Raw genomic sequence first — 144,179 nt, 5'->3', positions numbered from 1 at the left:
GGCTTGCATTGTGGGGGGCAGACCCGACACATCCCAGGGGATCCATTTGTCACTGAGAAGCAGAACCCGCAAGTCAGGGAAGGGAGCTATGTCAGCCTCCAACAGGACCCAAAGTGGTTCATCCGTTGGCTTGACCCATTGTTTTGTTTGTGCCAGGATAGTAGACCAGTAATAGGTTGGGATATCCGGCATTGCTGCCCCTCCAAGACGTCTCCTTCTGGGCAAGACAGAGGATGCGCAACGCACCCGTTTGTTGTCCCAAACGAAACGTCGCATATGGGTTGTCAGTTTAGCCAATTGGGTGGAAGGGATCGGAATGGGTAGTGTCCGAAATAAGTACAACAGTTGGGGAAGAATGTACATTTTATATGTCGCTAGTCGCCCGCTCCAGGAAAGATATTTTGTGTTCAACCGAGAAGTGTCCTCCGTAATTTTAGTTAACAACCTGTTCATGTTAAGCGGAAGTAGTTTCGAGGTGATCGGGGGGATATCAATGCCTAAATAGTGGATACTGTCCGACGACCATGGAATGGGTATGTTGGTTTGTAGAGTTGTTTGCGTATCAGGGTCCACGCCAAGGTTTAAAATAGTAGATTTGGACACGTTCAATTTATAGTATGACACATTGCTAAAGGAGCGCAGTACCTCATAAGCTGCCGGAAGCGACGTAAGGGGGTTCGTAAGCATTAAAATAACGTCGTCGGCAAAAAGCGTTATTTTATGATGCGAGCTGGGGAGGGAGAAACCAGTGATCAATGGGTGAGACCTTATCGTTTCGGCCAGGGGTTCAATTAATAAATTGAATATGGACGGGGGACAATGGGCACCCCTGCCTAGTGCCGTTCGAAATCAAGAAGCGTTTGGAAAGGGAACCCGACGTGAAGACCTGCGCCGACGGAGAAGAGTATAGGGCTAAGATGGCGGACAGGATAGGGCCAGAGAAACCAAATTTGCGAAGTGTAGCCGACATGTACCCCCAGTGTACCCTATCAAAAGCCTTTTCGGCATCTAGTGTCAGTAATAGAGCTGGGGATTTGGAAGTCTGAGCGACGTGCACTACATCTATCAACCGCCTGGTGGCATCTGAGGTCTGTCTTCCTGGGGTAAAACCTAGCTGGTCCTTACCAATCAGTGACGGTAGAAACTTTTGGATTCTCTTTGATAGTATCCTAGCATATATTTTGGCATCTGAGTTCAACAAAGAAATTGGACGGAAGTTGGCCGGGGACACAGGGTCTTTACCAGGTTTGGGAAGCGTTACAATGTGTGCGCCCAAAATATCGGGGGGAAGGGTGGATTCCACCATGGCTTTATTAAACACTTCAGTAAGGGTCGGTCCTACAAGTGGGAAGAATAGGTGATAAAATTCGTTAGGAAGACCATCCGGTCCGGGTGATTTGCCTTTGGGAAGGGAAGCAATATTGGTACGAATCTCGTCTATAGTAAAGGGTGAATTAAGTTCTTCTAGCTGGGTTGGCGACAAAGAGGGCAGATTAATCGACTTCAGGAAGTCCGCTATACACTCCATCGAGGGCTGGGGGTCAGACTGACTGTCCTTCAGATTATAAAGGGCGCTATAGAATTTGGCGAACTCGTCAGCAATGTCCTGTGGGTGTGTTATTTTGTGTTTAGTCTCGGGATGCAATAGAAAGGGGATCCTGGCCTTGGCCTGTCTACGCTTGACTTGCTGTGCTAGGTGTTTACCCGCCTTATTAGCCTGAGAATAATGTTTGAGCCTCAAGAACCCCAGATGTTTGTCTGACTGCTCCAAGAGCACAAGACGGAGGTCCTGACGGAGGCGAGTTAGTTCAGAGGAGGTGGTCACCGAGGGGTTTTTCTTGTTGTCCGCCTCCAGCACACGTATCCTATCCAGTAATGTGTTCAACTTTGCAGCCCTCCGTCTCCCGAGCCGCGCCCGCTGCTGAATGCACTGCCCTCGAACAAAGGCCTTATGTGCACCCCACAGCACCCACGGGTCGGAGACAGAGGGGGCATTGATAGCAAAAAATTCACGTAAACTAGCAGAAATGTGAGAGAAACAACCTGGGTCCTGAAGCATGCGGGTGTCACATCTCCACACACCCGGAGGAGCCACTCTCACGGCTTCCTCAATGGAAAGTGTCACCCCCGCATGGTCGGACCAAGAAATAGTCCCAATCTCAGAGGAGGATGCTTTGCACAAAAGATACCTATCTAGCAAAAACATATCTAATCTAGAGTAAGAAGTATGTCTTGACGAAAAGAATGAATAGTCCCTCTCTGTGGCATGTTGACACCGCCAAACATCAAACAATTGTTCAGTATGCAAGAAATCTCCCAGTCCACGTTGGCGGCCCCGGGGGGACGCCGAAGAGTCCAACCCGGGGTCGGCAACAAGGTTAAAGTCCCCACACAACAGAAGATGACCCCGCTGAACCTTGTATACTTGCTTGAGTAGTCTGCGCAGGAATCGGATTTGGTGAGTGTTCGGAGCATAAACGTTGACGATGGTCAACGGTAGGCCATTAATGTCACATACAGCGATGATGAAGCGACCATTGGGGTCCAAGACTGATGCGTGTAGTGTAAATGCAAGGGAGTTCCGGAAGGCCAGCATGACTCCTCGCTGTTTCACAGAGTCAGATGCAATGATTATTTGTGAAAAATCCTTATGGGAGCAAGATGGGTGGGATCCAGCACGGAAATGGGTCTCCTGCACCGCCACTATATCCGCTCTAGAGGTTGAAGCCTCCAGCCATAGTGTACGCCGCTTCGCAGGATGGTTGAGACCATTAACATTAATCGACAATAGCTTGATGGTCATTGCTAGGCGGGAGAAAACGGGATGCAGATCCATCTTGTCTGTGGGACATCAAAAGAGAGCTAGCCAAGTGCGTGCCATAACGAGTCGTGTCAAAACGAGGGTGTAGCGTTGCCAATGCCAAACATGGGGAGGTAGGGGAAACAGAAACTAAGAAGAGAACCGTCTCTGCGGTTCGTGGTCGGGATGAGCCGACTACGAGCATACGGAGGGCCAAGAGGGAGCAACATTTCCCATGGCCGTGGACACTTGTACAGGAAAGTTGAGTCAAGCACTAGAGCCCCTATGATCAGATGTCAGCCGTGATTGCCTCTTCCGGGACACCACATTCCATTCGTCTTCCAGTGTGTGCAATGGAGAAGAGGCAGAAGGAGAGGGCTGATGTGGCGGTAAGATCTGCCAGGTCTGCAGAGCCAGGATACCTTCTTCCATGGTACGGATGGTAACCGTGGAGCCTCCATGGGTAACCAGAAGCGTGGCGGGATACCTCCATTTATGAGGTATGGCGTGGTTGCGCAGAGCTTTGGTCACCGTCGCCAGGTTACGTCTAGCTTGGAGGGTGTGTCTGGAGAGGTCTGGGAGGAGCTGAAGGCCCCCGTAGCCCTCCGGAAGGTTGTTATTCGCCTGACGGGATGCCACCATGATCTGTTCCTTCATGCGATAAAAATGCACCCGTAGCAGAACGTCTCTAGGTACATCATTGGGCAGGAAGGACGGCTTTGGCAACCTGTGAATCCTAGCAATAGCCAGGTCTGCTGCGGAGGCCCCAGGCACCAGGGCAGTGAATAAAGTAGTGACATACTCCAGGAGTTGAGGGGTCTGAACTGTCTCAGGGATGCCTCTGATCTTGATGTTATTTCTCCTGGAGCGATCCTCCAGGTCTGCCACTTTATTTTTTAGCCATTGGATATCCTCATCATGTGTGTTCACTCTATCCACCACAGCATTGATGCAGGAGGCTTGTTTCCCCATAGCACGTTCACTGGCATCCACTCTGGACCCCAGGGACACCATTTCAGATTTAAACTGGTGCATGCAGGCCTGCATGTCCGCCTGCATGGTGGAGCGGAGGGTGTACATCATGTCCCTCATCACCCCCTCTGATATAGGATTGCTGCTGGAAGGGAGTGCTGCGAAGGGATCAGGGTGGCTGGGTGGCTGCAGAGACATAGCAGAGGGGGGAACACTGATGTCCATACCTGCTCCCTGGTGGTGCCGTGGAGGCGACTCTCTCCTCTGCTTATTCTTTGCAGGGCTCCTGGAAGAAGGTGAAGGAGGCGACGGGGAGCCAGAGGATTGCCCACTGTCCGGGTTTGCTATCTGGCGAACCGCAGGAGCAGCGGATGGGCGCGGATTTAGGTTCTTCAGCTGCTGGGGCTGCTGCTGCGGTCCGCGGGCGCCGCCATTTTGCTGGAGACCGGCGCTCTGGGAGATCCAGAAACCGGACAGCTTGGTCAGCTGTTCCGGCCCCTTCTTGCGGCGTGCCATCCCCGCGAGTGACTGCTGTCTCCTCCGGTGCTGCGGGCTGTTGATACCGGGCGGCGGGGGCTCTACGGATGCGGCGTGTCCAGGGTGGCCTTGCGGAGCCGGACTAGAATGCGTCCATCTTCTCCGCCGGAAGCCACGCCCTCTCTACCTACCTTTTGGTATTCTGAAGAAATACGTGTTTGTTCCTCTGTGCTTCTGTGCTGATTTGGTCAAATGGGAGTGGTTTCATAATTATCTCTCAGCTGTGGGAGTTGCAGAGCTCTAATGGGGAAAGCTGCGGGGCCTGCATCCCTTTTAGGCTTGTTCCTATTGGGAGTATCTCACCAAAAATGACATTTTTGTTGCAGGGGATGCCAGACTTGTATCTTAGGCAGACTTCTGGGAAAAATGGTGAGCCAATCACACAAGCAGGAAATTATGTTTCTGGGGTGTGGTCAGTACACATTCTGTGTACAGAACAGCTCTAGGTAGCCATATTGCATTGCATTTTCAGAAAATGACAACAGCTGCAAATTGAAAAGGCAAGGTCATTTTTAATAATCTTCAATTCCAATATGATTTATGTCGCAATTGTATACCCTATATTGTTTTTTCTTTATTTGTAATTTTTTTCCCCAACGAAAGTGGATTCACCCTTTAAGGTACAACCGAAGACTCATGTAGCACAGTCTAAACAAGTACCAAATCCAGTTACTATGTAATGCACAAACTTCATAAACAAAAAATTTCCTTGACCTTCCCTGACTGAGCCAAATTCTCCTTTAAGCGTCTAGAAAATACATTAGGTGCAGATGCACATCAGTGTTTACAACTACATGACTATGTACAGCCATTTACCTGCATGGAAGGTTTTATGCAGTATGGCTCCATAGGCATGGGAAAGCTCTGGGAAATTATGCTAGGCATAAAAGAATGTATAATCAAAAAGAAGAGAAAAAGGGGCCACTACCTAAGTATAGCATTTATTAAAACATATTTATGAAATGAAAAACAATAAATTCTCTCACATTTACAAGATATTAAAAAGCATATTGATAAGTCTCCAGCAGGTGGCAAACTTTCAGGTGGTCAATGCTGAGCAAGCCCCTTCAGGTGGATGCGATATAAGGTGCTTAGAATCAGGAAGTTAACCAGGAGAACACCAGGAAGAACCAACAGAGGCAGCAGACCATCTGTAAAAAACGAAAAAAATCTGCGCTCGGACTACAAAATAACAGTACAAATGGAGATCAATAAAACAAGTGCATAGAGCCAGCCAACTAAATGGTAGATTACAAACCAAGTGAGCATGTGAAAAAGATGTAGTAGCGCCAAGCACAAATAATAAATTCCTATATAATCAATGTGGAGTGTCCACAAAGAAGTCCCAACAGTCCAAAAGGATGGAGGAATAGTAGAGACCAGTTTCCAGCTTCCAATCGTGTGGATGAAAAAGGAGCCAACACCCAAAAGTGTGATAATACCAAACGCTTACCAGATGTTATATGGTTATGAGCGATGAAATAGACTCAGGTCGGGCCATCAATGGACAGTACCAACAGTGTGGTCTCATCAATACTCATCAATTCCAAAATGTCAGAAACATCAGCAAATCATGGATAAGTGCGATATATAGGCTCAAATAAATATCACCAGAACAAGCATGGGGTCTCGTCAACTCCAGTTCACCTCAATGAAAGAAGGCAGGACATAGTGTAGAGGCGTCCGCCTCTGATGATGTCCTTATTTTGACGACACGCGTCAGGCGACCTGGAGTACGAGCAGCACGCCATCCTACCGCGGTTTTTATACTTGTTATGCCTATTTATATCCACCACTGTGTGAGTATAATTTTGTATCCTAAATAAATCAATGTTTGTACAGTCTACACTATGTCCTGCCTTCTTTCATTGAGGTGAACTGGAGTTGACGAGACCCCATGCTTGTTCTGGTGATATTTATTTGAGCCTATATATCGCACTTATCCATGATTTGCTGATGTTTCTGACATTTTGGAATTGATGAGTATTGATGAGACCACACTGTTGGTACTGTCCATTGATGGCCCGACCTGAGTCTATTTCATCGCTCATAACCATATAACATCTGGTAAGCGTTTGGTATTATCACACTTTTGGGTGTTGGCTCCTTTTTCATCCACACGTTTGGAAGCTGGAAACTGGTCTCTACTATTCCTCCATCCTTTTGGACTGTTGGGACTTCTTTGTGGACACTCCACATTGATTATATAGGAATTTATTATTTGTGCTTGGCGCTACTACATCTTTTTCACAAGCAGACCATCTGTGTATATAACAAAAATAAGAACCACTGTGGACAGCAAGGGAGTTTTGCAGGCCCACAAGATGGCCGTGATGATGTCATGTGACAGAAATGGGCATGGCTATGCATTTTGGGGCATGGCCTCTTTGTCAAACCTTGGAAACATGTCCAGGAACCAGAAGTACATTACAGGAAGAGGAAGTTGTGGTGTGGCCATCTTTGAATCAATGCTCTTTCTCTTGGATATGTAAGCATATTGGAAATCAAATGTATAGTTTTACCTACAAATACTACACTATTTGAAGCTCTGGTTTATGATGTGGATTGGTGACTCTGGAGAAGGTAGCGGAGAAGAGGAGCGTGAAGATTGGGTACATTCTAGACTGATTGTGGTTCCAAGGCTCTGGTGAGGCTTTATTGCATGAAGGGACACATGGTGGTGGATGATTGTTGATGTTTATGTGAGCACAATAAATAGTGTGGGGAGCACAGTTTTAGTATAGTGTCACGCTATGTTGTTTGCATGTTTTTTTTTATATATATATGTCAGCGAAGAACTATTGGCACAAGACATGACAAGCAGTAGAGGGAAGAGGATAGAGTGACACTGGATTGTTGTTGAGCACAAGCGTGATTTGACGCACTACACAAGAGGGTTCTCACTATCTGGGGAGCATTTAAGATATTGGTGAGAAGGTCAATGGAAGAAGATTGTTGATTAAGGAACTTCGCACATAGGGATATTCTAGTGACTGAAATAGGACTATTATTTTGAGATCTTTTGGGTTAAAGGAGCATTCCAGCAGCTGGGATAATACTGGGGATGATTTTCGGTTTTTCATTTATCCCAAGCCCTGATTTACATGTTAACTGCCCAAATACTGCTTAAGAGGGTGTAGTAGCACAGTCTGTTTCAATACTGCTTTTATACAGACAGAGAGAGAGCTTGTAAGTAATCAACAAAATTTGGGATACCTTTAGAAATTGTTATACATATTTTAATTTGCTTAGATTGTTCCAGAGCAATTATGTGTTGTTAACCCATTATTACTTCCCTGAAAAAAAGGCCTTTTTTGTAAAACTATGAAATGTACATTATAATTTTAAGTTATTCACTGGACTTGAACAGTTTACATTTTTCTTTTTTTTTTTCTAAAACTTTGACAGGTAGTGTGTGTGTGTATATATATATATATATATATATATATATATATATATATATATATATATATATATATATATATATATATATATATATAATGTGTATGTGTATGTACTGTATATCTATATATATATATATATATATATATATATATATATAAACATAGTAGTTGAGGTCAAATAAAGACAACAGTCCATCCAGTTCAACATGTGTAGGTCTGTGTGTGTCAGTGACGTATTTGTTTCCTATAACCCTGAATGTTGTGATCTTTGAGATGCACGTCCAAGAGTCTTTTAAAGGTAGCCATACTCCCCGCAGTTACCACCAATTGTGGAACAGAGTTCCACTGTCTTACCACCCTTACAGTGAAAAACCCCTTACGCACCTTAAGGCTAAACCGCCTCTCCTCTAATCTTATTGTGTGGCCATGTGTCCTCTTACACTCCTTGAGACTAAATTGTTTTTTTTCTATGCTGGGATAACCATTGAGGTATTTGTAAGTTGCTATCATGTCCCCTCTCAGGCATCTCCCTTTCCTTATGCATGCTAATATTCTGTCGGCTTTGGCAGCTGCAGTTTGACATTGCATGTTATTGCTTAGTCTATCTCCACTAGAACCCCCAGATCTTCTCCATCCTGGATTCCCCCAGACGTTCCCCCTCAGAGCAAATTTTGCGTTTATGTTGTTAGCCCCCCAAGTGCAATACCTTACATTTCTCCACATTAAACCTCATATGCCATGTTTTTGCCCACTCTGTTATTTTGTTCAGTTCATTCTGTAAGATTTAAATAGAATTCAACCTACCTTTTTTGGCAATTTTAAAGGTTTTTATCCATGCCATAGATGTAAAATTTGTGCTCTCAACTCCTTCAAGGGAAGGAAAGTTGAGAAATTTACATCCTCTGCAACAGGACGAGAGTATAAGATTGACTCACTTATTACCTGCTCGTCCACTAATGTTGTGTATATGCTTCAATGCAAGTGCGGACTACAGTACGTGGGCCGCACGACGAGAAAATTACAGGTTAGGTTGGGAGAACATGCTGGCAATATTAGGAAGGGATTCCCAGGCCATAGTGTATCAAAACACTATGACCAGTGTCACCACAATAACCCTAAAAATACGCTATTCATAGGGATAGACAAGTTTTCACCTCATTGGAGGGGATCCAATGCGAGACGCGAAATATCAAAAATGGAGACTCGCTGGATCTATATCCTTAAATCTTATACTCCCTATGGGTTAAATGTGGAATGGGATGTAAATGCTTTTATTAACAATAGTTGATTTTAAATACATTTTATCCTTTTAAATTAGTCTTATTTCTCATGTTTTTATGTACGAAATTCTTTGTTTGTGAGATCTTTGTGGTAGTGTGTCTATGTGTTACTATCATTGTGATACACATCTTGCTGTATATATTTTTCATCAATTTGCACTTTATATACTAGATAAGGCCGTTATTGGCCATCTTTTGCTTAGCACTTTATATAGTTTAATGTGTGATCGTCACTGATCTTTTTTTATATTCATTTTTATATTCACTTTTATATAAATTATTACGGAGTCACTCCCATATAGTTTTTTATGAACACTTTTAATATTTCTTCTTTAAGTTTTTTAGTCACAAGTTTTTCTAGTGGATTTATATATTTTATTAGGTGTTTAAATGTCACACCACTTTTTGGCCACTAGATGGCGTCTTTTATAGCCATATGAAATAGACACACTGCCTTTAGAGTCTCACTATAATTATTATTAATTAATTATTTATTAAGAGATTGTTAAAAAATTTTTATAATGATATAAATTCTTTTTTGTCCGCTCTTCTATAATATTATGTATATTTCCCACCGTTTGTGTCCTATAAATGCCTGCTCCCTTGTTAATACCAGCAGCGGGAGGAGCAATGTACTACATGGTTGTTTACTTCCTTTGTTGTCAAGTCATGTGATCTCCGCAGGTGCTCGTCATTATGGTGTTCCGCCGGAAGTGAGCGTCATTTCCTCCGGCATAGGATTGACTAACGCACGTCATGTCACTTCCGCCGGGGATGATAAACATCACTTCCGCCGATACTAGATTGGCTGACTGGCGTCACTTCCGCCCACTGCGGATTGGTAGACGCCGGTCACCTTAGCCAATTGCAGACAGGCGGACACCGGATTGGCAGACGAGCGTCGCTTCCGCCCACTGCGGATCGGGAGACGCTTGTCGCTATAGCTAATTGCAGACAGGCTGCTGCGGACCCCATGACCAATAAGCTGTGATTTGGGGGTACTTAGGCATGTGAGTTGCGTCTGGAGTCACGCCCAGACGAAGTCTATTGAGACGAAACGTTGGCGACTCCAGATGCAACGTCCACACGCCCCTTGCAACTTTCGCCGGCCTTTATTATCTTACTGTCTGGGATAACCTGTGGGACGCCGCACCTCCATCCCTTGGAATACCAATTGATTTGCCGTTTTATTCATGCCACATTGTGAGTACCATTTTAAATAAATAAGATTGTATTTTTAAACGGGATCACGCTATGGGCTTCGTTTTCTTTTTCCCTACATATTCATTTATGACTGTTGGAAAATTTTGAGGAAATTTTATCCTATATTGATCCCTTTACACATCTTGAGAGGTGGTCCATCTGTACTGAATAAGCATCCATGCAATATCAGATCTTCAGTGGTCTTGATTAAGAGCTGGGAGAGGCTGACTCATTAAGTTGAGCAGCCATGGAAATCTGGTAAGCTGCTTTTATTATCCCATCACAGAGGTGTTCCTTTCTTTCACATACCCTTGGTGTCACGGGAAGAATCCCCCCTTGGATTATTGTGCATGCGGATTGATTTGACTTCACACCAGTTTTCTATGGAACTTATTCATTTGGACACTATTGTTTTCCTTTTTTCTCATATACACAGTATTGTGATTATCAGCTGTTTATTCATTTGGACACTATTTATCATTTTTTACTTTTAGCGCTACACTTTTACGTTTTATCATTCTGTAAGATTTCTATATCTTGATGAGAAGTTATTGCTCTGCCTATTTTTTGTCATCTGTGAAAACTGAGATTGAGCTAATGATCCCATCCTCTATGTTATTTATAAATAAATTGAACAAAAGTGGTCCCAGGACTGAGCCTTGGGGACGCCACTTACCACTCCAGACCAGTCCGAGTACGCGATATTTATCACCACCATTTGGACACGCCCATGTAACCAGTTTTCTGTCCAAGAACAAACCTTGTGGTTGATGCCTGCAGACCTTAGTTTGTAGATTAAGCATTTGTGGGGAACTGTATTGAATGCCTTAGCAAAATCCAGATACACCAAATCCACAGGTCTCCCCTATCTAGCTCACAGCTCACCTCCTCCTAAAATGTTAAAAGATTGGTTTGGCAAGAATGTCCTTTTGTAAACCCGTGCTGCTAACTGCTGATGATACTGTTGTCCTTAGCAAATTCTTGGAAATAGTCCCTTAAAATCCCTTCCAAAAATTTGCATACTATTGATATCAGGATGACTGGCCTATAGTTTCCCGGAATATGCTTTTTTTGAATATTGGTATCACATTGGCTTTCCTCCAATCACCTAGTACAGTTCCTGTCAACATACTGTTTGCAAAGATTAGGAACAACGGTCTAGATATAACCCTACTGAGTTCTTTGAGTTCTCTCGGGTGCAAGTCATCCGATCCTGATGATTAATTTGTGTTAATGTTATCAGGTTTTTCCTTGGTTTCACCCTCTGTTAGCCACAGCAGCAAGTACTGTGATGTGCTACTAACCATACATTAATGGTTTGTATACCCCTCCTTTTCCTGTGTAAAAACTGAGGAGAAAAAGCATTTAGTACAGTTGCCTTCTCTGTGTCCTCTGTAACCATCCTCCCATCGTTGTTAATTATGTGTGTAACGTGCTCTGACTTTGCTTTTTTGCTATTAATATATGTAAAGAATTTCTTAGGGTTTTTTTACTCTCCTCTGTTATGTGTCTCTCATAGTCATTTTTAACCATCCTGATTTCGTTTTTACATTTCTTGCTAGATTCCCTGTATTGGTGGAAAGCAGATAATGTCCCCTCCGATTTTTATTTCCTATTTTTCCCATTTTTTTTCTCTAATAATCATTTTTATATTACGGTTTAGCCACCCTGATTTGACCTTGGCTCTTCTATATTAATTTCCATTGGAATACACTGTGAGATACTTTTGTTTAACCACTTCAGCCCCGGAATGTTTTTACCCCCTTCCTGACCAGGCCCAATTTTGCGATTCGGCACTGTGTGATTTTAACGGACAATTGCGCGGTCGTGCGACGCCGTACCTAAATGAATTTGACGTCCTTTTTTTTTCCCACAAACAGAGCTTTCTTTTAGTGGTATTTGATCACCTGTGTGATTTTTTGATCATGTGCTATAAACAAAAAAATAGCAACAATTTTGCAAAAATAACAATATTTTTCAAATTTTTTTTATATGAAATTCCCCCCCAAAAAAATGTAAAAATCAATTTTTTTTTTGGCCAATTTGTTTTCTGCTATATATGTTTGGTAAAAAAATCGCAATACGCCTATTTTGATTGGTTTGCGCAAAAGTTATTGCGTTTACTAACTAAGGGAAAGATTTTTGTCATTTTTGTTGTTTTTTTTTTTAACGAGTAATGGCGGCGATCTGCTATTTTTTATTTATTTTTGCGGGACTGCAACATTGCGGCGGACAGATCGGACCCTTGACTGACATTTTTGACTCTTTTGGGGGTACCAGTGACATTACTACAGCAATCGGTGCTATACATATGCACTATCAGGGCCGGACTGGCAATAAGGCAGACCGGGCATTTTCTCGGTGGGCCGCGGTCCGCGGTCTGCAGACATCACAAAAGGTTCCCTCACAATCACTGCGGCCGCCGGCCGGCTTCGCGGCCAATCAGCCTTCTGCTCAGGGGGGGGGGGTGTGAGTCACGGCCGACCGTGTGTACTGACTGCTGATCACTCTGCCTGATCCTATCCATCTCTCCCACTGCCATCACTCTGCCTGCCCTGATCCCATCCATCCCCCCACTGCCATCACTGCCTGATCCCATCCATCCCTCCCACTGCCATCACTGCCTGATCCCATCCATCCCCCCACTGCCATCACTGCCTGATCCCATCCATCCCTCCCACTGCCATCACTGCCTGATCCCATCCATCCCTCCCACTGCAATCACTGCCTGATTCCATCCATCCCTCCCACTGCCATCACTGCCTGATCCCATCCATCCCTCCCACTGCCATCACTGCCTGATCCCATCCATCCCTCCCACTGCTATCACTGCCCTGATCCCATCCATCCCTCCCACTGCCATCACTCTGCCCTGATCCCATCCATCCCCCCACTGCCATCACTGCCTGATCCCATCCATCCCTCCCACTGCCATCACTGCCTGATCCCATCCATCCCTCCCACTGCCATCCCTGCCTGATCCCATCCATCCCTCCCACTGCCATCACTCTGCCCTGAGCCCATCCATCCCTCCCACTGCCATCACTCTGCCCTGATCCCATACACCCCCCCACTGCCATCACTGCCTAATCCCATCCATCCCTCCCACTGCCATCACTGCCTGATCCCATCCATCCCTCCCACTGCCATCACTGCCTGATCCCATTCATCCCTCCCACTGCCATCACTCTGCCCTGATCCCATCCACCCCCCCACTGCCATCACTGCCTGATCCCATCCATCCCCCCCACTGCCATCACTGCCTGATCCCATCCATCCCTCCCACTGCCATCACTGCCTGATCCCATCCATCCCTCTCACTGCCATCACTGCCTGATCCCATCCATCCCTCCCACTGCCATCACTGCCTGATCCCATCCATCCCTCTCACTGCCATCACTCTGGTCTGATCCCATTCATCCCTCCCACTGCCATCACTCTGCCCTGATCCCATCCATCCCCCCACTGCCATCACTGCCTGATCCCATCCATCCCCCCACTGCCATCACTGCCTGATCCCATCCATCCCTCCCACTGCCATCACTGCCTGATCCCATCCATCCCTCCCACTGCCATCACTGCCTGATCCCATTCATCCCTCCCACTGCCATCACTCTGCCCTGATCACATCCACCCCCCCACTGCCATCACTGCCTGATCCCATCCATCCCCCCCACTGCCATCACTGCCTGATCCCATCCATCCCTCTCACTGCCATCACTGCCTGATCCCATTCATCCCTCCCACTGCCATCACTCTGCCCTGATCACATCCACCCCCCCACTGCCATCACTGCCTGATCCCATCCATCCCCCCCACTGCCATCACTGCCTGATCCCATCCATCCCTCCCACTGCCATCACTGCCTGATCCCATCCATCCCTCCCACTGCCATCACTGCCTGATCCCATCCATCCCTCCCACTGCCATCACTGCCTGATCCCATCCATCCCTCCCACTGCCTGATCCCATCCATCCCCCCACTGCCATCACTGCCTGATCCCATCCATCCCTCCCACTGCCATAACTGCCTGATCCCATCCATCCCTCCCACTGCCATCACTCTGCCCTGATCCCATCCATCCCCCCCACTGCCATCACTGCCTGATCCTATCCATCCCCCCCACTGCCATCACTGCCTGATCCCATCCATCCCTCCCACTGCCATCACTGCCTGATCCCATCCACCCCTCCCACTGCCATCACTGCCTGATCCCATCCATCCCTCCCACTGCCATCACTCTGCCCTGATCCCATCCATCCCTCCCACTGCCATCACTGCCTGATCCCATCCATCCCTCCCACTGCCATCACTCTGCCCTGATCCCATCCATCCCTCCCACTGCCATCACTCTGCCCTGATCCCATCCATCCCCCCCACTGCCATCACTGCCTGATCCCATCCATCCCTCCCACTGCCATCACTGCCTGATCCCATCCATCCCTCCCACTGCCATCACTACCTGATCCCATCCATCCCTCCCACTGCCATCACTCTGCCCTGATCCCATCCATCCCTCCCACTGCCATCACTCTGCCCTGATCCCATCCACCCCCCCCACTGCCTTCACTGCCTGATCCCATCCATCCCTCCCACTGCCATCACTGCCTGATCCCATCCATCCCTCCCACTGCCATCACTGCCTGATCCCATTCATCCCTCCCACTGCCATCACTCTGCCCTGATCCCATCCACCCCCCCACTGCCATCACTGCCTGATCCCATCCATCCCCCCACTGCCATCACTGCCTGATCCCATCCATCCCTCCCACTGCCATCACTGCCTGATCCCATCCACCCCTCTCACTGCCATCACTGCCTGATCCCATCCATCCCTCCCACTGCCATCACTGCCTGATCCCATCCATCCCTCTCACTGCCATCACTCTGGTCTGGTCTGATCCCATCCATCCCTCCCACTGCCATCACTCTGCCCTGATCCCATCCATCCCCCCCACTGCCATCACTGCCTGATCCCATCCATCCCTCCCACTGCCATCACTGCCTGATCCCATCCATCCCTCCCACTGCCATCACTCTGCCCTGATCCCATCCATCCCTCCCACTGCCATCACTGCCTGAACCCATCCATCCCTCCCACTGCTATCACTGCCTGATCCCATCCATCCCTCCCACTGCCATCACTGCCTGATCCCATCCATCCCCCCACTGCCTGATCCCATCCATCCCCCCCACTGCCATCACTGCCTGATCCCATCCATCCCCCCCACTGCCATCACTGCCTGATCCCATCCATCCCTCCCACTGCCATCACTGCCTGATCCCATCCATCCCTCCCACTGCCATCACTGCCTGATCCCATTCATCCCTCCCACTGCCATCACTCTGCCCTGATCCCATCCACCCCCCCCACTGCCATCACTGCCTGATCCCATCCATCCCCCCACTGCCATCACTGCCTGATCCCATCCATCCCTCCCACTGCCATCACTGCCTGATCCCATCCATCCCTCCCACTGCCATCACTGCCTGATCCCATCCATCCCCCCCACTGCCATCACTGCCTGATCCCATCCACCCCCCCACTGCCATCACTGCCTTATCCCATCCATCCCCCCACTGCCATCACTGCCTGATCCCATCCATCCCTCCCACTGCCATCACTGCCTGATCCCATCCATCCCTTCCACTGCCATCACTGCCTGATCCCATCCATCCCTCCCACTGCCATCACTGCCTGATCCCATCCATCCCTCCCACTGCCATCACTGCCTGATCCCATCCATCCCCCCCACTGCCATCACTCTACCTGATCCCATATCTCCCACTGCCATCACTTTGCCTGCCCTGATCCCATCCATCCCCCCCACTGCCTGATCCCATCCATCCCCCCCCACTGCCATCACTGCCTGATCCCATTCATCCCTCCCACTGCCATCACTGCCTGATCCCATTCATCCCTCCCACTGCCATCACTGCCTGATCCCATCCATCCCCCCCACTGCCATCACTCTACCTGATACCATCTCTCCCACTGCCATCACTCTACCTGATCCCATCTCTCCCACTGCCATCACTCTACCTGATCCCATCTCTCCCACTGCCATCACTTTGCCTGCCCTGATCCCATCCATCCCCCCACTGCCATCACTGACTGATCCCATCCATCCCTCCCACAGTCATCCCTCTGTCTGATCTCCACCCCTCCCATGAGGCAGTGGTGATGGGGGGGGATAGGGATGACATCAGTGGCAATGGTGGTGAGGATAGGGATGATATCAGTGGCAGTGAACATTGTCATTCCTATATTTTAAAGAAATATTGCTAGAGATGGAAGAGTAGGAAGCACCACATCCCTTTAATTAAAGTAACTACAATGAGGGGGGGCGAAGTGGGACTTTAACGGTGCAAAATGATGGAGAAAAATCTGAATTCTCAAAAATTGTACATTTTATTACACATAGAAGGTGAGGACAAGACAATACATCAATATAAAATGATAAAATCAAGAAAATGCACTCAAAAATATCAACTCTACATGTTTCGCCATCTTCATAATAGCTTCTTCAGGAGTTTTCATAGATATTTCTCGAGAGTGAACATTTCTAGATAACAGAAGGAAAAACATAAAAGACATGGCATGTGTATGTACATAGGGCATATCTCAATGGTCCTAAAATTGGATGCCCAAATGATTTACATATTTGAAAAACAATAATACAAGGAAAAAGTACCTTAAAATAACCTGAACCCTTTCTTATGCCGGAGGTGGAGGCAACACAAGTGACGCCACCAAAGCGAGCACAGAGGGGGAGGGGAACCGAGACATCCAACCTCTTAAAGTTGACCCATAGAGAGGGTGACAGCCAAGCTAGGAATAATGGGTAGAAATAGTAAGAGACCAAAGCATGGAAATGCAATTCAACCAAAGATTGCTATATATCCAATTATGTGAGACTAAATATCTGGTTGAAGGATTGCTATTATATTCACCTGTTTATGATGAATGTGCACTTGATTCACTGGGTACCCCAATGTCAAACCAAGGGGCAGGGAGGGAAAATAGTGTTCCCTTAATATCCCCAAATGGGAGGTATCCCTTAAAGAAAAAATGAAGTTTGTTGATTAAATAACGATGACAAACGCAATATAAGTCTGTCAAGTTTAAGGGTATACATACTTACCCTAAGTTAGCAAACTGGGCACATAAATTGTCATGCAGTATTCATAAGTACACCGCCATTGTAATTGAACAGATTTTCCAAAAGTGCGCTCAAATGAAGGAGACTGCACGGGAGGAAAGAGAAAAGAGAAGCATAGAAGGGCATGGTCAGCATCTAATATATCAAAAATATGGAAAGAAGTAAGGTTCGAAAGATTTCATTTACCGCAAGTGGTCTCGAAGTTCATATGTCGTTCCCCGGTGGTCTAGTGTAATACTGACCGTGCTGCGCCGGCATTTATACACCCTCTCCACTCCCTCGGAGTCTGACGTCACCGAGGGAGTGAGAGCGAGGTACGCCCAGTGGTCCAATGGAGACCGAAGAGGAAGTGCGTCATTAAGACGCGACCGCATCACATGGTTCCGCCGGAACCGGAAGGTCAGGGATAACAACATCCGGTCCAGACATAATGTATGCAGAGGAGGTGATGGATCACAGTAGACAATCCGAAATGGATCCTAAATGGAACTAACAGCATTATAGGAAGGCAGGATTTAAACAAATATCCACAATGCCTATAAAATTGGGAAAATCTGAGGACACAATAGGTCACAAAGAAAAATATTAACCCAATTGATGAATAAATCGATGTTATGATAAAAATGAGAACTAGAGAAAAGGAAGTTTTGAGAGGCTCCATTAAAGAACACCTGGGAGTTTGAAAGCGGTGCTGCTACTAACCAGGCTGGACCAATTTACCTGGAAAATAAATGTAGGGCACCGCGGGTGCCCATATGGGCAACAAGAACAGAGGCTGGAAACTAGGCTCGGATCCAATGTCCCCCAATACGCTCACCTGAGGGTCTGCCACTCCTAGTCACATCCACCTGATGGCAGGGGTCAGGAATAATACCCAATGGACAAACCACAAAATATCTTGTTCTTTAAGGGGTAGATATACTACATCTGAAAAATAAACATATGATTGCTGTGAAGCCATTTTAACAAGGTGTATACATATGCCAATATATCAAAGGCATCAAAACGAGAAGGACTTTGTAGCAAAGGTTCAAAATCCAAAGTGCTGGCCAGCACCAGAAATACTGTGCTAGACCCGCAATAAATACAATTGACATTGCCTAGCCATGAAAGGGCTTGAAACTAATGGATTCATTTATGCCAGGATACTGAGTAGCTGATAAATTAAATATCCACTTGGTTTCATGTTGCAATAAATTTCTATCTACACTTCCACCTCGTTCATTGAGTGGGATGTGTTCCAAAGCAAAGAAGGTCATCATCCTATCGTCGAAGCCATGGTATAAACCCATATGTCGACTAATGGGACTTTCAAACTTTTTGTTCTTGACAAGTTTAACATGGTCACGAATTCGATTGAAAAAGGGCCTTTTTGTTTTGCCTATATAGAAGGCTTTACAACTGCAATACATTATATAGACAATTCCCACTGACAATTTATGTGCCCAGTTTGCTAACTTAGGGTAAGTATGTATACCCTTAAACTTGACAGACTTATATTGCGTTTGTCATCGTTATTTAATCAACAAACTTCATTTTTTCTTTAAGGGATACCTCCCATTTGGGGATATTAAGGGAACACTATTTTCCCTCCCTGCCCCTTGGTTTGACATTGGGGTACCCAGTGAATCAAGTGCACATTCATCATAAACAGGTGAATATATTAGCAATCCTTCAACCAGATATTTAGTCTCACATAATTGGATATATAGCAATCTTTGGTTGAATTGCATTTCCATGCTTTGGTCTCTTACTATTCCTACCCATTATTCCTAGCTTGGCTGTCACCCTCTCTATGGGTCAACTTTAAGAGGTTGGATGTCTCGGTTCCCCTCCCCCTCTGTGCTCGCTTTGGTGGCGTCACTTGTGTTGCCTCCACCTCCGGCATAAGAAAGGGTTCAGGTTATTTTAAGGTACTTTTTCCTTGTATTATTGTTTTTCAAATATGTAAATCATTTGGGCATCCAATTTTAGGACCATTGAGATATGCCCTATGTACATACACATGCCATGTCTTTTATGTTTTTCCTTCTGTTATCTAGAAATGTTCACTCTCGAGAAATATCTATGAAAACTCCTGAAGAAGCTATTATGAAGATGGCGAAACATGTAGAGTTGATATTTTTGAGTGCATTTTCTTGATTTTATCATTTTATATTGATGTATTGTCTTGTCCTCACCTTCTATGTGTAATAAAATGTACAATTTTTGAGAATTCAGATTTTTCTCCATCATTTTGCACCGTTAAAGTCCCACTTCGCCCCCCCTCATTGTAGTTACTTTAATTAAAGGGATGTGGTGCTTCCTACTTCATCTCTAGCAATATTTCTTTAAAATTTACGATTAGGGATTACATTTCCCACTACCCCTGTATTGCTGGAGAAAAATGTGTATTCATTGTGTTAATTAAGCTTAGCTTGTTCTTGTTATATATGCATTTTTGTTTTATTCTATGAGGTATTTTTACTTGTAGATATTCCCTAGCTACGTTTTAGTGGTATTGTGACTTAGAAACCTCTCCCCCAGTGTCCCCGGTTCTAACCATGGATGGCTACTGTGGGAAAGATTTCGATGGATTAATGGACAAGTTCCACCAGGCTCAAAGTTCATCAGTGGGAGGAATCACCCTTGACCACTTCTTTTCGAGATTGCGTAGATTATTGGAAAAAAAATCCAAGATATTTTGGAATAAAAAATATTTTTTGAAGTATATTGATGAAAAACTGGTCCCTTGGGGACTAAGAATTCAGATTTTTCCCTTAATTAAAACAGTCAATGCGGAACTAAAAAATGAATGGGAATTAAATCTACATTCCTGCTCTCTAAAAATGATGAATTTATTATGCTCACAATATACCAAAGATTTGGAAATTGTGAACAATGATATTAAACAACTTTATTTGGACAGTGCAGCACTATTAAATGATCCCTCCTTCTCTCAGAGAGACATCAAAATGCAAAAACAATTAGAAATCCTTGTAGGCAATCTGATCAAGACAAAAGAAAAGAAATTTGCCAGAGATAGGCAAGCATATCAACAAGATTAAGCTTATCACTGGACTAGAGAAAGAAATAATAAACGTACAACAAAGAATTTACATACAAATTCCCATTCTAGTTCCTTTCATTCACAAATGAACACTAATGATGTTAGTGATTCGGACTTATCATCCCAATCATCCACATCATCTTCCCACACTAAATCCCAGCGTCACACAAAAATAAATGGTCCCTATAAGCGTAAAATAGAAAACAAAAAAGATTCTAACACTTCCTCTAAACGCACCCCACTATTTCCTCCTGAACATCACCAACAATTTCACCAATCTCCTTCCCAATTGTCACAAAATCTTGATGAGTTAGCCATTGAAAATTCAGTAGCTACCCCAAGTCTTAATGCTACACATTCTCTTAAGATGAGTCACAGCACAGTGGTGAATAATGAAATTCGCACAGCACCTATTTTTCAGCCCACAAAAAATCAAACTAGTTAGCAACTACCTTCTGAGCTTCAGATTTCAGATTCTGATTCCTTGAAGGTTATTAACCTATCTAGTAAAAAACTTGATGAAACCCAAATATATGTTCTATCTCTTGGTCTGACCTATTGTCTTACTCAAAAAATTGATATCTTCGAGCTAATTAAGGACGTTCACCTGTTCGCTCGTAGATTGATGTTTAAAGTAAATTATGACAAAGATAATCAGTCTTCAACAGGTCAACTGATCAAATCTAACTGCTTGCCTGCACAAAACCAGGAATTTTCTCTGGCCGAAATGCAGGCACTCAGTGATTTGATGGAGCTCTGGGAAGAAGGAGACTCATCAGGTTGGCCCTTCTCTGATGACTTAATTGATCAGACGGCCACTCCAGAAAATCGTGAAGTGGAGGCCATTTTTCCTCCTCCATCGTCTTACAAATCCAAATCCCAATTTTTTCCTTTACTGCAATCTAACCCTAACATTTGGGCCTTTACCCAACAAGTGATTAGGGAAATTCAGAAAACCAAGTGGAAAGATGTAAATTCCTCTAACCTAAATGATAGTCAGATTAGAGCTATTCAATCACTTCAAAACGACCCCTCCCTCACAATAAAACCTTCAGATAAGGGCGGAAATGTCGTTGTAATGGACACGTTAGGGTATGAAGCTATGGTTTTGGACATTTTGAAAAATAAAGATTGGTATAGAAAAATTTCTGAAAGTTTCTTAGCAAGAATAATCATCAAATATCGTCAACTTATTTTTGAAGCCTATTCTAGAGCCTTGATAGACAAAAAAACTTGGGAATTTTTGAATATTAAGGATCCAAAAACCCCCACTATGTATGCCCTACCTAAGGTTCACAAAAACCTTAAAAAACCTTCAGGTAGACCTATAGTCTCTGGCAATGGCTGTCTAACGGAACGAGCCAGCCAATTAGTGGATGATTATTTACGTCCCCATGTACTGGCTTTGCCCTCCTACATTAGGGACACTAGTGATCTCATCAAAGCCATTGATGGCATCCAAGTCCCTGAGGAGGCATGGCTGGTGGGTATTGATGTGGAGGCCCTCTACAACTCCATCCCACATCATTGTGAGGTTAGAGTTGTGGAGGGCTTTCTATCAGAGATAGGAGGTTCTTCAGTGGAATATAATGCCTTTGTCATCTCACTTCTTAGATTTATTCTGTCCAATAATGTCTTTCTGTTCAATGGTTCCCATTACCTCCAGGTGCAGGGGGTGGCTATGGGGACCAAGTGTGCCCCCTCCTATGCCAACCTGCACCTGGGGGGATGGGAGCGTGATCTTTTCTCCAGGGATGACCTGGAGTCTTTTTTATCTTGTATACTCCTATGGAGAAGATTTATTGATGACATTTTTATGATTTGGACAGGCTCTCTAAACATGTTGTTGAGATTTTTTGAGGTGTTGAAAGTCAATGACTTCAATCTCAAATTCACCTATACTTATAGCCAAAAGTCCTTGGACTTTTTGGATATTTCCATTTATGTAGATGAAGATGGCATTTTGGGTTCCACCCTCTTTCGTAAAACCACTGCAGGCAATACTATACTGAGGGCAGATAGCTCCCACCCCCAACCTCTGGTATCTAGTATACCATATAGCCAGTACCTAAGATTATGGCGTAATTGCACGAAATCTGAAGATTTCGAGAGAGAAGCCAAAAATTTACAGAAGAGACTTCTAGGTAGAGGTTACAGTAGGGCTTGTTTGAAAAAATCTTATCATAGAGCAAAAAAATGGAACAGGACTAATTTGATTTTTGGCAAAAAGAAAAAGAATAAAACCAACACTAATGGGGTACGCTTAATTACACGATACTCTGGTCAACATGACCAAGTACAGTCAATTCTCAAGAAGTTTTGGTACCTCTTAGAGGCAGATGAAAAGGTATCTAGATTTATTGATGCCCGCCCCCAGATAACTTTTAAAAGGTCTCGCTCGTTAAGGGATCAATTGGTTCATAGTCATTATGCTCCTTCAATCAAATGTAAAAAAACACCTACAGGCACATATTCCTGCAGAAAATGCAACTTCTGCAGATATCTGCCTAATTTGAGTGAAATTATCCTTCCTAATGGAAAATAATATAGACCGAATTTTTATGCAAACTGTCAAACAGTGGGAATTGTCTATATAATGTATTGCAGTTGTAAAGCCTTCTATATAGGCAAAGCAAAAAGGCCCTTTTTCAATCAAATTCGTGACCATGTTAAACTTGTCAAGAACAAAAAGTTTGAAAGTCCCATTAGTCGACATATGGGTTTATACCATGGCTTCGACAATAGGATGATGACCTTCTTTACTTTGGAACACATCCCACTCAATGAACGAGGTGGAAGTGTAGATAGAAATTTATTGCAACGTGAAATCAAGTGGATATTTAATTTATCAGCTACTCAGTATCCTGGCATAAATTAATCCATTAGTTTCAAGCCCTTTCTTGGCTAGGCAATGTCAATTGTATTTATTGCGGGTCAAGCACAGTATTTCTGGTGCTGGCCAGCACTTTGGATTTTGAACCTTTGCTACAAAGTCCTTCTCGTTTTGATGCCTTTGATATATTGGCATATGTATACACCTTGTTAAAATGGCTTCACAGCAATCATATGTTTATTTTTCAGATGTAGTATATCTACCCCTTAAAGAACAAGATATTTTGTGGTTTGTCCATTGGGTATTATTCCTGACCTCTGCCGTCAGATGGATGTGACTAGGAGTGGCAGACCCTCAGGTGAGCGTATTGGGGGACATTGGATCCGAGCCTAGTTTCCAGCCTCTGTTCTTGTTGCCCATATGGGCACCCGCGGTGCCCTACATTTATTTTCCAGGTAAATTGGTCCAGCCTGGTTAGTAGCAGCACCGCTTTCAAACTCCCATTCTCATTTTTATCAGAACATCGATTTATTCATCAATTGGGTTAATCTTTTTCTTTGTGACCTATTGTGTCCTCAGATTTTCCCCATTATATAGGCATTGTGGATATTTGTTTAAATCCTGCCTTCCTATAATGCTGTTAGTTCCATTTAGGATCCATTTCGGATTGTCTACTGTGATCCGTTACCTCCTCTGCATACATTATGTCCGGACCGGATGTTGTTATCCCTGACCTTCCGGTTTCGGCGGAACCATGTGATGCGGTCGCGTCTTAATGACGCACTTCCTCTTCGGTCTCCATTGGACCACTGGGCGTACCTCGCTCTCACTCCCTCAGTGACGTCAGACGCCGAGGGAGTGGAGAGGGTGTATAAATGCCGGCGCAGCACAGTCAGTATTACACTAGACCACCGGGGAACGACATATGAACTTCGAGACCACTTGCGGTAAATGAAATCTTTCGAACCTTACTTCTTTCCATATTTTTGATATATTAGATGCTGACCATGCCCTTCTATGCTTCTCTTTTCTCTTTCCTCCCGTGCAGTCTCCTTCATTTGAGCGCACTTTTGGAAAATCTGTTCAATTACAATGGCGGTGTACTTATGAATACTGCATGACAATTTATGTGCCCAGTTTGCTAACTTAGGGTAAGTATGTATACCCTTAAACTTGACAGACTTATATTGCGTTTGTCATCGTTATTTAATCAACAAACTTCATTTTTTCTTTAAGGGATACCTCCCATTTGGGGATATTAAGGGAACACTATTTTCCCTCCCTGCCCCTTGGTTTGACATTGGGGTACCCAGTGAATCAAGTGCACATTCATCATAAACAGGTGAATATATTAGCAATCCTTCAACCAGATATTTAGTCTCACATAATTGGATATATAGCAATCTTTGGTTGAATTGCATTTCCATGCTTTGGTCTCTTACTATTCCTACCCATTATTCCTAGCTTGGCTGTCACCCTCTCTATGGGTCAACTTTAAGAGGTTGGATGTCTCGGTTCCCCTCCCCCTCTGTGCTCGCTTTGGTGGCGTCACTTGTGTTGCCTCCACCTCCGGCATAAGAAAGGGTTCAGGTTATTTTAAGGTACTTTTTCCTTGTATTATTGTTTTTCAAATATGTAAATCATTTGGGCATCCAATTTTAGGACCATTGAGATATGCCCTATGTACATACACATGCCATGTCTTTTATGTTTTTCCTTCTGTTATCTAGAAATGTTCACTCTCGAGAAATATCTATGAAAACTCCTGAAGAAGCTATTATGAAGATGGCGAAACATGTAGAGTTGATATTTTCGAGTGCATTTTCTTGATTTTATCATTTTATATTGATGTATTGTCTTGTCCTCACCTTCTATGTGTAATAAAATGTACAATTTTTGAGAATTCAGATTTTTCTCCATCATTTTGCACCGTTAAAGTCCCACTTCGCCCCCCCTCATTGTAGTTATTGTCATTCCTATCCCCACCACCACTGCCACTGATGCTATCCCTATCCTTACCACTACTCCCACTGATGTCAACCCTATCCTCATCATTCCCACTGATGTCATCCCTATCCTCAACACCGTCACTGATGTTATCCCTATCCCAACCACCACTGATGTCAACGCTATCCCCACCACCACCGCCACTGATGTCATCCCTCTCCCCACCACTGCCTCTGATGTCATCCCAACTGCCACTGATGTCATTCCTATTCCCACTGCCAATGATGTAGCCCCTATCCCCACTGCCACTGATGTCACCCCTATCCCCACTGCCACTGATGTCACCCCTATCCCCACCTCCACTGCCACTGATGTCACCCCTATCCCCACCTCCACTGCCACTGATGTCACCCCTATCCCCACTGCCACTGATGTCACCCCTATCCCCACCTCCACTGCCACTGATGTCACCCCTATCCCCACTGCCACTGATGTCACCCCTATCCCCACTGCCACTGATGTCACCCCTATCCCCACCACCACTGCCACTGATGTCACCCCTATCCCTACCACCACTGATGTCACCCCTATCCCCACCCCCACCGCCACTGATGTCACCCCTATCCCCACCACCACTGATGTCACCCCTATCCCCACCACCACCGCCACTGATGTCACCCCTATCCCCACCACCACTGATGTCACCCCTATACCCACCACCACTGTGCCTATGGAAAATATAGGGTACTGAAATGTGTTGCTATTTTCGGGCATGCATAGTCTTAAGGTTTGACATGTTGGGTATTTATTTACTTGACACAAACTCATCTTTTATTTTACCCAAAAATTGGGTAATATGTTTTTTATGTACCCTAAAATTACCTTTTACCTCTTAGCCTGGGTTCACACTTAATGCAGACTGCATCTAAATAGCAACCCATCCATACAAACAGATTGCGGAGTGTATGTTAGGTTAACGACACCCCGCAATCGGTTTTCAAAACGCAGCACGATTTGCAGAATCAAATCGCGTGGGTGTGCAGGCTAAATATAACTAAAAAACATAGAGAAACTGGTAGTTGTTCATCATTGGTCATTTTGTTTAAAAAAAAAAAAAATGGGCTGCTCACCCTAAAATGCCCGGGCCTATTTTTTGTCCCAGTCCGGGCCTGTGCACTGTTACTGTAAAAATGACACTGGCAGGGAAGGGGTTAACTTTATTGGAGAAGGAGGGGTTAAGTGTGTCCCTAGGGGCGTGCTTCTAACTGTGAAGGGATGTGGCTAGTGGTGTAACTACAGAGATATACGATCCTGCATAGCAGGACCGTATGATCTCTGCACTTACACAGGGGAGAATGACAGGCGGCTTTGTTTACATTAGCCGCCTGCCTTTCTCCCTCTGTAACGGACATCGGGTCCGCCAGGGTGTCCGTGAACGAGCGGGCGCGCTACCCCCTATTGGCTCGCTGGTGAGTGACGTACCCATACGTAACTTTGCCTGCACGGGGCTGACCACTGCAGTATATGCACTTGCGGCGGTTAATATGTTCCTAAAGCATTCCCATTTTTCCTCCGTGTTCAATTATCCTAGGGTTAGGTCCCAATTTATGTTCTCTATTATTGAGCACAGCTCAGGAAAGTTTGCCCTTCTGAAGTTTAACGTTCTTATATATGTGTATAGTAAAGATCGACCGATTATCAGCAACACTGATATATCGGGGGCCAATATGCACTTTCCCCCGATATATCGGAATCGGCCCCGGTGGGTACAGATATTGCCGTGACGTAATAGTGTATGTTGCGCCACGCGCCTCTGTGCACTGGGCAGCTTCCTTTCTTCTTAGGCCGCCTCCCTCAGTCTCGTTACAGTGTGTTTTACCCGCCGCGGCCACACTGGAGTCTGCATGCTGTGCACAGTCGGTCGGGACAGTGAGTGATCTTTTAGTTCTTATCAAAATCGCAATACAGTGACCAGTCACAGACACAGTGCACGTTGTGTGTGCCAGCCAGCCACCCAGTCCCACACACCCACAAGTCTGTGTACCAGCCATCCAGCCACAGGCCCTGCCTGACTGTACCAGCTAGCCAACCACAGGCCCTGGGCCTGTACCTGCCAGCCACCCACCAAAGGGTGCCAGCCAGACACCCACTAAAGGGTGCCAGCCAACCCACCCACCACAAGGTGCCAGCCAGCCACCCATCACAGGGTGCCAGCCAGCCACCACAGGGTGCCACCCACCCACCAAGGGGTGCTAGACAGCCACCAAAGGGTGCCAGCCACACACCAAAGGGTGCCAGTCAGCCACTCACCACAGGGTGCCAGCCATCCACCCACCCACCCAGCACAGGGTGCCAGCCAGCCAGCCACCAAAGGGTGCCAGACACCCACTAAAGGGTGCCAGCCAACCCACCCACCCACCACAAGGTGCCAGCCAGCCACCCACCACAGGGTGCCAGCCAGCCACCCACCACAGGGTGTCAGCCAGCCAGCCACCCACCAAAGGGTGCCAGCCACTCATTACCACAGGATGCCAGCCAGCCATTTTGTTTAAGCCTATATTAGTGTCTTTTCAAATTTCAATAGAGATAGTTGGAGATAGAAAAAATAAAAGTGTGGTCTGGTGCTATTTCTCTTCTCCATCTCCAGGAAAATCAGCAGCACTGTGCAACACTTGCAAAAACAATGTAAGCATGGGATCAATAACTGCAAAAACCAAAAATGCGTCTAATCTTTGGGCCCATCTAAGAGTTCATCATGTTGAATTGTTTCGTGCAGGACATAAAAAACTAAATTAATCACAAGGTGAAACATCACTATCCCAGGCAACAATAACAGATATGTTTCAGAAAAAAAAAACAGGTGGCTATAATCTGATCGTAGATCCCAAATGCTGGACAGAGTAATCACAGAGATAATGGTCACTGATAACCAGCCATTTACAATAGTGTCTGACTCTGGATTTAAGCAGTTGCTGTCCATACTTGAGCCAAGATACACACTAAAGAGTGACACATTTTATCAAACTGAAATGCTGCAAAAGATTCACCAAAAAGTTGTTGACAAAGTAAAGACTATGCTGCAACCAGAGAATGCTGGCAACTCACTCTCATTCATGACTGATTGCTGGTCAGGTCAAACAGAATCACTAATGAGTTTTACATGCCACTTCATTGACAGCGGATGGACAAGAAGGCATTTGGTGTTGAATACAAACGTGATGCAAGGATCCCACACTGGGCAGTACATTAGAGAAATGTTTCTAGGCATGCTAGAAGAATGGGGAATCACCAAAGACCGAGTAATGCTTGTGCTGCGAGACAGCGGAGCAAACATGGTTAAAGGTATGAGACTTGCTGAAGTGTCAGACCTCAGTTGCATGGCACACACCCTCCAACTTGTGGTAAATGATGGTCTGTCAAACCAGAAAGCTTTGCTTGACATTATTAGCGTGCTGAAGAAGTGTGCAGGCCATTTCCACCATTCTTTTCTTGCTAAGCAACGATTGAGGTGCATTCAGGAAGACCTTGGCCTACCCAAAAACAACTTGATACAGGCTGTTCCAACACGATGAAACTCAACGATTCACATGTTATAAAGGATGCTGGAGCAGAAGCGAGCTCTCACTATATATTCTGGTGAATATGGACTTGGAGGACATTCTTGTCATACTGCTGATCATTGGGACATAGTAGCCAACATTATTGAGACGTTCCTAACCATTGAGGACGCTCCTAACCATTGAGGAAGTTACACTAGAGGTGAGTCATTACGACTCATCTGCGTCCTCTGTCATCCCATGTGTGAGAGTGCTGAAGATGCTTCTTCAACAGAATGAAGAACCCAACACATGTGGCATTAAAGCATGTAAGCAGGCCATGAGGGACAGCCTCACCAAACGGTTTGAGAAGCATGAGGAGAATAAAAATGTTGTGCTTGCTTGTCTTTTGGATCCTCGATACAAGAACCATCCTTTCTCTTCTGATGATGTATTGGCCAAGGCAAAACAATGGCTGACAGAGGATATTCAACAGAAGGTGCAGGAGGTTCCTCCTGACGAAAAGAAAAGTCAAGAAGAGAAGGTTTCTGATGTGAAAGAGCAGGATTCAGGAGAAATATTGTAATGTTCTGGTACCTCTGGTACCCTTATTCCACTTTCCAATTCAGTGTATGCGTCCCACCATTCTCTTCTGGTAGGTGCGCATACACCTTTAAGACCGATGCTGTCATCACTGAGCGCCGCAGAGCGGCTATTTCAACCGCCGGCGTTCTCACTCACATGTTCGTTCAACCTGCCTTGAAGCTCACATGCTCACAAGCGTACCTCGCTGTCGGAACCTCGCTACTGATCCCTGTATCCCGCTACCGGATCACTCGCTCATACCGAACCTCTCTACTACTGCTTGCTATTTGTGATAAGTACCCCGCAGGGGAATCCTCCATAACCTTCCTACTAAGCTTACACTATCTAGCTCTGCATATTAAGGACTGTTACTATCATCTGCACTGTTGTTTAGATTGCTAGCTCTTGAGCCTACTAACATCTATCCTTGCACTGGGTTAGTCTCTCCTGTATGTCATCTGCTATCCTACCACCTACTACCATACATGATTGCTAACCTATCTGCATCCTACCTGTTACCATCTATACTCTCATGAACATTTCTCTCAAGTGCTGTTCACCTATTGTCACTGTTCATACCTGTCTCTTTAGCTCATCACCACTATACTGCTATATACATCTATCACTCCAGGAACATCTTATTGAGTGTGTATATTTGTATGCTGAATCAGACAGACCACAGTGATGAGTCTTGGGAGTTGGAATTGGTATTTCAACGTATCTCTACATGACTGCTGAGTGGAGTTTTTCTGCAGCTGCAAATCCATCTTGTTTCAGAAAACGCAGGAGCGTTACAGATTGAACGAACCCAAAATGGATTCAGCAGATTTACCCACTCAAGTGACACAATTAAAACAACAAGTGACTGCGTTAATACACGCTCTTACTGAATTAAAAGAAGACAATCAGGCTCTGAAGCAGCAGGTAACCCGTCTATCACAACTTGCCGCTGCTCAGCCCCCTGAACCCAAAATAAATCCTCCTCTAGTGTTTACAGGTGATCGCAAAAAATTTCGTGAATTCAAAAACGCCTGTCAGTTACTTTTCTTGCTAAAACCTCGTACCTACCTTACTGATCATATCAAAGTCTGTACTATTATTTCATACCTAACGGGTGATCCACGGGCCTGGGCAGACTCTCTCTTTGAGAAAAATGATCAGCTTCTCAACTCCTATGCTTTATTCCTAGCGGAACTCGCTAGTCTATATGATGACCCCAATAGGCAGAGTACTGCCGATATTCAATTGAGGTCCTTGAAACAAGGTAGGAGACCTGTAGAAGACTTTGTAGCAGAGTTCAAAAGATGGACCCTTGATTCAGGGTGGAATGATACATCTCTGAGAACTCAATTTAGACTCGGCCTATCAGAAGCCGTTAAAGACGAGCTCGCCCGAGCGGATTTACCGGACACCCTGGATGCTTTGATACAACTCAGTATCAACATAGACAGGAGGCTGCGAGAAAGAAAGGCTGAAAAAATGGGAATGGCATTGTCTAGTCCTTCTCGGATTTCGGCCGTTGACCCTACTCCTATGGAGGTAGGAACCATACGCCCACCTTTATCAACTACTGAAAGAGCCAGGAGACGATACAGTAATCTTTGCTTGTACTGCGCATCCCCGGATCACATGATAAGCGTCTGTCCCCTTGTCCACAAAAAAGAGGGTGAGTGTTCACATGTCCTCCTAGGGGGATTGACAACTTCATTTACTAACCCTTATCTTTTTGTTCGTTTGACATTGCAGTGGGACCAGACTAGGATTACCACTAAGGCCATGATCGACACAGGATCTTGCGGAAATTATATCGATATACGTTTTGCTACTTTAAATAAAGTACCTATTATTTCAAAACCTAAGCCTGTCTCTGTGAGTCTTATTAACGGTATTCCGTTATCTTCTGGCCCAATCACTAATCAGACACAAGCACTCCTAGTCACCACTAACGAGTCTCATACGGAGACCACTACCTTCGACCTATTATCTTCGCCCCACTTTCCCATTGTTTTGGGACTTCCCTGGTTACACACACATCAACCAACCATAGATTGGAAGAAACGGACCCTAACCTTCCTCTCCTACTATTGCGAGAGTACGTGTAACCTCCCGTCTTATGGAAAGATCCTGTCTGTGGTGTCAGATGAGATTGCACCACTATGCTATCAGGATCTGTCCGAAGTTTTTCTTGAGAAAAATTCTCAAGTACTGCCTCCCCATAGGGATTATGATTGCACTATTGATCTACTCCCAAATAGTAAATTGCCTTTTGGTCATGTTTATCCTCTTTCGCAGGATGAACTTTCCCATCTCAAGGAATACTTGGATGAGAATTTGACAAAAGGTTTTATTAGACCTTCCACTTCTTCCACAGCTGCAGGACTTTTTTTTGTCCGCAATAAAGACTCAAGTCTCAGGCCTATTATCGACTATAGGCAATTGAACGCCATTACAGTAAAAGATCGCTATCCTTTGCCGCTTATCCCTGAACTCATTGAACAAGTGCGTGGAGCTACCTACTTTTCAAAATTGGACCTGAAAGGGGCATACAATCTAATCCGAATCCGTGATGGAGATGAGTGGAAGACAGCATTCAGAACCAGATACGGATTGTTCGAATATCTTGTGATGCCATTTGGGCTATGTAACGCTCCCGCAGCCTTCCAACGATTCATAAACGATATCTTTAGAGACTTACTTGATGTCTGTGTTGTGGTATATCTGGACGATATACTTATTTATTCACGATCCTTGTCTGAACATATAAAACATGTAAGACTTGTGTTATCCAGATTACTCACACACAATCTATACGTGAAACTAAAAAAATGCTTATTTCATAAAGAAGAAGTATTATTCCTAGGATACATCATATCCAAAACAGGAATCAAGATGGATATGAGTAAGATATCCTGTATTCAGGATTGGCCTATACCAACCACCCGCAAAGCACTACAGCGATTCCTTGGATTTTCAAACTTCTATAGGAAGTTCATCAAGAACTTCTCTGCCATTGTGAGACCTCTCACACAACTCACAAGTATTAAGAAACCATTTAAATGGTCAGATGAAGCAAATGAAGCTTTTTGCTTGTTAAAAACAAGCTTTACCTCTGCTCCCATACTACGCAATCCAGACCCATCCCTCCAATACATTCTGGAAGTATGCGTCAAATATGGCAGTAGGATCAGTACTCTCCCAACGACCAACGAATACTTCACCACTCCATCCAGTCGCCTTCTTCTCTAAATCTCTAAGCAGCCCAGAGGTGAATTACCCAGTGGGTGAAAAGGAACTGCTTGCTATAAAACTGGCTCTGGAGAATTGGCGACATCTACTTGAAGGCACCCGATTACCAATACTCATATATACAGATCATAAAAATCTTCAATATCTTCAGACTAACAAAACCCTCTCCCACCGGCAGGTACGATGGTCACTATTCTTCCTAAGATTTAACTTCCTAGTGACCTACACACCTGCAGACAAGAATAAAAAAGCGGATGCGCTATCACGAATAACTGAAGATAATTGCTCCGAAATCCCTTCCGTTCCTATAATACCCTACAAGCGTATTATTGGGGTTGTCCGTTCCTTGAAGGAAGAGATTCTGCACAGTATAGGTTTGGATTCACCTCCACCACAACTAAGTGCTGATGCAGAAGGCTTCCTCTACTACAACGACAAACTCTACATACCCCCTACTATGCGCACCAAGATCTTGGAATTGTCACATGATGTGCCTATGGCAGGACATATGGGTATGACAAAGACCCTTAATTTGCTTACCAGGCAGTTTTGGTGGCCTGATATGAAGACATCTATACAAAAATTTGTCTCTTCATGCAACGTCTGTGCCAGGTCCAAAATTGACACTACAAAACCATCCGGTCTACTATGCAGTCTACCAATACCCCAGACTCCATGGGAAGTTGTGTCCTTGGACTTTATAGTAGAACTACCACCTTCCAAAGGATTTAATACCATTTTAGTGTCAGTGGACCATCTGACAAAGATGGCACATTTCGTTGCTATTCGCAGACTACCTTCGTCCAAACAAACAGCGGAACTACTGATGAAACATGTCTTTAAGTTACATGGAATTCCAAAAACTCTTTTGTCTGACCGTGGATCACAATTCATCTCCAAGTTTTGGCAAGAACTATGTCACATACTACGAATTGAGCGAAAGCTCACTTCTCCCTACCATCCTCAGACCAACGGACAGACTGAAAGAGTCAACCAGTGCATCAAGCAATATTTACGTTGCTACACATCATACCTACAGGATGATTGGGTGGATCTCCTCCCTCTGGCAGAATTTGCCTACAACAATGCAACCCACAGTACGACCAAACAGAGTCCGTTCTACTTGAACTATGGGTTTCATCCCACTATTCTTCCACCACGCATCCTTCCATCAAGTAACCCAGTAGCCTCAGACTTTCTTACCCAAATAAAAGACTCTCTGGGTTTACTTAATACTACCATCTCACACGCTCATAGTCAACAAAAAAAGTACTATGACCTTCGTAGAAGACCTTCTCCTCAGTATGCTATTGGGGACCTTGTTTGGCTATCAACAAAAAACTTAAGATTAAAGATCCCTAGCAAAAAGCTTGGGCCTCTATTCTTGGGACCCTTCCCAATCAGGAAACTTATTGGAAAAGCTGCAGTACAGCTCACATTACCAACAGACCTCAAGATACATCCCATCTTCCATGTGTCGCTACTGGAGCCCCATGTTCCTGACTAAGGAATAAGGCCTACCATCCCACCTCCACCTCCTGTACAAGTTGAAGGCGGAGAAGAATATGAGATAAAGGAGATTCTGGATTCTCGTATCCACAGAAGAAGACTCCAATATCTAGTACGATGGAAGAACTGTGGGCCCCAAGACGACACCTGGCTGGATACCTCTGATATACATGCCCCTAGGCTGATTCGCAATTTTCACGCGAAATACCCGGAAAAACCAGTTCTAGAGGCCTTCCGGAGCCGGCCTTAAGGGGGGGGGGTACTGTAATGTTCTGGTACCTCTGGTCCCCTTATTCCACTTTCCAATTCAGTGTATGCGTCCCACCATTCTCTTCTAGTAGGTACGCATACACCTTTAAGACCGATGCTGTCATCACTGAGCGCTGCAGAGCGGCTATTTCAACCGCCGGCGTTCTCACTCACATGTTCGTTCAACCTGCCTTGAAGCTCACATGCTCACAAGTGTGCCTCGCTGTCGGAACCTCGCTACTGATCCCTGTATCCCGCTACCGGATCACTCGCTCATACCGAACCTCTCTACTACTGCTTGCTATTTGTGATAAGTACCCCGCAGGGGAATCCTCCATAACCTTCCTACTAAGCTTACACTATCTAGCTCTGCATATTAAGGACTGTTACTATCATCTGCACTGTTGTTTAGATTGCTAGCTCTTGAGCCTACTAACATCTATCCTTGCACTGGGTTAGTCTCTCCTGTATGTCATCTGCTATCCTACCACCTACTACCATACATGATTGCTAACCTATCTGCATCCTACCTGTTACCATCTATACTCTCATGAACATTTCTCTCAAGTGCTGTTCACCTATTGTCACTGTTCATACCTGTCTCTTTAGCTCATCACCACTATACTGCTATATACATCTATCACTCCAGGAACATCTTATTGAGTGTGTATATTTGTATGCTGAATCAGACAGACCACAGTGATGAGTCTTGGGAGTTGGAATTGGTATTTCAACGTATCTCTACATGACTGCTGAGTGGAGTTTTTCTGCAGCTGCAAATCCATCTTGTTTCAGAAAACGCAGGAGCGTTACAAATATGTCCAAAAAGACAATGGAAAGAAGAGAAAATTCATTGTGGTCAAATAGATGCCATGTTCAGCATTTTATTGGGGCCTTATGTGGAGGATTCATCAGAATTTGCAATAATGAGCCTGGATGATGAACTTCATCTCTATTTGAAGGAACCAGTAATTGACAGAAGAAGTGATCCTCTTCAGTGGTGGAAAGAAAATGAGGCACGCTACAAAAGACTTGCTTCTCATGCTAGAAGATACCTTTCTGCTCCTCCTTCCTCGGTACCAAGTGAGCGTGTTTTTAGTGAAGTGGCAGCAATTTATGAAAAGAAAAGAAGCCATTTAACTGGTGAACATGCTGAAATGTTATGCTTTCTGCACTATAATATTGTTCTACTTAACTGGGAGTATTGATTTGAAAGTGTAGTAGTAGTGTCTGTCCACCAGTCCACTGAGTCCACTCCAATAAAATCCTCTGTCTAGCTTTTGTCTAGCTATTTTTTCTAGCAGTTTTGCACTGACTGCACTGTGCTGCAGTCAGTGCAAAACTGCTAGAAAAAAAGCTAGACAGTGGATTTGAGTCAGTGGACTACTGCTGCAGTAGTGCGCCACTCACTACTGCAATCATTTTAAATAAGTAGTGCAGTAGTGTTTTAAAATTATTGCAGTAAGTGAGTGCCCTACTGCAGTCGTAGTCCACTGACTCCAATCCACTTTGTAGCTGTTCTGTTGCCTAGCTTTTTTTCTAGCAGTTTTGCACTGACTGCAGTAGTTGCAGTGAGTAGATAAATACATTATATAGGTAAATAAATAGATAAAAATTGTGTGTAATTAAATTGTATAAATAGTATATGACTTAATTGGTGACAAATAATATAAATAACCAATAGTGCAAAATAATTGTGCAAACATGAAGTCCAACAATGTGACAAGAAAAGTCTTTTTCAGGATATAAATCAAAGTGCAGGTGCTTTGTGCTCAATATTTAAATAGTTCGTGACTTTTGGTGGTGTGGGTTCCTTTTTCCAGTGAAGTGTGGTAAAGGTGGATCACTTACCAGAGGTAGTGGGTCTTATGTGCTACATAGCAGAGACCAGACTCGCTTGCAGGCCTTCCAGGCCAGAGATAATGGGTTCCCTGTGTTGCTCCTAGTGGGGGTGCAGGCTGGATTCCTCCTCATCTGGTTCCACTCCTCGGGTTTAGGGGCCAGGGTTATGAAAAAAACAAATGCTCCAATAGTGTAAAAAGTTTTTTTAAAAATGTATTTCCCACATAGGGTAAAACATCCAAAAACATACAGGCTCCAAAGACGAACAACCGCTGACATGCAGAGTGGCGAGCGGAGTGTTCCGGCTTGCGTTCCAATGCGCGGTTACGTAACGCCGTGCGTTCCAATACTGACTCGTTTCGTCACTTCCTTTGATGTTTTCAAAGGTAGCATAAGGTCTGATAACGTTACAGGGAGTGACGACCTTTACCACACTTCACTGGAAAAAGGAACCCACGCCACCAAAAGTCACGAACTATTGGAATATTGAGCACAAAGCACCTGCACTTTGATTTATATCCTGAAAGAGACTTTTTTCTTGTCACATTGTTGGACTTCATGTTTGCAAAATTATTTTGCACTATTGGTTATTTATATTATTTGTCACCAATTAAGTCATATACTATTTATACAATTTTGATTACACACAATTTTTATATATTTATCTACCTATATAATTTATCTGTACACATTTTATACACCTATATATTGCACTATGAATCAGCACTGTAGATAGTTCTCTGACTATTTCTGACAAACATACCATTTCCTATAGCTGCTGCTGTATCATCACACATAATAACGGAAAATTTATATCAATACTTACCGTAATTTTCCTTTCCTGATAGAACTCCATGGCAGCACACGTATGGGTAGGCTCCGCCTCCTCTCCTACCCTATAGGACCCCACTCCCATAAATTTTTGCTCCGAGCCAGGAGCCGTGTTCCATATATAGACTACTCCAGCAGATGGGAGGGAACTCCTGCTGCCATGGAGTTCTATCAGGAAAGGAAAATTACAGTAAGTATTGATATAAATTTTCCGTTTTCCTGACAGACTCCATGGCAGCACACGTATGGGAAATAACTAGCCATACACACCCGGGTGGGCAACTGCTGGTCAAACAGAAATAGGTTTAATTTGCACCGTCAACAGACAAAATTTTTAAACCAAAATCAACTGAGGATAAAGAAGCAGGTTCAACACAATAGTGTGACATGAAAGTGTTAATTGAGGACCATGAGGCCGCTCTGCAAATGACATCTGGTGCAACATGAAGGGAAGCCGCCCAAGACGTAGAAATCCCTCTGGTGGAATGAGCCGTCACCACTTCCGGAGGAGCCAGTCCCTTGGCTCTATATGCCCACTGGATGGTCTGAACTATCCAACTAGAAATAGTTCTGGAAGAAGCCCTCTTGCCTCTGTTCTTTCCATAGAAGAGAACAAATAGATAGTCTGTTTTGCGAAAAGAAGCTGTGAACTTCAAGTATGATTGTAGGACTTCACCCACATCCAACGGATGGGTACTCTGGTCATCTTGAGACTTGAATGTAGGTAAAACAATCTCTTGGTTGACATGAAAAACTGAATTTACCTTCGGATTGGACCCTAGCATAGGGACCAGGATGACCCGATCAGGAAAAAATGTCAGAAAAGGTTCTTTGCAACCCAGGTCACTAATTTCAGAGACACGTTTAGCCGATGTGATGGCTACTAAAAAGGCCGTCTTCATAGACAGATTCTTAAGGAAGAAGGAATCTCCATGTTCCAAAACTGTTGCTGAGAGAAACTCAAGGACTAGTGGAAGGTCCCATTTGGGGAACCTGGATTTCCTGGGAGGTCTCATTCTTGACGCACCTCTGAAAAACTGCCGGACCAGAGGATGTTTTGCCCATGAGGTCCCCGTGAAGGCAGAGATTGCTGAGATCTGTACTCTGAGAGAGCCAACAGCCAGAGATAGGTCTAAGCCTGTCTGGAGGAACCCCAGAATGTGATGGATCTTAGGATTAGTGATGGAATCGGACTCATTAGACATGTAATCCTCAAACTTAGACCAGATCCTCTCGTAGACTTTGTTGGTGCCCGGTCTCCTGGCACTCATCATTGTGGACATTGCCGCACTTGGACAGCCAAGAGCTTTTAGTCTTTCCCTCTCAAGGACCATGCCATGAGATGTAACTGCGCTGGGCATGGATGCAGCACTGGACCCTGAGATAAAAGGTCCGGCCTGAATGGCAGGGGAACAGGATCCCGAAAGCTCAGTTGGAGCAGCAGAGGAAACCAGGGCCTCCTTGGCCAAAATGGAAGAATTGCTATGACTTCTACCCTCTCTCTCCTGGGTCTCTGCAGGAACTTGAATATCACTGGGACCGGGGGAAAAGCATATGCTTTGTGGAACTTCCAGTGGTCCGTCAGAGCATCTACCCCGTAGGCTTGGGGGTAACGCCATCTCGAGTAGAATTTCGTCAGTTTGGCATTGTTTGGAGAGGCAAACAGGTCTACCTCCGGAAGAATCCCCAGAGAGATGACCCACTTGAAGGTTTCTGGATGAAGAGACCATTCGTTGTTGTCTAGATTGGTTCTTGACAGAAAATCTGCCTGAACGTTCTGGACTCCTGGAAGATAAGCAGCTGATAGATTGGAAAGATTCCGTTGGGCCCATGCCATGATCGGTTTCACTTCTTCCAGAAGGGAGGAACTGCGGGTGCCCCCTTGCCTCTTGATATATGCGACTGCCGTTGTATTGTCTAGCCGTAGGAGGACCGAGGACCCTTTCACCAAGTGACGGAAAGCCATGATGGCACGAAAAGCTGCCCGAAGCTCCAGGACATTTGAGACCAACCCGAGGGTGGGAAAGTCCCACCTGCCCTGGGCCACCTCTGACGGGACAGGAACGATCGAATGACAATTCAGGAGATTTTCCCGTTGTAGCCACCAAGACAGACTCGCAATCATAGAGGATGTTATCCGTACAGGAGTGTCTGGATTCCCGGAGCTCCATTGGCGGAGGAAACCGATTTGAAAGGGCCTCATCCTCCACTGTGCCCACTTGACCATGGGGGCCGTGGAGACCATGGTCCCTATTATTTTCAGACACTGTGATGCCCGAAGATAAGGGGTTGACATTGCCGGTTGTATTCTGCTGCGGATCACCGGAATCTTCTCCACTGGAAGAGAGATGGTGCCTCTGGAGGTGTTGAAGAGTGCCCCCAGGAAGATCAAGGATTTTGTCGGATCCAGATGGCTTTTCTCCAGATTCAAGAGCCACCCGAATTCTTGAAGGGTGGAGATTACCTGAGATCTGTGTTGCAGAATCTGTGCTTGGTCTTGAGAAAGAAGAAGCAGATCGTCTAAGTAGTGAAACAGTCGGATCCCTTTCGATCTGATCAGAGCTACAATAGCCAGTAAGATCTTTGAAAAGACTCGAGGTGAGGTGGTAAGCCCGAAAGGGAGACAGGTAAACTGGAGATGCACTTGACCCACGGCAAAGCGAAGAAATTTTTGTAGTTCTGCTGCCACTGGGACATGGAAATAGGCATCTTTTAGATCTATGGAGATCATCCAATCTTCTGGTTGCACCACTTGGCGGATAGTGAAGAGTGTCTCCATCCTGAACCTCTCTTTCTTTATGAAAGAGTTCAGATGAGTCAGGTCTATGACCGGCCTCCAAGAACCGTTTTTCTTTAGCACCATGAATAGAGGTGAATAAAGGCCTTGAAACCTTTCTTCGGCCGGAACTGGGATGACAGCACCTTGAGAGATCAGGGAATCTACGTATGACAGAAGAATTGACTTCTTTTCTTCCACGCGAGGTAGGGCCGTAGGGATGAACCGCAGAATTGGAGTTTCTTTGAAAGACCAAACGTGACCATGAGACACGGTCTTGACGGTCCACTGGTCTGTAATCGAGGCTGCCCAAACGTGCGCAAACTGACGTAGACGAGCGCCTACTCGCAACGCTTGAGCAGGCCTGATATCAAAAATACTTTGTGGTCTCCCGACCACTTGAAGGTGTTCCCTTGTTGAACTTCTGACCTGTAGGTTGAGATCTTTTCCAATTCTTTCTGAACTCACGTCCAGGCCTGTAAGAGCGAGCTTCTCTGGATCGATCCGAACTTGGTTTGTGCTGAAATCTTCTGCGGTCAAGCAAACGACGATCTTGAGGGAGGAAACCTGATTTACCACCAGTGGCACGGGTAATGGCACTGTCCAGTTTGTTGCCAAAAAGGGACGCACCCTCAAACGGAATCCTGCACCAGGCTTGTTTGGAAGCAGGATCGGCCAGCCAGGGACGTAACCATAAAGCACGTTTGGCCATGACAGAAGAGAGCATGACCCGCGCCACCAGGCGAATGATATCAATGGAAGCCTCTCCCAAAAAGGCCGTTGCCAACTTTAGTTCATACACAGCCGAGCTTCTTGCTGCTTCCACTGAGACACTTTGCAGTGTGGTCTCCACGTTATCTACCCAAGCCTCCATAGCTTTGGATGTGGCTGCTAGGGCTAGGGCTGGCTTGCAGGTCATACCAGCTAACAGATAGATCTTTTTGAGATCCGTATCAATTCGTCTATCCAGACGGAATCTTCCAAAGGTAGGGTAACGTGTTTGACTAGCCTCATCAAGGCTGCGTCTATTGTAGGTGCAGAATCAAGATGCTTCACTTTGTCGGTCTTAAAAGGATATAACCTGGAAAATTTGGACGATAAGGAATTCTTTCTTTCAACTCCATGCCATTCGTCTGTAATGATTTCCCCCAGCTCACTCAGAAAAGGGAAATGATCCCGTTCTTTCTTGAGGTGTTTAAAGTATTTCTTCTGTTTTGCTGGGGAATCTTCTGGCTCTTCCCATTTTAACGCCTCTTTTACCGCTCTCACTCGCGGAGAAATCATGGCAAAATCAAAGCCTGAACTTTGGTCTTCTAGGTCATCCTCACTTTCAGAGGAATCTGAGAAGCGACTCGGCTGGGAAGTGCCTGGCTCTACGTCTTCCCTCTGAGGGAGAACTGGAGTATCAGCTGTATGACCAGACAGCCGGTTGGGATCCCAATCCCTTAAGGATTCTTGCACGATCCGCCTGACCAGGGTTTCCACTGGTGGATCTGGGACTTGTTTTTCCTTGATTGCCCGAGAATAGCAGGCATCACACAAGGATCTATCCTCAGGGACTACAGCCCTACAACCCCAGCAAGATTTGCGTGCGGGGCGGTCAGCATGGCGGGAAGACCGGCTTGGACAATCATCCTGGCGCCTAGACCTAGACCTGGATCTATGGTGCCTGGATTTGGATGATGCATGGTGATGGCCTGAAGGTGATCTATCCTTTGATCCCGATGCAGGACGTTGGTCAGACCTAAAAGGGCTGAAAACAAAGGAAAGAAAAGCTCAGGCTACAGTAAGCCAGCTGGCAGACAAGCGAGAGTTAAAAGCTAAAGCTCACCTGTTGCGCAGGGACTGGCCACCGGGGGGCGGTGAGGCATCCATTGCAAATCACAGCGAGATAACCTGCAATAGGAAGGATGTAAGAACTCAATCTTACCTTCCCATAGCTGCCTTTCCCCTCCCCCATTCAAGCAGGACTGACCCAGCACAGGACTTACCAAACACAGGCAGAGACACAGCGTGGGGAGGCCGCCGCAAAAGCCCACAGACATCCCAAGAATGACAGCTCCATCAGCTGTTTAAATTTCCCGGGAGCCGTAAAGCCACGCCCCCCCCGACGCCACCGCGTCATGGAGCAGACCACTTAGGAACCAAGCCTCACAATGAACACCCAACTGGGAATCAGGAGGCGGGGGGAGGAGCCGAGAGCGACGGCCTGGAACGCAGGAGCGCTCCAGCCGCCATACTAACCAGGAAGCAAAACGATATAAAATATAAAGTAAGCAATACATTACCACCAATACCGACAGAAGGACCTGGAACGCTCCTCAACCGGAGACTAGCGTGTGCGTCAGGGCATAAGGGCCTCCCGCTAGTAGCAAGGACGTTTGGCCAAGCGATGCAGCCCACCTCTCACTCAGGATTTATGGCATCTTCCGGCATCATTTCAAATTGCCCGGGTCCACCCAGTAGTACTGAGATTGCTGGACTAAAGGCCCGTACACACGTACCGATCGTCGGCATACAAACGTCGGTGGACGAAGGATCTGCCGATTGTACGCGTGTTAGTATGGTGCCTCCGACAGATGTCTGCGCACAATCCGCGGACAAAAGTCTTTCTTGCAAACATGAAAATATTTGTATGCCGACACCAGAACGGACGATTGTTCGCCTGTCAGTACACAATTCTGCCGACACACAGCTACAAATCCCAACACGCATGATCAAACCAAATGAGTTCCCGGAAGAATTTTCTCTAGTAAACTCAACATTTTATTCAGAAAGAACTTTCGGCTCGCGGAAGTCCAAGAAATAGGTGAAATGCGGAGCACATGCTCATCTTGATAAATGTGAGAAGAAGGAAGATGCTGCTCATAATGCCATACTTTTCTAATAAAAAGGCATGTGTTCTGTTATGATGAAGATAATGTTTGTCTATTCTATCTGTTCTATCAAATTTTAGAATTAAATAATTTGAACTCTTCACCATTATTTTTGTATTTTCACACCAAAGATCTAACTATTGATATGACCCTTTATTCTTGTATGAATTAATGTCTAAAACATATTTTTCAGGTTATGCACAATATTAAACATGTTAACAAATTCAGATAGGCCATTTTTTATTTTAAATTTTCTTTATTTTTTGGATCTCAGCAAAAAAAAAACAAAGCAAACATCAATACTTTCTGTATAATAAACTAAACATAAAAAAGGTCCATTTGGACAAAATTAAACTAGAAACTGGCAAACAGGGGTAAAATAAATAATAGGGGGTTACACAAATTAAAGTTGCTGGTAACTGTAATCAGGTTGCCATGAGGGCAGGTTTGGATCCTGCTGGCCATATTGCCACTGGCCATGTGGCATTTGGCGAGGTGGTGGGTGTTGTGGAGGTGGAGGTGGAGGTGGAGGTGGAGGGCACGGGTGCTCCTGGCATGCGTGGCTGTGCTCATTAAGTATGCCGTTTTCTGCGTTTTGCAGCACATCCAGAATAATTTTTCTGGCATACTGACACTGCCTGAGGTCCACCTTATCCAGGATTTTGGCAGTCATATTCCCGAAGGACTCATTGGCCTCCGGTTTCCTACGGAGGGCTATGGTGGCCTCCTGGATAAACTCGTCGGTGATGTCATCCACGTGCTTCCTCTTTTGCCTCCGTTTGGCAGGAGGAGGTGGTGGTGGAAAGAGTTCCGCAGGCTCCTCAGGCTCCACAGGCTCCCCAGGCTCCTGGCTGCAACCTGGCTCCTCCTCAGTGACACTTCCCTGTTGATGAAATGAACAATTGATTAGAATGTTATAGTGTATATAAAAATGCATGTTTGTTATATTATTGTGAACAAATAGCAGACTTTACATACAGTGGCATATCTAGGGTCTCCAGTGCCCTTGTTGAGGAGCTGTATTTGGCAACAACCCCCCCCCCCCCAAGATCAATGTAAAACTGTAACCCACCCCCCCAAAAAAAAATTAAAGGGCATTAAAAGTTTCTAATTTGCCCCTTGTTTGCCCAGTGTAGAGCTCTCTAGTGGGCAATCATTGTCTCAGGTGTGAAAAAGAAAGAGAGGGTTGAGAGATAGAGAGAGGGAGAGAAAGAGGGGGTGTGAGAGAGAGAGGAGGGGGTTGCAGAGAGAGAGGGGCCTGAACTTGCAGAGGACTTGATGTAGGGCATTGAGGGTGAAGCAGTGCAGGGAAACATGAATAAGGAAGCCACCTGCCTTGCTGACCCAGAGTGAGAGACCAGAGACATGGAAGCAAGGATGGATGGATCATTTGCAGGAGCTGTTAGTTTTGTATTAAAAAAGGTTGAGCCAGAGGAATGCTGAGGCTACAGCAGTGTTTCTTAGGACCAGAGGTGTGCTGGGGATGCAGCAGTGTTTGTAAGACCGGAGGGGTGCTGGGGATGCAGTGAGAGGCAGTCTCAGTCTCCTGGTCTTTTGGCTCAGCTGCTCTCAATGTTTTACACCTGCATGAAGCAGCTCTCAATGTTTTACACCTGCATGAAGCAGCTCTCAATGTTTTACACCTGCATGAAGCTGCTCTCAATGTTTTACACCTGCATGAATCCGCCTGCAAACTGGGGGTTCTGGGGTGTGCAGGCTGAGTGGATTGTTAAAATAAACAATAAAACAATGCCAATGTTTTTGTGACCCACCCCCCTTGGCCTGCGCCCCTGGCGGTTGCCTGTCATGCCAACCCCTTGCTATGCCCGTTTACCTAAAGGGTCAATTATGGTTTAGCTTATAATTTTGTTACATGATTACATTTTAGCAGACAATATATTGTGAAATGCCATACCTGAGTAAAACTCTCCTCCAGGAAATCCTCATCCTGGCTTGGATCTACTGACACTGAGCCCTCTGCCGAAGTAGAAGGCAGTGTAGAAATTGACGGCCTGGATTCCATGGTGTCTGCCAGGAACCGCATGTTATCATAGTACCACAGCCGTGGTACATATACATTCCGTGCCCCTGCTCCAGACTGGGTGGAATCTTCTATTTTTTTTAACTCCCGCCTGTAGGCAGTACGAATACTGTTTATTTTTTTGCGGATATAATCAAAATTTGCCCCAGGACAGACGGGCTTGTAGAAGGCCACCAAATGTTCCATGGCCTGTTTTCTGAGTTTTCGATTTTTATAATCCGCGGACTTCACTTGCCACAAACACGGCAGTTGCCTGAACTCATCAATAAAACTTATTAAAAAGTTGTGGGTGGTGAAATTGTCCACCATATTGCAGGACAGTATATGCCTGCAAGACACAAAACAACACAAAACATATTAAAATAGCATGTATTTTGGCACATAATAAAGATATTCCTAATAAAAGCTGTATAGGGCCCAAAACACACACTTTCTATTAAAAGAGTCGTACCTTTGTTTGTGGGGAAAAGTCGTGATTCGCCGCTCGATCGTGCTCCAACTCTCGATATGTCCGCTAGCGAATCGTCGGCCGAACGATCTGGCGTCCTTTAAATACAGCGCAGGCGTCAACTCCTCCTCCAGTGGCGGGCTTGTGCAGGGGTGTGTACGTGCCGAAGATCAGGCCTACATGCGACACTCACACCTGAGGCAGTGGAATAATCATTGTTTAATTAGGAACCATGTCTCAACAATCTGGGAGCTCAATTAGTGGGGGCCGAAGTGATTGGGCCACCCGAAAATCAAGGGCTACACCCATGTCAAAGCCAGAAATGGTGGAGATGGTCTCCATTTTAGAAAAAATGGATTACGATGGAAAGTTGGCAAATTACGATCGGCCCAATGCCAGGAAAGATGGCATCATGGACAAGGTGGTGGCCTGTTTGGTCAAAAAATTCGGTGTCGAGCGATCGAAAGATCAGATTCGGAAACGGTGGTCTGACCTCAAACACCGTGAGCAGGATCAGCTTTCCCAAATCCATCGGATTTTGAAAAAAAGTAAGTTTTATTTTTTCTTTATTTTTTTAATCATGCAATATGTTTTTTATAATTTTGTGTATGTTGTATTAACATGTCTAGATTATAATGTCTATGTAAAAAGTTAGATTACTCATTTTAGTTGTCATGTCGTGATTTGATCGATCTATTGTTGATGTTTTAGTATATGACATTAAAAGTCAGGAAGCCATAGTGAAAAATATATGTATTGTGTTGCAACGAACGTTCTTTCCTGCACGAATCTTCTCAGCAAACATTCCTATTAATCACAGATTATTATTCAAACCTTTAAATAGGAGAAAAACGTAAACTCCGTGCCAAACAATGGGAAAGGAGGAGGAGAGGTTTGGCAGCTCCATCGGCAGTTGTGGAACAAGATGAGGACATGGGCACAGAAGGTGGCACAGATTCCACTAAAGGTAATTGGTTCCTATGCACTGTCAAACATTAATGTACCATATTTTTCGTAGATAACCATGTACATGTCTTCATATTTGTTACTAAAAGAGCTATCAAGCAGGGCACCATGTCCTAACAAATGTACCTCTTGTGACTTTTATGATATGGCCAATGTTTTGTATTATGTAGATGAAGACATTATTCCTGAACTTATCCTGGTGGAGCCAACAAGTGATGAGACACCAGAGCAACAAGAAGGTTGGTAGTCACAGATTTTTGTGTAGTGGGATCATAGAAATATGTGTATTTGCAATGATTGTTTAACCTTATATTCTTGTATTCCCTTGCAAATTTACATTGCAGATGTTGCATCATGCCAGGATGTGGCATCCCCAGCCAGGTCAGAAGCCCGATCTCCTGGCAACTTGCCAAGCAGCATGGAAGCCACTTCCGAAACTGTGGAGGAACCAGGACCAAGTGTCCAAGAGCCAATTGTGTGCCCACGTAGGTTTTTTCAGAATGATTTTTATCAGTGTTATTTTTAGCCTCCAATTTACAACACTAGTTCCCTATGGGAGCCTCTTTATTTGAATGGAAGTCGCACCGTAAGTCGGATCAGGATGCTCTGACTTGCGGGGCCACTTGCGTTGTGAAGATTTTTGAGGGGGAACTACACCCAAAAATTGAACAACCCACCGTGGGTGTCCCCCCAAGTTCACAACCAGGCCTTTTGTGTGTGGTATTGAGTTTGAGGGTATGCCCACAACAAAAAGACAGCGTGGGTTACCCCCAAAACCCCTACCAGACCCTTATACAAGCATGCAGCTTGTCAGGCCAGGAAAGAGAACGAGCAAGCGGACCAAACACCCCCTGGACCACAGCAGGACACATGCCCTCAACATGGGGGGGTTTTGTTGCTTTGGGCCAGGGGGCCTCTGCACCGCACACCCAAAAGCACCTTACTCCCATGTAGAGGAGGACAAGAGCCTCATCCCCACAACCCTGTCTGGTGGTTTTGGGGGGTCATGCGGCCAGGGGGTTCCTAGGACTTTGGAAGCAACCTTTAACAAAGGGTGGCCCCCAGATCCCAGACCCCAATCACTATGTGAATGGGTATGGGGTACATAGTACCCCTACACATTAACCACATAAATGGAAGTGTATGTGAATAACGACAGGAGACGTTTATGAAATGTTCTTAAATATCTTCATCCGGTCTTCTCCACTCTGCTCTTTGGATCTTCTCCTCTCCACTCTTCTGCTGTCCAATCTTCTGCTCTTATGTTGTCTGCTCTTTTGCCCTAGGCTCTTCTTCTTCCTCCTGTCCTCCTCCAATGCTGTTGCCGTGCATTCTGCCCGTCTCTGGTCTCTGCATCTTAATATATATACATTACAACCATGCCCTCACAATGACGTCATCATGCGTTCACACCCCTAATGAATATATAGTAAGCTCAGGAGACCGGCAGAATCATCAGCAACAGCATCGGAGGAGGACAGGAGGAAGAAGAAGAGCCTAGGGCAAAAGAGCATAAGAACAGGGTAGGTATTAACTCGAGAGGAATTTAAGATTACCTGGACACCAAATGTTTCTCTATTATTATGACCTCATGTAGGTGATTCACATTGACTCATTTTTTTTTAATTTTTACAGACCATGTTTTACATAGTTGCACATTAGCCAAATTGACCCGTGAGGCTCTCCAATGCTGCGCAGACCTGGAACAAATAAAGGAGACTGCAACGGCATTACAAATCAAAATGCGCAATTTTGTGGACATGATTGGCAAATTTTAAGCCACAATTTTACTAGGTTTTTAATGTTTGTATTGGGATGTTCCTGATGTTACAAATTTTTTATGATGTTTTATGGCATTTTAATTACACTCAGATGTTAAAGAGTGTACCCAAGTTTGGGAAAAGCACTTTACAACACCCTAACCCTAACCCTAACCCTAACCCTAACCCTAACCCTAACCCTAACCCTGTGAATGTTTGATACTAAAACGTTTTTACATTCAACAATGTGTGTTCAATTCTTTATTAGACTTTAGTTGGGGGGTCGAGGTCTAAAGCTGTGTAAAGAAGCACTAAATGTATGATGGCTGTCCTATTCCCATATTTACATGTTAATGAAAGCATTTTGGTCACTGCCATATGCGAGTTGCTGGAGGTGTCAATGAAATGTTAAAGATACCCCCAGTTTTAACGCATATCACAGTGCGATCTGACATTTCACACAGGATCGGATCACACAAGTTTGAACGATTGTGCGATCCTATCCTGATGCGGCTGAATAAATGCATCATGTGCGACTTTTGTGCGAGTGCAGTGCGAATTGAGCCATACAAACTGTATAGCTGATTTTCGCATGAACATCTGATCGCATGTAATAAAGGAGCAGTGCGCTACGATATTACATGCCATCAGATGTGCAGTGTGAATTGAGACATACACTTTGTATGGCTACATTCGCACTGAACACGCATACAAGTCGCACATGACCCTTTATTTCTGATGTATCTGGATTGGATCGCACAGTGCTTAACACTTGTGGAATACAATCCTGTGGAAAAAGTAAGTGGCGGGTCACCCTTATGCAATGCTGGAAGGCTGCAAAGTCGCAGACTTCCCGCATCGCATAAGTGTGACTCAACACTCAAGGTACTAGCAGTCCTAGGATTCAATATGGCATTGATATTGCCAGTAGCAATCAGTGTAGGGAGATCAGTGTAATCTATAGTGTATTGCTTGTTCGTTGCTCTAGTTCACTTTCCATTACCTATATATATAACACTTTGAGATGAACAATGATCAAGTTTCACATAACACTGACATATCCTAACATTGGTGGGCAGTGAGAAGGATGTCATAAATGAACACAACATAACAGGTGTAGGTACTTTGTTAATACCCTAATGTATTATATGAAATATATAGTATGGGCAACTTCTGGACAATGAACACCAATGTAAGGTGACATTAGATGAACCTTGGGTGTGACCTAGTTCTCAATGTGACAGGGTTTGTGTACATTTTGTGGGGTGCAGAAGGCCCTTGTATTTACACCACTGGCTAAAAAATAACACATGGCCATCATCACTTTGGATCAGCTGGTGAGAGACTACAGTCAAGAAACACACTGATGAATGTATTAACCCTTCCAAAGTCACACATATATAACACATGATTAACCCAAATAATTGTGTTTGGCATATGTGCCCAAATGATTATAATCCACAATACAGAATCATTGCAATTTTTGTTTAATGTGTTGAAAAATAATATATCTCTGACATTTATCTTGTGTGTCCAATCTTTAACAAGATTAATGGGTGTGTGACAGTGATTGCTGCCAGGACACAGCTCCTCTCCCCACGAAATAGTCCAGATATTCCTGGCGGATCTGACGGGCCCTGTGTGATGCCAATGCTGACCGTCCAACTTCCATTGACGTCATGGACTCCACTTGGTTAGAAGGTTGGGCCTCTCCACTTGTACCTGGCATAGCAGGGTCAGTATCCAGTTGCTGCAAGACATAATTTTGTGCATTCCTGCGTAGGAAGTTGTGCAAAATGCAGCAACACAAGACCACATTATCCACTTTGTACAGTGCCAGGTTTATGGACGTCAGGAATATCCGGAACCGGTTGGCCATTATCCCGAAGGCATTCTCCACAACTCTGCGAGCTCTGGACAACCGGTAGTTGTAAATCCTTTGGTCTGGGGTGAGGTTCCTCTGAGGGTAGGGCTTCATGAGATGCTCCCCAAGCGCAAAAGCCTCATCTGCGATAAACACAAAGCTCATACCCTCAACAGTTTGCTCCCTGGATGGCAGGTTCAGAGTGCCGTTCTTTAGACGACGAGCGAACTCCGTCTGATCAATAACTCCCCCATCCGAATTGCGGCCATTTTTGCCAATATCCAAAAAAATAAACTCATAGTTTGCATTAACTATGGCTAGCATGACTATACTAAAAAAACCTTTATAATTATAATAAAATGTGCCGGAATTCGGAGGGGGGACAATGCGGACGTGCTTCCCATCAATAGCACCCCCACAATTGGGAAAATTCCACTTCTCCAGAAATTGATCAGAAATCTCCAGCCATTGCTCTGCGTTTGAAGGAAACTGTGGGGAAAAAATAAAAAAAAAAAAATTAGTGCTTGAGCACATCACATTATTAATTACACACACAGTTGTCTGTTAAATGCTTATGCAACTTGCTAAAAAAATATACAACAGGAAGGCAAAGGTTTGGATATGGGGATGTAACATCTACATACATTTATTTTCAACCTCCTATTGTTCTTATATTGTAAAGGGCCATACACACTAGAAGATTCTCTGAAGACTTTTTCGTGCAGATTTACCTTTTCTATGTAGTGCAAGGGCCTACCAGATTGCATAGGATTTGAAAGTGTTTGTTGGACCTCATATTATTTGGTTTTGGTAAATCGGAAGGATAAATTGTTCTGACAATCTTCTAGTGTGTATGGCCCATTATACTCACCAGCTAGAGCTGAGATTTACAAACTACGGCCATCCAGCTGTTGCAGAACTACACATCCCATGAGGCCTTGTAATTCTCTGACATTCACAGACATGACTAGGCATGATGGAAATTGAAGTTCGTGAACAACTGGTGGGCCATAGTTTGAAGACCTCTGAACTTGAGCTTTGGTATATGCTGACTTTGAGATTTAGCATGTGGGTGGGGGGATGGGTAAGTAAAACTGGGCATTTATACATCAATTAGGGCTTGTGGTCAGTGAAGGTTTTAACATCATTACATAAACATACAGAATCATAGGTGGGAATGGATGGACTGATGTATTTTAGATAAATCATTAACTAGGTACTAAAACATTGGCCAAGGAATAATTGTTTGAGGGAAAGCAATAAAATGACCCAAATTCAAAATACTGTTAACAGGCAATGCGTTTAGGGACACATAGGAGAGAATGGTGGGGTGGTTAGTGGGTAATTTTACAAATGGTTAAAGATAATCTACATCTTTACTACTATGTGCATGCGGACAGAGGGTAGTTTACAAATAATGGCCTGTGTCAATTGCTGTACATCCAAAAACATCATAATTCGGGTGAAACTAGTAATACATGTAATGTAATGTAAAAAATCAAACATACCTTGATATAGTCCTTCTGCAAGACCTTGATGATGGCAGAGCAGGTCTCAGGGATGATGACTCCAAGAGCTTGGGGGGAGATGCCTGTGGTGAACTTCAGATCCTGCAGGCTTCTCCCTGTTGCAAGATACCTCAACGTCGCAATTAACCTTTGCTCAGGAGTAATTGCAAGCCGCATACAAGTATCCTGCTTCAGAATATAGGGGGACACCAGGGCAAGAAGACGGTAAAAGATGGGATCCGTCATCCTCAAATAATTCCTGAAGTCATCAGGATTATTTTCCTGGAGCTCCCTCAGCAAGGACATATGAGAAAATTGATCACGGTTAAGCAACCAATTTTTCGTCCAGGAGGTCCGCTTCTTCTTCCTATTGCTCGTACGTCGTCTCAGAGCCAAAACTCCAACACTAACGACAGCAACGGACGAATTCACGGTCGCCATAATAAATTCTCGAACGATGTCTCGGAAAATAGCGAAATGTCGTCAACCAAACAAATGCTACCGAAATCAGCGCGAGATGCCCAGAAGGGTCACGGCCAAACACTCACTTCCTCTTTTGTAGCGGCGAACGTGCGTGGAACGTAGTGACGTCATTTTCTGTCGGAAGACAAATGTCCTGGGCAAGTTTGGAGCACTTTTCAACAGACAAACAACAAACACACCAGCCGCGAACATTTGTAGGACGTTCCGTCGGCCGACGATCGGTACGTGTGTACGGGGCTTAAGGTAGAAAAGGCATCATCAAGGAAAGCCACACGCCACCAGGTATGTAAGAAAACGCATCCTATAAGGTAAGACTTCTCTTGCGGAAGGAGGACAAAAAAGGAACACGGCTCCTGGCTCGGAGCAAAAATTTATGGGAGTGGGGTCCTATAGGGTAGGAGAGGAGGCGGAGCCTACCCATACGTGTGCTGCCATGGAGTCTGTCAGGAAATAATTTTTTTGTGAAAGAACTTTGAGCACGGTATTGTTCCTAGGCGCAGGGTGATACACTCTATCTTTTCTTGCAGTTGCAGTGAGTGCCTTACTGCAGAGGTAGTCCACTGACTCCAGTCCAATCCACTGTGTAGCTGTTGCTTAGCTTTTTTTCTAACAGTTTTGCACTGACTGCAGTAGTTGCAGTGGGTGCCTTACTGCAGAGCTAGTCCACTGACTCCAGTCCAATCCACTGTGTAGCTGTTGCCTAGCTTTTTTTCTAGTAGTTTTGCACTCTTGCACTGCTGCAGTAGTGAATTAAAATTATTGCAGTGAGTGAGTGCACTACTGCAGCAGTTTATTATGCATTGATGTGAAATGTCCCTGAAATTGAAGTTTTCCTATGAGTTTTCATGCAGTTAAGGTGTGAAGAATGAGCCCTTAATGTTAAAAATGTTAATAAATAAAGATTTACATGTTCAGTAACAGATTTGTGTGAAAATTTGTGTTTATCTTGCAAAATTTTAAATGTGCAAAAATATTGGCCAATACCGATATGCGATGGCCAAAATATCGGTATCGGCAACGAAAAACCGATATCGGTCGATCACTAGTGTATAGTGTGTGTGTGTATATATACAGTATATATAATACATGCTGCTGTGTTTTTCGTTTCACTCATAGATGGAAGACATGTGTAGAACTGATTTATTCTTGATTGGATGATTAATGAGATTGATTCCACGTGTTTAAGATGAGCTATATAAGTATATAAGTGTATGTATATGTGTGTATGTATATATATATATATACTGTATGTGTGTATGTATATATATATATATATATATATATATATATATATATATATATATATATATATATATATATATATTCTGATTGAGACTAAGGTTATTGTGCATTTGGTTTGAAGAAGGGCACTACTGATAACAGCCCGAAACTGTTACCAGCAAATACGTATGTAATTTTATATTTGGAATAAAATTACTTTTTGTGCAGCAACCCCCCTTTTCATTTTTTCTATACAGGACCTGTGGGAAGGTCTTGTTGCTAGCACTTGTTTGAACTGCCGTAGTGCACCTCACCCTTTGGATAGATAGATAGATAGATAGATAGATAGATAGATAGATAGATAGATAGATAGATAGATAGATAGATAGATAGATAGATAGATAGATAGATAGATAGATAGATAGATAGATAGATAGATAGATAGATAGATAGATAGATAGATAGATAGATAGATAGATAGATAGATAGATAGATAGATAGATAGACACTCACTGTTTACTTGCTTTGGTAACACAAATTGGTAATCCGCCAATCACATGGCGGCAACTCATTGCATTTAGGCATCTAGACATAGTGAAGATAACTTGCTGAAGTTCAAACCGAGCTTTAGAATAGCGAAGACAGGGGATTTAAGTGACTTTGAGAGTAGCATGGTTGTTGGTGCTAGATGGGCTGGTCTGAGTATTTCAGAAACTGCTGATCTACTGGGAATTTCACACACAACCATCTCTAAGGTTTACAGAGAATGATCTAAAAAAAAGAGAAAATATCCAGTATGTGGATGGAAATGCCTTGTTGAGGTCAGAGGAGAATGGGCAGAGATGATAGAAAGGCAACAGTAACTCCTTTTTTGACTACAGTGTACCAATCTTTTAATGGCTACTTCCAGTAGGATAATTCACCATGTCACAAAGCTCAAATGATCTCAAACTGGTTTCTTGAACATGACAATGAGTTCACTGTACATCAATGGCCTCCACAGTCACCAGAGCTTAATCCAATAGAGCGCCTTTGGGATGTGGTGGAATGGGAAATTTGCATCATGGATGTGCAACTGACAAATCTTAAGCAACTCATCATGTCATTTGGCATCATGTCAATGTGGACCAAAATCTCTAAAGAATGTTTCCAGCACCTTGTTGAATCTATGCCACAAAGAAATAAAGCAGTTCTGAAGGCAAAATAGGGTCCAACCTGGGACTAGCAAGGTGTATCTAATAAAGTGGTCGGCAAGTGTATATACTGACAGTGTGGAGTCATGTCACCATTTTAAGAGGATTTGTTGGCACCTAGGGTTCACATCCATACAAGAAATGAGGGGTTCCAGGATTCATGTCTAAACCATCATTTGACCCAAATGTCAGTTCATGTAACAAAGATCAGATATCAGGATATGCCAGAAGGGTTGGTGTACTGTGAGGTTGCTGTGGGGGATTATCATTCCATTGTGTATGTTTTCTCTGCAGACATTTCCAAGCACTAACAAAAAGAATGGTGATATCACTGACAATGCCAAAAACAGGAATGCACTGTTGATCTGTTACATCTTAGTTTCCATGGGTAACAACAAAGGTACTGGTATTCCTGGATGGGAAGCTAGCAGGAGCTGACAAATTTATTGATCAATGCGGTGACATGAGAGATGGCTCACCAACACTGGCAGAGATACATAGTGCAGTGGAGGTAGACCCTCTACAGGCTCCAGAGGGTAGTAGGGGGGAAGATTTCCTGCAGTTTAGGAAGCTCTACAGACCAAAAAGGGAGCTCCTACATAGTGTACAAAAAGGGACCAGTGTGACACTGAATAAAAGGCGCTTGTGGAAGTGCACCCAAAAAAACTTTAGTGCCCCACAACAGTGTGACAGGAGGACACAGGGAAGGTAAAAAGAATTAAGTAGAACTAGAGAAAAAATAGGGAGTAGGGGGGTTAAAATCCCTGTCAGTTTTTTGCCATTTGTATCCCATTGGGGAGATTTACCTTCACTTTCTTTCCCATAGCCAAAACAGGAAGTGAAAGGAAATCCCTTCAAATAAAAGGAGTCCATTGGGGCCCCCAGGTCACCAGAACTAGTGTCCCCATTGGAAGATTTCCCCTCTTAATGTCCTGGGGGCAACCCAAAATTTGGTATTTTCATTCACTTTCCCTTTTGGTTATAATAGTAAACAGGAAAAATAGAGAGGGTGAATCACCCTAAATGGGGCACAAATGGCAATAAAAAACCAAGGGGGGCACCAGCTCCTTTTCACTCTATCCAAAATGTTAAAAAAATAAAGTTTTGCCATTAATTATAGTTTAACGGTAATGTTTGGAAAAATGGCATTGGTCACATGTGGACTCATATGTACTGTATGGTATATGGTATACTGTGTGGTATTTCGGGGTTATCCCATATCCGTAGCACATATTTCACTAACATGTTAACTTTCCTCTCACCTTTGGTGTAAAGTTGTGATGCCTATGTTTTTTATGCTTAAAGACTTAGTTTAAGACTTCAACAAACTTAGTTTATCCATACATTGTTGGACTGCAGTCAGCATTTCATCTTTGCTCACAAATATGTCTTCCTTTTTGTGATATTATCCACTCAATGACCTTGCACCCATGCTTCTCCTCTACCCTGTGCAAGTGCTCACTCAACAGGACTTATTGACCTCTTGTATTTAAATAAGGTCAGCGGCACTTTAACAGCAGAAACCATCTTGCCTTACTGTTCCTCCACTCTTCCCAGGTACCTGTGTCTATGGACCCCAGTGCCTTGCAATGTACCTCTAATGCTTAAGGATAAAAAAAAAAACACTTTAATCAAAACTGCAGAACCACTAAGGGGATACCATCTTGCTTGGAGTTGTAATTTCTTCCCACAAATATGTGGGAGCAGCACTCCATGTGTTCACATCTGTAAGCCAAGCTTTAATTTAATTTTATTTATATATTGGTTTATGCAGGGCTTTTTTTTTTCTCAGAAAATAGGGGCAGGAACTCAACCACGACCCCCCAAAACCAACCTCCCCCCCCCCCCCACACACACACACACCCTCCAACCTGCATTAAATAGTGGGTGTGGTCGAATTTCAGCAACAGGGGTTCAGAAACAAGCAGGGTCAACAAGCCGGTTCTGGGTATGGAAATGCACTGGATCAGGTCACAAGCAGAAGGAACTGATGACCACTCAGCAATGATCCAGAGTCTTGTATAGCTTTAAATAGGCTACTGGGCACCAAAACCCAGCAAACATGCACGTTCACACTCATGAGCATGTGCTGCTTGATAATGATCATGTGCACGCGCAGGGTCCTAATTCTGTGTACAGTAGTATGGACCATGCTGCCCGCATGCGCATTTCTTTGAACATGGGCTTGACCATGGTTTTCCTTACACATACAGTACATACACAGGATTTGCTGATGATTTAAATGCTTTGTGAAAAATGGAGTGTAGAAAGCTATATCCACTTGCATAAGGACAAAGTATTTTGTCAACCCTTAAGCTTATATGTGTTTTTAGACATTTATTGTATAATACAATTTTAATCATTTTTATAAAAAAATATTTGTGCATTGAGACATTGGTTGTGTGTAATAATGCCTAAAAATCCCTCCACTAAAACTTTCTTTGGCTTAGCCATAATGTTTGGGATATTGTCACTTTCCTCCATATATATGTCAGTTTATTCTTTTTGAAGAGTCAATCAGGACCTTGCGTGTCATGTGGCCAGTGGGTACATGGTTTGTTGGCATGCTCTGTCATGTGGGGTGCTGCTGGAGATAATGCTGTTGGGCATAAAGATCCAGTAGTCCAGTTTCTTGTGCAAACGTATCTGTTCTTCCCCTGGAGATTCCTGTTGGGCCTGCATGGCTTGCCATAAAGCCTGAAATGCCTGCTGTAGTTTTGCCCTTTGTCCACATGGGTGAAATGGCAGGACAAAACGAAGCTGAGGTTTCAACTGAGTTTGCTCTAATCCAGCCCATTGTTATGTAGATGGAAACGCATATTGCAGTGATGAATATTACTATCTTCAGAGTTAATTGCTAATACATTCATTAAAGAGACTGACAGTGAGACCCTACTATTTGTAGTGAAGAGACTTGCTGTGCTCTGTATAGTGGGGGGGGCAAGAATTAAAACTGCATAGGCAAATTTGATGCTTACTGCTGATATACAGTACAGTACTGCTGATATACCTTTGTTAAACAAAATGTTGTTTTAAATGTGTGTAGTGCTACCCCCGCAGGAGCCGCTTAAATAATTGTGCCTGGGCCACCCACTGAGTAATCCCCAGCCAGTCATAAGGTATTTTCACACAGCCAGGTGCACACATTCTTCCACTTGTTGTCTCCAGCAAGGAAACACCCCGGTCCGAAGCCCACTGATAGAGGAAACACCTCCACCTGTCCCCCGCAGCTAGGTTCCTCCCCCCCGAAAGGATGCCCGATCCAAAATGTGAGCCGCCATGTACGCAGATGTGGGCGTGAGTCAAGAGGACATCCGCCGGGAGCAAGGGAGGGCTACTGACTAAATAAGAATATAAAATAACAAAATATAGGTAAACTCTGCTACATATATACATACCGTATATATATTTTGTATTATTTACTATATATATATATATATATATATATATATCATTTTTTCACATTTTCTCTCATTCTTTTTAATATATATATTTTTTCTTATTGAATTTGATCTTTGATCGGTATATATTTTTTCATCATTTTTTATTTTTTTTATTTTTTAAAGATTTGTCATATGCACTTCCATGTTTTTTCCTATTTTTTTTCATACATTTTTTCTTTCCATACATTTTTCTTCTTTTTTGTCAGTTAGATTTTCTCATATGGCTTTTCTCTTGCTGTGTTTTCCTTCCTCTTTTCCCCTTCTTGCCAGGTTCGCTTTGGCCTTTTTTCGCCTCTGTCCTTATGGTTCCCAGGAGAGGACCGCCACCTTGGTATGCTCCCGGGTTTGTGGATTATATAATCCTACAGTATATTACTGATAGATCCACGCTATAGATGTGGTTGGACCACACATTCCTGTAAGTTGTGCACTCACCTGTATTGGGACTGTAGATATACTGTCTGTATGATACAAATGATTGATTTGCTCTATGTATTATATTATATATTCAGATGTTTGTCAAAAGAACTGCGGACCAATATACCCCCTGAAGAAGATTTGTTTAAAGTTGAAACACGTTGGAGTTTGGGGGTCCGTCACCTCGCTATTCTATTACCCATATGCTGTGTGGTACCCATCTTTATATGTCCATGTCTGATGATGCATTGAAGGTTTTTTATAAACGAATGTGATTTTTATAACTAATTGTACATCCAAGTCTAAAAAAGACTGTTTTTTTTTTTGTAATTTATGTAATAAAGTTTTTCATTTTTTATATACATCTTTTGCTTCACATTTTCTTCAAATATAAGGCATCACAAACATCCCTTCTCCCCCATTCCTTTTGGAAAATCCTCTTCTAGGATTTTTCCCAGGTTTTCTCTACCTTAACACACAGCTATTAATGTCTAAACCGCTGGCAACAAAAGTGAGTACACCTCTAAGTGAAAATGTCCAAATTGGGCCCAAAGTGTCAATATTTTGGGTGGCTACCATTATTTTCCAGCACTGCCTTAACCCTCTTGGACATGGAGTTCACCAAAGCTTCACAGGTTGCCATTGGAGTCCTCTTCCAATCCTCCATGACAACATCACCTTCCATTTGAGGATGCCCCACAGATGCTCAATAGGGTTTAGGTCTGGAGACATGCTCAGCCAGTCCATCACCTTTAACCTCAGCTTCTTTAGCAAGGCAGTGGTCGTCTTGGAGGTGTGTTTGGGGTCGTTATCATGTTGGAATACTGCCCTGCGGCCCAGTCTCCAAAGGGAGAGGATCATGCTCTGCTTCAGTATGTCACAGTACATGTTGGCATTCATGGTTCCCTGAACTGTAGCTCCCCAGTGCCGGCAGCACTCATGCAGCCCCAGACCATGACACTCCCACCACCATGCTTGACTGTAGGCAAGACACACTTGTCTTTGTACTCCACACCTGGTTGCCGCCACACACCCTTGACACCATCTGAACCAAATGTATCTTTGTCCCATCAGACCACAGGACATGGTTCCAGAAATCTATGTCCTTAGTCTGCTTGTCTTCAGCATACTGTTTCCGAGCTTTCTTATGCATCATCTTTATAAGAGGCTTTCTTCTGGGACGACAGCCATGCAGACCAATTTGATGCAGTGTTCGGCTTATGGTCTGAGCACTGACAGGCTGACCCCCCCACCCCTTCAACTTATGTAGCAATGCTAGCAACACTCATACATCCATTTCCCAAAGATAACCTCTGGATATGACGCTGAGCACATGCATTCAACTTCTTTGGTTGACCATGGCGAGGCCTGTTCTGAGTGGAACCTGTCCTGTTAAACCGCTGTATGGTCTTGGCCACCATGCTGCAGCTCAGTTCCAGGGTCTTGGCAAACTTCTTATAGCCTAGGTCATTGATGGTGAACCTTGGCACCCCAGATGTTTTGGAACTACATCTCCCATGATGCTCATGCACTCTGCAGTGCAGTAGAGCATCATGGGAAATGTAGTTCCAAAACATCTGGGGTGCCAAGGTTCACCCTCACTGGCCTAGGCCATCTTTATGTAGAGCAACAATTCTTTTTTTCAGATCCTCAGAGAGTTCTTTGCCATGAGGTGCCATGTTGAACTTCCAGTGACCAGTATGAGCGAGTGAGAGCGATAACACCAAATTGAGCACACCTGCTCCCTGTTCACACCTGAGACCTTGTAACACTAACGAGTCACATGACATTGGGGAGGGAAAATGGCTCATTGAGCCCAATTTGGACATTTTCACTTAGGGGTGTACTCACTTTTGTTGGCAGCGGTTTAGATATTATTAGCTATGTGTTAGGTTATTTTGATGGGGACGACAAAGTTACACTGTTAGACAACTTCTACACACAAGTTGTTACTTTACATTGTAGCAAAGTGTAATTTCTTCAGTGTTATCACATGAAAAGATATAATAAAATATTTACAAAAATGTGAGGGGTGTACTGTCTTTTGTGAGATACTGTGTGTGTGTGTGTGTGTATATATATATATATTATTCTCGATATCTATCAATCTATCACGGTCCCCCGACTGTCAAATGTACCCAAGCTGACCCTCCATTCTCCTCTATAGATCAGCTGATGTAAAGGAACCTGGTTTGCTAAAAACAAATTGATCTGTTCCCCTCCCGTCTAGGTGGATCGGAGGGTAGTCAGATGTAAACAGGCAGTGCAGTCTGTTTAAATCCAACTACCTATAGAGTAGAGTGGGCTGTGTCCTAGGGTTGTCAATTTTTCTTCAAGCCAAACCCGACACTTTAGCGGCGCACAGTCATTTTTTTTTTTAGTTTTAGTATACACAATAGGATTGTAACAGACCTGCGACACCTTTGAGCACTGCAAAGAGAGTAGTAATGCAGCGCACATAGTGCCCCCTCACCCTCCTGTCAAACCCTATTCCGAGCCACAAACCTGTTTGAATAATGTGTCCAGGTTTCAGGTGGACTGAAACCCGGACACATGATTCAAAACCCGGACTTTCTGATTGAATCCCGGATAGGTAGCAACCCTACTGTGTCCGTGTCCCCTCTGCAGAAACTGAGAGTCATTCACCCACACCCAGCAAGGGAACAGCAGACAGATCCCCCACTGAGCAAAGCCCAGCATTTTTCTTTTCCCCTTGTTCTATGTCCCCTTCTCATTCCCGATCTATTCGTCATGTGTTCACCTCTAGGGGGTACCCTTGATGTACATGCAGCAGGCTGTATAATCAGAGAACAGACAGTCAGAATGAGACACCAAAGCCATGTCCTACCTTCCACTGAGGATGGTCATTCGTGCCATTCCAGCTCCTGTGCCTGCTTGCCCTGCACCCTGATCTCACTCGGCCCCTCCCCCTGGTCTTGCTCAGCTCCTCCCGGGCTCCTCACTCATCTCACTCGCTTCCAGTTCAGTGGGCAATTGTCCAGTGCTGGACTGGAGGTAGGACTCCGTGGGGTGGGGGATTGTTAATAGGGCAGGCTCAAGGTAGAGAAGGGGGGGTTTAGAAACTAAAGGTCCTTATCTACCCTGCATCTAACAGAGGGGAGGAGGGGCCAGGAGAGCATATAGAAGTTTGTAGGGACAGCAGCTGAAATTCACAGCGCCCAGGGCTGTACTGCCTGTCACTGTGTGTTCCCTGTCTGCTGTGCTGAGCGAGGTAAATGTGCGAGCAGGGCCAGCGCCAGAATAAGCACTTCTTGAAGGACCTGGTGCCCCCCCCCTGGCACCCACCTTGGCTGCCTTATGCTGGCGCCGGCCCTGACCCCAGTGGAATACGTATGTAAACGCATTGACACCTGTTCGGGGTATACTGTATATCTAAGTTTTACAGCATTCTGCCCTTCACAGATGACAAACTCCCATAAATGGAAAAATGGGAACAGGATATAGGGGAAGTCTTGAACCATGCAGAGTGGCATAGACTGGCACAAGGGGCTGCAAAATCAATTATAAATACCTCCTTGTAACGGAACAGGACACCCTTGTCTGGGTACCTCCGTTGACAGATGCTCCTAGTGCTTCCTGAGGGCTCCAAGCACTCCACCAGACACCATAACCACTTCAGACCCCACGAACCGCCGCAGCTTGGTTAGGGTCTCGCCATCTCCTATCCACCCTGGACCTACGACAAGGCTCCAGGTTTCCATGGATGAACCTCTCTTTCCCCAGAGAGTGCAGCAGAACAAGCTCTTACAAGAGCTTAGTGATTATCTAAGGGAGTATGGAAGACTATAGCAATCCCTTGTAGCATATCCCCCCAATAAGAGACAGGACTCTAGATTGAGGGTGAAGTAACTCTAGAACCCCTTTATTAAACAAGAAAACAGACTTATATGCAGTTTTCACCCACAAGGTTACCACCCAGGTGGACCTTGTCGAAGACTGGACAATCCAATAGGAACAGAGTTTTACACTCTCATACAGTGTACACAAAAATATACAATGTGGGAAAATCCCTCCTCCCCCTTAGCATCCAATCCACATACCTATATACATCCCATAATAAGTTTCTCTTAAAGCAGAACAGATGTGAGGTCACTAACACTTAACAATGAGAAAGGGCAATCCACATTCCCTACCAATACACAACAAAAGGAAAACCTGTCTGACATTGAAAGATATGTAATATACACAGCATTTAGGAAGAACAGATTTCATGGCAAATGGGAATAAATCTTTATATTCCTATATGGAGATATTGCTGGCAAATATAACTGCCCCATCTGAAGCAATTCAAACCATTAATTATCTGTTTTTAACTTCCAGTGACGGTTAGTACTGTCACACTCATTAATAGAAACCAATTACAAAGGAATAATGCACTGGTACATGGTTCCTGCTAGAATTGCCCAATGGGTGCCGGGAGCCTCCCCCCTGTGTTTTCAAGGGTGAGTCCAAAAGGGAACAGCGCATCACGTATAGTGGATGTGCCCAAAAGCTCCTAGATTCTGGATCCGATACTACAATTTTTTCTACTCTCTCACAGGCACCAATCTGACTAAGTCCCCGCAATAGGCACTTCTCGAACACCCTGCTGGGGGAGCACCGAGACCCACCCAATGCCTAATTCCTTTACTTTTTACAGCAGGCAGAATAACAATCGCAAGATCCTGGAAATCCCCAGTGCTATCTCTTGAAGAATAAGTTGTCCTGGATAATGTTAAACGAATGCCTTTCAGTCATTCTGCAGGGCAAGCTTTCCTGATTTAAAAAAACCTGGCACCCCTGGCTCACCTACCTGAAGGGGACAACCGCTTCAGATTTGAGGCTACCCTCTTAGTGCCTCAGGAGAGGATAGCTGTCTCTTTCCCCATTCTTCTTCTTTTATTCCTTTTTTCTTTCCTTTTCCTCCAGTTCTCCTCTTTTTTTCTTACTTACTAAACCCTTTGGTAGTTGGAGGAGTCATGTAGGACTGCTGGTCAACCACCATTGGTCCCTGTTTGTGGGCTATGTATTCAAATATAATGACCGGATATCGTGATCAATTCATGGCTGAGATGACCCCCCATGCCCCCGGAGGATTCTGTTCTTCAGAATTGTAAATATAGCCCAAAATAGCGTTATACCGGTTCTTCAACAAGCAATGCTTGCTTATGTTATCATGCACTGGTACTTTTCTATAATGTATTGTATGTTTTTTTTTTTATCTGTATGGTTTATAATTTTAATAAAAAAATGATTGGAAAAAATGTTTCTACAACCAGTATCAGGAAAATGTTATTGCAGTCTGCCAAAACTGAGAATGAAATAGATGAAAATGTTCATGTGGAGCTACAGGTTCACAAAAATAAGAATTTGGTAATGCAACTTACTGTGTTTTAAAGGAGAAATGCGGGATTGAAAAAAAAAAACACATACTTACCTACCTGCTACCTGATCCTTTGCCAACTTTAAGCCCAAGAACTGAGCAATCACCTAATTGCTCAGTTCTCAGGTCCGCTCTGAGCAAAGAGCGGTGTCTGTCAATCACCACTCTGTGCTCTGCCCCTCCAGAGATCACTGGAGCGCCAGGCTGGGGAGGGGGCTGGAGCTGGAATGGCTGACTCAGGCTCTCAGCAGTGTACTGAGACAGCTGCCAGTTAGGAATCTGGGTGGATCCGGACATTATTGTCAGGCTCCTCTCAGAGACTGGAGTAGGTCTGTGACATTAGCCAACAGCAAATTAAGCCCACTGTCAGCTGACTCTGGGTCACAGGGCTGCAAAAGGAAGTGCATTACTGTGACCCACATTAGACATATGGCTAAACAAGCTTTGGCCATACTTCTCTTGTAATGTATCAGATGGGTTGATACTGCTGCGTACCTTTGACTGGAGCACAGATAAAACAGATCAGGATGGTTTTGAAAAAAAAGTTTGTCAATAATGTAAAATGTCTCTGTGTGTAACAGTGAGGGGTGGACCTTCTACTGTTGCAGTTCGATGGGCTGCTAGCCAGCTTGCAGAAGGGGGGAAACTTTTGCAGCAGCAGTGGATATCCCTTGTGAGGTGGAAGGACTGAGTAAGAAAGCACCAACAGAAATTTTGACCATGACCCAAGAAACGGTTACATAAATGGTTTTGCCAGCTAGTTTGTGCAAAACAGAGTGGTGTTGGTGAAAGTGCCAGATTGCACAAGTGTAAATAAAGATATTGGGGTCATCAACCCAAATGTTGGCTCATGCAAAGAAAGTCAGATGTCGATACAGTTGCTGGTGGAGTGTTACAGTATATGCCAGAGGAGTTGGTATAATGTATGGTTGCTGATCTGTGATAACCTAATTACCGCAGATAACATCGAAGATACTGGTAATCCTGGATGAGAATCTAGCAGGAGCTAACAAATATAGTGATGAATGTAGTGATGGTTTAGCAGAAACTCCAGAGGTAAATAGTGCAGTGGAGGTAGAACCTGTACAGGCTTGGGAGAGTAGTTTAAGTAAAATGTTTCTCCGCTTTAGAAAGCTCCAGGGAAGTAGGAGGGTACTTATACATATGGTGAAAAAATATGGTGTAGAAAATCTTTTTAGTGCCTACAGTAGTGTATTAGAGGGACACAGGAAAGGTCATCTGATGAGCCATAATGAGGAGGATTTGAAATCACCTAAAGGAGGTGCTATGTATATCTAATAAGGAGGAAATTCGATTTTCAGATTCCTCTGGGATTCGTTAATCCTGGTCTGGATCCTGGAGCCCAAAGGCTTTGTAGAGACTTGATTGGGCTAAAGCCTTCAGCCCTGGGTCCCTATTTTGCCAGAAACCATCTGACCTTTGTTACATAAACCAACATTTGGGTTGATGACCCCCAGTATCTTTTACTACAATTGTGCAGTTTGGCACTTCCACTAACTGTGTAGGTGTGTGCACCATTTTTGTTGGGAAAATATCTAGAGTTCAGGGCTCCACCTAGGAGACCTATCCTCTGCCCAGAAGTTAGGGTGTGGGCCAGTGGAGCAAGGAGCCAAGAGGTGTACAGAGGGTGAATGTGAACACATGCTTTATACAGGACACACAAAAGGTTACACTCACAGAGTTTTTTTTTTTTTTATTAATAATCTCTCTTCCATAAGAAAATAAATATTTGACTTGCCCCCTGGCTTGCTCTTGCATCACAGCTACTCTGGCCTCACTCCTCAGGCCTTCATCTTTCAGACAATATAAATAAGAAGTGACACTAAATCCTAGTAGTGCAATCATGAATAATTATATGGTAAATAATGTGGCAAGAAAACAACTAAACATGCAGTGAATAAATTATGAGCAAAATATATAATTGAAAAAATCAATCATATGAAAGTGATATAATGAAATGGGTGCAAAATCCAGTGTTAGGTGAACATAAAGTCCTTTCAATGAAAAAGTCCTTTTCAATATTAAAAAAGAGTGTCCATAAAGTGTAAAAAAGTGTATAAGTAACCACCAAGCATCAACACTTAGCATATGCTTCTTACCAGATAGCATGGACCATAAATTATAATGGTCATAAAAGCAAAAAATAACCCGGCATCCGAGATAGGTGGTGGCTGCTCAGAAGCAGTTCCAAATGGATCTGGAATAAAAAAAAAAAAAAATTAACAAGCATAGTGAATCCTGCTAACATTTAAGTCATTTTATTTAAAATACATAAGAAGTACCTTCGATGAGTTGTAAACAGGCACAAACAAGTAAAAAACCAGCAGACTGTCAGCTCATGAGAAAAGGAACGCCGTGAGTAACGACTAAGCAAGGATGGTGTCTTCAGTGAAAGCCAATTTCAGCGAGTTTCGTCATCGGTGACGTCTTCCCAGGGGCAGGCTAAATGTCAGATGAAAGCAAATAAATATTTTACTTGTCCCCTGGCTTGCTCTTGCATTACCACTACTCTGGCCTCACTCCTCAGGTCCTCATCTGTATCTTTCAGACAGTCTACTCTCACACAGATTCTGTGTACACGTCTTCATCTCCCAGCTGATTTAGTCCCCACCCTGACTCCTAAATGCAGATCTTCTCTATCTCCAGGTAAAGGCCCGGACACTAGTTGGTTCTCTAACAAAGCCCTGTGCACACCTAAACATTCACTGTGCTGGTTGTGTCTGCAACCTGTGGACCTAGAACTTGAGGCTTCTACTTCTGCTGGATGTTTTTACTCCCCACCAAGTCTATAACTATTTGCCACTCTGCCCCCACCCCATTATGTTCAGCTGCCATTCTGCCTCCTTTTTTGTCCTGATTGTCAATAATTTTTCTTTCCCTTTTCTCCTCTTCCACAATGGTCTATGATCTTCTACAATATTCTGTGTTCTGCTCAACAATCTTCAGCTGCACAATCCTTACGCTCTTGTTTCTCCATACCTATAGCAAGATGTCATACCTGGCCACACATTTAGCTAAAATAATGTGAATCACTCATTGGTTAAAATCGGCTTTAATTTAACCTGTACTTGCATGTACAGGCACACATATGTTCATTTTAACATGATGGTAAAACATTTGTAATCCTTGCACTGCAGTTCAGTATATATTGTATTTATCGCCACCATGTTATTACTTGAGTTGCAAAATAGCAAGCAGGCTGTACACAGATGTTGCATGAAATAAGCATTCTCTCCAGAACCTCTGTGTTATTTCTTTAAGCATAAAATGATCACCAAATAGGGTGCTTAACAATTTACAGCAAATGCATTTCTGCCACCTAGTGGTAAATCATCATATGCTTTTAATGTTGTGGAAACTAATTTACAGCATAATAAAAAAAAAAGCTGAAAGATTTGTTGCATTTTTTTCTGTTCAGTCAGCTATAGTTATAATAACATTATATAATTTACTTTTAACATGAATGTTTTTTTTATAACAAAATAATCTGTTAGATATTGCCAGCTCATAGGCACGAGTGATTCATTCAGGACAAAAAAAGTATAATATAAAATAACTGTATGCACTTTTTTTTTATAGATTTTTGGTGGGTTTTTTTTGGACAATGAAAAAAGTCCAAATAGAAACTTGAACACTGAAACACAAGTATGAGCCTATTGATACAAGTGCAAACATTGCTATTTTTTGCCTTGGAGCTTGTTAGGAAAGGAAAATTGCAGTAAGTATTAGTTAACAATTTTTTTTATTTTTCTTGATGGCTCCATATCCATCTTTTGCTATTCAACACTGCACTGTTTTACCTGCCAATTGCACAGTCATGCAACACTGTACCCAAACAAAATGATATCTTTTTTTTTCACACAAATAAAGCTTTATTTTACTGGAATTTGATCACTAGGCTTTTTATTTTTTGCTTTATAAGTTAAAAAAGACTGAAAATTTTGGAAAAAAACTATATTTTTTACTTTGTTATAAAACATATCAAATTTAAGTCAAAATGTATTCTGCTACATGTGTTTGATTTAAAAAAAATCCAAATAAGTGTATATTAATTGGTTTGTGTGAAAGTTATAGCGTCTACAAATCATGGTATTCTGTATATATTTGAAAATTGATCAGTTTTGATGTTTCCACTATGGTGAAACGGAATGAAAAGGCAGAGAGAGATTTTCAAATGCTGAAGGTAGAATTGAGTAAGGGACCAGTATTAACCATGCCCATCTTAAGTCAAGAATTTCTTGTGAAAACAGATGCCTCTGATGTTAGCCTTGGAGCAGTCTTACCCCAATAACTTATTAAGAAATATCATCCAGTGGCATATCTCATATGAAAACTAACCTCTACAGAGAAGAACTGTTCAATAGTGAAAACAAAGCATCTGGCTATAAAGTGTACTCTAGAGTTTTTGAGGTATTAGCTTTTGAGTAGATGATTCAGAAATGCAGGTCATTATCTTCTACAAAGAACAATGCAAAAGGTCCCAAGATGGTTTCTGGCTTTACAAAACTTTATATTTTATGCAGAACACATGCCAGGGACTCAACAAAGGACTACTTTGTTGAGGATGTATGTTGGCTATATGTACTAACACCAGTTAAACATGTCCATCTCACAATATACTGTATAATGAGGGCTGCTGATAGGGGGAGACTACCAGTCCTCTTGTAGGGGGCCCAAGCACACAGGGGGGCCCACACAGGAAGGGGGGATTAGTGATGAACGACATTTACAGAAATCTTCCTCTAGCAGCTGGAAGCTGATCTTTCCCTGCTGCCAGCTTTTATCTGCTGAGAACGAGACAGTTGTCCCTCACTAATCCCCCTCCCCTCCCAGTCTGGGCTCTAATGTTAGCTCTGCTCCTGAGTTTGTTATCTCTGTAACTTTGTCTCTCACCCTGCAGTTCTTCCTATACTCCTTGTCCCAGCCTGTATATTTTTTTTCATCTCTCTCCCCCCCATTGCTCTGTCTTCCTTGCACAGTCACTGCTGATCAGCTGCATTCCCATGGGGTGAAGAATTTGCTGTTACACCGGTTCCATAGCAGCCTGTTATCTTGTCCCAGTGCAGTTTAGTGTGCTTTTTGTAGCTGGGCTTCCCACTTTTCTCCCCCAGATTGCTTCCTGACCTATGCAACTTTACTTCTTCTCCCCTTAACTGCCAGTTTCCTCTGCATCCATATATCAACTCCTTCTATTTAACCATTTACTAACTGATCTGGCAATAGTAAACCCCATTTTTTATCTTGTATCTACAAGTAAGCTTATAATAGGGTTTACCTGTAGGTACAGTGAATATCTCCTAAACAGAGCAGCCGGTGATAGCACCGGCGCATGTGCACTACGCTCTCAATGGATGACATACGACTTGAGCCCAAGAAACCAGAGAGATGACCAGATGAAGATGGAATCCCTCTTAGTAGTTACAGCACATCACTGGAGAGATCTGTTTTTTAGGTTAGAAAAATAAAATTAAGGGCTCATTCCCACTGGTGCTCTGGCTGTGTGAAGGAGGGGTTTGGGCTGGAGCCACCTGTCATTCTATGGGGATGAAGTGCCTGTACGAACACAGCCGCAGGCCCTAATTGGACAGGTGTGCAGGTGAGCGGTCCCCAAATGCACACTGTCTGTGTCCGGGCCGTACACCTGCATCCCCACACCTGTCAAATTAGGACCTGCAGCTGTGTTTGTACAGATCCAGGTGGCTTAAGCCACATAAATGAACCACTGATTCATACTGTACAGACCACAGCACCCATGTAAATGAGCCCCAACACCCAATTCACACACAGATTTATTTATCAACTCTATTTCATCTTTTAGATTTAGCAGGAACTCTGAGTTATGTTGTATTTGTGTTTGCTAGTAATGATTTTATTGTATTTTTATCGAAATATAGCTTTAATGTTTTCTTGTTGGGGGGGAGGGGGCTGTCAGGTAGTCTGTATGGGGCCCTGCAATTTTTATTAGCAGCCCTGTGTATAATACATACATACATACATACATACATACAGCACGCCACTGAAAGGAAAGAATCTAGCAGCTAGCGATAGAAAAAAAATCAGAGGTTAGCCTTTAATATATTTTAGTGCGGAAATATGTTGTCTGTTCTGTCCAAAATCGTAATTTCTCTAGCTGGATAAATCAGCCAGGGTATGTGTACTGCAGAAGCATTTTTTACCTTGTTCCCCATTATACATGATCGATAATGTTTATCACTTTGCAAAAATAAGGTGGATTTAAAAACCATTACGACAAAAGTGATTTTAGACATTTCCTAGAACAGAACAAAAAAACAAAAAAAACATAAATATATTTAACAGACAACTGCAACCATTAATCTGTAGGTAGTCTCTCCTTCACTACAAGCTCCTTCAAAGTAATCATTTCACCTTCAAAGCTGCTTCTTGAGGCCCTAGTTTCCCCAGTTTCAAATTTTTCCCTTAAAGACAAGAAGTCTTTTCCTAGTTTGTATGCCAATGAAATCATTGTGTCCAACAATGGGCTGTAGTATCTGTGTCTTGGGTGTTTCTGTAGAAGTTCCAGTGCTTTCATTCCAGTCTCATACGCATTTTCTAATTGGTCCATATCCTTATGGCAGACAACTAGGGCACACAGAGTTGGCACCATCATGATGGGACAATGTTCAACCATTTTTTCTTGGAGGTAAAGAACTTGTTCCAATACCTCTGTAGCTCTTTTGTACTGTCCTCCTCTGATACAGCTGTATCCTTCCCCTAACTCGGATTCTATAAAAAATGCAACAAATTGGCCGGATTTCCTTACATATCGTATGGCATACAACTCTCCAAGGTAGTCTTTAAGGGCAACCATCCTTTTACGAATTATCTCCTCCGTAAGGTTTCCCATCAGAATTTTCTTAGGAAAGACCACATCTTCCATTTCATCCTTAAACTCTTTTAATAAGTTTCTATGAAGTCTCTCAAAATCAGAGTACCTTCGTTCAATGAAGACTTTTTTCCCATCAAAACTTCCTGTCTTGATGATCACAATCTTGTACAACTGTTCAAAGGAATGGGTATATATAAGTAACAATATATAGTCAAAACGTATATTGGGTTATTGCATTTTCTACTTTAAAAAGTGTTTTCTTTTAAATTTTGCAAAAAGTTAGATAGTTTAAATATCCCTGTCTGATTTTATTGCTGTCAGTGTCCCCATTGAGGAGATTCACCCTATCTATTTGACTTGGTGACTGTTGTGTCTGAATCAGAAACTGAAAATCCAACATGTCACATAAACAAGAGGTGAGCAAATGATCTTCCAATGGGGAAACTGGTTTCTACCCGAGACTGTCTATGAGGAGATAGCCCCTAACTTTAGAAATGTCCTCCTACATTCTGTTGTGTCTCAAACTACTAGTGAAGGAAAATCCCTATTAGCAGAGATGTATAGTAACTAAGTAGAACTACTTCACTACTGTACTTAAGTACCGAAAGGCGGTATCTGTACTTTCCTAGAGTAGAATTGTTTTCTCCTACTTCCACTTTTACTTCACTACATTTTTTCGATGATTTCAATACTTCTACTCCGATATTTTTTTTGTGCTGCATAGTTACTCGTTACTATTATAAAAATTACCACTGCCAGAACAGTAGATGGCAGGTTTCATGAAGCTTAAAATATGTGTATTATCAGTGCATACGAAAATAAATGCTACTGTATGTATAAATAAAAGCTGCATTTGAAATAATAACAATATGATGTTCAAACTTTTGACTTCTTTCTTTAATAACTACATAACACAATACTTGTACTTTTACTTTCAGTACTTGAGTAGCAATTTTTTTTTCAAAACTACTGGTACTTTTACTTTCAGTACTTGAGTAGCAAAATTTTTTTAAAAAACTACTTGCAATATTTAAGTACAAAAAATGTTGAATACTTTAGTACTTCTACTCAAGTCACTTTTTGATCGAGCACTTCCACTTCTACTCAAGTCACTTTTTGATCGAGCACTTGCACTTCTACTCAAGTCACTTTTTGATTGAGCACTTGTACTTTTACTCAAGTATGGGTTTCGAGTACTTTATACAACTCTGCCTAATTAGTCACAGACAGTGAAAAAAACAAACATTCCCAGCTCCAATGACCCGTACCCGTACATCACTGGAGTTTAAACAGTTATACCGGAATGATGCCTGCAGGGCTAATAAAATCATTGTATTGTGACATTTATCACAATATAATGATGTGTAGCTTCCACACACCATTTTAGAAGCAGAGATTTCCCATAACTTTGATGAATTCAGCCTTTATTGTTTGGAATAAGCTTTTCACCCATGAATCCTACTCTGTGTGATCAGTGTACATTGCAGGGATTTTAACAAACTTTTTTGCCAATTCCTACCGGTTTGTGCTCTGAAGAAATCGCTCTTTGTTTGATTATGTCATTGTGCAAACTGAATTTGAATGGGAGTGTTTTTTTTTTCATTATTCAGCTGATGCAATTGCATGGTTCTAATAAGGAAAGTTACAGTGTCTGCATCCTTTTAGAACTAATTAACCCTTTGGGAGTAATTAAATGTTTGTTGCAGAGGATGCCTAAAATCTGTATCCTAGAGTAGACTTCTTGGAAAATCAGTGAGCCAATAAAACAAGCAAGAAATGAAATTTCTGGTAGTGTTCTGTACAGAAACAGTGTACAGAAGGCCTCCAGTTTACTGTATTGCATTTAATATTACATATACATTGAATGCAGAAAGTATTCACAGCGCATCACTTTATCCACATTTTGTTATGTTACAGCCTTATTCCAAAATTGATTAAATTAATTTTTCTCAAAATTCTACAAACAATACTACATAATGACAACCTTAAAGAAGTTTGTTTAAAAACTGCAAATTTATTAAAAATAAAAATCTAAAAAATTCACATGTACATAAATATTCACAGCCTATGCCATGACACTCAAAATTGAGCTCAGGTGCATCCTGTTTCCACTGATCATCCTTGAGATGTTTCTACAACTTGATTGGACATGATTTGGAAAGGCACACACCTGTCTATATGAGGTCCCACAGTTAACAGTGCATGTCAGAGTACAAACCAAGCCATGAAGTCCAAAGAATTGTCTGTAGACCTCCGAGACAGAATTGTATTGAGGCACAGATCTAGGGAAGGATACAGAAACATTTCTGCAGCATTGAAGGTCCCAATGAGTACAGTAGCCTCCATCATCTGTAAATGGAAGAAGTTTGGAACCACCAGGACTCTTCCTAGAATGGGCCGCCTGGCCAAACTGAACAATTGGGGAGGGGAGGGCCTTAGTCAGGGAGGTGACCAAGAACCAGATGGTCACTCTGACAGAGCTCCAGCGTTTCTCTGTGGAGAGAGGAGAACCTTCCAGAAGGACAACCATCTCTGCAGCACTCCATCAATCAGGCCTGTATGGTAGAGTGGCCAGATGGAAGCCACTCCTCAGTAAAAGGCACATGACAGCTCGCCTGGAGTTTGCCAAAAGGCACCTGAAGGACTCTCAGACCATAAGAACAAAATTCTCTGGTCTGATTAAACAAAGATTGAACTCTTTGGCTTAAATTGCAAGCATCATGTCTGGAGGAAACCAGGCACCGCTCATCACCTGGCCAATACCATCCCTACTGTGAAGCATGGTGGTGGCAGCATCATGCTGTGGGGAGGTTTTTCAGTGGTAGGAACTAGGAGACAAGTCAGGATCCAGGCAAAGATGAATGCAGTAATGTACAAAGACATCCTTGATGAAAACCTGCTCCAGGGCACTCTGGACCTCAGACTGGGGTGAAGGTTCATCGTCCAACAGGACAACGACCCTAAGCACACAGTCAAGATAACAAAGGAGTGGCTAAGGGACAACTCTGTGAATGTCCTTGAGTGGTCCAGCTAGAGCCCAGACTTGAACCTGATTGAACATCTCTTGAGAGGTCTGAAAACTGCTATGCACTGATGCTCCCCATCCAACCTGATGGAGCTTGAGAGGTCCTGCAAAAAAGAATTGGAGAAACTGTCCAAAAATAGGTGTGCCAAGCTTGTAGCATCATATTCAAAAAGATTGAGGCTGTAATTGGTGCCAAAGGTTGTTCAACAAAGTATTAAGCATAGGCTGTGAATACTTATGTACATGTGATTTTTTATTTAATTTTTTCATTTTTTTTTTAAATAAATGTGCAAAGATTTCAAACGAACTTCTTTCCCATTGTCATTATGGGGTATTGTTTGTAGAATTTTGAGGAAAATAATGAATTTAATTCATTTTAGAATAAGGTTGTAACATAACAAAATGTGGAAAAAGTGAAGCGCTGTGAATACTTTTCGGAGTTACTGTAATTACAGAACTGCAGATTGAAAAGGAAATGTAATTTTTAATATTATTTAAATGCAATATGGCTTGTATAGCAATTGTATTAGCTATATTATTATTTATTTTTTATTTTTTGCTATCTTTCCAACGAAAATTAAGTCGTCCTTTAAGGCCCCTTTCACACTTGTGCGACTTGTCATGCGATTTGGGACTGCAAAATCACATGACAAGTTGTTCTCCATTATTTCCAATGAGCACCGTTCATATCTGTGCGACTTGGAGTCGCACTGACTTCAAAGCAGTCCTTTGGCACGATTTTGAAGCGTTTTAAGGCCAAAGACATTCAAGCCTAGTCAAACTCGCATCAAAATCGCGGCAACAAAGTCACGGTAAAATTGAAGTCGTACAAGTGTGAAAGGGGCCTAAAGTGACTCTGAAAGAGAATCAACAAATTTCACTGCAATCTGATGTAGATTTATACATAACTTATCATCAGGCAACACAGTAATGGAGATTACACATACACTCATAAGGCAACACTGTGCACCATAAGATACCTATACTTACCCTCCTGATACTTCCATGCTGTCAAATACAAAATAAGAGTAACTAAGTAAAATTAAAACATGACTCCCGCCATGTTGTTTCTGTTGTTTTGGATGGAGCAAATAAGAGTTAACATGTAGATTACGTTGGTATAGTGCGCAGGCGCACTAGAACCGGCATCCGGTGACCAGGCAACACAGGAAGTGAAGGAGAGCGGGGAAACAGCGGCGGCAGCCGCGAATGAGGAGACCGCAGAGTCACCATCTGGAGGGACGGGAGGAGCGAGTAGCTCCTGTTGGAATGCTGTAAAGCGATTGTCTTAAAGGAAAAGTGTGAGTGCAATTCCAATGTACTGTGTTGTTGTCCTTTATTAAAGCGTTATTGCCCGAGGTTGCGTGCGCTTTTCTTTACAGATTTGAACATGTTTTTTTAAAAAGCTGAACTTCAGGCATACATAAAAGACAAAAAGCTCTATAACCATTAATACTTCATTAAGGGATCTAAATATATACATCCAAAAAAAAAAAAAATAGCCTTTTGACTGCCTCAGCATTCATGTTTGTAATATTTAGTGAAAAGTCAGTTTCAATTGCCTTTTGCAGGATACATGTAGAATTCCCTATTTCCTAACATTTGATGCTAAGAGAAAAAAACCTGAGGAACATTTACCTAAAAGAGGTAAAAAACATTCAACCAATAGAGAAAAGAGGCTAACATGATAGGTTAGTACATTCAACCAGAAAAATAAAAAATGTAAGAGCGCTTTACTGTATGCAATATTTTCCTGGCCCGACCTCACATCAGAAAACAGTGGGTTAATGCCTCTTCTAGGACCCACAGGACCACCTCTTCCTAGCTAAATAAAAGACAGCCCCTCCCCCACTGTTTTTTTTTTTTTTTTGGTCAAGCTCCAGGCCACCTGTTGACTGCAGTTGGTATGTACTTTGGTTGCTGCAATTATATTTCCCCTACCACGCCGCCCCTCCATGTTTAGCATCTCATAAAGTTGGACCCTTTTGGATGGTAAACCCTCCTAAAACTGTGTGCCGGTCGATGGGCAATGTTGTTTACCTCTTAAGGACCACCCCACGTACATATACTGCGGTAGGGCAACTCTTTAGCGCAAAATCACGTACCTGTACATGATTATTTTCTTCCGGGTCTGGGGCATGCATGCGCACCACCTGCAACCCCACTCCCACTTTGATTGGACACAGCGGGAACCAATCAGCGGGTCCCGTGGACCCGATATCCACTGGCACCTGCGGATCACTCCCAAGGCAGACAGAACGGCGGTCTGCCTGTGTAAACAAGGCAGATCATTGTTCTGTGACAGGAGAAGGCAGAGATCTTGTGTTTCTGCTAAGCAGAGAAACAGATCTCCATCCTTGAAGTACAAGCATCTCCCCCACAAAGTTAAATGTGTTCCTAGGGGTTGCTTTCTAACTCTTTGATTGCCCCTGATGTTAGCCTCTTCCCTGCCAGTGTCATTAGTACAGTGACAGTGCATATTTTTAGCACTGATCACTGTATTAGTGTCACTGGTCCCCAAAAAAGCGTCAAAAGTGTAATTTAGTGTCAGATTTGTCGGCTGCAATGTCGCAGTCCCGCTATAAGTCACTGATTGCCACCATTACTAGTAAAAAACAAAATTAAAAAAAAAATTGCATAAAAATATCCCATAGTTTGTAGACGCTATAACTCAATCAATCAATCAATCAATATATGCTTATTGGGATTTTTTTCCCCAAAAATATGGAGCAGAATACATATTGGCCCAAATTGATGAAGATATTAGATTTTTTACATTTTTTTTATTCGGTAGGTTTAATGCAGAAAGTAAAAAATATTGTTTTTTTTTTGTTTTGTTTTTTAATTTGTCTGTCTTTTTTTTTTTATAGCGCAGCAATAAATAAAAAACGCAGAGGTGATCAAATGCCCCCAAAAGAAAGCTCTAGATTTGGGGTAAAAAAAAGACATCAATTTTATTTGGGTACAGCGTCACACGACCACGCAAGACTAGCAAAAGGTACAAGTGGGGACAACATGGGACATGTTTTTAAAAGAGTGCTCCAGGAATGCAAAGTATGGTGCTTTGCATTATTTTAGGAGCAGAAGCCCTAAATGCAAACACTCCAGAAAACGTAAGACCCGCCACTGGTCATCTCCTGATTGTGAGCAATTTGCATTCCTCAAATTCTCGCACAGTGCAGCTTTCATGCTCCTTAACCTCCCTGGCGGTATTCCCGAGTGTGGCTCGGGGTGGAATTTCAGTACCATTAGCGGTAATCCCAAGCCACACTTGGGGTACCACCAGGGAGAAATTGCTGGATCCTGGAAGAGGTTACTTACCTTGTCCCCAGGATCCCACGATGTATTCCGGCAGTGTACGGCAGCCGGATCTTCCGCCTTATGCTGTGTACCCTGGCTTCCGTGGGGGGTGGAACCGGCGGCAAATTCAAAAAGTAAAACACACAAACACACTGATAACCTACAAAATAAAATACATTGACCTTAGTTTGCCCCCCAGTGCTTTCTCCAGTGCCCTTGCCTGCAGTTTTACTGTAATATAAATATATATATATATATATATACACACACACACACACACACTTTAACTTACAGTAAAAAACCACACAGTAAAAAAAAAAAAAATCATATGTAAATAGTTGGTTTGGGCTGCTCGTCCTTAAGAATTACATGCAAAATATCTGCCACCATTAATAACCTCTATGTAACCATAGCAATTATTTACACTCCCAACACACATCAGAGGCTCTTCTTCAAGGCTCTAGCTCACAAATTATGGTCCTTCCGAAGAACGCACTTGATTGTTTGTGGAGATTTCAATTCCATTATCGACAGCTCCTTAGACTCCCTCTAACACCTCCAGAAGGCTGTCCACGGCACTATCCTCTTTTAAAGAAAAGGAAAATCTTTATGACCTGTGGCATGCCGGCATGCCACCATGAGGAGGAAAAAGATTATACCTTTTACTCCAACACCCAAAACTCCTATTCCAGAATCGATCTGTTCCTAACTGACCTAGACACCTTGCAAACAATTTCAAAAACCAAGATTGGTCTGATAACATGGTCAGCTCATGCCCCGATCAGCATGACACTCTTTACTCCCACCACGACAGTCACAGAAAAGATCTGGAGACTAAACTCCTCTCTAATTTCTCATTCCCCTTATAAGGAACAGATCACTTTTAAAATTGAATCCTTCTTCATAACAAATAAAGGATCTGTCGCTAGCCCATTTGTACTATGGAACGCTCATAAAGCCTCCTTAAGAGGGACGCTAAAAAAAAAAAATAGGAGCCCATGCGAAAAGAAAACGAAATGTTAAGATCACCCAACTTCTACAATCGATCAATACTTTGGAACACTTTAACAAATGAAACCCCTCCCATAAACTGACAGACGCCCTAAAAACATATCGACAAGAACTAAGAGACTTACTACGCCACGACTTTGACTTTCTTCTTAAAAGAATGAAGATAACTTGGTACTCCCAATCTGACAAACCTGGTTCTCTCTTAGCTAAACAATACAAATGAAGACAAACACAATCCAAAATCCCATTACTTTTCAAGGACTTTGGTAAAAAACTAACTAACCCCAAAGATATAGCTAATCAGTTTGCCAAGTTCTATTCCAAGCTCTACAATCAGGACACCTCAGAACCACTAACCATCCCAAACCCTCTTGAAATTCTAAAATTTCTACAAGAACTGCAGTTACCCTGCCTCCCGGAGGATCACCTAGATCAAATCTCAGCCCCTTTTACACTAACAGAAATAGAAAAAGCCATTTCTGCTCTCCCCCTCCATAAAACACCAGGACCAGACAGATATAGCAATGAATATTATAAAATATACTCTCCCTTACTTGCCCCTCACCTGTGGTGTGATGCATTTAATCACACACTAACAACCGGTACCATTGCCAGGGAATCCTTGGAAGCCTTAATAACGACCATTCCCAAACCTGGAAAATCCCCCGACTCCCCTACCAATTTTCGCCCTATATCCCTTCTAAACTCTGACACCAAACTATTTGCCAAAATTATAGCAACCAGACTTACACCCTTCATTCCCATGCAAGTCCACAAGGACCAAGTAGGATTTGTCGCAGGAAGACAGGCCTCTGATGGTACTAGAAGATATATTGATCTGATCCAGGGGGCTGAACACCATAGAACCCCTTCTCTGCTCCTATCTCTGGACGCAGAGAAGGCATTTGACAGCATCCATTGGCAGTTTTTAACAGCAGTATTACACAAATTTGGCTTCCAGGGAAACATTCTTAATTCCATCCTTAGCCTTTACACCAACCCTAGTGTAGCGCTAAGGTCTGGACCAATGGCATGACATCTAATCCCTTTAATATCACTAATGGCACCAGACAAGGGTGTGCCTTGTCACTCCTGATCTTTGCCCTAGTAATGGAACCTCTAGCTCAGGCCATCCGCAACTCACCCCATGTAGCAGGTATACCAGTTGGTACCGTCTCCCACAAAATAGGACTATTCGCGGATGATGTTATAATCTCTGTAACAGAACCCCTTGCATCTTTACCAGCACTCCGGGCAATTCTAGATTTAACTCAGTTTCCCTCTACAAAATAAACTTCAACAAATCCTCAATGCTTGGCATCCCACTCCCACAGCCACTAAAAGATAAGGTCTCCACAAATAACCCTTTCTCGTGGGCTCCTAATTCCACTCTACAGTATCTTGATGTGCAACTAACCTCCCCCTCTAATAAGCTTCTTCATGTAAACTTACAAACTCTGATATCTAAACTTCAACACCTCTCACATAATCTACAGAACACCACGGCATCTTGGGCAGGAAGAATGGCTTTGACAAAAATGTTTATGCTGCCTTATGTGCTATATATCTTCAGAGCAATCTCGGTACCTATTCTCTCAACACATATTGCAAAACTTCAAGCAATACTTACCACCTGTATCTGGAAAAGCAAGCATCCCAGAATTCACCACTCGTTGGCCTAGGAGTCCCCAATCTCGGGACCTACTACAAAGCAGTCATAATGGACCAAGCCAAAGCCTGGTGATTCACATCCTGTCAACCACCCTGGCATCAAATCAAGGCCACGGCCCTGGCAGTACCTACGAAGGAGTTACTCAGTGCCCTACTTTTACGCATGCAACAAATTAAATGTTACTTAGATACTGTCTGTCACAGCCACCACCGGAGTTTGGAAGGTGACGCATCAAACGACCAACGGTATCCCAGCGGAATTACTCTCATCTTTGCCTATCACCACCTTGGAGCTTCTTATCCCCAATACATCCTTCTCCTCTTGGTCTGAAGTGGGTATCAACAATATAGGAACTTTATACTCAGACTCCACACTCAAATCCTTTCAACAACTTTGCTTGAAGTACCCAATTAATACCAAGCAATTCTACATGTACCTCCAACTGAGATCGGCACTTCACCTGATCCAATTCTCCAGTAATAAACTTTTTGCAAACCTAATCAACTTCTACAACATGTCGATGCCATTTCTAAAAAGGGATTTCTCATATCTACAAACTCATTCTAAACACCCAGGCGTGTGGCAATTCCTCCTCAATGTGTCGTTGGGAACAATGGTTAGACAAAACCTATACCATGGAACAATGGCACCTGGCCTTGAATTCCACCCGCAAAGTCTCACGTTGCATATCTCACTGGGAAACCGCAAATAAGATTTTCCATAATTGGTATCTGACCCCCGCCAGACTGGCATGCATCTACCCAGATACCCCATCTACTTGCTGGAGACAATGTGGATACTATGGCTCTATGCTCCATATTTGGTGGAGCTGTCCAAAATTAGGAAAACTCTGGTCAGAAGACGTTTACTCGCACATTACATCCTCTCTATGCCTCTCTTTCCCTTTAACACCCCAAATGGTACTACTCAGCATGGATTCTAACCTATGGCCCTCAAATCTCAACACTGTCATTACACATCTTTTCATTTCCATTCGCCTTGCCATTGCAAGGAAATGGAAAAACACCGAACCCCTGTCTTTGGCCGAAGTATTGAATGAAAACTGCCGGCTTGAAAACGCCTTTGCAAAGGCGAACTTAAAAATCCACTCCTTTACTGTAAATTGTAAAGTCTGGCTTACACAGCAGGATGGCCCTGGTGAACTCACAATCGGACGACTTCTCATTGCCCTCCTAACCACAACCCGCCAACACTTTTAGCCTATTCCCTGCTGAGTAGGGATGATCGAACTTTTGAAAAGTTCGGTTCGGCCAGAACATCCGAACTTCCCGAAAGTTCGGCCCGGATTTCAGAACCCCATTGAAATCAATGGGACCCGAACTTCGGTAATCAAAAAACACCATTTTTAAGCCCTAAAACCCAATAAATGCCCCTAAAAAGTCCATAGGGTTCTGGGTCATGCCCCATTAACTATTAATCACACAAAAAAAAGTTCTTAAAAATTGTCATTTTTGATAAAAAAGCCAATTATTGAAAGAAAAAAAAGAGATGTTTTTTATTTTGACTTTGGATTTAGTATCTGGGGGGTCTAAAAAGTGTACATGTGAAGTTTCAGCTCTGTAGCATGTCCAGAACCATGAAAAAAAAAAAAGATAATTTTTCAGTAGAACAGGGATGTGGGACCCTCCTTTTACACCTATATGATCTTTTTTTTTCTGGTTCTGGAGATGCTACAGAGCTGAAACTTCACAGGTACACCTTTTAGACCCCCCAGACACACAATCACATAAAAAAAAGTTCTTAAAAATTGTCATTTTTGATAAAAAAGCCAATTATTGAAAAATTTAAAAAAAAAGAGAGATTTTTTTGATTTTTACTTTGGATTTCGTATCTGGTGGGTCTAAAAAGTGTACATGTGAAGTTTCAGCTCTGTAGCATGTCCAGAACCATAAAAAAAAAAAGAAAAAAAGATCGTTTGTATTAGAACACTTTCAGCACAGGAGTTTTCACACCTTGCAGTCAGGAAAAATATCTGAACTTGTGTATAGTGGTACTGTGCACAAGTTCTGATGTTTTGCCTGCCTCCAAAACCCCCCAAAAAATGCCAGCAAAAACACACCTGGGCATTTTTTTTTGACGCTAGCGTTTTTTTTGGCATTTTCTTGGGTTCTTTTGAGGCAGGCAAAACATCTGAACTTGTGTATAGTGGTGTATATACACACATACATATATTTATATACACACCTAGACATATATAGGTGTGATAGTAGCAGAAATATATGCTTGCGCTAATGAAATCATTTACAGTAATATATTTCTGCTACTATCACACCTATATATGGCTAGGTGTCTATATACATATAATTATGTGTGTATATATACCACGATCTTATATACTGGGGGGCGTATTCACTAATTGGTCTAGGGACCCCCTAGTCACTCCAATCACATTCCTAGCATTCTCCTGCCCCCTCAATTGGCTTTTGCTAATGGTTCTGGTCCAATCACGGGCTTTTAAAGCCCATTTCCTGAAGCATTGCATTTTGGTCGGTTCTGGTTGCCGTATTCCGAACTTTTTGGGCAAAAAGTTCTAAATTCGGCCGAACCTCGAACACCCAATGTTCGGGCCGAACCGATGGTGGACCCGAACCGTTCGATCATCCCTACTGCTGAGTCGCCACCTGCTCTAATCTTAACTAACCCTGACATTTAACATTGTAGCCCAGATAACCTCTGTTTAAACCTTTAAATGCACTCTCTTTTCTTCCAACATAGGCTTCAACTACTAGTTAACTTTAAAAACTCATATTACCTTGGTAAAGTTTATGTCTTCACCAGTGCACAACTGCAACCTGGTCACCCCTTTTTGTTTCCTTTTTTCTTTCTTCTCTTTTGCATATTGTACTGCTGTTTATTAAACTGTTTAAAAGTCAATAAAAATGTGTTGAGTTAAAAAAAAAAAAGAATTACATGCAAAATAATGGTACCGCTTTCAGCACCTAAAATCTGAAATAATCATACCGCCAGGAAGGTTAAGCAGCTCGCATGGCAATGGCTCACATGTGCTTAAATTAGAGCAATAAAAAATTCCTTGCCCAGCCCTGGGTGCATGTTGGATCTGCATGCAGTCTGCAGTGATGGGAAATTAATTTGCACGGATTGCCTCAAATGACAATGGATAAGGAAGCAGATGCACAAATGTCAAAGCCTAGCGGCTGTTGCAGAGAGTATGCAGCAAATATCCATGCCACAGGCAAGACACAGGCCCAACCATCGCAAAAAGAACCCATATATTTCTATATGTAAAAGGAAAGGCCTTCTTTTCCCATAATGACAGAGTTAAAAGCTCATTGATGAAGAATGGGAGAGATCTGATAAGAAGACCAATTTACAGTAAAAGGTCTCCAAGCTTTTTCCAATTAAGGTGTTGATGTAAGTTTAAGCAACGCACTTCCAGGAGTGGCTGGGGCCCACCAGCTTCCCTTTCAATACCTTTAGGGATCCTATGCATTGAAAAGTGGACTTAAGGCTGGTTCACACAAGATTTAGTCCAATGAGTTTTTATTCCAAGTCAAAAATGTATAAACAGTGTTTACTATGTTTACCATTGATTCCAATGGCCTACGTCACACCAGTACAGTGTATTCCAGTACAGTCAACTAATGTAGAACATGTGTTCCATACTGAAAAAATGCAACATCTGTAACATAGAAAAATGTATTGAAAGAGCACCTGAACACTTCAAAACTCAGAAGAGCACCTGACCTCTTCAACTCAGAAATTGTAGAGAATCTATACTGTCGCATGTTTTTGCCTGTTGACTAGCAACAGTGTTAACTGTGATGTTTAAAGCATTAAGAAATGCCCTTGAATTCAAATGGAACCTGCAGGTGTGGGCATGGTTCTGGAGGACTTGAACCTGGCTGCTGACTTTTGGCGGAGGCTTCGATAGACCAAGATCTAAGGCTGGCAAATTCAGTCACAGTCATGAGATCTTTGTAGTTGCACCACTGGAGGATGGATGAAGCTTCCACACAAGCCCTTTGTAACATTCTTTATAATGGGAGGTTGCCGTTTGGCAAAACGCTGGACGTAATGAGTAGAGATCACAGTGAAGGGGGCTAAAACTTATTTTTTACATGCAATCAAATCCGGAGCAGGCTGCTAGACATCTAGAAAGTCTTTTGAAGGTGGGCCAAACCAGTGTCTTCCAGTGGAAGCCAGGATAGCCTATTTTTGGAGGGTTAGGGTGACAAATATCAAAGACAGTTAGGTGGGAGTTCAGTCACCAAATCCTTTCGTTCATGACCAACATGTCCCAAGAGGAAAGAATTTTTGTAAGATTACGTATAAGAATTATACTGCAACAGGTCCATAGTGCTGGTGTCACCAAATGAACAAAATCGGGAGGTCTCTCCCCATTCTTTCTAGTAACCAAGGCATTAGGAGCTTTCCCTACTGTCTGGGTTTGAAGAAATCAAATGGGTACATACACACCAAAAGGTTTAAGATGGAGTCCGTGCAAACAGTCATGAGTATAGTTCAGCACAAAAATCGGTGCATCGGTAACACCAGAGACATCTGAGATTTGCCATGATCGGCTGTTACTTCCAGTTCAGGTTTTTGCCATTTTTAGAATCAGTGTATCAGTATTTCGTCTTTAGGGATAGGGCTCTACCACTTCCTGGACGACGTTTTGATTGTCGCATGTGTAATCCAGGAGCTGACAAAGCATCGCAACCTTGTCCTAGAAGTCCTTTTTCCAAGTTCAGTTGACTAGTGAACAAACAGGGAAAGCAGTTAACCCCTTCTTAATCTCTGAAGGATCTTAGAGTAGTATTTCATGGCTGAATAACTCAAGTCGTTTTTCAAAACTGCAACATTTCTAAAATGAAAATCTGTATGCGAAGAGTCATGGAGACAAGCATTTATGTCAGCGAGGGATTGCATTTTCCCCTTTGGGACAATTTACAGTGGCCATTCCAGTGTTGCCTTGGGCAGGGTGGCACATGTGGGCTTTTCAATTTGCCTTCTTCAGTCAATTGGATGGGCTGTTTATGGATCAGAAGTTCTTTGTGTCTGCACAAATTAGCAAGAACCGGAGTATTGGACCAGTGTGCCTCTTTTGTCCTATGCCTCTCAGCCCAGGAGGTGGAATAATTCTGACACCAGATGCCAGTCAGTCTCTAGTCTGAGGAGGCAAGTGCAAGGCAATTGAAGCCTGGTGGAATGCAGATGCTCTGACTTTCTTTAATGGAAGCTAGTTTTTTTCTAGCATTTCAAGCCTTTCAGGATCACCCTCCCTCAAAGGAGCCCGAGTGAAGTTGATGATTGACAACAAGACAACAGTATCCTACAATTCCCGATGAGGAGGCACCAAGCGTCTTTTTCCTGTTACTTTTCGCAAAACAAATTTTTCGCTGGGCTGAGAGCCGCTTACAGACAGTTAACTGCAGTCTACCTACTGGAGAAGCAGGATCCACTAACAGATCAGATAGGCAAAATTCCAACAATAAGTACCTAAAGTAGTTTTGGCTCTATGGGGCATGCCAGCAGTAGTTCTCATAGAGATTCCACTGAATACTCAGCTTCCGGTATTTGCAACTAGGTACAAAGGTGAAGTGATAGATAGATTCACAGCGCCATGGGATTTTTTCCATCTGTGTTTGTCTTCCTCCAGTGTCCTTAATTCCTGAATTATTCCTGAAAAGTCCTGAATTCTCATCTGAGGTGGTTTAGTCCTTGGTGAGAACACAAGACCATAAAACGCTACATATGTAAGGATAGGAAGGAAGTTTGTTCTGTTTGCTCAGCAAAGTTTTCTCTCTTGTGTCCCCAGCTTTAGCCAATATCATTGACATTTTTACAATCAGTGCTTGAGATTGGTCTGGCATACACCTCCACTAAAGTACAGGTCTCTGCCTTTATCCTCTTTTTCAGGCTGCAGTTGGGTGTAAGAGCCATTGATCAAATTCTTCATGCAGGCAGTAATCCATATACGACTACCAAGGAAATCCTTGTTCCCTTCAAGGGACTAATGGGCCAAACACACTATAAGATTTTCTGAAGACTTTTTCCTTTAGACTTACCAAAACCATATAATATGAGGTCAAACCTAAACACTTTCAATTTGTATGCAATCTGGCAGGCCCTTGCACTTCATAGAAAAGGTAAATCTGAAGGAAATCTATCACAAACGTTGGATAGTGTGTATCCAGCTTTAGGCTTGGTTCTGAAAGCACTAGTATAGGCATCCTTTGCTCCAACAGCTTAATTTCCATTGCGGTTCCTAGTGGTTAAACTAGTTCCTCTGACAGCAGTTGCTTCAGACAGAAGGATGTCGGAGATTGCAGCACTTTACTGCAAAGATCCCTTTGTGTCTTTTTACAGGAAATAGTGATATCATGTCCATTTCCAAAGCTTAATAATAAAGTGGTATCCAGTTTCCACGAAAACTGGGGAAGCCCCTCCAAGCATTCACAAGGAGTCACTGAGTATACAGCAGGAAGAGACTTCAGTTTCTTAGAAATGGACAAGTTGCCAACAGTGTACATGTAAAGATCAAAAGACGTGTGGAAAGTGGACAATCTTTTTCTTTTGCCGCCAGGTTCAATACCAATTAACGATGTCCTTCGACTTGCCAAACAAAAAACCCTACAATAGCCAGGGGATGGGTCCCCACCACTAAAGTAAACAAAGGGATGGGGTCTTCCAGGGAATGTCATTGGCCCAATATGGAGAAGACCCCAACCCCTTGGCCAGGATTGTAGGGAAGAGGTCCTTGTCTTCATCAACATGGGGAAAAGATGGTTTGCCCGGGGGGTTCCCTACATGTTGAGGGCATGTGGCCTGGTATGTCTCAGGTGAGGGGCACATCCTTGCCACCCCCTCCCTGACCTGCCAGGCTGCATGCTTGGATAAGGGCCTGGTATAGATTTTTTTTTTGGGGGGCATGCTTTCCTCTTCTTGTTTTTGCTGTGGAGTTTTCCCCTAAAATCCATGCTAGTCCTAGAAGGTCTACTGCGGTATTTGTAAGGGACACCATGCCATTTGTAATGTATTTTTGTGAAAAAGAGAAAGGCACAGAGAGCAACAAAAAGTTTCAACTATTCTATTCCCTCCGCTATCTCCTACCTGTCTGTGTAAAGCACTCCCCTGCTTCTCTTCTTCTGTGGCAGTTGCTTAACCACTTCCCGCAAACCAACATACCTGTACGTCAGCTTGCAGAAGTGGTTGTACCGGGATGATGCCTGCAGCTGCAGGCATCAACCCGGTACCGTCTGTTGGAGCCAGAGGTCGGCTTTTAGGAGATAACAGCCAATGCGGCTCAGCAGTCGCTCGCCTGTTATTCCAGCGAGCGGGAGGGGACATCCCGCCGCCTTCTGCGGCCTTGCCCTGGTCTCCCGTCCCAACAGGGGGACCTGAGCAACTAGCCGGCATGTCGGCTGGCTGGCTGGAGTCCCGAGCAAAGCCGAATTCGGCTTTGATCGGGTCTCCGATGTAGTAACCCGGAAGTGACATCACTTCCGATTTACTCGGCTGCTAATGACGCAAAATTTCAAAAAGTGACAGTATTCAAAAATGCAGATTTCGGAAGGAGGTAAACATCATGGCAGCCTGTGGCTCTGAAATTCAGGTAAGCAGCTGGAGCAACTGTTGGTAGTTTAAAGGATAAGTTCACTTTTTAAAAAAAATAAATAAATAAATGCACATTTTTTACAGGTAACAAAATGTGCATTAATTATTTTTTGTAGCAGGAGCCTGTAAAGCATTGCACCAGCGATCAGCAGATCACTGGTGCCATGCAGGTCTCCTGCAGATCTGTCAGTGTATTTTCCTGCTCGCACCTCGTATGAGGAAGTTGATGCATTACGACAGGAAGACTTAATGAACTACCACAGCGCTCACAGCAGCATGATACAGTAGTTCATTGAAAACTACATGCTGACAGCCAAAAAGGCTGCCAGATCTTGTCTTTTTCTATTCAGGGGACTGCAAACTTATCCTTAAACTTAATGGGACTAGGCAGTTTGGTTAAGTATAATAGTGTCTGAAAGTGTGCTTACCTTTTCAAAATGCAAGTAGAAGGTCTTGATTGATTAGAAGTTTGTAAAGTCACAAGGTTTTTTATCTTAATACATTCTATGCGTTAAGTGCATTAAGATAAAAAGCCTCCTGTGTTCAGCCACTCCCTTCAGCCCCCCTAATACTTACCTGCACCCCATCTCTATCCAGCGATGTCCACGGGTGCCTCGGCTGTCCAGGAGGACTGGGCTGCCCTGTGCAAAACCTCTGCACAGAGCAGGTAAGTATGACAGGTTTGTTATTTAAATAGAAAAAAAACCCAAGACTTTACAATCACTTTAATGTTCTGAACCAGGAACTTGGGAAATTAAAGTGGACCTCAACTCAAAAGTAAAGATTTTCTGTCGGTTCAATAACAAGTCCAGGGGTGTTCTTTTTTTTTTTTTTTTTGGGTGAATTGGATAGGGTTATGGAATTTGAATGAAATTTTCCAAACAAGATGAGGAAAGTAAACTTCCTTCTATAGCCTAACAACAAAACAGCAGCTCCACAGTGAGCCAAAACTAAATCTACCTAATCCTAGCACCTATCTAGGAAGGTACTACACCCTACTAACCAATACATGGCTGCTGCCCCTCTCTATCAACCCCTTTACTGGCTTTCACGTATGCGTATAAAATTCAAAATACTAACCACAAAATACAAAGCCATCAACAACACTGCCCCAGCTACATCACCAAACTCATCTCGAGTATCAGCCAAATCGTGCACTCTGATCTTCCTAAGACAATTTTTACCACAACACTGTACACTTCAGGGCCCAACTGCTGGCACCCCCTTTACTCTTCAGGGTTAAACACTGGCACCCCCTTTACTCTATTCCTGCACTGGCTAGCTAGCTCCTGGATCCCGCTGACCTTCTCCGGAGTGGTCCCCCCAGGGACAGTTTGCAGTACTCACAACACAGAATGCTTTCTTGGAACTCGACCCCCCCAGCTCCACTGGTCCACAGCACACTGGATCCTTCCTGCAGCTCAGCCCTGTATCCCCTCAGGCAAGCCACCTGGAATACCCAATTCTTCCTGACAGGAGGAGAGACAGCCGTACCCTCCCTCCTGGGACTCTGCTTCCCGCCAAAGACCCCCTGTCATGTGCTCCCCACAGATTTATACCCCCTCCCAGAATGCTCTGTGGCAGAATCTGCCCCTACAGGATGGATACAAGCCCTGATGTGCTATTGGTCAGGTTTCCTCCACTGCCCAATGAGAGCCCTCATTGGGACACAGTGGGAAGACTCCCCAACTCAACAGGCACACCTGGGAACACATGCCAGCCTAGCTGAAAATCATGGCCATACTGATAAGCACACAAGGCCCACTATACTTTACCTAGCACCTACCTTGGAGGGTGCTGCAAAGTGTATTATTGATTGGTTTATGCAAAAGTTATCACCTCTACAAACTAGGGGAAAGATTTATGCAATTTTTTTTTTTTTTTTTACTAGTGATGGCGGCGATCATCGACACTGCGACATTGCAGTGGACACCTGACACTTTTGGGGGGGGGGGGGGGGGGGACCAGCGACATTACTACAGTAATCAGTGCTTACAATATGCACTGTTACTGTACTGTACACAGGGAACAAGGGGGCACTCTTTACATCTAGAGGAAAACAGATTTCGTCTCCAAATACGGAAAGGTTTCTTCACCATAAGAGCTGTGAAAATGTGGAATAGACTCCCTCCAGAGGTGGTTCTGGCTAGCTCACTAGATTGCTTTAAAAAAGGCCTGGATTCTCTTTCCTAGGTGTACATAATATAAATGGGTACTAAAATTTTTTTAGGTAAAGTTGATTCAGGGAATATCTGATTGCCTCTCGGGGGATCAGGAAGGAATTTTTTTCCCCTGCTGTCGAAAATTGGATCATGCTTTGCTGGGGTTTTTTTTGGCCTTCCTCTGGATCAACTGCGGGTATAGGATTGTGTATATGGGATTGTATGGTTGGGTTTTCAATACTGTTTTTTTTTTTTTTGCTTGAACCTGATGGTCTTTTTTCAACCTGACTAACTATGTAACAACACTGACAGGGAAGGGGTTAAGACCAGGGGCGATCAAAGGGTTAAGCTTCCCCGCTGGCGATTGGGCGCGTGCACCCCCTTTAACAGACCCACGAAGCTTGTACAGGTACATCGTTTCGTGGGACAAAGCTGACCTGCCGCAGTAAAACTACGGTGGCTGGTCGGCAAGCGGTTAAAAAAACGTTTTTTTTTTAAAGTTACATATAACACATGATTACACATAACAGTTACTTTCATAAATCATAAATGAATGCAAAGCAGGACCTGAGCTGTCAAATTGATAGCTCAATCCTGCAGATTACACAGGAAGAGCATAGCTCTCCTTGTGTAATCATCAGAGCTCTGTAACAGTCAGGCGCTATGCTCTGTTTATCAGGAGCTCCTGATGTAAGAGTGGTTGGCTGTCGTACTGATAGCAGAGCAGAGTGGCGTTTGTTACATAGCAAGAGCAGTGATATACCAGTGTAATCTGCTGGACTGAGCTGTCAGTTTGACAGTCCAGTCCTGCACAGTGCAGGATACAGCAGTACAATACAATGCAGAGTCAGAAAAGGCATTTGCCCAGCTGCCCTCTTGTAACGCACCACCCAAGAAGGATGCCTCATCTACCTCAGACCAGCCCTTCTCACAGCTGTATATCTGCTATGGGATAGGCACTGCTGCCTCTGACTGCCAGTCTCTTTGAAGTGATATTTGGTGATGTCACTACTGTGTTGCTCACTGCTCTCCTTGCTAAAGAGAAAGTTGTAGTGTAATGATCTCCATACTTCTACCTAATTGCTTTTGCCTCCACACAGGGATATAGTGTATAATTCCATTATGAATAAACAATTTTTCGAAATCTCTTTCCACCCCAACTTCCCGTTTTTGTTTGGCTCCATACTGTATAGTTATTTGTTGTGCCTACTTTAAGAAATTCTGAGTATTTTATGGTTCAAAAATTCCCTTTGGTTAACATGCCTTTTCAGGTCACGAAATACAAACCGATAAAAAAACTTCAAGGCTTGAGCAAGGTTTGAGGAACAGTTAAGAATTTCGACATTTTCTGTGCCACATTGCATCTTCGTACTTACAACATAGAGTTTAGCAAAATGAAAAGGGAAGCACAGTCAGTCAAAAACTCTTTGGGGGTTATTTACTAAAGGCAAATCCACTGTGCACTTTGCTGTAGATCTGTGGGGGACATGCAAGGAAAATAAAAACAGCATTTTTGCTTGCACATCATGGATGATAGAAATCAGCAGAGCTTCCCCTCATTTCAGATCTTCCCCTCAGATCTACAGCGACTGCACTTCCAAGTGCACTTGCAGTGCACAGTGGATTTGCCTTTACTAAATCAACCCCTTTGGCTTTTTCAGGAGTTTACAGGCATATGCTCTTACAGGCAGAAAAAACTCTCAACAAACTCGCATTCTTGAGAGGAGTTTTCGAGTAGAAAAGATGCCTATGTGTCCAAACATTTTATCAAGGCAGCCATAGAACCCGTGGCCACCTGAAAACAATGCTGCTGCTACATGGTGACACAGCATCTGATAAGATGAATTCGCTGCTCAGCCAATACTTTTCCCAACTGGCTCAGTAAATTTTTAAACCAACTTTTTTTGAGTCCGATGGTGCTTGCAGGGTCACCTATGGCCATCTATGAGGGCCTTAAAATATAACTAAAGGACAAACTTTTTTTTATAGTTCTGCATAGAATGGAGAGGGATTAGAACATACGGACGTTAAGGAAACATTTCGGAGAACTTCGCCGAGCCAATAAGGCAGGAAAAAGAGGACCACAGTGTCCCTAGATATTTCACCAAACATTAGATATTTCACCAAACATCATGATAAATCTAGTTCCAGCCTCAAGGTGTGGGTGATCGAGTTCATTCCTCCTACCTTTTCTGAAGCGGAGAGGTTTGTGCATCTATGTCGCAGGCAGAGAGACTTATTGGATTTATGCCATCAATGTTTTGTCACCCGGGGGCATAAACGAAGAATTAGAAATGAATACCCTTTTGTACATAATCTCCTTGGTTCTCTTTGATTTAGATTTATCTTTTATTTGTATTTTTTATTTCTATTTATTTTTTATTTATTTCATTCTTTATATATTTTTAATATCATTCTTGTTTTTATTATTTTTTGGCATTTCCTGTGTAATTTTACAGCTTTTAACATTTTTAAACCTGTAGCACTTGTGTGCAATTTATAAGTCTACATGTCTGGTGCATAGGACTATTAGGCTGACAATCTAATTAGCTCCTTCCTTGCCGTATCGCACCTGCCCCTCCCATCCATGATCGTAGCAGCCCATTTAAGTGTTCATTCATTTCCAGCGGGTGTAGGTCTGATGAAGGAGCCACGCATGCTCCGAGGCATGTAACCACCCATCTACCCACGTGACTGGATACTCGCTGCTTGCGTCTCTGCACTGTTGCCAGGAGCCTGATGCCGAACACAGCTCAGAGAACGCCCACACAGGAAGTGGAGCTCTGGATGTCTGCACACTAGAGCAGTGGCCCTGCAGAGTCCGGACGAATCCTAGATCACTACAGCTCTGTGTTTTATCTGTTACAGCTTGCTTATTGTGAGTGTTTTTAATCCTTTATTTCACAATAAATATCCAAGTTACTGCACTTAGAGGAGCCTTGTTTCTTTTTCAATTGTTCCTAGAGCAGCTTCTTCTCTCAAGTGCTGCCCAGGTGCAGGGACCAACACGCCGCCGACTTAGATCCATGAAAGCGCCCATACACTTCTACTTTTTATTCAGTTTTTATTGCTATCTGTGCCCCTGTAAAGAAGATTCACTCTATTTGTCCTGTTTACCATTATTATTGAAAGACAAAGTAAAAGAAAATTAATAAAATGCCAAATTTTGGGTTGTCCCCAGAAAAGAAATAGAGGGGAAATCTTCCAATGGGTACACGAGTTTCAGTGACCTGGGGGTCCCCAAGGAATTTCCCTTAACCACTTAAGCCCCGGAGGATTTGGCTGCTAAACGACCAGAGGGTATTTTGCGATTCGGCACTGCGTGACTTTAACGGACAATTGCGCGGTCGTGCGACGCTGTACCTAAACGAATTTGGTGTCCTTTTTTTCCCACAAACAGAGCTTTCTTTTGGCGGTATTTGATCACCTGTGCGATTTTTTGATCACGCGCTATAAACAAAAAAAGAGCATAAATTTTGCAAAAATAGCAATATTTTTCCCTTTTTTTTATATGAAATTCCCCCAAAAAAAAATGTAAAAATCAAAATTTTTTAATATTTTCGGCCAATTTGTTTTATGCTACCTATGTTTGGTAAAAAAAATTGCAAAAAGCGTATTTTGATTGGTTTGCGCAAAAGTTATTGCGTTTACTAACAAAGGGAAAGATTTTTGTCATTTTTGTTGTTTTTTTTTTTAACGCGTAATGGCGGCGATCTGCGATTTTTTTTGCGGTACTGCGACATTGCGGCGGACAGATCGGACCCTTGACTGACATTTTTGACACTTTTGGGGTTACCAGTGACATTACTGCAGTAATCAGTGCTATAAATATGCACTGTTACTGTAAAAATACACTGGTAGTGAAGGGGTTAACTTTATTTGAGAGGGAGGGGCTGTGTGTGTCCCTAGGGGCGTGATTCTAACTGTGATTGGCTGTGGCTTCAACTGTATGCAGAGTGATCAATGGATCTACATAGTAGATCCATGTGATCATCTCTCATACAGAGAGGAGAATGACAGGCAGCTTGTTTACACAAGCTGCCTGACTTTCTCCCTCTCCCCCGCCGATCGCAGAGTGGCCGGCGGCGATCGGGTCCGCCGGTCACACGCGCGGGGGGGGTCCGTGACCACGCGGGAGCGGGAGCGCGCCTCCGGCGGCGCGCGCTCGCTCCCTAAACCCTCACAGGCGAGCGACGTAGACCTACGTCACTTTGCCTGTGAGGGGCTGACCGCCGCCGTAGATAGTCGTGCGGCGGTCGGCAAGTGGTTAAACTCTGCAACGGAACACAGATGGCGAAAAAAAATCTGACAGGATTTATAACCCTCCCTTGCTCTATCCAAAATAAAAATAAAGTTTTGCCTATAGTTCTACTTTTAAGTAGAACTTGGCAGCAAAGCTGCATTAATCTTTCATGTTAATAAATGACAACTAAACAAAGCGGTTGATTGATTAAAGGAAAATATACTGTGCAATAGAGTGCACTTGGAAGTGCACTTCAAGTGCACTGGAAGTGCAGTTACTCTAGATCTGAGGGTAATCTCTAAAATGAGAATCTCTGCTGATTTCTATCATCCAATCATGTGCAAGCAAATATGCTGTTTTTTATTTTCCTTGCATGTCCCCCTCAGATCTACAGCGACTGCACTTGCAAGGGCACTTGCAGTACACCATGGATTTGCCTTTAGTAAATCAACCCCAATGTTCTGAGCAAGAGACTTCATTTTCAGTGCAACATAATGGGGGACATTTACTAAAACGGGAGCACTCCAAATCTGGTGCAGCTGTGCATGGTAGCCAATCAGCTTCTAACCTCAGCTTGTTAAACTAGGCTTTGACAATGAAACCCGGCAGCGGATTGGTTACTATGTAGGGCTTTACAAGGTTTTGCACACTCTGGTTTTAGTAAATCTCCCCCTCTGTCATCACCACCTAGACCTAGGATATCATCTTTTCTTTGGTAAAACTTGGCATTCTTTACAACACTTCTGTGCAGAGATTTCTGGTCAGTTCACTATGATTAACTTCCACTCATTTTATTTTTCCTTACCACAAACTTGGACAGAAAATCCTCAGAAATGCGAGTCGAATGGATTTGAAAAAGGAGTCTAACTGGCTTTCCATCATATTTCTCCTTCTGCCAGTACAGCTGGAGTTCTCTTGTAGTCATAAGATGGTGCTCACGAGGAGGGGAGTTGTTATCTAGCCATAAAAAAATTATAAAATTTAGTTTGAAGAAAAAATGTGATATATTCTGACTATAGAATACACTAGTGCCATTTAATAATGTGTCGTGATGTTAAGTCATGAATTCTGTTACATTTAAAGGGCAGCAGCAGGTATAAAACTATACTTGCAGGCACCTAGAGGTGCCTACCGATCTATGATCTACCAGAACACCCAGATCCTTCTCCACTATAGATTCCCTCAGTTGTACTCCACCTAGTATGTAGGATGCATGCATATTCTTAGCCCCCAAGTGCATAACTTTACATTTACCAACATTAAACCTTATTTGCCACATAGCTGTCCAATGAAATGGTGCATTGAGGTCGACTTGTAAGTAGGAGACATCCTGTAAGGAAGTTATTCCACTGAATAGCTTGGTGTCATCTGCAAAGACTGAAATTGTATTTTTAATCTCAGACCCTATATCATTTATAAATATATTAAAAAGTAAGGGTCTGAACACTAAACATTGGGGCAAACACACTGTTGGAAATGTGTTTTTTCAAGAAAAAATTCCTCCCTGCTCCTTCAGATTCACTACAGTTAAAAACAAACTCAGTTTTGAGTGAAAATCAAAATTCTACTAGTATATGCCAGTTTAAAGTTTTAGTAAGCCCAGATTGTTTTTTTGTTTTTAATAACAAACATGTCATACTTACCTGCTGTGTGCAATTGTTTTGTACAGAGCGGCCCCCACCACCATTGCTCCTAGCTCCTCCCCCTGCTAAGTGCCCACCATAGCAAAGCTGCCTGCTATGGGGGCACTTGTGTGGGCTCCAGAACCACGCCTCTCCTGAACCACACTCTGGTGTCCATTGACACACAGAGCATGGCTCAGCCCCGCCCCCTTCTCCCTCATAGCTGGCTGTAATTGACAGCAGTGGGCGCCAATGGTGGAGGAGCTGCACTTCCTTCCAAAGAATGCATTTTAAAGCCTTTAGAACCACTTTAAGTTTAGTTGTTCTTATGGGGTAAGGCACAGACAGGGATGCCAGGCACAGACAAATTCCATATCTACTTTAACCACTTACCGCAAAGTGACAAAACCCCTATGTCGGCTGACTTTGTGTGGTTATACCAGGATGATGCCTCTAGACCGTTGTTTAGAGCCAGCGGTCGGCTTTCTGGCGGTAATGACCGATGTGGCTCGGGAGCCGCTTTGATTGTTACCCCGGCGAGCGGGAGGGGACGTCCCCCCTCCCGACGCCTTCCGCGGCTTTGCCCGGGTCTCCCGTCCCACCGGGAGACCCAAGCAACCAGCTGCTGCCTCCGCCGTCTGGATGGAGTCCCGATCTAAGCCGGATGCGGCTTCGATCGGGTCTCAGATGACGTAACCTGGAGGCGGCGGCCATGACGTCACATGCAGGTTACTCGGCTGCTAAAGGCGGCAGATTCAAAAAGTGAGTGTATTCAAAAATGCAGTTTTCGGCGTTTTGAATACATGGAAGTGTAGTGGAGGGGTCTAGGGTCTTTTAGACCCTTGATCCCTCCATAAAGAGTACCTGTCACTGCATATTGCTGTCACAAGGAATGTTTACAATGCTTGTGACAGCAATAAAAGTGATCAGATTTTTTTTTTTTTAACAAAAACCTGTGTTAAAATGAAAACAAATAAATAAATAGGAAAAAAAGAAAAAAAATTTTTTAGCCGCCCCCGTCGCCTTTAGCTCTCGCACAAAAGAAATCACTGTTCAAACCACACATGTGAGGTATCGCCACGATCGCCAGAGCGTGAGCAATAATTTAAAAAAAAGAGCCACACTCTAACTCTAAACTAACTGTTAACCGTTAAAAATGTTTAAAGCGTTGCCTATGGAGATTTAATTTAACCGTAGCTTGTCGCCATTCCACGGGTGTGCGCAATTTTAAACCGTAACATGTTGGGTATCTATTTACTCGCCGTGACATCATCTTTCACAATATACAAAAAAAATGGGCTAACTTTACTGTTAAGTTTTTTTTAAACGCAGTGAAATGTGGTTTTTCGTAATTTTTCCATAAAAATAGCGTTTGAAATACCGCTGCGCTAATACCGCGTGACAAAAAATATTGCAATGACTGCCATTTTATGCTCCAGAGTCTTTGCTAAAAATATATATATATATATAATGTTTGAGGGTTCTAAGTAATTTTCTAGCAAAAAATACTGATTTTAACTTGTAAACAAAACGTGTCAAAAATAGGCCTGGGGCTTAAGTGGTTAAGTACATCTCTGCAATAAGTACAAGACACTTAAAATAAGGCACTTTAAGCAATTCAGAACCAAGAAACGACCAACAAACAATGGAACTCAACAGAACAGACTGCAAGAAAACTTGACTCTCTCAAAATAGCTCTTTTTCCAGTCTGCTTCATATTCTTTATACTCTAACATGCCTTTCCTTCTCACTACAGTGTCCTCTGTCCTTAAAGCAGAACTAAACTCTCTTAAACAACAATGTCTTCTTTGGTCTCCCTACTTCCCTCTTAGATAAATGCTAACAAAAGGTATTTACATTTTTACAATTTTGTAGTATTTTGAGCTGCAATCAGCATTTCTGGCGTCTGGCCTAGGCCGGACCTTGCTGCCTCTTTGGATTGCTATGTCCCAGCTATCCCCAGAAGTCAGCGTGTTAGCTGCAACTTTTGCATACATGCACACAATTGTTAATAGGGGCGATATTGTCCATCCAGAAACTGTTGGCATATGTGCGCATGCACGAAAATCCTATGTGTGTGTGAACATTCACCACTGGTCTCTTCCAGCTCCAAAATGCCTGCCCTCTTAGGAAAGCAGTTTAAGCCGAATAAAAGTGCAGCCCGAACATTGCCTGCTTGCTCATTCGGCGAATACCCAAATTTGCGGGTCGCTCAGGGGGATGTTCGCACTGCACAGTGTATTCTAGGGCCTTAATTGAATGAAGCAATGCTAGGCAATGCGTTGCTCAATCAGGGCACAGAGCACAGTCAGAGACATGATTGGACAAAGTCATGATGACTTTGCCCAATCATGGCTCAGTGCTCATAGTCTCCCCCCACTACAAAAGGTTCCTTCCCACAGGAACCTTTTGCAGTGTGTTGTTGGAGTAGAGATAGATAGAGCAGGGCTCTGTGTGCTACTAGCGAGTTAGTGTGCTATTGTGACTTTGAGTGCAGAGTGTGTATAGTGGGAGTATAGTGTAGTGTGCCAGTGTAGTGTCAGTATAGTGTAAGTGTAGTGTATTTTTTGGGGGGGGTTTTTGTCCCGTGCCTGTCCCCTTTTTTTAAATTGTCAGCCACAGTTTTCTAAATGCCACGCTGTTGTTCCCCCTTTTTTGTTTTTCTATCTCCTTTACATTTTTACATTCCTGTCAGCAGCAGTTCTCAATTTAAGGTGCACCAAACACCACTTTTCATTGAATAAAGTGCATCCAATTACACATTTCTCAGTATCTATTAACTTTGGGTAATAGACCCCCCCCCCCCCCATCATGTCTGGAAGGCCAACAATGAGAGGCAGCCTTCCCATGCCATCATGATGGGGCCAACAGCATCTCAGGCAGGGCACGTTTTTCTCTGTTTAGTGATGTTGTCCTTGCTATCTATCCACAGCATGCAGAGGAGGTGGTGGACTGGCTTACTAAACCATCCTCATCTTCCTCATCCTCTATCACCCAAGCTGAGACTAGTGCACAGTCTACCACAGCTGTCAGAGTGGCTTATACTGCCTCCTGGTCCACAGCTACTCCTGGCATAGCCCCAGCATCATGCATAGAGGAGTCATAGAGGAGTTAGCTGAATTTTTTGAACACAGCATCAGCCACTTGCTTCTTGATGATGCATAGGCATTACTTGATTCTAATGTTGGTTCTGAGGTTGAGGAAGGGAGTAATATGAGCCTACAGTGAGGGGAGTACACTGAAACAACAAATTGGCAGTCATGTTCCCCCAGCCACATCATATTGCCAAGTTGGCTCCAGTGATGATGAGGATGGAGGTGATGATACAGCTGTAGAGTATAGCAGGCACATTTGTCTGCCCCTGCTGCCGCATTGAAAAAAATACATTCCCTGCCACCCACATGCCTAGTGTCTAAATTCCAGCTTGTCCAAAATCTGGCTTTACAACTCCTGCCTTTCCACCTGGTGGATTCTGCCATCTTCCTTGAATTTGCAGAATGTGCTGTACCACAATGGCAGGTTCCCAGTCACTATTTTTTTTCACGTAAGGCCATTCCAGCTCTGTACCATCACATGGAAGGCAATGTGTTGGCATCATTGGGCAAGGCAGTCAGCCGCAAGGTCCTCCTTGCTACTGACACGTGGTCCAGCAAGCATGGTCAGGGACGATATATTTTGTTCACAGAACACTGGGTAACTCTGGTTGCAACTAGGAAGGATGCAGGACAGGGCTCATTGCTGGAGCTTGTTTTGCTGCCATTTCGCTATACAGTTGATGGTTATGCAAGATCTGTCAGCTCCACCATCTCCTCCTCCTCCTCCATGCCCTCCTCTGCTGAATTGTCCTATGAACCACCAGTACCCCCTAAAATTTAAAGGGGCTATTCAACAAGTCAGGCTGTCACATAGTGCTTCAGCTGGTTTGTCTAGGGTACAGGAGCCACACCTAGCAGAGACTCTTCAGCTCTGTAGGAGGCCAGGAATGGTGGTGTGCAATAATGGCACTAACCTTCTGTCTGCCATTAGACAGGGAAAGTCGACACATGTGCCATGTCTGGCACATGTCCTCATTTGGGTGGTGCAGCATTTCTTAAACAGGTACCCAGGTTTGCAAGATCTTCGAAGGCAGGCCAGAAGAGTCTGTAGTCATTTCAGATGGTCATACATAGCCAGTGTTCGGTTGGCTGAAATTAGGCAGGAATTCCACCTGCCCGTAAACCGCCTGATTTGTGACATGCCCATGTGGAACTCAACTTTTGCAATGCTGCAGGCTGCACATGCAGCAGAGGGCCATCAACCAGTACCTGTTTAAGTATGGCACAAGAACAGGCTCAGGGGAGCTGTTTTTTTTTCCCACGTCAATGGTTGCTTATAAAGGATGCATGCACTTCACTTTCACCATTTGAGGAGGCGATAAGGATAGTGAGCCGTGACAATGCATGCATCAGTGACACTATCCCTCTTGTGTTCCTGCTGAAGCATATTCTGTGTGGCATTATGGACAGGGCATTAGAGGCAGAGCAGTGGGAGGAAGAATAGGACTTCCTTTCCTCTCAAGGTCAGCTTTATGCAGACACCATTCTTACAATGCCACAGAACACACCTGAGGAGAGGGAGGAGGATTCTGGCAGTTTTGCAGGCATTGAAGCAGAAGAAGACATACGTCAAACCTTAAAGAGATAGTTTTCAGTCCCCAGAAACCTTGGGAGTAGTACATGGCTGGGAGGAGGCAATTCCAGATAGTTCCATCCTCAGTGACTCCGAAGACTCTGCTTCTCATGCCTACGCAAACTTGTGGCACATGGGCTCCCTTATTCTTCAAAGCCTGCTAAAGGACCAGAGAATTCGTGGCATCAAGGAGAAGGATCATTATTGGTTGGCAACCCTCCTCGACCACAGTTACAAGGGGAAAGTCTCAGAACTTATCCTGCCCTCGCAAAGAGAGCACAGGATGAAATATCTTGAGGACACCTTAAAAAGAGGAGTTATTATAACACCTTGACAGACTCTGGTAGGTTAGTTTAATGGAAAGGTAGTTTTAAGGCTTCCGTTGGTCAAAGGAGGAGCGGTGGAGAAGGGGTCCGCCTAAGTAATGCACATAAAATTTTTTTAGTCCTCTGCACCCCAGGGCTGTCCGCTTCCACATCTCATCAGCAGCTTCTGCATCATATGGTGGAAGATTATCTAGGGGCAAAAACAGACATGGAGAGCTTTCCAGTAAATGATCCACTGGGTTATGAGGAAAGACCACTGTCCAAAACTTGCCAAGTATGCAATTGAGCTATTGGGCTGCCCTTCATCCAGCGTTCAGTGCTGCCGAAGGTTTTGTGACAGATAAAAAAAGAGTGTGTCTGTCTGGCTGACATTTTTCAAAATGAAACAGTCCTAGATTAGCAGCAGCTATCAAACCCCTGATGCCCGATGTCGCTGATTAAATTTTTTTTGGATCTGAAATCTCTGCAAGACTGTCTAGGCTGCCTAGATTTGTGGGTGTTGATTTTTAATTTTTTGGTATAGGTTTCATGGGCACAAATAACACCCAAGGACCAATTTTTCTGCACCTATTTGACAGGCGCATACAAATTAATTTTTTTACACCAAGAATAGTTCTTGCTTTCATCAAATGTACCTCTATAGGGTTACAGTGTGAAGACACCACCAACATCCAAAGCCCAATTTTTACGCAACTGTTTGACCAGTGCATATACTTATTTTTTACAGAAAGGCCAATTTCATCAAATGTCATTAATGCTTTTTTGTCTTCCCCTGAAATCTCTTCTCTCATCTCCCAACACAGACCTCAGATACAACACAGTTCGGTGGAACAGGTTGATGTTCTTCCTCCCAGGCTCCTCCTCATGATCTGTCATAAGAGACATCAGAGCCAAGGAGGAGCCTTGACTTCCTTGGCTCTAGTGTGACAGGGAAGGTTGTGGTGAAAGAAGCTACGGGTGTTGACAATCACATCCAGTCCAGCATTAGTCATGCATTTGCACCCTCCTGTACATAACATCCGCTGCGCCTGGATAGGATTTGTTGCAGTATCCAGGACAGGAGCTCTATCACTTCTAAATACAGAAGTCGACTTCTGCGTTTAGAAGTGATAGTAGTGATTGGAATGCACAGGGCAGAGCCAGAGGTGGCAAAACGTTTTTTTGTCACGTTTCGGCTGAAAAAAAAGCCCTGTTTGGCTCCCATGCCCTGAATGCCTTAGGCTCCTCCCATCATGGCAAATATATATGGGCACTGACTACACCCATGATAACACTACAAGAAGGTTCAGTCTAAAAGGGAACCCAACACCCAATTACTTAATTCCCTATTACCACACTATTCTGGAACAACGCCATCTAGCAGCAGACTAGCTAACTATACCTGCTTACAAGCAGGATTTGCAACTTTCCTCAATAGAGCCCTACAAGTGCATTGGCTTATCAATAATGAAAAAGACATAGAACAAGCAGCTTTTTCTTTGGAGCAGAAACAAGTAGGACTCTGCAACACAGTTTGTTAAAACCACTGCAATGTATATTGATCTAGAGGGGATTGTTTTTTCTCATCAAAAGTGGAGTTGCTCTTTAGGTTCTACTTTAAACTTTATTCCTTCCACCTCTCTTCTTCATGCCACAGCTTACATTTATCACCTACGCTCCCGGACCCATTAGTGCACTCATTACCTCCAGCTAATTCTAAGCCCACACACTGTCACAATCAACAGTACACAGAAGCATAAACCCTCATTTAGATCCAACACTCATCTTATCTCCCTCTCCCTCCTGCTCCTCCTGGCTTATGAGGATATTTCACCCAATCCTGGCGCCCTACAATCTAAATTCAACAACCAGTATCTCCTTCCTCTGGCAGCAAATGAAATCCTAAAAACAAATTCTTATCCCTCTGCTTCTAAGATCCAGCCCCTCTTCTCATGTGCCTTCTGGGATGCCTGCTCTGTCTGCAACAAGCTCACATCAGTACATCATCTTTTATCACTAACTCTTTTAACCTCCTTGCTGTTACTGAAATCTGGCTTCAGGACTCTGACTCTGGCTCTCCAGCTGCCCCATGTCCCAGTGAGGCCTCTACTAGACTCACCAGCCAGACCCAGGGGGCAAAAAGGAGGTTGAGTCAGATTTTATCCCCACAAAGCACTATTCAAGTTCTTCCAACAACTTCCTGGCTGTCCTTCTCTTCTTTTGAATCACTCTGTTTCCCAGTTTCTCTGAGGATGGCTGTGATCTATAGGCATCTGAAATCTGTCTTGCTTCTTGATTTCCATTTCTCTGACCTTCTCTACTCCTCAACCTAACCTCATCTTTTGGCCTGACACAATGAACACACACTTCTACTCAATCTGATGGCAACCCTCTTGACCTAGTATCTTGTTTATTTTATTTTACCTCTGCACTCCATGCAACTTCTCAAACCCCTCTTTTCCTCTCTCCAGCCACAACCTTAGTTTTTCACTCTCCCTATCCTAACCCCTGTCTCTCTAACCAGCAAACGTGTACATAGTTTGTAAGGTTGAAGAAACATACTAGTCCAATGTACGTGTGTGTGTATGTGTATGTGTATGTGTATGTGTATGTGTATGTGTAGCACTACCCCAAAAGAGCCGCTGGTATATTGCCCAAGTCTTTCCCACTTTTCGCCCCGCAGCCAGGCATAAAGTATTTTCCACAGTCAGGTGCACACTCACTTCCCCTCGTTACTCCAATGATCAGTCTAGAGGTTTTGTAGTTGTTTTTTTATTGAAGAGCTTGGATAGGGTGATGGATATAGTGAGATACTTCCAAATTGAACTATTCATACTGTGGATTCTAAATTATTTTCCTAGTAAAAAAGGTGGCTAAAGTCTTTGCAGAAGACAGATAAAGATGTCTTTACAGCAGAGCAATGTCTCTTAGTAAAGTAGTGGGCAGTCCTGGACAAAGCTCTAAGAACACTAGCCAGGTAAGACCAGGGTCAGTCACACAGAATTCAGGCCCTCAGGATGGCCGCCTGAAGCCAAATGACAGCAAGTGCTGGGGAGGGGGGGGGGGCAGTGCCTCTCCCCCAGCCTGGTGCAATCCTCTGCTAGGAAAGACCAGAAGCCCATGTGCTTCTAGAATATAAATACAAGCACCCAGCATGCCTAGAGGCACCTCCCCTTTCAATTGGCTGGGGCTGCATCCACATTCATGCTGCCTATCTGCCTAGTCTCCACCTATAGCAGAGAATCTTTATAGGTTGCTACTAGGACACAGGAACACTCAGCCAGCATAAGCAGCAGCAGAGCACATTGAGCAGCAGAACTAAACGATCACAGCTTCTGTTAAGCAGACAACCCACATAAAATTTACCTAGCTGCTCCTCTGTTAAGCAGAGGAGCCAAACACTATTCTAACTATTATAGCATCCACTTAGGAGGTTGCTACATATGTTTATGTCACTACCATTTCCCATATCCCTGCATACTGCATTTACCAAGATGTCCATTTAAAAAGTAGAAACATTTACCACTTTAACCGCCCTCTCTTCTTTACTTTGCAGACCACCTTTATGACAAAACCTCAACCCTGTCCTGCCCTGATTTTGCTACTTCTGTCTAAAATATCTCACTCTCATCCCTGGGAACACTGGCCACATAAAGAGTTAACACAGGGAACTATTATGAATGGCACTGTTAGGAATACAGCTGGGCTACAACATAATCCTACACATAAATGTGCTATGGGGGTGTAGGATTATACTAAAAAGTACATTGGTCCAAAAGACATCCATGGTAGACTCTGAGACTGAAGTTATCTCTGCAATATATAAAGAAAACAACAGAGGGCGCAATCTTTTTGCAGTATATAGAAAAATACTTTTCTAAAAGTCACAAGTGGCATCATCATTTATTGAAAAGCTAAAATGTTTATGACTTTTTCTGTGCAATGAAAACAGTATTTACCATGTTCAAAAATCACATCACATCTCACTTTATGCCACTAGAATACCGTAAAATATGGGTTGGTATATATGCCTAATGTCAATGGAGCTTAGCTGGTATTGCTCTTTTAGCCTTTGGAATTTTGTGGAGATTTTTGTTTGTTATGTTGACTAGTTTGGAGTTAACATAGCAGACAACAGGATTTGTCCTTTTTGAAAAGAGTAGTGTAAATATCAGTAAGTGATTTACATTTACTGTAATGCACCAATTTATCTGTTTTAGGACCCAGTCACTTTAAGTATGACTGTCCTTCAACTCTTCCTGTCTACCTTTCCAAGGTTTAACATCTATAGAACAAAATACAGGTAAGTTAGCAGAATAAAAGGACGTAAGAATTCTTCTCCATGATTTTAAAAAGGGGTGCATAATAGGTACCCATCTACTATACATAATTGCCAGGTTGATAAACCTCACATTTTCCACTGCATGGTAACTAACACTCCTCTAGTTCATTGAATGGGCAATGAAGAAGCATCAGCACTTGGATAACAGCATCATTTTGTTAATGACACTCACTTATGCAACCTCTCTATGTTGATCAATTGACAGTGCTGTGCATTGCAATAGGAGGTTTATTGGATCATACTGCTAACCCTCCTTCCCTTGTTATAATTCTGTGCAGAAATTTATAGGAAGTGAATACAAAGCCAGAATTAGATGTTTTCCAGGATAAGGGTCCTCTCACGCGGGCTTTCCGCCCGTCGGACTCCGTCTTGCTCAGCAGGGATTGATCCACGATCCCCACTTAGCAGGCAGATGACAGGTCCGTCTCCGCTTACTTTGCAGAGACAGACCTGTCAGATCCTTGCTCTCCTCTATGGGAGATCGGATGAAAGCGGATCGCTTGTCCGTTTTCATTCGATCCAATCCGATCCGATCCTCCAGACGCATGGAAAATAGGGTTTGCATTGGACAGGATTGGATCGGATAGCAGCGGGTGTCAGCGGACACGTCACTGCTGACACCCGCTGCTCTATAGACATGCATGGATCATCCGATCAGGTATGCCAGAAAAACTGACACGCGGACCTGATCGGAAAGCCCGTGTGAAAGTGCCCTAGCTGGATTCAATGAAAATATTTTCTTATCTGCTTGGAGTTAAAGTATAACTAAAGGCAGACTTTTTTTTTTTTTTTTTAAGTGTGCAGAAGGATTAGAACACTTGTCATTTTTTTTTTTTTTTTTTTTTATTGCTTTCTGTGCCCCTGTTTGTCCTCTTCACCATTATCATTGAAAGTGAAAGAAAACTGAATCCCATGAATATGAAAGCATTCTGTCATGCTCCACTTTAACGTTTCAACGTTTCAAAGCTAGATGGAAGTTGTGGGAAGCTTACAGGGCTTCTTAACCACTTAAGCCCCGGAGGATTTGGCTGCTCAACGACCAGGGGGTATTTTGCGATTCGGCACTGCGTGACTTTAACGGACAATTGCGCGGTCGTGCGACGCTGTACCTAAACAAATTTGACGTCTTTTTTTCCCACAAACAGAGCTTTCTTTTGGTGGTATTTGATCACCTGTGATATTTTTAGATCACGTGCTATAAACAAAAAAATAGCGTCAATTTTGCAAAAATAGCAATATTTTTCACATATTTTTATATGAAATTCCCCCCAAAAAAATGTAAAAATCAAAATTTTTTTATCATTTTCGGCCAATTTGTTTTATGCTACCTATGTTTGGTAAAAAAAAAAAATCGCAAAAAGCGTATTTTTATTGGTTTGCGCAAAAGTTATCGCGTTTACTAACAAAGGGAAAGATTTATGTCATTTTTGTTGTTTTTTTTTTTAACGCGTAATGGCGGCGATCTGCGATTTTTTTTGCGGTACTGCGACATTGCGGCGGACAGATCGGACCCTTGACTGAAATTTTTGACACTTTTGGGGTTACCAGTGACATTTCTACAGTAATCAGTGCTATACATATGCACTGTTACTGTAAAAATACACTGGCAGTGAAGGGGTTAACTTTTTTTGAAAGGGAGGGGCTATGTGTGTCCCTAGGGGCGTGCTTTCTACTGTGATTGGCTGTGGCTTCAGATGTATGAAGAGTGATCAACGGTTCTACATAGTAGAACTGTATGATCATCCTTCATACACAGGGGAGAATGACAGGCAGCTTGTTTACACAAGCCGCCTGACTTTCTCCCTCTCCCCCGCTGATCGCAGAGTGACCGGCGGACATCGGGTCACACGCGCGGGGGGGGGGGTCCGTGACCACGCGGGAGCGCGCCTCCGGTGGCGCGCGCTCGCTCCCTAGACCCTCACAAGCTAGTGACGTAGCCCTACGTCACTTTGCCTGTGAGGTGCTGACCGCTGACGTAGATAGTCGTGCGGCGGTCGGCAAGTGGTTAAAAGGTCTACTTTGTGCTCTATTGCCTCACTTGCTTTCATAAGGTGCTCTTTTCTACCCTTTTCTGTCCCCTTTCTGTGTTAATACCGGCCTCCACACAGGGCTTGGGCTTGGGCGGCCCTGCGTGGCGAGTAATGTTCCCAATTGGGGGCCACGTGGGAGTCGACCATGCCGGAGTACTGCGGCGGCTCAAAATATTTGAGTGCATATTGTAGCAAATTCATTTACCTAACAGAATTTTGATAAAGTGCAGTGAGTTGGCATTTCTTCAAGTAGAAGTATGTAAGTTTATGGATGACTGTTTCTGATCCAGAGTTATCAGCTGTTATTTATATGTATATGGCATATTTTGATTGTGATGTTTGTACAAGCCTTATATTTTTTTGAAAATCCAATAAAAATTACTTTAAAAAAAAAAAAAAGAAAGTGAAAGAAAACCCAAATTTTGGGCTGTCCCAAGAAAAGTAAGAGTAAGGTGACCAGATTTTTAAAACAAAATCCGGGGACATATTTTTTTTTTTTTTGGATTTGGTAGGAGTGTGAGGTCTCTAACATCAACCAGCTCCATGATGTCGTCATGGAGAAGTGGAAAATAACTCCATTGGCAACCTGTGAAGCTCTGGTGAACTCCATGCCCAAGAGGGTTAAGGCAGTGCTGGAAAATAATGGTGGCCATACAAAATATTGACACTTTGGACCCAATTTAGACATTTTAACTTGGGGGTGTACTGACTTTTGCTGCCAGCGGTTCAGACATTAATGGTTGTGTGTTGAGTTATTTTGAGGGGACAACAAATTTACACTGTTATACAAGCTGTACACTCACTACTTTATATTGTAGTAAAGTGTAATTTCTTCAGTGTTGTCATATGAAAAGATATAATAAAATATTCACAAAAATGTGAGGGGTGTATGCACTATTGTGAGATACTGTATAGGGGGTTGCACATTGCAGCTCTGCAGTATTTCTTACCTTTAGCAGAGAGGGTGACATCATCACTACGATTTTCTAATACACTGGTTGATTTGCATCTCTGTTATTATTGTATGTAGGGGGTTTAACCATTATTTGCACATTGAAGCTCTGCAATTTCTCAAAATATTTTTTACAGAGAGGGTGACACCATCTCTACTAGTTTGCAATACATTGGTTGATTTGCACTGGATATTCATTTATAGGTTTTACCATTGCACTTATAAGTCAATGTGTACAATTTTATAGATAAAGTGTAGCGCAGTGCTGCAATTTTTGCTTTTATTGATTCGCGTTAGATGAGGGAACCAGCTAACAAGATTCTCTTATTGCTTTTGAGATTTTTTTAGTTGTATGGTAGTTTTACTTGATTTTTTATGTCCTCTGTCTACTGGTAACCACTGACCCTGCATATTGGTGGTCAGTTTGCCCCTGTATGCTTGGTGGTCAGTTTGCCCCCTGTATGCTGGTGGCCAGTGTGCCCCCTGTATGCTGGTGCTATGTGCAGGATTATTCTATGTGCAGGGTTCAGGAGAATGCTATGTGCAGGGTTCAGGAGAATGCTACGTGCAGGGTTCAGGAGGATGCTACGTACAGAGGGCAGGGCCATATTTTTTTTTACTTCTGTATGTAATGACAGTATATATGTGATTTTTATTTGTGTGTGCATGTTTTGTCAGTATATGTGTGAATATATTTTTTCTGTGTGAGGGTGTATCTGTGTGACATAGTTACATAGTTACATAGTTAGTGAGGTTGAAAAAATACACCAGTCCATCCAGTTCAACCTATACACCAGTCTATCCAGTTCAACCTATACCACTGTAATATCACTTACACATAGCCTGTATAAAACATACACCTCACATCACTCACAAACCACAGAAACACTACAGAAGATGGTCAGAGACTGCAGACACATAACAGGAGATGGTCAGAGATTGCAGACTTGATACAAGAGATGGTCAGAGATTGCGGACATGATACAGGAGATATTAAAACATAGACAGTGTTGCGCCAGAGAAATTAATACAAGTGCACATACAATATAAATATCTGAGTGAAAAATCACACTCAATAAATTAGGGAAAAAGTCTTTAGAGGGTGCAAATCATATATTGTGCAAATAAAGTGACAAGACCCCTACCGAGGAAGTTGAAGCTGTGAGAGCACTGACGTAACGCGTATAGGGGCGGAGCCTACATATCGGACGTCACATCCCTTCCTGAGCTTATGTGAAATGGTTTTACATGCATGCACTGCTGAGTGCTTTTTAATGTAAGTGCAACTGCCTATAATAAATGTATCCTATTTATCTAAGCGGAGAGCACTAGATTCTTTCTGTTTATCCCTTTATATACACCGAGCCATACGAGATCAGGAGTTGGGACCCTGGAAATACTCCCCTGTGTGGATTAACATTTTAACTCCCTAGTGAGGAAAAAGCTGTTTTAGACCCGGGGTGGTTCTCGGGTCAAAGAGTGAGGTTAGAGGCAACTTTAGATGGTGAAAGGGACCCTGACACGATCATGGAGGTGTTACTATATCAGTTGGATTATGGGATCTATTTAATGGACTTTTTTCTTGTCACTTTATTTCCACAATATATGATTTGCACCCTGTGACGAGACCAATCTCGCCACCGGGCATTGGGGAAGCCTGGTTGCTCGCCTCCTGCAATGTGACTATGGACCCTCTCATCAGCCCATGCTAAACGTAAACCCCATGGCGATTTGACTGTTTGTGGCATCTGAGCGCTGTTTGTATATGTTGAGCGCTCAGATACAGGCTATCTGGGGATGGGTTGAATGTGGGGGTTCTGTTCAGTAGACTGGGAGTTATGCATTTTTGTGTCTTTTTGTGTTTCTTTAACCATGTGGCTAATGGAGTCTTGCCTCCATCCTGGAAGCTAAACCTTATTCCTGTAAACTGTAAGGCACAGGAAGTGCACACCTAATATGGTCATTCCAGGAAGTCCAATGAGGAGACGGACTGTCTGAGGTGGCTCTCCATTCATCTATTGTCGGGTGTGCTAATGACCTCACCTGTTGTCTGCTAAGGGATGTGTTGACACTCAGAGTGATGTGTGTTGAGGGCTCGTTAGGGAACCATTGTTACTATTGTGTACATTGATTGCCCCCTGGGGCTTCTGTCTCCTTGCACAGGGCAGTCCTTCTGGTCAAGCTATCTGACCAATCACTGCTGACTCATTTTCGAGCCCTCATTTGCATGGCTAGAGAGGACCTTATGGGGAACTGCAGGTACTGTGCAATTGACCAATGGGAAAGCGGTTGTTGGGGGAAGGATGTTCCAAAATTCTGTATAAAAGTTTGCTGTGTTCTTCCAATAAATGTTGTTCCTGTTTTATCCTCAATGCGGAGCCTTGTCTCGTTCTTGGGGGGATTCACTGTATGCTGTTGGAGACTGATTGCTAGGAGTGTAAGCTGATGTATGCTTTTCCTGTTCGTCTGCTAGCAGCTATTCGTGAGGTTCCAGGTTGGAGTGCTATTTTGTATCCAGTTCGGGAGTTTGGTGTTCTGCAGTAGCTGTGCCTGTCTCTCAGAAAGGGGCATATCGCCTAAATGGATTTTAACCCCTTGTCTGCTGAAACGGTCCGTTACAATTGGTGGCAAGTGGCAGGATCGTTCCTACAGCCAGAAGGACAGCTACAGGAGACACCATTGCTCTGGATTTTACAATTTGAGGGCAACGCATGTCTGAGTACAGCGACCCTGACAGCACCAGGATGGAACCAGCAGTGGAGCATGAGGAGGGTGCCATGGATGACCGAGATGCAGTCCGCAAAGGCATCTGGTACCAGGCACTGGGTATGGTGGAATACCAGCGGGGCGAGAGACTCCCCAAGGAAGACCAGCGACTGCAGAAGCGACTAGCCCTGCGGATGCCCTTCCAGGGAGAGCAGCCCATGGAGGAATGGGTAAAGGAATTGGAGCTACGGGTATGGCAGGAGATGTGGCTGGAGAATGCCTACCACGCACTCTGGTGGTATGGGGCACAGTACCTGCCCTGGACAGCCGAGCATGACAAGCCAGAGGGAGAGGAGTTTGATGGCCCTGGCTTGTTATGGGAGTCTTTTTCAGAGCTAGAATTTGGGAGCCCTACACAAGCCCGGTTCAGTGATCTCTTGGAGTGGAGGGAGAGCAGGTATGACTGGGACGACACTCACGAAATTGAGCAAGACCTGGTCCACCTGGTGACCCGGGAGATGGAGCTAGAACAGGGCTACCAGCAGCTGTTCCAATACTATGAGAAGGCTCAGCAGGAGAGCAGCAGGACAGACCCAGAGCCAGACCCATTCAGAGGGTAAAGTTTTACTGGGAAGAACCCCAGGTGGCCGGTAAAGATGGGACCGAGGTCTCTCCACCGGTCCTGCAGGGAATTGGGAGCCCAGTCTCCATTCCCCAGCGGCAGTGTGAAGTGCAGGGAGAGGAGAGCAGCGTCCTTCCTCCCCAGCGGCAGGCTGAGTTACAGGGGGCAGAGGTAGTTGTTCCTGCCCCCCAGCAGCAGAGTGATATGCCAGGAAGGCAGTGGGAAGTCCAGGGAGAGGAGAGCAGTGTCCTCCCTCCCCAGCGGCAGTGTGATTTTTTGGGAATTGGGAGCCCAGTCTCCATTCCCCAGCGGCAGTGTGATGTGCCGGGAATTGGGAGCCCAGTCTCCATTCCCCAGTGGGAGATACAGCAGGGAATTGTGAGCCCAGTCTCCATTCCCCAGCAGCAGTGTGATGTCCCGGGAATTGGGAGCCCAGTCTCCATTCTCCAGCGGCAGTGTTATTTGTTGGGAATTGGGAGCCCAGTCTCCAGTCCCCAGCGGCAGAGTATCCAGCAGGGAATAGAGAGCCCAGTCTCCTTTCCCCAGCAGCAGAACTCTGTATTGGGAGGAGAGACAGTCGGTCTCCCTCCGCAAAGACTGGAAGTATGTATGGGAGAGGAGATTGTTACCACCTCTCCCCAGCAGCGGATCATTAATGGGCAGAGTGTTCTATCGGGAGAGGAGCTTGTTACCCCCTCTCCCCAGCGGCAGCTTAATGTACCAGGGGGAGACTGTAAGCCCCCCACCGGTGCAGATGGGACCGTGGTCTCTGCACTTACCACACAGGGGGTAGGGATGGTCGGTCCTACCCCCCACGACAGAGCTGTGTATCCAAGGGGGAGACAGTCAGTCTCCAGCCACCAGGCTCCAACCAGACTACTCTGGTGGTAGTGCTGGCACCAGGACAGAGTACCGCTGGTTTCTGCCCACTCAGCAACCCACCATGGCAGCCTACCAGTCCCCTACACAGCCGTGGTGAGGCACATGGACAAGCTTCTCCTCTACCCAGGTGTAGTAACCAGTTATTGTGGGTGGGCTGTACTGTTTTTTCTGCTTTATGGGTGGGCTGCTGGACTAACAAGGGCACTGACCGGCAGGAGGTCAGGTATCCTTTTAGTCTTTTTGGAAAGGGGGAGAAATGTGACGAGACCAATCTCGCCACTGGGCATTGGGGAAGCCTGGTTGCTCGCCTCCTGCAATGTGACTATGGACCCTCTCATCAGCCCATGCTAAACGTAAACCCCATGGCGATTTGACTGTGTTTGTGGCATCTGAGCGCTGTTTGTATATGTTGAGCGCTCAGATACAGGCTATCTGGGGATGGGTTGAATGTGGGGGTTCTGTTCAGTAGACTGGGAGTTATGCATTTTTGTGTCTTTTTGTGTTTCTTTAACCATGTGGCTAATGGAGTCTTGTCTCTATCCTGGAAGCTAAACCTTATTCCTGTAAACTGTAAGGCACAGGAAGTGCACTCCTAATATGGTCATTCCAGGAAGTCCAATGAGGAGACGGACTGTCTGAGGTGGCTCTCCATTCACCTATCGTCGGGTGTGCTAATGACCTCACCTGTTGTCTGCTAAGGGATGTGTTGACACTCAGAGTGATGTGTGTTGAGGGCTCGTTAGGGAGCCATTGTTACTATTGTGTGCATTGATTGCCCCCTGGGGCTTCTGTCTCCTTGCACAGGGCAGTCCTTCTGGTCAAGCTATCTGACCAATCACTGCTGACTCATTTTCGAGCCCTCATTTGCATGGCTGGAGAGGACCTTATGGGGAACTGCAGGTACTGTGCAATTGACCAATGGGAAAGCAGTTGTTGGGGGAAGGATGTTCCAAAATTCTGTATAAAAGTGTGCTGTGTTCTTCCAATAAATGTTGTTCCTGTTTTATCCTCAACGTGGAGCCTTGTCTCGTTCTTGGGGGGGATTCACTGTATGCTGTTGGAGACTGATTGCTAGGAGTGTAAGCTGATGTATGCTTTTCCTGTTCGTCTGCTAGCAGCTATTCGTGAGGTTCCAGGTTGGAGTGCTATTTTGTATCCAGTTCGGGAGTTTGGTGTTCTGCAGTAGCTGTGCCTGTCTCTCAGAAAGGGGCATATCGCCTAAACGGATTTTAACCCCTTGTCTGCTGAAACGGTCCGTTACACACCCTCTAAAGACTTTTTCCCTGATTTATTGAGTGTGATTTTTCACTCAGATATTTATATTGTATGTGCACTTGTATTAATTTCTCTGGCGCAACACTGTCTATGTTTAATATTTGGTTTTGATTGTGAAGAGTGAACACAATTTTTGGTGTGAGCAGCCGGATATCAATCACTAGTAATTTTTGGCACTAAATATATATATTTTTTTATATAGGTATTTACAGTATGTTATCACATTTTTGCGCTGATAGTTTCTTTTGTTATTTTCTATGATACAGGAGATGGTCAGAGATTGCAGACATGATCCAGGAGATGGTCAGAGATTGCAGACATTATTGATTCAGGAGATGGTCAGGGATTGCGTTTATGGCTGAACCCAGTGTAAAAGTGTATAGTATCGTAGAGCTGCTTCACTCTATTTAAACCAGCTCTGCAAGATCAGGTCAGTAATCCTCCTTTGAAAGTACAACCAAGTGACAGAAGACAGCAGTACATCCAATTTCTTGAATAAAATGGTCTTATAGACAGTTAACTGCTCAAGATAAGTGGAGGACAGTAAACAGTTTATGGGTATGTGAAGCTTCTAGCCTGAGCCAGCAGTAAATCCTCCAAAAAAAAAAAAAAAAACAGGCAGCACACACAGATCTCTGGCTAAATTGCTGAATAGAAGCCGAAATGGTTAGCAGTCATGTGTCCCTGGTCTCATAGAATGCCGCTGCAGCGTCTTCTTATCAGTGTCTTCTGGCTGTGTGCAGGTCATTAGGAAGATATAAAAAAAAGTGAAGAGTGAGACAAGAGGAAGAGGGGGCTGATCGGTAACCTGCACACTGCCTGAACACATAGAAATCTGGAAAATACTGCAGCCAACCAGCATTACATGTGACAGTGCTCCTAGGGAGCCTGTTATTTCCATTCAACTAGAGTTATGTGCGCTGCAGGATTATTATTGCTGTACTTGTGGTCATACCTTCTTGTATCTTCCTCCCGACGCCCCCATTCAGCCCCACTCCAGCACCTGTTTACAGTCAAATGTGGCACGCTGGATAGGGGCGGGGGGGGGAGGAGGGTTATACTGCCTGCTGACTGGCTGTGGATGGAAGGGAAGAGGAGCTCCACATATCAGCCCGCCCATCCCCGACTTTAGAGCTTCGATTTGATGGCTCTGCTCCACTCACTCCCACTGTCACTGAGGCTGCGGATGTTCACACTGCTGCAGGCCCTGCTAAGCTGTCATCTGGGGACAGAACTGGGGATAGACTTGGTCCGGGGACAGTGTCCTCAGTCCGGTGATGTCTGGTCACCCTATAATAGAGGGGAAATCTTCCAAAGGGTTCTGGTGATGTGGGGGTCCCCAAGGAATTTGCAGGGACTTCCTCCAATTTCCTGTTTGACTAAGGGGGGGGGGGGGAATCTCCTCAATGGGACACAGATGGTGAAAAAAAAAATCTAAGAGGGGTTATAATCCTCCCTTGCTCTATCCAACATGAAAAACAAAAATTGCCTATAGTTCTACTTTAAGCTTTAAAGTCTAATTATACTCTTTAAAAAAAAAAAAAAAAATAGGGTGCCCCCATCTCCCACCTTATATTCATAAACCATTGCGCTTTAGTCTAGGGAGGTATAAAGTAATTAATTACTTATTTATCACACCTGCAGGATTCCTTGGCAAGTCCAGGGTGGATGACTGGTCCCACAAAGCCACTCTTCGAGTCTGCCCCATTTTTATATATTTAGAATTATTTTTACTTTATATTCTGATTATAGATCTAGGTTTGTTCCAAGCATGTTTGAATCCACCTATTGTTGACTGACTCACTACCTCTGCTGGAAGTCTTTTCTAAGCATCAGCTACTTATTTAGTAAAATATTACTTTCTAAGATTAATTTTGATTTTTCCTCTTGCTAGTCTGAGGTCATGTCCTGTGTTCTTGATCTTGGCTTAATGTTTAAAATGCTGCCCTTTTATACCCTTGATGTATTTAAAGATTATACCCTTGATGTACTTAAAGATTTCAGTCATGTCTCCCCTTCCCCTTCTTTCCTCCAGACTGTACATATTAAGTTCATGAATTTCCTGAACTCTCCTGGTCATTTAGCCAAATAATGCAGTGTAAGCAACCTTCAGGTCCTTCGCTGTGCCTGATCATGTCAAGGGGCATACCCACATTCTTGGAGAGAAGTAAGGAAGACTTATGTCTGTCATTGGAGCAAGGAATAAGGTAAGTATTGCTCTGCTTTATGACCCTCCCACCCCCCAGACTAAAGAGCAGTGATTCATTAATATACAGGGGCACTCTTCATGGAAGAATAGGAAAAAAAAAAAGTCGGAATCAAAGGCCAGTCCCATCAAAGTCATGTCAACAGCCTTTCCTTCATTTGCATTCTTCGATCACCTCTATAGTCTGGATCTGAACCTGGGACCTCTGCAGTGTCTGGCTGTAGCTCTTTTCACTGTACCACCTGAGATGCTGGACAGCTCCTTGCCTGTGCTCTTGGACAGCCTTGCCATGTATCTGGTGAACCTCAAACTCTGCTCCTCCGTGAACGTCCTGATTTAAGCCAGTTTTCTGCTGCTGTCCTTATCTTGCCTACCACTCGCTATCAACCTTTGGCTTGTTCATGGACTATGCTTCCATCTGATCCCATCCAGCTACTACCTGTTAGTGACCTTGGCTTGTTCATCGACTACGCCTCTCTCTCATCCCATTGAGCTACTGCTTGTTTTTAAACTTTTGGCATGTTTATTGACTACACTTCTGCTTGTTCCTTATGTGCTTCCTCTGTTGCTTGACCCCCACTTGCTTTTTCTCACTGGGCAATCCAGAGGGCTACAACCTGGCATTAACACAAAGCAAAACGCATATCCACCATAAGGAGCTCTAGTTTAGACTGGCTAGTTCTTAGACACTGTGCTTTATGTGAGCCTGTGGGGGATCTCCTTGTATATTACAGCACCTGAATAATCGGAAACCTACAGCCACTGACCATCACAATAGTGTAGATAGCAATATGCACTATCCATTAAAAGGGTTACCCTAGTGTCTGAGAAAGAAGTAATGCTGCCCACAAGCGTAAAAATTATCAAAGCAAATATAAAACAGTATTTCAATATATATATTTCAGCACCATGCCCTAGTCTGGTTAAATGTAGTTTTTGACTCTGCTGTACACAGCGGCAATTTGTTTTTTGGGACTGGTGGTTGATTGCTTCTGCCTGCCTCTGGAAGAAGCTTTCAGAAATAGAGTAGAAATGTCAGCCATTAGGCTATAAATATTTATCTGACTATATTTATATGCCCACAAAGTGGCTGAGGATAAGATAAATGTTTGGGAATCTTGTTCAGTTCACACTCTCCTGGGGTCTCTGGCCTGGGAAGTAGTTGTGTTACTGAGGAGCTGATAGGCCTCAGCATGCACCTGTCTCAGGGCTTGGAGGAACCTGGATTTAAAGAGAAGGCCCCTATTTCACTGGAGAGTGTTGCATGGAAGCTGGTTAGAGACTGCTATCCTTGGACATTGATTGTGAGTAGGACTTTTTTGCCTAGGACTCCAGGTGTGCCTGTGCTCTGTGGGTTATATGCTAGAGGTTGCTGCAGAAACTGTGACTGCTTTTCCAAAATCTCAGATGGACTGGCTATCCCCTCTTCCTCCAGCAATATTTAAGACTACTGCTAAATAATTTTTGCTTGAGAATCGGTCCTCCCGCACCTCCTGGCCTTTTCGGAGTATTATGCACCCCTCTTCCCTCTCTCCTGTTTAAGTACAGCATTAAATCTACAAAAAGACTTTCCCTAGACTGAGCCTGTGTTTGTCAGTGTGCTCTGGAACTGCTACCTGGCCTGGCAGCGTCTGAACAGATAAGACAGACCTGAGTCATTTTCAATGGCCCTCCAGGGGTGAGCGCTACATATCATCACATAGTAATTTGTTCAAGTCAATAATCAGAGGTTTAAATTAGAGTTACTTTTTTTTAGGCTTACCTTCATTTGACTCATCATTCACTGCATTCCCAGAATGCTCCGCTTCCTCTGGTAATGTTGGGGAATCACGTATCCTTAGTGATTCGTCCTCCATAGAGCCTTCGGCACTCATGCTGTCCCTGTATGAAAGAAAATGTGATGCAATGGATAACCAATTTCGAAATACTGATTTTTACAGCATATTTTATCAAGAGAACACATTTCACATTTCACAACTAACCGACAAAGAAATTACGAAAATGTGGTTGAAATAAAGTAATATACTGCGTATAACTTCCGGGAATAAATTTGATGTAGCAAAGATCGAAGACTGAAATTCCCTGGACGATATCTAAGGAGTGGCTGGTCTTTTCCAGGAGCCTCCACAAGGTGGTTTAGATGTTATGGCACAGAATTCACAGGGTATGCCTCTAGGGTTTGCCACAATCAACTTTCAAAGCCCATACCTTATCAGAATTGTGATGTATGCCAATCCAGCTTGTTTGCAACCACAATTTAGACCACTAGCAAACAATGATCATATTCTGAGCACATAGTTCCTGTTTTCCTAGAATGAATGTTTTGTGCCACCACTTTCTTCCTCAGTTGGCTGGCAAGGTTGATATCTCACTAACCCCTAACACCCATAAACATAGACACCCACCCTGTGTTTGTGCAAGTGCACAGACAACCAACAAGCAGAAGAGTAATACACTACTAGCAGTTCTAGGTGTATAGATCCAGTGTAGGTGAACTGTAAGTGCACAGTAAAAAAAATGTACAAACTGAGAAGCAATAGTTAAATATGACCTGGCTAGATTGCACTGGTAGCATTGCAGTCTAGGACATTTTATCATAAACAGGAATGTGTTCCACCCCATCATTAACGCCACCCTGACCTGCTTTCGCGGGCCCTGCAGGAAAGCCTCACTTTCATCGCTACATGGACCCCTTACCCCTGTTCGTAACAATCCTGTCTTCCCTCCGGGTCTGTCTAGCTCCTTCCTGCGGGAAGAATTCCCGAATGAAAGTCTGGAAGTGCGCTCCTTCATACAAAGGGGAAGGCTACTTTCTTTGCCACAACTAGCTGCCAGGTCTTTTACACGTTCTTTCCCCTCCTGGTCGCACAGACAGCTACACAACTTCCTTGCCTCTCCACCCATGGCGGGCCAATGGACAAGAGAGCTCTCCCCATTTGAGGCTTTGTGTACCAGACGGTCACCACAATCCCATACTATATCGTACATTTACGCGATCCTCTTGGCGGATTCCCAGCACCCTGAGGATATGGCCCGCAAGGCTTGGGAATATGACTTGCAGATTTCCCTCACTGACGAGGACTGGGAAACTGTCAATGAATACATACACAAGAGTTCCCTTAACACCTCTGTCCAGGAAAACGCATACAAAATACGGAGCAGGTGGTATAGGACCCCTACACTTCTCCACAGGTTTTATCCCAGCTGCTCCAAACTCTGCTGGCGGTGCAATCAAGAGGATGGGTCTCTATTGCACATATGGTGGAGCTGTCACCTCCTTCAGCCTCTCTGGAAGGTGGTCCACGAGATCACTTGCTGAATCACCTCCTACACTCTAGACTTCACACCTGCCCAATACTTGCTTCACCATACGTTCCTGCCCAAACGCCACTACCTCAAGTCCTTAGCTATGCATATGGTTAACGCCGCCAGGATGTGCATTCCCATACATTGGAAATCTACGCACGTTCCAACTCCGGCGGAATGGTTCTCTAGAATTAATAAAACGGAGGAGATGGAGGAACTAATTCTCACACCCCAGGATAGAATACACAAATTTCATGCCACTTGGTTGTGCTGGTCTGCTTTTAAATCCTCTCTGTCGTACATGGAGGTAAAGGGGACTGTCCCACCTGAATAGGCTGGACTGCTCCGCATGGCTGGTGGATCCGGGCGCTCTGGGGGGGGGGGGGAGCGGCTGGGGCATGCACCTCCCCCCACACCTTTCCTCTTTTCCCCTCCGCTTTTGTACACTCCTATAGTTTTCCCCCTGTCCCTTTCGGACCTTCCCCCCCATTCCTTTTCACCTCCCGGTCCTCTCCCCCTTCCCCCCTTCTTTCTCCCTTTTTTTTTTCTCTCTCTCTCTTCTCCCTGTCTTCCTTTCTTGTTCTTTCCCTTGCCCTGCTGGTTCTAATGTGTTGGAGAGCCCGACTGTGATCGACCCTATGGGCGAGTCGGGCTGCTCCACTCCTGTATAAGTATGGCTATCGGTACTCTGATTGTTACCCTAATGGACACTATAAGTGTCCCATGCTATGGTCTTTTATACTTGACTTGTCAGTATACAACATGTTGCTGGTACATATTTGTAAACCAAAAGAGGAAAAAAAAAAAAGAAAAAACTTTTGTGTTATATTCTCATGCGCTCATTAGAGCAAATGTTTGTAAACTTCCCTTTTTCTTACTCTTTAATAAACTATTTTGATGGACAAAAAAAAAAACAGGAATGTGTTATTGACAGTCAGCAAGATAATGTATGGATATTATACCAGTCCTGCTACCCAAAGCCATTGGCTATATTGACTATGCAGTAATCCCACCCTAATTTTGAGTAATGCTCTATAACTCAGAAATTATCAAATAAAATTAGGTCATACACAGTGCACAAAGCAGAAACAAGACCTGTAACCAGGCAGCCTTAGGGGATTTACTAAAACGGGAGCACTTCGAATCTGGTGTAGCTGTGCATGGTAGCCAATCAGATTCTAACTACAGCTTGTTCAATTAGGCTTTGACAATAAAACATGGAAGCTGATTGGTTTCTATGCAGAGCTGCACCAGATTTTGCAAGCTCAAATTTTAGTAAATCTCCCCCACAGTTACAAGCTGCATGCAGTCAGTTCCTTATTGTGGCTAGAAGGTGACATGCGTACTCACCTAGTAAGAGTGTGCCCAGCCTATAGTGGAAGATACCAGAGTGCAGAATTGGTAGGCTTCCATGGGAGGTGCTTGGGTGCTGCTGGTTCTTTCCCCACTCTTTCCTCCCCTCACAGACATTTCTTGGGAAGTTGGTACATTTTACCCCCTATTAAAAATGATAGAGAATGGAATGCCATATGTAGCAATATTTCTAGGCCTTGAGCCTGATGTGGGTCTGTCATTGTTACCGGTGACACCTCCAACACATTTAGGTTGTGAACCCAAGTGTGAGAATGGAGACATTGACTACTCCGGCATCTTTGGTTGGTTTTTTTTATTGTATTTTGGGGATGGGAGAAGGGAATGAGTGGGATACTCCTCTGGCTCAACTAGGTTAACTGGGACTTTATACAAAAATGCCGGTTGGCGCTGTCTTGACGCCAGCTGAATGCCAAGCAGCGCTTCCTGATGCTTGAAAATACTGCTTTGCTGAACTAGTGATGGAACCTCGACTTTAACTTGTTTGTTAACTCAGAAGATCCAGGACTGTAGAACTCTTGACTCCTGACACTCGATTTAGCTCAAAAGTCACTGAACAGCTCCCTCCAACCCTTCACTGGCTGAGGTAGCTCCTTGTCTCTGCTTGTGCTGCTGCAACTCTTAACTCTGTACACTGCACACTGTACACATTAGCTCTTCAGGGCCCAACCTCTGGCGCCCCCTTTTAATACGTCAGGGTCCTCTGACTAGGTACCCCCGTTACAGCTAGCTGATTCCTGGATCCCTGGAACCTTCCCTGGAGTGGTCCCCTCTACACTTGGCAGGACCCTAGGGGCAGTTCACAGTACTCAGGACCTTGGCAGGCTTTCCTGGAAGTGAACCCTTCTTCCTCCACTGGTCCTTTGCACACCAGATGCCCTCTGCAGCTCACCTCAGCATTCTCCGGATTCCCAGGCAGCCACCCGGAACACCCGATCCTTCTGACAGGAGGAGAGACCGCCGTACTCTCCCTCCTGGGACTCTGCTTCCCGCCAAAGATGCTGCATCATGCGTTCCCTCAAAACTTATACCCACTCCCAGAATCCTCTGCGGCAGAATCTGCCTTCTGGGATAGATACCCCCTGGGGTCTGAATGTGTCTCTGATTGGATTTCCTCCACTGCCCAATAATAATCCTCTCATGGAGCCAGTGGGGAGACTCCCCTCTCAGCAGACACACCTGGGAGACATGACAGCCAGCTGAAATCATGGCCCTGCTGTTAGGCAGCCAAGGCCCACTATGCTTTTTACCTAGCACCTACCTGTAGGGTGCTACACATAGAAATAGAAGACCATTTTAAAGATATTTTTGCAAAGGCAATGCTGAAGCAAACCGTAATTGGTACATAGATAATACACATTTCAACAGAGTAATTAATACCCTGTTTGCAGGTAGTTCACAGGTAAGTGTGAGAGATGAACTCCAATGTCTTTAGAACACCCTAAAAACCAGGAACTTGGAGCTGCTATTCTGTGTTAACCTCCCTGTCAGTATGATTCTTTTGGATTTTAGGTGCTGAAAGCGGTACCATTATTTTGCATGTAATTCTTGTGAATGAGCAGCCCAAACCAACTGTATACATTATATATATATATATATATATATATATACACACACACACACACACACATAAAAAGTGCAGTAAAACTGCAGGAAAGGGCACTGGGGGGCAAACTAATATGATTTTTTATTTTTTTTTGAATAGTATCAGTGTGTTTGGTGTGTTCTTACATTTGAATTTGCCGCCGGTTCCACCCCCCTGCGAACGTCACGTCGCAGGAGACAGAAGACGGGGCACAGAGAGGATCGGAAGGAAGATCCACCGCGAGACACCGCCGGGACACATCGCTGGATCCCGGTGACAAGGTAAGTAACCCTGCTTACAGGATCCAGCAATGCTTCTGGCGGTACCCAGAGTGTGGCTCGGGGTTACCGCTTTTGGCTCTGAAATTTAACCCCGATCCACACTCGGGAATACCACTAAGAAGGTTAAGACCCTGAGACAATGCTGCTTTAGTACATAAGTATTCATAGAGATATGTATTCCTTTTAAAAGGAGTAGAGGAGAAAGTTTTTCTTGCAGCTGTATATTCTATGTGAACCCTTTGGAATGATATGGATTTCTGCACAAATTGGTCATAAAATGTGATCTGATCATCAACTAAGTCACAACAATAGACAATCACAGTCTGCTTAAAGTAATAACACACAAAGAATGAAATGTTGCCATGTTTTTATTGAACACACCATGTAAACATTCACAGTGCAGGTGGAAAAAGTATGTGAACCCCTAGACTAATGACATCTCCAAGAGCTAATTTGAGTGAGATGTCAGCCAACTGGAGTCCAATCAATGAGATGAGATTGGAGGTGTTGGTTACAGCTGCCCTATAAAAAACACACACCAGTTCTGGGTTTGCTTTTCACAAGAAGCATTGCCTGATGTGAATGATGCCTCACACAAAAGAGCTCTCAGAAGACCTACGATTAAGAATTGTTGACTTGCATAAAGCTGGAAAGAGTTATAAAAGTATCTCCAAAAGCCTTGCTGTTCATCGGTCCACGGTAAGACAAATTGTCTATAAAAGGAGAAAGTTCAGCACTGCAGCTACTCTCCCTAGGAGTGGCTGTCCTGTAAAGATGACTGCAAGAGCACAGCGCAGACTGCTCAATGAGGTGAAGAAGAATCCTAGAGTGTCAGCTAAAGACTTACAAAAGTCACTGGCAAATGCTAACATCCCTGTTAGCGAATCTACAATATGTAAAAGACTAAACAAGAATGGATTTCATGGGAGGATACCACAGAGGAAGCCACTGCTGTCCAAACAAAACATTACTGCACGTTTGCAGTTTGCACAAGAGCACCTGGATGTTCCACAGCAGTACTGGCAAAATATTCTGTGGACAGATGAAACCAAAGTTGAGTTGTTTGGAAAAAAACACACAACACTATGTGTGGCGAAAAAGAGGCACAGCACACCAACATCAAAACCTCATCCCAACTGTGAAGTAAGGTGGTGGGGGCATCATGGTTTGGGGCTGCTTTGCTGCGTCAGGGCCTGGACGGATTGCTATTATCGAAGGAAAAATGAATTCCAAAGTTTATCAAGACATTTTGATGGAGAACTTAAGGCCATCTGTCTACCAGCTGAAGCTCAACAGAAGATGGGTGTTGCAACAGGACAATGACCCAAAGCATAGAAGTAAATCAACAACAGAATGGCTTAAACAGAAGAAAATACGCCTTCTGAAGTGGCCCAGTCAGAGTCCTGACCTCAACCCGATTGAGATGCTGTGGCATGAGCTCAAGAAAGTGATTCACACAAGACATCCCAAGAATATTGCTGAACTGAAACAGTTCTGTAAAGGGGAATGGTCAAGAATTACTCCTGACCGTTGTGCACGTCTGATCTGCAACTATAGGAAACGTTTGGTTGAAGTTATTGCTGCCAAAGGAGGTTCAACCAGTTATTAAATCCAAGGGTTCACATACTTTTTCCACCTGCACTGTGAATGTTTACATGGTGTGTTCAATAAAACAGGACAACATTTCATGCTTTGCGTGTTATTAGTTTAAGCAGACTGTGATTGTCTATTGTTGTGACTTAGATGATGATCAGATCACATTTTATGACCAATTTGTGCAGAAATCCATATCATTCCAAAGGGTTCACATACTTTTTCTTGGAGCTGTAAAATCAGATAAATATGGTTAGGCTTAGTGAGTGAATAATAAGATAAAAAAGAACAAGATAAAATGTTGGCTTTGGTGGGGGGGGGGGGTGTTTATGCTGGTCAAAATGTGATTGCGTAAGGTTTAGAGATATAATCTCTAAACAAACTGCAGATACTGCAAGTTTTGTGGTCAGTGTAAATCGGGACAGCAGCTACAGATTAGAGGGGGAGATTTACTAAAACTGGTGCACTCAGAATCTGGTGCAGATGTGCATGGTAGCCAATCAGCTTCTAACCTGAGCTTGTTCAGTTAATCTTAGACAATAAAACCTGGAAGCTGATTGTTTTTTATGCAGAAGTGAGTCTGATTTTGCACGCTCTAACTTTAGTAAATAAACCCCCAGGGGGGTAAATTTACTAAAACTGGTGCACTCAGAATCTGGTGCAGCTGTGCATGGTAGCCAATTAGCTGATTGGTTTACTGTGCAGAAGTGAGCCTGATTTTGAACTCTACAGCTATAGTAAATAAACCCCATTAGGTCATAGTCTCCAAAATAATACATCTTTTTCAGCCACTATACACATATTGGAAACAAACCACAGTGTTTTAGGGTTGCTTCAGTCTCCATAACTGAAACATAAACCTCTAAAAAGAAAGGGTTATGACAAGCATTGCTGCAGTGGTTCTGAATGAAATGTCAGGTTTATTTTTTTCAAATATCAGGGAAGCCTCCTATAGCTAGATGTTCCTTTTTGGTGATGAAAGTGCTGGCAGTGGCCATTTTGTAATAGGCTCTGACAAACAGACAGTATTTGCAATTTACAAAGCCTGCGTATGTATTTTGCAAAGTCTTAATATGTTTATTAATCCTTAAAAGAGAAGTAGGAGTTTATCAAAAGAAGAAAAAAATTCTACTCATCTAGATGGATTCAGAATCGATCCACAGCTGCATCTATCTCCGCAGCCTCTACACTGTGAACTGAGCGATCAAACACAGCTGATCAATTAGTTCACCCCTCTGCTTCGTTAGTCACCAGCTCTGTTCTTTGTCCCTCCAGCACTCACTGGAGTGCTGAGATGTGCAGAGGCTGGCTCAGTCTTCCAGTGGCTTCTTGAGAGGCTGAGCCAGCTGCTGGTCCAAGCTGCTAGGTGAAGCCAGACTGTAAGGCCAGGATCGATCCAGCGTCTGGACCGGCTGTGTGAAGTCAACCGATAGCAGGCTTTAGCCCACTGTTGGCTGAAAATGGGTCACAGGAGTGCATAAGGAACTCACAGGATATATCAAGAGTTGTAGTTTAAAAGGGTATCTTCTCCAACTTGGTACGTAGACCATTTACCCAGTGACGCAACAGTCCTCATGTGAGCTCAAAGGGTTTTTAGATCTGGGAGCTGCCTTTTTATATCATAGTGAAATTAAAAACATACATCTACTAATATAACAGACTTCTCAGTTTGTTCTCAGATTGGAACAAAAAGACTTAATTTGACCAAAAGGTAAAAAGACAAGAATTCTAGCATGAACAGATAATTCTAGCAAGATTGCCCACCCTTTGCAGCTTTAACAGCTTCAACATTTCTGGGAAGGCTGTCCACAAGGTTTAGGAATGTGTCAATGGGAATGTTTGATCATTCTTCCAGAAGCGCGTTTGTGAGGTCAGAAACTGATGTTGGAGAGAAGACCTGGCTTGCAGTCTCTACTCTAATTAAACACACACATCATAGGTTGAACTGGATGGACTGATGTCTTTTTTCAACCTCACTAACTATGTAACTATGTAACTATCTCAAAGTTCTATTGCGTTGAGGTCAGGACTCTGTGCAGGCTAGTCAACTTCCTCCACCCCAGTCTGGCTCATCCAAGTCTTTATAGGCCTCGCTGTGTGCACTGCTCCAAATCATTTGGTGGAGGGGAAATATGGTGTGGGGTTGTTTTTAAGGGGTTGGGCTTGGCCCCTTAGTTCCAGTGAAGGGAATTCTTAAGGCATCAGCATAACAAAATATTTTGGACAATCTCATGCTCCTAACTTTGTGGGAACAGTTTGGGGATGGCCCTTTCTTGTTCCATAATCACTGCACACTAGTGCACAAAGCAAGGTCCATAAAAGGCATACATGAGCGAATTTCGGGTGGAGGAACTTGACTGGCCTGCACAGAGTTCTGACCTCCATCCGATAGAACACCAGTTGGATGAATTAGAGCAGAGACTGCGAGCCAAGCCTTCTCATCCACATCAGTGCCTGACCTTACAAATGTGCTTCTGGAATGACAAACATTCCCATAGACACACTTCTAAACTTTGTAGGAAGCCTTCCCAGAGGTGTTGAAAAGGTTATAGCTGCAAAACGGGGGGGGGGGGGGGTAACTCAATATTAAACCCTATGACAGTGGTCAGCAACCTTTTTTCACTTAAAGGCCAGATTTATTATATGTGAAAAATTGGAGATAAGAATAATAATCCTAACATAGTATTAATAACAGTACAGGTTTACCTCACTTTAAAGGTGCTTCACTAATACAAAGCCAGTTCACGCTGAGGGACCATGCAGGTTCACTCCCTCAAGGCTCTGGCATCACTGCAAGGTCTGCATTAGAATAGTGTAAAAACACAAGCCCTGTTTAAAGCCCCGTACACACGCAAAGATTATCGGCCGACCGATCGTCCGTCTTTTGTCCAGAGTTGTGTTTTGTTGGTTGGAATGTGCCTAGACTGCACACAAATTTTCTCGCCCAACAAAATTCTACTTCAGAAGTGATGTCATGTGTTGGGTTGCTTTCTTTGTGTTCTTTCTTCACTGAGCATGCCGAGACTTGCTCATCAGATTTTTCCCTGTCGAAATCTGTACTGACTGCACGAAAATCGGCGTTGTGTTGACGGCCAACAAAAATTTTATAGTCTGCACACCAGATTTTTTTTGGGCCGAAAAGTTGGTTGTCGGAAGCATCATACTAACAAGCCGAAAATCGGCAGATCGGTTGTCGGACGAAAATTAACTGCCAATTTTCGACGCGTGTGTACGGGGCTTAAGACACTGGCCAGTGGAATAGCAACTATTCAGTCTTTCCAGCCTTAGGACCCTTTAACTTGTGGTGGAGTGCTGACTCTCCAATGAAAACATTTGTAGTCCATAGAGTAGGTGAATCAAATACCTTTTGGCAGATGTCTTCATGGCAGACAGAGTTAACAAACAGCAGCCTATTAAAACATAGTACTGTAGTGGCCATAGACCTCTTACCACACTAGTGATTTAGTGAAGTCTTTCTAGGTGTAGCACGTTCCCTGACCGCTGCTCCTTCAGTTAGGATGGAGATGGATAAAGAGTAGACTGCAGATTCTTTAGAATCTCTTTTGGCTCTACTCTTTATTTCTCTGCCACTAAAGCGCACTCTGCACAGCACAGCTAACAGTCTAGTAACTCTCCAACAACAGTCTGAACCCCACGCCTGAACCCCACAGCTTGATTCACAACAGCAAGTGACTAGGGGCTCTTTGGAACTCTCTACCCCTGGCTCAGCACACAACACCTCTCTCTCTCTCTTTTGCAGCCCAGTCCCCTTTCCTTGGTTACTACCATGTGATCCCACAGCAGGCTTCACAGCAGCAACCCCTGTATATAGGCTCCTAGCTGTTTTAGTCATGCAAACCTGAGCTCTCTCCCAGATCTCACAAAGCACAGTAGAAATCCTCCCTGTCCAATTGCTAGGTGTAGGCTTTTTCCTAGGCTGTGGTAGCAGCCAGTCAGCATCCCCTTCTGCTCTCCCAACTCTGTGCATGGTCCATCTCCTGCAGGGAGATAGCAAATAGTTGTCATAGGGAGAATTGTTCTGCCAAGTGGCTTAAAGGGGCCAGTGTTTCATTTAACTATTCCATAAAAACGAAATGTATTAAAAAAATGAAAAAAAAAAAAATGTAATTTAATCAAGCAAAAAATACTTTTATGGCCTCATCCAAATCAAAAAGAGAGAAAAGCCTTAGGTATAAACTGGAGACAAACATCTCTAGTATCCTACTATAGCGGCAACAGAACGGAGAAATAACACAGTCTTTATTATACAAAGTTAAAATGAGTAAAAATAGAAAATATCCAGCCCCAAACAAATGGGGAGGAATTCAATACTTTCCATGAACTGTAAATAGCTCATGAATGATCCATATAATTAATCATGTGCATACAAGGAAATACAATCCATAGGTTGATATGTATTGTAAGCTGCTGTCTGTATGGTCAACATTTCACTAACAGTTTGGCTTCCTCAGGACCCAAACACAGAAGCAACCGATTGTCAGCAAGCACAGACAGCCGATCATCCACTCCTACAATGCCTCGGGAGGGAAGAGGGGTACCGCCAGCAAGTGCCCACCCAATGCGCCCAAAAGAAGGGACAACATCAAAGGCTTTGGACTTAATAGCCCTCAACGACTGATGGTAACAGAGGCCCAAAAGGATAACTGCTTCAAAGATGGTACATTTTCATGCCCAGTAACCCAGAATTGGCATCCACTATGATTTATTAATTAGAGCACCATATGGTCTGTCTAAACTAAAGAATTTAATACAGGGACCAGAAGGAGACCGGTTCACTTTAAATATGTATAAGATTGTATCAGCAGTGCCATCAGTATTAATCCTCCATAGGGCTAGAGATGGAATTTGAATATTAGCAAAGCCGTCTGCACCCAGCCGCCATCACAAAGCCAACCTAATTTTAATACTTTGTGTCACTGACCCAGAACAAACATGCTGCCTGTAAATGCAAACTTACTAATGTGAATTCATGTTTCATTCCATGATCTAAAATGCACTGAACTCCGCTGAAAAATATGACCAACAACCATCTTGCATTCTAAAAAGAAAGGATCAGGAATAGCAATTTTAAATATTTCTCTTAAAGCGAGGTTTCTTTATTAAAAAAATAGTCTAAAAATGTAAAATGTTAGTCTTTAGGGTACATAAATTATATAATGTAAAAACTGCATGGATATCATCAAGTAAAAGGAAAATATTTTAAAAGGTAGACTTGACTATATAACTGCAAGAAAGGTTTCTCTTTTTCTTCTACAGGCGTGTTTCTTTGAAAGAAAATTGCAAGTAAAGCAGGTGTAGGTCTGACCAGTAGGAATGTGTGAAGGAAATAAGATACGTGCTGAAATAGAAAGAGCATACGTATGTAGATAATTACATTCGCTTACCTTTTTCTGGGGTTACAGCAAAGAAATATTCTTCTTTCATTACCAAATCTAAATGCTGTTGTTTGACCTCTGGGAACAGAGCAATTCTCTAGCAAACTTGTAGCTCTACAGAAATGAGGAAGTGACGAGTTTTCCTTCCCTTTATTTAAATACAATAAAATGGGTGTTTGCACCGGGTTAAACAGCTCTTCTCACATTACTTTTACTTCAATGATTGCAAACAGGCACATAGAGTAGAAAGAAACAGATCCTGGCTGAGATATCATTGCCTTAAAGTGGAAGTAAAGTCTTATTTTTTAATTGTACCTACAGGTAAGCCTATAACAATGCTTATTTGTAGGTACTGTGAATATCTCCTAAAACTTGCAAAGTTTGGGAGATATTTGGAGTGCATGCAGCTGACAAAATCATCGGCGCATGGGCTCTGAAGGTCCGACTTACTGTGCCTGACCTTCAGAGCCTGCGTCGTAAATGGTGGCTCCTGCACATGCCGTCATTGCATGCCAATCACAGTGCCGGAGCCTGCAAACCTAGAAGAAAGACCGGGTAAGATGTCAACTGTCTCAGTGGTGTGTGGGCACTGCTGGAGGGCTTCGTTCTAAGGTGAGTATTCCATAATGAGCTAGTATGCGATGCATGCTAGCTCATTATGCCCTTGTCTTACAGGATTTTTTCCCTGAGGTTTACAACCTCTTTAATTATCCCTTTCTCAAACCTAATGACCCATTGCCTTCAAAATCTTTGGCCTTCTTTCCTCTAAAAGTGTTCACTCTTGGATGTGACATGTAGGCCTTGATTATTAAAACAGAGGTATAATACACACCTGGTATTAAGAGATGGGATTACTTTAAAGTAGTTCTGAAGGCTCACTGTATCTGAGCACCAAAATATACTATTTAACTCATTTTTAACTATGGGTGTATCAGTGATTCAACTCCAAAATGTGCCACATCCCTAGTTTTGGATGCAAACATAGAAACCCCCCTAATGTAGGCACTTCAATCAAATAACAGATACATTCATAAAAACAAGTTTTCTTTATAAATCCCTTTGAACCATCCAGCCCACCTGACACTCTAGGTTCAGACATAGTGAATACACCTTTAAGAAAAACACTGACACAGTAAAAAAGAGTTTTAATGTTTACTCAATGAATAAACAAATGAAAATATGTCAGTCGGTTAAACCCCGCATAAACTATCAAGGTTTTAATAAGACTGACACAGAAAACAGCAGATAAACAGAATATTATTATATCAGGGAACAGTATTCAACACAATATTCTTATATTCTGTAAGTATATAGATATTCTCTACTGTAGCAAAGCAATACTCAAGTTAAAGAAGAGTTCTGAGCTAATCTATACCATCAGTATTCTAATTAAAGCTATGGCAATACAACTAGAACATGTCCCCTTTAAGAGCAACTATGCAACAATGTCCCTCCCCTTAGCAAGGCCTTGCTATGTTCTTCACCGGCAGTTGGAGCTCATACAAGACAATTTCCACCGTGGTTTAATATAGCAAGATGATAAATTGTAATCCTAAGGGGTCTGGTATCTGCTTCAATGTTCGTTTTCAGTGTAAAGATGGAATGTATACTTGCAGTCTGGACCAGAAACAGGCACCCTCTCACCAACTCTGATGTCCATCTGTGAGGGCCCTATGGAACAGGCGATGCAGTCCCCCTAACCCTGGCATCTGGAAAACTTGCTGTGCTCTGCTGCCCTAGGATACTCAGCTGACCTCCACTTCTCTCTCAGCGTTACTGCAAAGACATCTGCAGTGTAGCGACAGACTCGACCTCTGCTCCGCTGAGGCCGAGTTCTGCAAGCGGGTCTGGCCTCATGCAGTAGGCCGCAATTTTTTGTCTCACACACACTCAGCAGGCTGATGTGCACACGATGGGTCCCAGGAGCAAGAGAGTTCAAATCTGTGTAGCAGATAGTTTTATAACTCCTCCCATGATGCTCCACTCCCCCTTTGCTTCCTGGAAATAGTTTCCTGAGCAATCCAAGCTCATGATCAGCACTCTGTAAAAGACTACAGCTCCCACAATGCCAATCTTCCAGTTCCTGGAAGATGACGAGTCCATTATTTAAAAGGAGAACAGGAATGCTATCCAACCAACAAAAGATAAGTCGGTACTACCATAAACATGGTAGTCCGGAACCGGCTACATCCTCCCCCCCCCCCCCACTTGAATGTCTTTGGCCCCCGAACACAGGGAGAACTTTTATTAAACCAAACCTACTGTATAATAGTTCAGAAAGGAATTAGAATGACAACTTGCCTAGTTAGAACCTACAGTAGCTAATAACTGATAGAAGAATTTTCAGACAACAAACTATACAAAGTGTCAGGAAAGTTGAGTCTCTCACAACAGGCCAGTAACAAGTTAGTGGCCCACCTAGTAGTGTCAGAAGGTGGAACAGGGTCATCCTCTACCAAAGGCTCGGTAGAAGAGGCTAAAGCTTGAGCAGGGCATTGAGCAGTTGAAATGAGTTCATCCGAGCTCTCCCCAAGGGTATCTGTGCTGCCACGCAGCTTTAACTGTCTAGCAGTTGTTATTACATGTTATGTTATGCTATGTTATTGGTATCTTCCTAGCACCCCTGTTGTTTCTGGCTAGATGGTTTCTCCCATCTCCATTTTCCTGCTGTATTTACCATTTTGTTTAGTTGTTATGAGGAGACTGCAGAGTGTGGAAGCTGTGTAACTTCATTGTAAATTTATCTATGGAAAAGCCTCTATGTTTATGCCTTTGCTAACTTGAAGCATAAAGAAGCATTGGAGAACACCTCTGGAGTCTTTATTCATTGAGTAAACTATCTGTTAAAGCCATCATTCAACCTGCTGCACACATTTACAGACTGGGGATCTACAAGAGGGTCACAGGTACAATCGATGCTGAGACAGAACAGTAAATTTACAGGAGTACACAGCTTCAGAGAGTAAATTTACAGGAATACACAGCTTCAGAGAGTAAATTTACATGAAGAATTCATCACAGGTATCTCTGCAGCTTAAGAAAAGTAAATTTCCAAGACTCTGCAGCTTCAGAACAGTAAGTACCACACTTGTCTGTGAGTCACCAGAAGCATTACTCTGCATATGAAACCAGCCACCTACTGAATGCTTCATTACTGTTACAGCCTTCTGAGGTGATCCAGTTTGAACTAGTTCCAGCAATAGCTAGCTATTGTATCAAATACCCAGCACCTCAGCCAGCCTGCTTAATAACAGAAGTCACTACCTACAGAGCTGAGCTCTGGCAGATTTCTAACAAGACACCAGAAATACAGTACTTATTATGTCTGACAGAGATCTCACAGAATTACCTGCATTTAGTCAAGATAAAGCAGACTCCTTACTTCATTCTGCTCGTCCTGTCAGAGCCCCTCACCCATCCTTGAAGGCAAGGGAGGTTTATGAAGCAAGTAAGGAAGAAACATCTAGTAACCTGACTGCATTATGGGAAAAGACTTTAAGTTGTATAACAGCCACTAATGAAACTAGCAACAATTCTGAGCAATTGAACACTGCTCTCTCAAGGGTTAAGAAGGCATTTGAGAATTATAAAAGACTTTCTGAGAAGTACTATTCTCTATTGTCACATTCCAACATAGAGGAAGCTGCATTGGAATTAAAGGACTTTACTTCTACTGACCAGCAGAGGCATAGCACATATCTTGAAGCAAAGGCACAGATAGAAGGGAGATTGGCACAGATATATGAGACTATATCCTGTAACTCTGCTTCTTCCAGACACTCAGGAAAATCTTCTAGGTCTGCCCGCTCATATCATAAATCTTCTTCTAAGTCATTGCGGTCCTGCTCTATAAGGTCAATACTGAGCGACCAAATTCTCAAAGCTCGCCAAAAGGTTGCAGTAGCCCAGGTTCAAGCCGCCTGCTCTGAAAAAGAAGCAGCCTTCAAGGCAGAAGCTAAACGAATACAAGCAGAAACAGAGGCTCAGCTAGAAATTCTTCAGAAGAACAGAGAAAAGGAAGTAGCTTTAGCAGAGTTATCTGTCTTGGAACAAGCCCTATTGGAAGAAGAAGGAGCAGCTTGTACCAGCTTAGCTGCTTGTCAAGACCCTGTTGAAAGGACCCTACAGTATGTCCTAACTCAGAACCACGACAATACAGTCCCACCTACAGTTGGAGATTCTTCTCATAATCATCCAGCAAGTGGATCAGAAGGCAATGTGTCGCCAAAGCAAGCTGGTCAACTAGACGCACCTACTAACAGAGACCCTCCACAACTACCGCATGTCACAAAATCAAGTGAATCAACCTACGCAGCTCATGTGCCACCACAACCCTATGTGCATAGAGATTACAAGGGCACAGCAGAAGACTACAGAATGAATTCTATACCCCCTTTGATACAGCTCTCTTTGACTTCAAATGCTCAGAGACCTTCAGTCGACAGACCCTTACCTAAATTAAACCCATCTGCAACACATTTCTCTCTACCTACCAACCAACATCATATACCAACCATGGTCCAAGACGGCGCACCATCAGTATCCCCTGTGGCTATAAAAACTGAAAGCACTGACATTGCAGAGTTCAGCAAGTATATGATTCGACGAGAGTTGATTACAACTGGACTGTCTAGATTTGATGACCGCCCAGAGAACTACAGGAGTTGGAGATCTACATTTAAGGCGGTAACCAAGAACTTGGACATTGATCCTCAAGCAGAACTTGACTTACTAATAAAGTGGTTGGGGCATCAATCTTCAGAACAAGTAAAGAGACTTAAATCTGTCTACATTTATAACTTTAAAGCAGGCCTTGATGCTGCCTGGGAACGTCTAGAACAAGACTATGGGAGCCCCGAAGTCATTGAATCTGCCTTATTCCAGAGACTAAACGACTTTCCTAAAATCTCTGTTAAGGACAATCATAAGCTTAGAGAGTTAGGTGACCTCCTTCAAGAACTTGAAATTGCTAAGTTAGATCCTAGTTTACCAGGTCTTAGCTATTTAGACACTGCTCAGGGAGTAAATCCTATTGTAGCAAAGTTGCCTAGTCATCTTCAGGGAAAGTGGACTAGTGTAGGATCAAAGTATAAGTATGAGCATCGTGTTTCCTTCCCTCCCTTTTCTTATTTTTCAGAGTTCGTGCGGAAGGTTGCAAGATCCAAGAATGACCCAAGCTTCTTCTATCCAGATACAACCACCATTCCTTTAAGTACTTCAAGGGGTATTGCCACCAACAGTAAATTCAAGGATTTAAGGCATCCTATTGCCGTGAGGAAGACTGCAATAGCATCCAACGTCTTAGCTACAGACATTAAAGCTAGCAATCTTAATCAACAGTGTCCTATTCATAATGCGCCACACTCTCTCTCCAAATGTCGTGCATTTAAGGACAAGCCTATTGAAGAACGCAAGTCATTTCTCAAAGAGCATAATATCTGTTTTAAGTGTTGTGCATCCTCCGATCATTTAGCTAGAGACTGTAAGATCGCCATCAGATGTTCTCTCTGCAACAGTGCCAAACATGTGGACGCTCTTCATTCAGACCTGTTCAAAAGGAAACCTTCACCCGGCAGCAACCCCAAGACTACATCAGATGATGGCGGGGAGAGAACTGAGCAATATGCCGACCCCGTAACCACAAGGTGTACAGAGGTATGTGGAGAAGGGCTTCATAGCAAGTCTTGTAGCAAGATATGTCTTGTAAGAGTTTTTCCTGAAGGATGTCCACAAAAATCCATAAAAATGTATGCCATACTCGATGATCAGAGCAATCGCTCATTGGCCAGTACAGAATTCTTTGACCTATTCAACATTCAAGGAGAGACCTGGTCCTATACCTTGCAGACATGTGCAGGAAAGGTCAATACTTCTGGAAGAAGAGCCCATGGCTTCATAGTCGCATCAGAATATGATAACACAGAGTTTTCTCTTCCAACGCTAATCGAATGTGATCAGCTACCGAACAACAGAGAAGAAATCCCCACACCAGAGGTTGCACGTCATCACCCTCATTTGAGCCACATTGCTAACTACATTCCACCACTTAACAAGGATGTTAAGATTTTGATTCTACTAGGGAGAGACATTCCTAGAGTTCATAAAATAAGAGAGTTATGTAACGGTCCAGATGATGCTCCTCAAGCCCAGAAACTCGATCTTGGATGGGTGATAATAGGAGAAGTCTGTTTAGACCAATCTCACAAGCTCTTGGATGTAGCTTCCTACAAAACGAATGTTACCTGTCAATTGATGAAATGTCCATCGCATTATTATGTGAAGGAAAGACTTGATTTCAAAAACGAAGTTCCATATCAAGCACTTCAAAGTATTAACTGTAAGCTCACTTCTCAAAAGGACTTTGGTGATTCAGTGTACCAGACTACTTGTGATGACAACAAGATTGCTCCTTCAGTCGAAGACAAGGAGTTCATCAAGATTATGGATGAAGAGTTCTTCAAGGACAATTCCAACAGTTGGGTAGCTCCAGTACCCTTCCGAGTACCAAGGCTTACTCTCCCTAACAATCGAGAACAAGCTTTAACCAGATTTGCTGCACTGAAGAAAACTCTCCGTAACAAACCTGAGAAGCGAGAGCACTTTCTAGCATTCATGCAGAAGATTTTAGTACCAGCAGTTGTCCTCACACAAACCATTTGGTTTTCAGGACCCAAGTTTTTAATGGACCAGTCTTCTACAAACTCAGAAGAAGATATCGATTTCCGCCTGGAGGATCCAGATACTGATCCGGAAATCCGGCCTGAAGTTGTAGCATTGAGTTCCAACATCTGCTCAAGAAGAAATTTGGAGGATGAAGATGACTCCACAGATATGGGGGATGGAGCTGATGAATGGATGCAGGCCAAGACTCTGGTTAAGCCTCCGGACCAGCTGGAACTCAGCGAGGCTGAACTTAAGGAGAAATTCGCTCGTATCCTGACTACAAACAACCCTCATGCCCCCCAGAACATTGTGAGGTACAGTTTTAAGGAACGGGCCTACAAACCCATTAGCATCGTGGACCAGCTGGCCGTACACTTCTCCCTGGAAGGAAACATGCCACGCGAAGACTCTGATGAAGCGCGGCGACAGATGGCGAAGTTGGGAGTCATTGAAGAGACTCAGACCAACGACTCCACAGAGCCAAGAGACAAAGATACAGATGGGAAGTCTGACGCTCAGGCTAGTGAAGAATGGACAGAAGGTGAGGAAATATCATCCAGGAACAAGGAGAGAAAACTGACCAACCAGTTCAATTATAGCGAGAGAGCGTCCCAGAGCATTAACAAACCCCTGCGGGAGCGAGCTTCTCAGACAGAGCCACCTCCAAGGGCCACCTTCTCCGCCACTGCAAACCTGTGGAAATTCAACCCACCACACGCTTCACACATGGGCGGAGCATGGGAACGTATGATTGGGATGGCAAGGCGCATACTGGATTCTATGTTGCTTGATGTGAGTTCTTCACGTCTTACCCATGAAGTACTTACTACATTCCTTGCTGAGGTCGCAGCAATAATCAACTCAAGACCGCTGACAGCTGTATCCACAGACCCAGAATGTCCAACTGTTTTAACTCCAGCTGCATTATTGAGTCGGAAAATTGGACAGATCCCAGCGCCAAAGAGCATTTTTGATGAAAAGGACATATACAAACGTCAATGGAGATACGCTCAATACCTTGCAGATTGTTTCTGGGACAGATAGAGGAGGGAATACCTCACACTTCTTCAAGGACGTAAAAAGTGGCATACCCAGAAGCCTAACTTAAAGGAAGGAGACCTGGTTCTTCTAAAAGAAAAGCAAACCAATCGGATCCAGTGGCCAGTTGGAGTTATTTCAAAGGCCATTGCTAGTGATGATGGAAAGGTCCGAAGTGTGGAAGTCAGGATTGTAAAGAACGGGAGCCCAAAAACCTTCCTGAGACCAGTCACTGAGACAGTCCTAATTATGCCTGCTTCCAAAAATTCTGATTCAGTGTTATGTGAAGGAGTCACTTAGATCTCTAGCGTAGTTAGCTTAGAGGAGAGGGCTACATAGCATTCTACTGTATGCAATGTTAATTGTATGTTTATGGAAAATAATTGTGTAGTGGTATCTCACGATACCAGGCGGGGAGTGTGCTGCCACGCAGCTTTAACTGTCTAGCAGTTGTTATTACATGTTATGTTATGCTATGTTATTGGTATCTTCCTAGCACCCCTGCTGTTTCTGGCTAGATGGTTTCTCCCATCTCCATTTTCCTGCTGTATCTACCATTTTGTTTAGTTGTTATGAGGAGACTGCAGAGTGTGGAAGCTGTGTAACTTCATTGTAAATTTATCTATGGAAAAGCCTCTATGTTTATGCCTTTGCTAACTTGAAGCATAAAGAAGCATTGGAGAACACCTCTGGAGTCTTTATTCATTGAGTAAACTATCTGTTAAAGCCATCATTCAACCTGCTGCACACATTTACAGACTGGGGATCTACAAGAGGGTCACAGGTACAATCGATGCTGAGACAGAACAGTATCATATGTGAGTCTCTTAGGTGGATGGATCTCCCGTCGAAGTCTGGAGTACATGTGTTCAGTAGATTTGGGTTCATATCCCTGGCTCCAAGAACTACACCCAGGTCATGGTTCTTCCAACCCATTAGATATTGCTTCACCTTCATTGCACAGAGGTAAAATTGGATCTTCTCCAACACTGGGTAGCTCAGAATTATCCAATGAGGGTACAACTGGATTCTCTTTGGCACTGGGTAGCTTAGGATTATCAGTGGGCTCTAGCTTAACTTCTACAATGCCTCTGCCAGGAGATTATATTATATTATATTCTCTCCACTTCATTCCACTGTCGCTCCACACTCACAGGTGAGCATGGCATCTGAACATCCTGTACTGAAGGCCGAAAAACTTTAAAGGTATTTTCCAGTGGTAAGAACAGTGGGTCCAGGTATGTCAGAGAAGTATGGGAAAAGGGGACTGGAAAATAAGGAAGAAGAAACAAGAATATCTGGGAAATGGGGATTTACATGTGCCTCTCAAACAACTTAAATTATATAAAGAGTAATTATATAAAAAAGTATCAAAAGGAGTCATATCATATTTATATTACAAACATATACATTGTCACAATAATCATTGCGGTACAGTTGTCCCAGAAGGGTAGTACATAAATGAAAGACCAAGGAGGGTGAGAGGGGAAAGACCCTCTCAGAGGGGTTGCAAAAACAGGGCTCACTGGGTAATGTGTGCAAAAAGATACTTTATTGAAGCGGTGCAGTACAAAAACGAATAAATTCACATAATCAAGTAAAAACTACACATCAGTGGTGTAATACATGTAGTGTGAAGCCGACCCCTTGGATCAGTGTGGGTGGTAAATGCTGCTTGACAGCACCACCCTAGACCAGCACTCCACCTAGTGCAGGGACCCTATCTATAGCTGTACTATGGGAGAAGAGTGATATGTTCATGAAAAACTGTGAATCACTACCTCAATCCCTGAAAGCCAGGATGTCTCCGAGTGCCAAAGATGCAGTCTCAAAGTATAGGAAGTGGGTCTCATATGACCCAGTGCTCTGTCACAGTGAAGAGACAGAATATGGCTAAAAGCTATGTGTGCAACTAAGGACATATGGTCACCGAGAGTGGCAGATACACTGTATTTCACTACTGCCAGTGGGTTGGTAACAGATGGAGGGAACGGTGGAGGCACAGAATGGCCACTCTTTAGGAGTTCACAGATACCCTGTGATGATCTAACCCAGTCCTGTGAGCACCAACGTGCTGTAGATGAAAAGTCACTCTAGACCATGAGAAGTTGCGAAAGACCGTTGAGCAAGTTATGTCACGGCATATTTTCGGAGCAGGTTTGGGAAGTTCGGGGGGGAGGAGGGTGGGATGTGATTCCTACGGGGAGAGGAGAGTAGGGATTCCCGGGTTGGGGAGATGTTTCTCTCAAAGGAAAGTGCGCCACCTGTCCTGCCACGTGAGGTTGGTTATGACCCGGATCGTTAACTGTGGGGTATGAGGGGGCTATATGTCTGTGATCCACCCAGCAACAAAAGCTCAGTAACTGTCCAGTAACGGGTATGAATAATAGACCTTACCGACAGCTCCTCCTCTTGATTTCCCGACAGATCGGAGTGAAGTCCTCGATCCCTTTTCCGGTCATACTCACTGCAGGTGGTGTGTTGACTCTCCCCATTTGATGAAGGACTATGCGTCCTGTTGAATCGTTCTTAGGCTACTTCGCCTATCCCGTTTCCCCCCGAGGAGAACGATGTTTGCGGGTCTGTTTCCCTGAAGCATCTTCAGGGAAACGTGTTGATCCAGCAATAGACTCATTTATGTACTACCCTTCTGGGACAACTGTACCGCGATGATTATTGTGACAATGTATATGTTTGTAATATAAATATGATATGACTCCTTTGATACATTAATAAAAATGTTTTGATACTTTTTTATATAATTTAAGTTGTTTGAGAGGCACATGTAAAACCCCATTTCCGAGATATGCTTGTTTCTTCTTCCTTATTGTCCAGTCCCCTTTTCCCATACTTCTCTGACATATCTGGACCCACTGTTCTTACCATAACCATTTTAGGGGAAGGTGCCATTACATTTATTTTTTGGTGGCCATTTTCTCCTCACACAATCTGTATTTTCCAGTGGTGGAGTCCACAGCCAATCCAGACATTTCTTCTTCATCGCTCTCTTCTCTCTCTTCTTGAGAGGAGCACTCAGGCATCCGCCGAGTCTTAGAGCGCAAATAAGGGGAGCGTGATACATCAGAACAAGGAGCGGTGGGTACTTGAATAGCATCTAAGATAGGTAGACGATGATTCCGATGCCAAGTCTTCAATGGACCAGTCTTGCCCTCTGGACGAATCTGATACACTGGTAACCCAGGCAACCTCTTGCAAATGATGTAAGGTTAGAGAACGCCATTGGTCAAATTATGTTTCGCAACAACACTCGATCTCCGGGTTACAGATCTTGAACCCTCACCTTAAGATCAAAATTCCTTTTGTTGCTTTGTACCCTTGCAGCGGATGCTTCTAAAGCTTTCTCATAGGCTCAGAAAGAACTTGAAGTTAGCTTATCAACATAGCCACGATAGGAAGCTTGAGAAGTATGATCTGGGGATGTTCCAATAGCTGGAACATCCAGTAGAGTCGTTCACTGTACTATTGTAGGCATGAACCACAGCTGCAATGTGATCACCCCAATGTTTTTTCTTCTCCAGGGTTAAGGTCCCCGACTCCCCAACATGTTCAGTAAAGTACGATTAAACCATTCAGGCTGTGGGTCTCCCTAAAGGATGATATGGAGTGGTTCTGGATTTATGTATATTCAGCAATTCACAAAGTCACCGTATCACCTTGCTCTCAAAGTCTCGGCCTTGATACGAATGAATGCGCTGGGGTAAACCGTAATGAATGAAAAACTTCTCTACCAGAGACTAAGCAAATGTATTAGCTTGGCTTGCTGATCTTTGGGTCAGGAAAGCTTGAGCGTATCTAGTAAAATGATCTGTCCCAGCCAGGACATTACTATGCCCACCCAGGTCAGGCTCAAGACACAAGAAATCAATGCACACTAACTCCATTGGTCCTTAACTGCTTAGATGACCCATTGGGGCAGCTCTGCTAGGTAACATCTTTCTCTGAATGTATCGGATGCATAAATGGAAATAGCTTTAAATTTCTGTTCTCATAAAGGGCCAACAGAACCGATCCCTGACCAACTTAAAAGGTTTTGTCCGGTCCTAGATTTCCACGATCATAATGAAGGGCAGTCAATACCGTCAACCAATGCTTTTCCGGCAGGAATAACTATTTAATAGCTTCAGGCTCCTCAAGTAAACACTTCCGATACACAATCCCATCTAACGACCTCAGTCGGTCCCAGTCCTTGTGAACCACTTTAGCACCTTCAATGGAACTGTTCAACCGCATCTTGGAGTCTCTTGCAACCAATGCCTTCCTAATTAAGGCGCACAGAGAGTCTTCCCGCTGATCCCTCCTCAAGTCTTCTTTAGTCAGATGAGGAAGCTCCTGACTTTGCACTCGAGTCAAGTCACAATAATACTGTGGCACCCCAGCCGGAGTGACTCCCACAGCCTCAGCTTCAGTGGCTCCTCTATGACGATACTCTACTCCTTGGTACACTGCTTGGACCCCCTCAGAAGCACCCCCAATGGGGACATAGGGTCTTCTGGATAAAGCATCGCATCCAAATTTCCTTTCCCTGGTTGAGATTTCAAACTAAATTGAAACACAGACAGGGCAGCCAGCCACCAATGTCCCATATCATCCAACTTAGCAGTGGACAACAAATAGGTCAAAGCATTGTTATCCGTCTTCACCACAAAAGAAGCTTGATATAAAGTAATCTCATAGCTTGTCTACTACTGCCCACTTAAAGGCCAAGAACTCCAATTTGTGTATTGGGTAATTCTTCTCAGAAGGTGTAAGGCTGCGGACCACATAAGTCACTGGACGGAGCTTGCCTGCAGTCGCTTGAAACAACACTCCAACAAGACCATCTCAGCTGGCATCTACATGTAACTCGTATTGCTTGGAGGGTCGATATAGGCCAAGACTGGTGCTTGTGTGACTCTGCTTCAGACGTTTAAATGCTTGTTCACACTTCAAAGCCCACTGGTCCTGAATAGGCTCACGCGGTCTTCTGGGCCCCATAGAACATTGTTCTTTTAAACTTGACTCCTGTGATTATTCACCTCCTTCTTTCTGTAATAATTTGTTCAAAGGTTCCGATAAGAACAGAATCCGAGGAAGGAACGCAGCTTAGTCACGGTCATGGGCCTAGGCCAAGTAGTGACAGCCTCCAACTTCTGGGGGGGGGGGATCAGTGGCAACCCCATCTGCTGGGACCACGTGCCCCAAGTAGGTGACCGACGTCTGGTAAAACTGACATTTCTCCAAGGACAACTTCAACCCTTCTGCATGAACCCTCTGGAAAACTTCTCAAGTCGAGCTTCATGTTCTTCCAGCGTCTTGCCGAACACAATTATATCATCCAGATACATAAGGACCTCAATCAAGTTCATATCACCCACTGTATTCTCCATCAACCACTGGAAAGTAGCAGGAGCGCCTGCCAGTCTCTGGGGCATACAATCAAATTCAAAAAATCCCAACGGGCTGAAAAAAGCTGTATTTTCTCGGTCCTCTGGATGCATGGGTATTTAAATTGATAGCATCCACTTTTCCGGTCATACTCACTGCAGGTGGTGTGTTGACTCTCCCCATTTGATGAAGGACTATGCGTCCTGTTGAATCGTTCTTAGGCTACTTCGCCTATCCCGTTTCCCCCCGAGGAGAACGATGTTTGCGGGTCTGTTTCCCTGAAGCATCTTCAGGGAAACGTGTTGATCCAGCAATAGACTCATTTATGTACTACCCTTCTGGGACAACTGTACCGCGATGATTATTGTGACAATGTATATGTTTGTAATATAAATATGATATGACTCCTTTGATACATTAATAAAAATGTTTTGATACTTTTTTATATAATTTAAGTTGTTTGAGAGGCACATGTAAAACCCCATTTCCGAGATATGCTTGTTTCTTCTTCCTTATTGTCCAGTCCCCTTTTCCCATACTTCTCTGACATATCTGGACCCACTGTTCTTACCATAACCATTTTAGGGGAAGGTGCCATTACATTTATTTTTTGGTGGCCATTTTCTCCTCACACAATCTGTATTTTCCAGTGGTGGAGTCCACAGCCAATCCAGACATTTCTTCTTCATCGCTCTCTTCTCTCTCTTCTTGAGAGGAGCACTCAGGCATCCGCCGAGTCTTAGAGCGCAAATAAGGGGAGCGTGATACATCAGAACAAGGAGCGGTGGGTACTTGAATAGCATCTAAGATAGGTAGACGATGATTCCGATGCCAAGTCTTCAATGGACCAGTCTTGCCCTCTGGACGAATCTGATACACTGGTAACCCAGGCAACCTCTTGCAAATGATGTAAGGTTAGAGAACGCCATTGGTCAAATTATGTTTCGCAACAACACTCGATCTCCGGGTTACAGATCTTGAACCCTCACCTTAAGATCAAAATTCCTTTTGTTGCTTTGTACCCTTGCAGCAGATGCTTCTAAAGCTTTCTCATAGGCTCAGAAAGAACTTGAAGTTAGCTTATCAACATAGCCAACATAGCTTGATATAAAGTAATCTCATAGCTTGTCTACTACTGCCCACTTAAAGGCCAAGAACTCCAATTTGTGTATTGGGTAATTCTTCTCAGAAGGTGTAAGGCTGCGGACCACATAAGTCACTGGACGGAGCTTCCCTGCAGTCGCTTGAAACAACACTCCAACAAGACCATCTCAGCTGGCATCTACATGTAACTCGTATTGCTTGGAGGGTCGATATAGGCCAAGACTGGTGCTTGTGTGACTCTGCTTCAGACGTTTAAATGCTTGTTCACACTTCAAAGCCCACTGGTCCTGAATAGGCTCACGCGGTCTTCTGGGCCCCATAGAACATTGTTCTTTTAAACTTGACTCCTGTGATTATTCACCTCCTTCTTTCTGTAATAATTTGTTCAAAGGTTCCGATAAGAACAGAATCCGAGGAAGGAACGCAGCTTAGTCACGGTCATGGGCCTAGGCCAAGTAGTGACAGCCTCCAACTTCTGGGGGGGGGGGGATCAGTGGCAACCCCATCTGCTGGGACCACGTGCCCCAAGTAGGTGACCGACGTCTGGTAAAACTGACATTTCTCCAAGGACAACTTCAACCCTTCTGCATGAACCCTCTGGAAAACTTCTCAAGTCGAGCTTCATGTTCTTCCAGCGTCTTGCCGAACACAATTATATCATCCAGATACATAAGGACCTCAATCAAGTTCATATCACCCACTGTATTCTCCATCAACCTGGCAGGAGCGCCTGCCAGTCTCTGGGGCATACAATCAAATTCAAAAAATCCCAACGGGCTGAAAAAAGCTGTATTTTCTCGGTCCTCTGGATGCATGGGTATTTAAATTGATAGCATCCACTCTTCAAGTCCAACACACTGAACCACTTGGCCCCAGACAGGCATTGCAATGCATCCTCAATCCGAGGAGTCGTATACTGGTCAGGGATGGTTCGCCGGTTCAGAGTCCGGTAGTCAATGCACATCCGAATAGTCCCATTTTTCTTCCTTACTATCACAATGGGGGCATATGGGCTTCTAGACTCTCTGATGACCCTAGACTTCTTCAGTTCAGCTTATTGCTCCTGGAGATCTTTCAGGTCACTCAGAGGAATCCGCCGAGCTCTCTCTCGAAAGGGCTTATTATTACTCAACCAAATTCCGTGCTGAGCACAGCCCACATCTAAGTCATTCTTAGAGAATATCCCATCCCATCTAGCCAGCTGATTCTTTATCCGATTCCCCCACTTGAAAAGCACGGCAGGGCATCGGATTTTAGGATCTTCACTTTGGCCTCCCCCTTCATCTTTCTGGACCAAGTCCTTCAACGTCACTGGGGTATCAACGCTCACTTGCCCCAACACCATCCAAGGCTTCAGGCTGACAGGTTGCCCTGTGATGTTATGAACACTGACTGGAACTCTTCCCCCTGTTCTTAACAGCGTCTTGGTGGGTACTATCTCAGGAACCAACTCTATCCCTGTATCTTCTCCCAAAGGGTCTCCTTCCAGCACCACAAACTAACCCGGCTGGTCCCAGGACAAATTGACAGTAGCCTTCATACACGTCCTCTCTCCAGGCTGCAACACTCTCTCCCGAGTATCCAGTCGCCACAATTTTCCT

The 144,179-nt window shown here is 43.7% G+C and overlaps 2 protein-coding genes across 2 annotated transcripts; one reads left to right on the top strand and one right to left on the bottom strand.

The window, feature by feature from the left end:
- Positions 1-69,442: 69,442 nt before the first annotated feature.
- On the bottom strand, positions 69,443-128,498 carry SNX20 (sorting nexin 20). Its single transcript, XM_082270602.1, has 4 exons — positions 128,398-128,498; positions 116,619-116,737; positions 94,052-94,203; positions 69,443-70,405 (listed from the first exon to the last, which is right to left on the bottom strand). Exons 2-4 carry the CDS (start codon positions 116,728-116,730, stop codon positions 69,719-69,721), a joined length of 951 nt encoding a protein of 316 aa, XP_082126728.1. The 5' UTR covers positions 116,731-116,737; positions 128,398-128,498; the 3' UTR covers positions 69,443-69,718.
- A 3,211-nt stretch (positions 128,499-131,709) lies between these two features.
- On the top strand, positions 131,710-133,559 carry LOC309565609 (uncharacterized protein; the record flags this gene model as incomplete). The annotated part of the gene is made up of 2 exons (XM_082270563.1): positions 131,710-133,127; positions 133,526-133,559. 2 exons carry the CDS (start codon positions 131,710-131,712, stop codon positions 133,557-133,559), a joined length of 1,452 nt encoding a protein of 483 aa, XP_082126689.1.
- Between the last annotated feature and the right edge of the window lie 10,620 nt (positions 133,560-144,179).

Source organism: Pelophylax lessonae (genome assembly GCF_965119305.1).
Source record: "Pelophylax lessonae genome assembly, chromosome: 10".
In the NCBI taxonomy this organism is placed as follows: Eukaryota; Metazoa; Chordata; class Amphibia; order Anura; family Ranidae; genus Pelophylax; species Pelophylax lessonae.
The sequence above is the reverse complement of the archived record's forward strand: the minus strand, read 5'-3'. Positions and strand labels throughout refer to the sequence as shown.

Coding starts and splice junctions, on each gene's coding strand:
- SNX20 (XM_082270602.1), bottom strand. CDS start 116,730: ATGAGTGCCGAAGGCTCTATGGAGGACGAATCACTAAGGATACGTGAT. Junction 94,204..116,618: donor GAATGATGAGTCAAATGAAG/GTAAGCCTAAAA, acceptor TTTTATGGCTAG/ATAACAACTCCCCTCCTCGT. Junction 70,406..94,051: donor ATTTTCTGTCCAAGTTTGTG/GTAAGGAAAAAT, acceptor TCCTTTGAACAG/TTGTACAAGATTGTGATCAT.